Below are 143867 nucleotides of genomic sequence, written 5' to 3'. Positions count from 1 at the left end.
CACCATGGAGGAGATAGTGTTCCCAGTGCCCAACATCTGTGAGTTCCTGACCTCGGAGTCAAAGCTACGAGTCTATTACACCACGGAGAGAGACGAGCAGGGCAGCAAGATCAACGACTTCTTTTTGCGAGCGGAGGACCTCTTCAATGAGATGAACTGGCAGAAGAAGCTCAGAGGTAGGCATGCAGTGGTCAGATACACATGATGAATATTATATCGGTCGTGTGACATGATAAAGGGTCCACCTGTGTTGAAATGAATGGTTATTCACTTGAGTTTTCATGATTGGAAGCCGCCTTCCGTAGAGATGGGAGACACGTTATTAAATGAACTATGTTCATAATTATCAATCCACTAATTCAGTGGTTCTTAACCTGGGTTCGATCGAACCCTAGGGGTTCGGTGAGTCGGTCTCAGGGGTTCGGTGGAATTTTTTATACCATTTGTTACAACATATCTTTGTGAGCAATCGTTTTCGAGGATGCTGGACATAAAAACTAAGAAAAGGAACAGACTTTGCTGTGAAAATGACATGAGACTGGCACTTGCCAAGGTGAAGCCACGCATATCTGAACTGGTCTCTCAAAGGCAACAGCAGAAGTCACACTGAGGTAAGTTGTTGTGAGTTCATGCACTGTGTTGGTTTTGTTATTTGAACAAGGTGATGTTAATGCACGGTTCATTTTGTGCACCAGTAAAAAAATCATATTTTATTTTTTACTAAAGAAGGGTTCGGTGAATGAGCATATGAAACTGGTGGGGTTCGGTACCTCCAACAAGGTTAAGAACCACTGCACTAATTGTTTCAGCACTACACATAATATTTCAGACAAGAGATGCCATTGACAATTATCTTAATAAAAAAGTACAATAGCAGGTGACAGAGGTAGCAGCATGTACAAAGTAAGAGCAAAAAAATAACAAGGAGCGTTATGATTTAGTAATCTTGCCGGGTGTCAACTGTCCTCATCAATGTAACTATTTATAAGATTAGTCTTGTGCCGATCAGCTGATTGTTTTTGTGTGTGTGTGTGTGTGTGTGTGTGTGTGTGTGTGTGTGTGTGTGTGTGTGTGTGTGTGTGTGTGTGACTTCATTGTCTGTTTCCTCAGACTAAACATGATGAATATCCTCGACTTGTTTTGCGGCGCGGTGACTCGGCGACTCGCTGACTCTAGTCTAACAGTTCCGTACCCGTCAGCCAGCTGTGGCCTTTTCTTTGTGTAGTTTGCATGTAGTGCTTGTGTTTGCGTGCCCTGGTTTCCTCCCACAAGTCCGGAGACATGCAGCTTTACGTGATCTGGAAACTCCAAATTAACCATAGGTGTGAATGCGGTTGTGTGAGTAAGTCTTTTTCGGTGACAGACTGGCGACATGTCCAGGGTGTGACCTGCCACTTGCCCCAAGGCGAGCTGGGGGATAGACCTCAGTCTCTGAGAGCCTGAACAGGAAAATGGATGGAGATGATGGGCATGGAAAATAGATGGAGACATGCGTATCCTTGTCGAAAAAAAAACAGCGTGGCTTAACAATGTCATCCTGTGTGCGTGTGTGCTTGTGTTATGTATGTGCTTGTTTCCACTGTCTAAAAGCAGACAGGGGCTTTCCACATTCTTTGAGCCGTGAAACATTTGTACAGTAACCTTATGAATCACAACTGAGAGCTCTCTTGCTCACGCACACAAACGTACACAGACAGACCCGCACCCACACTCAGTCACACTTCTAATCCACGTACAAGACTGCATACCCACACAAAGCCATATTTTGTCTCTCACTTGTGAGAAGTGGGGATGGACAGAGAAAAAAGTCCCTGCATCTGTTTCTTTCTTCACATAGGACAGAAAATAGTCGAAGGGACGGGTGTTTTTTAGAGCATTTTTCTTCATTAAAACTTTTCAGTGTTATTTTAACACTGTTGTTAACAATGGTGGCTGTTTTTCTGGCATTTTTTTAAAAAGTACCACACTGTACTCATAAAGTGATATAAGGACAGTGTGGTACTTTCGTGACAGGAAGAATTTAACCAAATGTGCTCTTATAACCCCCGCAGCTTGTTCACACATTAGGCATGTGATAATGAAATTACTGTCAATAAAACAGCCATTAGTTGAAAACATTTTGGATCATAGATTTTCAAAAATACTAAATATTAGCAACCTTAAATGTAAAGATATGATGCTTTTCTGTATTTTATATAATTTTCCTTGAATGTCTTTGGCCAAGATGTAAGTTTTCTTTACATTTTATCGACAAAATCCGCCTGTATTATGTGTATATGTCTCATAAGTGTATTGTAGGTGATCAAATTTGATGTTTTCTGCTGTGTCTGTGTCCTTTTTCAGCCCAACCGGTGCTGTACTGGTGCTCCAGAAACATATCAGTGTGGAGTAACGTTTCCTTTAACCTGGCCGTGCTCATGAACCTGCTGGTCTGCTTCTTCTACCCACTGGAGGGAGTTCATGGAGGTCAGTCACGCATGATGATGATGACGATGACACTTAAAACTTTCAATTCTGTCCCCTGACTGAGATCTCTGAAAGATCATTTTATATTTGGAATGATGTTATCTGAGTTTTGGTGACAGTTTTTTGCATGTCGATGTGTCACGGAGGCGTATTTGTATGTACCGCACGGTTTTTGCATTCAGATTTCTTTAGAAACTGAGGTCAAACAAAGGTTATGTGCTCAATGATGCAAAACAGGAAGAACAGGGGCTTGTTTTTTTCTGCAACAAACTGCTCCTGTTTACATTTTACAGCCTGCTACAGCCAGCAATAAAGCCTCGATACACGACCAGAGATCAGCGAGTAGTGAAAAGGTCGCCCGTTTTAGCTTGTACACAGCCCATATTTTGTTTTCTTTTACATTTATATCCCGTCTTATAAAAGAAACTATCTGGAAAGGCATGTCACACAGTGCAGCCACCCACAGGCATAGACTTTGATCTGACTCTCAATCCTTCTCTCGGGAATCAGCGCTGACCCACTGATCTCCTTTTTACTGCAATGTTCTGATCTGCTGACTTTTAATCACCTGACCAGGATTAGGAGCAGGACCTGAAAAGACCTCTACCTTTGTTTAAGACACACCCACGTCCACACACATATACACACACACACACACACACACACACACACACACAAAGACTAACCACAACCCCATTGTTTTAAAGCTTGAGCTCATATTTGACTTTCAGTACTATGGTGACCGCACTGAACACAGCAGCGTCCTGTGTCATTTAATGATTCAATGTCCCATAACCAAAGCTTACTTTGGCTGAGGCAAGTCACACACGACATGTCCAAAAAAAAAAAAAGGTCATATATCATGTTTTACACTTCAAACAAGGCGATGTGCAAATACTCCTCAGTAGTGTTTGTCTGTTTGCTTTTGTTTTCCATTTGAATCTCCTCCAAAGTGCTACTTAGATTCATATAAAGTGCTGTGATCAAACCGGAGTGTTTGCAAATTTTAATTAACGTTTCTATTTGCATATATTCAAAAATTGGATGAAGAATATGAGGATAAAAATGCAAAAAAAAAAAAAGAATATTTACAACCAGTGCATCTGTCAGAAAATTCAAAACACCCTTATATGAACAAATCGAAGTTTGCACACATCTATTCCAATTTTGGAAATTTTTAATTATGCCGATTAGGTTACAAAAAAATGCCGTGTTTTATTAATGTTGTCTCCAAATACAACGGTTCAGTAATTAATTCCGCCTTAGTTTCAGCTTGACAAAACAAAACTCCACGTAGTTCTTCATTCCTGTAAAGAACTGAGTGCACAACATGAGTAACATGTGACTGTATTCCTGTGCTGAAACTGGTCTGTGTGCAAGACATCATCACGTGAGACTCCGGCATACCTTTAACCTGCATTAACAAGCACTTTTATGGCTTTAGGCCGCCTTCATTCTCTCACTTACTCAGTCACAGACACACACCTATATACACACACACACACCTATACAAAGACACACACACACACACAGTGCTTGCTCTCTCTCTCTGCTCTCTTCCCTCCCTTGGTTGGGGCTTTAGAACGAGGGTTATAAGAGCACGAGATCTGGATCAGTGTGTTCTGTCTGCATGCATGACTGACTGTCTTTTGATGAATAGCCTCGGTTAAGCACACTCGTACCACACGCTCGCACGTAGACACTGCATGCCTCAACTGTTGATTTTTCTCCATGTTTGCGCGCGGTCGTCGAGCGTAAGGTAGGCACAGAGTTTGCGAGTGCACGTAAGCACCCCCCCGTTTTTTTTTTTTTTTTTTCAGTCTGCCACATCACTGGAGCTGTGTGTTGCTCCCTGCTCGGTCCTCATGAATCTTTCAGCTGAGGTATTTTTAGAGATGGCTGTTATGTAAGTGGCACCTGTCATGTGATCTCCACAGGGATTGGGAGGGAGAGAAATGTAGAGGAAGGGAAGAAGGGAAGGAGACAGAGAGAGAGACAGACAAGGTGGGAGTAGAGGAAGTAGGGGAGGAATGGAGGCCTTCCTTCCCCACAGTACTCCCCTTCTGCTTTCTCATACTGCAACTCTGTTTTTTGTTAAACCTTGCAGTTCTGCCTCATTTCCCATTTTCATTGTCTTCTACCTTTTTTCCATTTTCTACTTTTCCAACGTCAACACAGTGTTCTTCTTGAGGCCTCAAAGAACACAAGCATGCACACGATAGTCCTGGTTTAAAAAAAAAAGGGGGGGATCAGTTACAGAGGCAGCAGGTTGGGTGTGGCCTTGTTTTTAGGTTGGTCAAACCTGGTCAAGGGTTTTAGCCTGAGTGACATGTTGTCACCTGAAACCCCTGACTATAGGATGCTAATCCTGGATTTACCCCAGGATCAAGGGAAGCATCAGGTAGGCCATCACTAAAGCGCAGTGCACACACACACACATGTACACAAAAAAAGTATGTCATATACTTTTGGGTGTTATGTAACTGGCTCCTTTTCGGTTCAAAGTCTCGCTAAGGAAGGCCCAAGGCTTGCCCGGGAGGCAGAACTTGGTAGAAGCCAGTTAAAAATCTGTTGATCCAGACAAGTCCTTGTTTAAGCTGCAAACTGTAACAGGGCTGTACAATTCAGCAGGTTTCGCAAGTATCCTTTATAACTTGCACGTGCGTTACCTTCTCTATGTGTGTGTACATTTATCTTCTGCAGTTGTGCTGGATCCCCACCTGTCTGCACTGCTATGGATGGCGGTCTTGGCAACGCTGGCCATCGTTATCATCATGCCGCAACCGCTGGGCATCCGCGCCCTCGTCATCATCACCATCCTGCGTCTCATATTCTCCGTTGGCCTGGAGCCGACACTCTTCCTTCTGGGTGCCTTCAATGTAAGTATTCTGCACATTTAACGCTGGTGGTTTCTTGTCATGCACTAATGATTTCGACGTTCTCTGGTTCCCGCTTCTTAGATGTGAAGGTTTTGTTGTTTTCTGTTGCACTGTCAACTAAACGTTTTGGGTTTTTGTTGGAGGTACCTAAAAAAGCAATTTGAAGACGTCAACTTGAACACTGAGAAAATCAACAGACAATCAAATTGACAATAAAAATCATGGAAAAGTGGTAGCCTGACGATTTTGTTTGTGGTCCTCAAAGCGTTTCAAAATTGTGTTGTGTTCAACGGAACAATTTTCTAGAGTGGAGCTAGTCCTTGTGTGAGAGCACCTCAAATTATATCAATTTACCTCCTTTTATATCCGTGTAGAGCAGAATATCTGCATAGCTAGACTCCACCAAAGCCAAGTAAAATGTTTTATGTAATTCTGAGTAAATAAACCCTCTAAACGTTTCTTCTCTCTGTGCGTGAGAGTGTGTGTTAGTAATTTTCCCTAGAGAAAAGCTACAAATTCACCACTTCTATTTCACCGTTCCCACACACTCTACATTTACTTTCAAATACTGAGAAGTCTCCACCACGTTAGTTCCAGTTCTTCTTTCAAGTCTCATTCATACCCGTGCCCACTTGGCAGACCGCTGTCCCGTCAGTCTGTGGTGTAGCCCCCGAGCCCTGATAGTTCTGCCTGGCGATGCCTAACTGTGTTATGGGGTGTGAAGTGCGTCACAGGACCCTAGAGAGTGCGACACCACGCCTGCACTGGCCAAAAAATTTCTAAATGTGCTCTTTGACACACACACACACACACAAAATAAAGTCTTCCCTCTGTCATTACCTTTACATGCAGATAAGAAACCGGGTTATTGAGAGAGATCATGTGAAGGAAATCAGAGAACTTGTTACTATTGACAACCAGTAAACGTTAATTTACATGCAGCTGGTCAGTAGTCACATATGTCCCCGACTGTTATGAACACTTTAATAAGTCCTAATAATAATGACCTTTAAATTCAGATCCATCTCCTGTTACTGTGATACTCCCCCCTGCCTACGTCTTTATCGTGTGCCCCTGTAAAAACCCCAGCTAAACATATACATGACCAAGAAGTCAGGTGTCCCTGGCAGAAGCCGCGTTAACCGGGTTTCTGTTAATCCCTTCGCCTGGTTTCTTGTTTACACGACGCTTTAAGAAATGAAGTCAGTGCAGAAATCCAGCAGCAACCCGGTTACTTATGTGCATGTAAACACACTCAGCATGTGCTCACTTAGCCTAAAAGCCACCCCCGTCATTAGTGCCTGACCCAGAGCCCTCATGTCGATTTTGAGTGATTAAAGGTTGATTATCTTCTCATTCTAATTATTAAAAACGGCTTTGTCTTCCAGGCGTGTAATAAAATCATCTTCATGATAAGTTTTGTGGGGAACCGAGGAACCTTCACACGAGGCTACAAAGCCATGGTGTTGGACTTTGAGTTTCTCTACCACCTCATTTACCTCATCATCTGCTGCCTGGGGGTGTTTGTCCATGTCTTTTTCTACAGTCTGCTGGTGAGAGAAACACACACACACACACACACATGCACACACACCGAGAATGCATGCTTTAACACCTTTGCAAACTCACATACTCAAACCCACTTTAAAGAGGTAACAGCAAGCAGTTGAAACTATTGAGAAATATGTAAAGTAACAGGAACCACGTGCAAAATATTTCTTCTTTTTCTGAATGTAGCCTCAGCCTCCCTTCATGGTGCATTCAAGGACATATCCTACTTGCACTTTCTTACTTGGTGCTGTGTTGTTGTTGTTGTTGTTGTTGGGGTGTTAAGTGCTGTGTGCCGGTGCCTCAGGTCTGCTTTATAATGTGCCAGACTGAATATGCCTGCATTTAGAGTTGTTTTCCATTCACATAAGTTGCAGCATACATATTTACATATTTCTAAGCCTGAATAACAAGATGCTGAAAACGTATAATTCACGTCAGACACATTGAGGATTCAGCACAAATCAAAATGAAAGCCACATTTTGCAAAGAAATCAACACACGCATTTATTTCTCGCCACTCGGGCCTTCTTGTGTAACATCTGCATACGCTGTAAACTAAATGAATGGCACGACATGTTCACGCTCTTGCCTCGGCAGCTGTTCGACCTCGTGTACAGAGAAGAGACCTTGCTGAATGTGATCAAGAGCGTGACTCGTAATGGACGCTCCATCGTGCTCACCGCTGTGCTCGCCCTCATCCTCGTCTACCTGTTCTCCATTGTCGGCTACATTTTCTTCAAAGACGACTTCATCCTGGAGGTGGATCGTATCCCCAACGCAACTCTGAGTGAGGACGGACTCCTGTCACTTATTATTTTTTTCAAACAGTGTTAAAGGTTACAGATTGACTTTTTAATATAGAAAAGACTATAAAATGTGTTCACTCTCTTCCTACTTTCTAGAAAACGGAGTCAGTCTGGCCAGTGAGTTTCTGTCCACAGGAGTGTGTCAGGGTAGGACTGATGAGAACTGCACCACAGGAGCTCTGCAGGAAGGTAATGTATACTGCACCACTGGGTTTTTACATAGGATTAGTTTGAGAAATGTGTCTTAAGCCAAAGGAAATCAGTCAATATTTATAAAGCTGTGGAAATTTAGTCATGTATTAAATCATCAGAAAGTAGTAACAAATTACAAAACTTATAATGTGGTTAGTTTTAGTTGTGAGTTTAGAAACAGACTGCAGAGATTGGTGACACAGCCTGAGATCAAACTCTGATTGAGCTGACCTTGGACGTTTTAATTTATTTGCAAACAAATATTTATCGGCAGAAATCAAGATATGATTTCATTTCCCTGAGCTCTACACAGTGGTTGTAATTTATTTTATGCAAAACAAGGGTAGTGACAGCCGAAATCAAAATGAGGTCTTTTTTTAATAAAGGTATTACAAGGATTTGAGAAGAATTCTAGTAAATAATAAAGGATTGGTTGAATTGAAAATTTGAAAATATAAAATAAAAGCCAAACAAGTGGTTCACATATGAAGGGTTATGGTGACGAAGATCAGTCACTTTACATATTAAAAAAATATCCTCCTTATCCACAATCAATTTGTGTTGTTTGTTTGTTATTGTGCACTTTTGTGTTTCACCCTAATTCACCCTTAAGTTCATGTGACTTTGTCGACTGTCACATGACATGACATTTGACCTTAACAATTTACTTGTGACCTCCTTGACCCTCATGTGATATCGACATGTGTTGTCCTAAAAAGGTTCAAATGATTGCGAGTCAGGAGGCGAGGCGTCTTTGAGGCTAAAATAGAAAATACAATTAACGTTTATTATTAGATTTAGAGACGTGCTCCAAAACATTGTCACAGAGATACGACTCATAAACCGGTCCGATTAATTCATTCGCAACAGATCATTCTCTCAGGCATCAGCACGGACATAAGAACCATACAGCGACTTGGCCAGAAATAAACCCAGTTAACAAGGATGTCATATGTTGTATCCTGTTCATCTGACCGTGTCAGAGGACCATAAATTGATAAATGTGTCTTCCTCTGTGACCTATAAACTTCATCAAACTGGATAAATAATTAAGAAATGTTTCTTTTTTTTTTCTCTCTTGCTCGGAACAAGATCAACAGAAGCCGTTGTCACATTCCAGCGAAACAAAAACCACTTTTGCTTTGACTAACTACATTCACACTCTGTACCAAAAACATGTAAACCAGGCTTCAGTGCATATCAAGTTGTTCAACTGAGCCAAGGATGTTTATGACCAAATAGCAGATGATACCTTATATTCACACTGTGACCACAAGGCTATCAAAACCTACTCTCACACAGATTGTGCTTCAGTTATTTCCAGTCAGAGAAAATATGCAAAAACAAGATAATAATCGAGTCGGGTTGTTTGTTATTGTAAGGCATTTGAGTTGAAACTGTGCTGCTGCCGTTGCTTTTAACAACTCGATGACACTGTATTATAATACAGAACAATTATGCTACGACCTATAATAAAAATAAACATATACTGAAGTGTATTGTATCGTTTAATTTCCTTTTCTCTTGAACAAATGTCTCAAAAAAGGTAATTTGCTCGTCGTGCTATCAAGATTGTAACAGCTACTTGCATAATCTCTTCAGGTCACATGAGTTAGTTTAGTACTTATTGTGATCCGCAGCCTAATGCCTTTTGATTTTACATAAACTAAAAAAAAAAGTAGGTCTGTGTGTTAATTACACTCTCGGGCGCAGTAGTGTAAATGTACCGAGCTTACAGTTTCCTTTTTGAAGGTCTGGTTTTGCAGCATTGTGAATGATTAGACTAAAGAATTCCTTTATTTTTCCTCAGAACATGGGAGTAACAATGAGGAAGACGACGACATGGAGCGTACGTGCGACTCTCTACTCATGTGCATCGTCACTGTGCTGAGTCATGGCTTGAGAAGTGGAGGTGGTGTTGGGGATGTTCTCCGCAAGCCTTCCAAAGAGGTACACGCAACTCTGATTAGGCCCCTCTCTTGTGTTTGTCTATGGACTCAGAGGGTGTGACACCCGCAGCTGCAGCACGAGTCATGTGAGCTGGCTATGAGCCCATCTGAGCTGAACTCTCTTTCTTATTTCAAAAGCATTGAGGTTTCGCAAGTTCCATACAGCTGTAGTGCCTCCGCCTTGTGTGAGAATTGAACCTCAAAATAGATTTCTACCGAAATTCAGGCTCAACCACTAATGATGTCAAAAGAGGATGTGAATATATGCCTCACGTATTCACAACACACAGCAACTTAGGCAATACTAAAGTGTGATAGAAGTACCCTGTTGCTTGAATGTTATAATATAAATGATACTTTTTTTAAAGCCTATGTAAGTGTGAGTATGATTGTTTGACTTCATCAGCAGGGTATTTCCCTTCTGTTGAATGCATTCAGAGACAAGCTCACCTCCTTACTTTAAAAAGGCCATGACTATGAATGGAAATGAAACTCTTCAAAGAGCTTATGTCGACATTGAAGTCCGTTGTATCTATAAAATCAACGTTTCTCTTCCGTGTTGCAAAAAGTAGGGCCTTAAACCGTGTCCTACGTACAGAATCAGGCTGCGTCGGGTTGACCTGCCGGCTTTCTGTCGTCTCTGTTACTGTAGCATCTGGCAGGTTTCAACTGTGGTCTTGTGTTTCCATTAACATGCATGATGACGAAGGTTAACCTTGTTTTAGACCCATAACATCATCCCTGACACATGTTTATGTAAAGACTTGGCCTTTGGGTCATGCATTTAAATGGAGCAACCTTTCTTACTTTTTTTTTTTTTTTTTTTTTTTTTACTCTTTACTCTTAACACACTAAAGTTTCAAAATGTGTGTGGCTATAATTTTCTAGTTAAGAAAGGCTGTGGCAGCACTGTCCACCTTCAGGTTCAGCTACACCAATGTTTCTTAAACTTTTTTACACCGTGTACCACCTCAGAAAATATTTAAAAAATGGGCTCTCAACGTAAACACTGTTATGACAGACATTAAAACACAGTAGTGTAGTCCGACCCTATTCAGTTATAGACAGTTTACACAGCAGGCAGGTTTACTACTAATATAAAGATTAGTATAAGATTAGATTAGATTAGATTTATTGTTGACTGAACAGTAAAGTTCAAGAACCAGAGATAATTTGTTGGACAGCAGTACTTCTGATCCGCACTTGTCTTTCTAATATTTCCCGTTTGGAGCCACGACTGCAGTTTTTTTTTTTTTTTTAACAATTCATTTTAGTTCTGCTTACTATTTTTGTTACATTTGATACAAGAACATGACTAAGTAGCAGTCAGATATTGAAACGAATACTTGAAAATCACATTCCAAATATTTCATTGTAATATTATTTTTAATTATTATATTTAGTATATTATCTTATAGATATATTTTATAGTATAGTATATTATATTATCTTATTTTTATTTAATTTTTTTTACTATATTACTAGTACTGGGAGGTCATGTGGTACACGCACAGTGACCTGTATTCTGCATTTAACACCTTTTTCCTGTTACCTGCCCAGGAGCCGCTATTTGCAGCCAGAGTGATATACGACCTGCTGTTCTTCTTCATGGTTATCATCATTGTCCTCAACCTCATCTTTGGTGTTATCATCGACACCTTCGCTGACCTGAGGAGTGAAAAACAGAAGAAAGAAGAAGTCCTGAAAACGACCTGCTTCATCTGTGGTAAGACCTCTCAGCTGAACTCTTACTAGAATACATGTAGGCTGTTTGTTTTTTGGTTCAGTTCCTACATGGCACTTGCACTTTGTAAAGCTGACTAGAGCTAAAACTATTAGTTGCTTAATACATTTTCTTAATCAACAGGAAATATTCGCGATGGAAAAAGAGAAATGGAAAATATGTGTTGGTTCCAGTTTGTACGCTGTGACAGCTTTTGTGTTTTTAACTGTTGATTTTCTTTCTTTACCTTAGACGTACATTTATTTACTAGTTATGCATAACCTTTTATCTTATGTGACGGCTGCCTTTGCAGTGGATTCAGTAGCTTGTGCTGGGATATTTTTGCTCGAGCATATTGTCACATATTGCCAAACCTTAACTTTCCAGTAACATAATTACTTCCCTAATCAAAAGGGCACCATGCCGGCCTGGTAGGACTGCGCTCTGTTGTTGGGAGAGGGCTCTGTGTGTTTTCGTGCGTCAGTGATACACTTCCACAATGCACCTCATGCACACTTGGTTCATTCCCAAATTCCCCTTTTCAGAATTTTTGATTTCTTGGTTCGTTTGTGGTTTTCTGGTAAGTACGTCTCTAAAGGTGTGTACAGTTTGTAGCAGAACCCCCCCTCCTCCCCTCCCCTCCCGCCTTCCTCTCTTCCTCCCCCTTTTTCACTTTGCTGTCGTTCCAAAGAAGGCTGAGTCATGAGAGCTTCCTGCCACTGCTCCGCTCGCCTCCATAATTCATGTCTGTCTCACACGCACACACTTTTTCTCCCACTCAGATACTTAATTTTCATACCATATGTTTTGTGCAACCTCACTGATAAACTCTGCGCCTCTGTGTAAGCCTCAACTGCATTTCCTTATATGTACATTACACGTAAAACAAGTGCCTGAATGAGTACATGCTACTGAGTGTGTGTGTGTGTGTGCGACAGTGCAGTATGTGTTTGTGTGTGAGCCCAGCAGTACATGCCGTATGTGAACATGTGTGTGCCTGCGTATGTTGGGTCAAGCGAGTCAGGACAAGTGGTAAACATATGGAACGAGAACAGCATTATGTCACCCAGCCTGCCATCGGCTCTGACTCACTCATGTTAAAGAAAGCCAGGCCACAGGGGGAGCTGCCGTCTCTATGGTTTCCAGAAGGACCGCAAGAGAACAGGAGATGCAGAGATTAGGAGCCGACCTCCAACAGGCTTAAGTGGCTCTCCATCCTCCGGCTTGGTTTTATAAGCCATCGATCTCTCTCTCTCTCTCTCTCTCTCTCTCTGTCTCTCTGTCTCTCTGTCTCTCTCTCTCAATTTTCTATTAGTTTTTAGAACATAGGGTTTGGTGCCAATGATTGATTTACATTGTGGACTTCCTGTGCGAGTCGGCTGAGATTACCTATAGAAATGAATCAGGCTCAACCTCACAGCTTCAATCTCCATCTTGTTGAGAAAAACATAAAGAGGAGCTTGACTGAACGTGTTGATGATCCTCTCAATAACACCGCACACAGGTTTTGTACTAATGTTATGGATTTCCGAACATAAAATTAAAATGCTCCCACCACCTGTTGGTTTTTATTCTTTTGGTTTCGAATCACTTGGTTTTACTTGTGGCTAAAAATGAATTTAATGAATGTGAATATTTATTTTTAAGGATCAACATCAGTCCAGTTTGTTTGATAAGTTACAAGACACATGAGTTGTTCCAATCCACATGACAAGGTGAATAATTTTACAGGCCAACAGAATACGTGTGAATCATATCGACTGGAGCCTGTTTGACGTGACTGCTGAAAGTTGTGAAACATCACACTACTTAGAAAATGATAAAGTGTGAAGCAAACAGACAGACCACATATAGCAGATAATTTGCTTTTCAAATCCACCTCAAAAATCCCCGAAGCAAAAACATGCCTTGTGTTACTCTCCTCATTTTATTACTGCCTACCTGCAAAGTAAGCAAAATGTGCCATTTCATGTCTGTCACGGACACGACACAAGCTCCGTTCATCTGGGGTGATTCAGTCCGGATGTACTTGTTTTTGAGTGAACCCTGCTTTATGTTGCATTGTATTCAGATTTTCTGCATTTTGTTATATTTCTATATATACTGTATATATATATATAACTGAAGAACTTACCCACAATATTTTATGTTGAGCAAGATAATGTCAGTTTTCCCACTGATACAGATAATTTATAAATGTAGTTTGTTGTCAGGTCTCATGCAAAAGAGACATTTACATCAGACTTCAGACTTTCTGGATATACTGTAACTCTAACTTACTATTTTCTCATCACCTCCCCACATCACAGAAACTGGGAGACTATCTTTTTTTTTCTTTCTTAAACATATTGCAACTTTACATCATAAATAGTTTGTGTTATTGCCTCTCTACAGGCCTGGAGCGGGACAAGTTCGACAACAAGACGGTGACTTTCGAGGAGCACATCAAAGAGGAGCACAACATGTGGCACTACCTATTCTTTATTGTCCTGGTAAAAGTTAAAGACTCTACCGAATACACAGGCCCCGAGAGCTACGTGGCAGAAATGATCAAGGTAAATACAATTTAAAAAAAACAGATCATGCCTATCTTTTTTTTCTTGTAAATGAGTTTCAGATAGTATCAGACGATGCTGCCTTTGGAGTAACAGTTATCCGCATGCTGCATGAAGTCGGGATAGAATAACAGAGAAATGTTTGTCTGCTCTGCTGAGTCACTTCCCTGCCTGATGATTTATATATTTCATCGTTGTGCCTTCATCATTTCAAAGCCATTCTCTGGAATTTGTGTGTGCCTCAGCTTCCTACGTAGATGAAAGTCTGGTGCAGCAATCTTTGAATGAGAGAGCAGAGAGATGGGCGTTTCTTTTTGTGTCACGTTTTCACCGCAGCAACTTTGATCAGAGACTTCATTAGGCTTTGCTACTGACTCAGACTTGTAAACATGTACCGGCGTGCCGCACACACCTTAGTACAGTAATGTGTTCCTCTTTTCTAATCTCAGTTGACAGGCATACCGGTCATACGCATTTAATGACACTAACAGACTTTGGCATACAAACAGGAAGTCAGCGGAACAAGACAGTACAACCCTAAAACTGATCAAAGCAAGATAAAGAATCGTAGGTCAGTTCACCGGGATTTCCATTATCGCTCAGTCTGAGATCACTCACTCCCTATTGTTACTCCTGCAGCAGTAATACCATGCAAACTGGTTCAACCAAAGATTTAGGACCAGTGTCATTTGTAGCTCAAATTTAAGCTCCTGGTTGCAAAACAGCAGCAGCTTCCTCTTAAAACTACCAGTACTTTTTTGACTTGACTCCAATTTAATTAACTCCTAGCAAAACAATTCTAAATGGGGAAAAAAACAAACAAAACTCAGTGGCTCATATCCTTGGTCGATTCACAGGAGCACAACCTGGACTGGTTCCCTCGGATGCGTGCCATGTCACTGGTGAGCAGCGATGCAGAGGGGGAGCAAAATGAAATCAGGAACCTGCAGGAGAAGCTGGAGTCAACCATGAGGCTGGTGTCCAACCTGTCCGGGCAGCTGACTGAGCTCAAGGAGCAGGTATATCATGTGACAGTAAATCACACACACACACACCCTCGTTTAGTTGATTTCTTTCTCCTTTGCCTCCATTTAAACGGCACTCTCGGTTTTCCTCAGACCGTTTTTTAAAGGTCAATAATTACTCATGACCATTCTTACCCATTATGGAACTGGTGAATCAGACAGCCTACGTTAATAACTACTGTCTTTCAATGACTTTGTTAATGCATACATAAAAAAAAAAAAGTGCAAGGCGGTCGGTAGCGTAGTGGGTTAAGCAGCCGCCCCATGTGTGGAGGCTATAGTCCTCGCTGCAGCTGGCCCCGGTTCGAATCCCGCATCAGACGGCTAATTTACTGCGTGTCACCCCCCCTCTCTCTGCTTCCTGTCTATGTTCAGCTGTCCTATCAATAAAGGCATAAAAGGCCCAAAAAAAGTGCAATACCATATATGTACTGTAATATATCACTATTAAAGGACACACAGTTGCCTGAGAGTCTTAAATGAATAGTTTCTACTTCTACTGTACTTTCTTGAGAAGCAGATGATTGATACCACTCATGACTGTATGGTAAATCTGAACCTATAGCAGCAGCCTTGTGGTTCAAACACTAGTGTAAAACATGTCAAGTTGTGGTTTTAAAGGATGTTATGTGACAGACTATTTCTTGGCCAGGTGCACTAACCTCCAGGAGTCAAGAATAACATACCACCCCCAAGAACCACGACTTGTTTTTTTTAACACTTTTTTGTGCATTGTTTACATCTATGTTTGCCAGATTGCAAGCTCCAGCACGTGTACAAAACATTGCTTCCTGCTCATGTTGCTCCTCCGCAGGGTACCTTGAAACTACAGTGCGGTTTTATGAACCCATGCCAGAGTACAGAGGCGAGGCCAATGGAAACTGTTCTTTTTCTTTGTTTCCCCTGTGCAGATGACAGAACAGAGGAAGCAGAAGCAACGAATTGGTCTTCTTGGTCATCCCCCTCACATGAACATCAATCCTCAGCAGCCTGCATGAGGGCCCCTGGGGGCCAGTTTCACTAGTGCCTGAGCACTCCTGACTGTGTACCACATGTTAGACAGGAGGATGCCAAAATAACGTGTCCGTCTCCAGTATGTATGTGCAGTAGGTCGATGTCTGACTGTATACTTCACCAGATGCTCCTACAATAAGTGTTTCTACGACATGTGTGCTTCTGAGTGTCTGTTTGAAGTGGAAGTTATCTGAGTATGTTACTCACAGTCTGTAGTGTGGATGTGTCTGTGTTGGGTAGAGAGAGAGCACCAAGTGCCTCGGGACCTGAGGAGCCAGTCCTGTAGGTTTAGGAGATGGAAAAACACTTTACAACCCTGAATGCCTTCTGCATTGTACCATACTAACAGCATGCCAAAGTTCAGCCATTGTTCCTGAGGGAGTATTCCTCTCAAGTGGCCTTGTATTGAGGGTTGTCCTCGATGTTGCACCAGCAAACTCAGGTCACATGTGGATTTGAAGGTTTGTTTGAACTCTACGACACATTATTTAATTTTTTTTTTTGCTTTTTGTCAGCAATAGGCAATATGAAGACTTAACGATATGCAATGTCTGAATGACAATGAACTATTTTTGGGAACTGGTATTTGCTTTTTATATTTAAAATTATACTAACTTTTATTTAAAATATGAAAGAAAAACAACACCTGTAAACAACTCCGAAGAGGTCATCACACTTTTACAGAGTTTCTTAATGCTGATATGAAACCTATACAGTGTTTTGTTTTTATCTCGAGCTATCACTTTCATACTTTTGTTTTTTTCTGTCTCAAATGAAAGTTAATTCCAGGACAGAGACTTCTGAGGGGACATTGAAATGTCAAAAGAAATAATATTGACCTGTTGGAACCTTTTCTATAAATATTTTTGAATAATGAACCACATAAAACCTACTGAACAGAAAGAGGAAAATCATGTTACAGCTTCACTCTGAAGCCGATTCCATGTTGTGCTTAATAACAGAGTCACAGTGTTGAACCAAACTTATTCGATCTTTGGGAGAAACGTTAAAATTTGATTCATTATTCTTCTCTGCACTGAATTATTTAATCTTCCTTTCATTAATTTAATCCTAAAGCACTGATATTTTCTGTAGCACACAAATGATCGTTACGTTTTTTTTTTTTTTGCTTGGTCACTTTGTAAAAGATCCACAAGAGAATGAGTGTTTGAGTGTTTGGGTGTATGTGAAGGGGAAAAAAAGAAGGACTAATAGATGTCATTTGGAGTGCTGCTTGACCAAACTGAACTTTTATACTAATAGTTTGTGTCTGAATGTACATTCCATTCTTGGAGTCTATTTAAATAAACAAGTGTGTAAAATGATGCCGTTGGTGAGTGTTAAAGGGTCGAGTCAAAGGCCATTTTTTCTTTAAGCGCATCTTATTTGTTGTTAACTGAAGTGCTGCAGTCAGATAAATGAGTAGCCTTACGGAGAAGTAAATTTAAGAATTTGCCTGCTGATGAACTCTGAAATGTTATCTGTGGTTTGCAAGTGAGGAAGTGCGCTTATCTCGTGTGATGAAATGTGTAAGCATGTTGAGCACATACAGAAGTTGCATATAATTCACTTTTAATTTGACCTTTTGGGATCTTGTTACAACACAGGGCGACTTTAGAAATTATGAAACTGCCTTTTTTTTATTGTGATTTTCTAAGGGCAGATAGTATATTATACATATAGTTTACAACAAACCTAAATATAAAGCTTGTGACTAATAACGAACACCTTGACATTTCTCTTCAATCATAACGAAAGGGTTAGGGGAAGGGCAAAATGTGTTTTCCAAGAATGTTAAAATAGACTAAAAAGGGTACTATTGTCAGGATTTTAAAAAAAATCTAGTTCAGTGATAAATTGTGTTATATTTGTCTAGATTGATTTTATGGGGCCTTCCATCATTGCTGTTATTTAATTACCTCTGAATCACTGTGTTGTAGTAAATTTCTACTGAGTCCTTGTCCCATTTCTAAACCAATTAAACCTTTAATTAAACTAATTGACATGGTTATAGGATGTGAATCTTGAAAAAGCGAGGAATGAAGCTCTCACTTGTTACCGTGACAAAGGCCTCCTTTCTTTATCTGTGTCAGATCAAAACTATCTTGTAGCATGCAGGAGGAAAAACAGGGGGAAAAAGTAGTCAAAATGATCTAAATGCATCTAACTTAATTGTGATTATGATTAAAACAAACTACTGTACACTGCCTAGACTCACTGCCTGTGCTGTGTTCCTATCTTTAAAAAAAAACAGCAGTTATTTTCCTAAATGGGATTTCCAGCCTGAAATCATGAGAGACACATGTGGTCGAATCAGGAAAGCTGGATGAAATGACTTACAGCTTCACAAAACCTCGTCCATTCTTGCTTCATGAGGTCATTAATTAATTAATTAATTAATGCACAGAATTACAGATTATGGAACTTAATGTGGCTGATGAAAGAATAGACGGTTTTTGCACAGTGATGATTGCATGTGAAATGAAGCCACGCTTATGTGGCTGTATGTATGCGACAACTACATATAGGCAATATATAAGGGTGATTATCTTTAATTATAGGCCATGACTCAGTGGTAATGCCCTTGTGTATCAAATTTGTTAGGACATAATCAAACCCCATTGTATTTATATTTATATATGTATGTATAAATGCCCAATTAATGTAGAGAAAATGAGTGTTAGATATTTTATTCCTACCAACCTGTTTTCATTTGCTATAAGAAAACTAAATTTGCATCTGCATTACAAAAGAATAAAAAAAAAAGGTGGAGTGGTGTGATGTGTGCTTGTAGCCTGCAGCAGACAGGTGCAGCTGCCCTGTGCTGGATGTGCTGGAGCTGCCCTGCTCCGCCCAGCAGCCTCAAGGAGCCATGAGGAGATCAACGTGACAGCCGGCACCGCCTCATGACAACAAACACGGACTCCACACACACACACACACACACACACACACACACACACACGCTCATCCACGCACAGGTGCACGTGGTTCTCCTCACTGCCGATACTGTAGCTCACCTGCTTTGTGCAAATAGATAATAACTGGTGAAACTTATTATTATTATTTGGGTAATACTATCTAACCTGATAGAGTGTCTATTGTTCCTACATAATTAAAGAAATGTTGATTAAAAAAAATATGAAAGGTTGATCAATGTCCTCTGAGCACAGAGTTCATAACATTTCTAATAACCTGAATAAAGCACTCAGCTCAAAGTAACTTCAATGCACTCGGTGGCATTCTGCAGCATCGCTGCTGTATAATAATCCTGCAGGATGTTGTTTATGCCAGTGGCTGCTACAGTGTTTTAATTGTGTTAATTGTCCGTTTGTGTTGGCAGTGGGTATCAAACCCGCTCGCCTCTCGTGCCCCGGGCCTGTTGAACTCCTGCTCTGGTCCCCTGCCAGCACGTTCCCCGAGCCGTGGCGAGCGCAGCCTTGTTTCCATACACTTCAGCATGGTGGTACACGGGATCGGACACGCACCGCCCCCTGCTCTGACGTCCGCCGCCGTCCGCCCACTGAGGCTGCTTATCGGGAGAAAGTGGGCCGTCCCTCCGCCGAGGATACAGCGCCGTTTAACACGTGAGCCTCATGTGACAGAGGTAGGTCAGGCTGAGCGCAGAGTCAGAGGGTTTATTTAACTCGTCGCTCTGTCCTCCCCCACTTTCCCAACGCGCCACCAAGAGGGTTCCTTCTGCGGCGGGGACCACGCAAGGACTTACTTTAAAACCATCATACCAAAAATAACCTCAGCATTACCAAGACTGGTATTAAACATAATAATTTAGTATAGATTTTTTTTTTAAAGAAAAGAAAAAAAAATCACTTAACTTCAGCTTGTTTTTTTTGTTTTTTTATCACGCGTAAATAAATGCGTATTTATCTGTGACCGCATTGGAAAAGTACCTCGACGGCTGACTGCGTAATTGGAGTAAAAAAAGAATGGAGCGAATTCCAAGCGCGCAGCCACCTCCTCTGTCCAAACACCAGGCTGATCTGTCAGACGTGCAGGGGTAAGTTATACTTTGAAAAAAATAAATAATAATCTTTCTCCAGACTGTGCAGCCTTTTCCATATATGATTTATTCTGTAGCCGTCACCAAACCTCACTGTTGTTGTTTTTTTTTATTTCTTTAGGATGGATTTCCCGATGTATGTTTATAAACCCAGGCGAGGGATGAAGAGAGGAGAGGAGAGCAAGGTCCGTTATTCTCTTTGTCTCATGCCAACTTGTTCACTTTTGTTGTAGGGTGTGAACTAACAAGGAATTAGGCTGGCACTAGTCCTGTAGTCCCCATAAATGGCTGACCTAATTTCTGCTATGACATAACTGCTGGAGTCCTCCCTGTCGGTGTGACTGCCTCTGATCATAAAGAGCTAACTGTGCGCTCCAGGATCAGCTTTGAATTAAAACACCCACCCACCCTAAAAAACACAAAACATTACTGTTTATTCTTGCAGGAAACCTACAAGCTGCCTCACAGACTTATTGAGAAGAAAAGGCGTGACCGGATAAACGAGTGCATCGCTCAGTTGAAAGATTTATTACCAGAGCACCTGAAACTCACGGTAAGTTCATGCTGTAGCACGGAGGAGGAGGAGGAGGAGGGGGGTGGTGGTGGTAATGGGATTCAGTGTGTTGAGTGGCATGCACCATCGAGTGGCTGCGCGGGGCTATTACACCCTGTGCGCTCAGAGTGCGTCAGCAGTCAGTGAATGACAGACGTGTCATCTAAAAATCATCACAAAAAAAAAACTCTAATCCACATGAAATTTAATACAAGTATAATTAACACTCCACACTGGATATTATCTGTTCAATTTATAACATTTCATATCATTAAATATGTCTCTTTGCCCTTATTATTTACTGCCGATGCTGTTCGCAAAAAAAAAAAAAGGACAGCCAAGATCATGTGTGCATGGACGGCGAAGCTTAGTGTCTCTATGTTATGTAAGAGGTGAGGAGGTGATGTGCTGACTCTGTGTGTGTGTGTGTGTGTGTTCCTTACAGACTCTGGGCCATCTGGAGAAGGCTGTGGTTTTAGAGCTCACACTCAAGCATGTGAAAGCCCTCACGTCTCTCCTGGAGCAACAGCAGCAGAAGATCCTCGCTCTGCAGAGCGGCATGCAAATTGGTGAGCTGCAAAATGGCTTACACACACACACACACACACACAAATATACATGTGGAACAGGATGGTTTTGTTGGACAGAATGCAAATAAGCAACCGAGATGAATACACAATGACAGGATTATACCGACGTGCAGGCAAATAAGTGATTTCAAATATAGTTGTGGTTGTTGGGAAAGAGACTCAAAGTCAGGATTGCTACATCCATGTCGAATTACAGAATTTTCTGACTGTGCGGTTTCTTGTTGGGTTTACAGAGCAGCCTCCTGTCAACCAGGAGAAGTCAGAAGAGATGTTCCGCTCTGGCTTCCACATGTGTGCCAAGGAGATTCTTCAGTATCTAGCCAATCACGAGACCGATGATGACTTCACGCCGTCCCATGCGATCAATCACCTCCACAAGTTAGCTGCAGAGGTGCTGCAAAGTCCAGCCCGACCCCGCACACCTCTCAGCCCTAGACCCGAGGAGATTCCTAGCTACCACCAGCACCAACCTCACAAGGAGATGCCCACCAGCTTACCCCCTAAACCCAGCGAGGGTTATGGAAGGAACTGTGTACCTGTCATCCAGCGGGCATACGCACCAGCAAGCAGCGAGCAGAGTGGCAGTGATACGGACACGGACAGCGGCTATGGGGGAGAGCTGGAGAAGGCAGAATCCGGAGCGCAACAGGGACGTCCAGATTACTACGTTCAGGAGAGCCAGCTCAAGCGAGTGCTGGGTGAGAGGCAAAGCTCCAGCATCAAGCAGGAAGATGACGAGCCGCGCCACAAACGACCCCGGGTGGAGTCGTCTGAAGACGAGCTCCTCTCAGGCGGAGAATCGTCATCGTCCTCTAGCGGTTATGGTAGTTACATGAGCGTATCCCCCAATCATCCACCTCCTCCACATCCCCTTTGCATGCCTTTCTACCTCATTCCACCTTCTGCTGCAGCCTACCTGCCAATGCTGGAGAAATGCTGGTACCCCGGAGCCATGCCCATGCTCTACCCCGGCATGGGAGGCTCTTCACCCGCCATGCCCAGCGAACGACCGCCTCCACCTCAGCTAGTGTTGTCTCCCAGGGGAGGCTCTCCAGCCCCAGCCATATCTCAGACCCCCATGGACTCGCCTGCCCTCCTTCAGGCACTAAAGCAGGTACCACCCCTCAACCTGGAAACCAAAGACTGAGAGTTTAAGAGAAGACGGGTGAAGAGAAGATCCTGTTCTAGTACCCAGTAGCAGAGACAGAAGACAGAAGTGGGAATGAAAACATGACTGAGCCTTTCCATTATCTATCCCTATTTCTGTCCTCTGTTTTTTCCGTCTGGAGGTCAAACGGCAAACAAGAGAACTTGTAGAAATTATCAAGAAGAGATGGAGAGCAACATCCATCCACGCTCAGAGGGCGCAAAGCTCTGGCTGAATGTTTAATGCTCAGTGGTATTACTCAGTGCAAATGTATCATATAAACTGGACCTGCCCTGCACACACACACACACATAAAAACACACACACATACGCACTTGGTTGAATGTAAAGAACGATTTTAGATGCTGCTGTTAAAGAATAAAGGCCGATGACACTGATTCATCTCACTTGTAGCTGTTGCAATAGAGACACGCCATCTTCAGAAAGTGTTGCCTCAAATGTCAGCGGTAAAATTTCACCCAGAGTTTGTTTCCTAGGTATCACTTTTTAAAATGCCCATCAAACCAGACACTATGATGACTGGAACCACACATGGGTTTTTTCCTCAAGTGTGTACAGACGAGAGTAAGGGTACACCTGATGTATGGATGAACGAATGGGCTCACACATGACCACACTGAAAGAGAAGTCTTGTTTTTCATTAACAAACAGACCGTTAAGATGGATTTTCTGTAATTATTGTTCATAGACTTCTTGTACATTTCTATTTTTGATACCTGTTTTTCGCACTCCTGTCCATCCGGTGGGATAGAAGGTGGACAGCGTGTGGACAATTGTACGTCGTGTACTCAGAAACTGTGTACATACTGTAGCACTGTGCTGGACCTGGTCATGCATCTGTTTCTGCTCAAGTCAAACCTGGTGTTTGTTCTTGCTGTTGCCTTTTACTTGTGAAAAGCTGATAAATCTCAGATGTTTTATTCTCTGTACTACGTTATGATTAAAGGAGTCAAAGGAGAGAGAAGTGAATGTAAAAGTTTTACCAGAAGACTAGTTTTCTATAGAAAGAGGTACTTGAGATTTTATATTTTGGGACCTACATGAAAGATGTTTGATGTACATATTTTGTCTATAAATGTTGATATACATTATATAAGTGTAATAATAAAGTATTTTTTTTTCCCGTGGAAATTGCATCGACTCAATGTATTTGAAATAGAAGTGTGTGTGTGTGTGTGCGAATACAAATAGCAGTGAAATCCAATCTGTTCAGCTTTAGTTCAGCGCCACAACACGCATGTCACAAAGAACACTTATGTAATGGCAGATCCGTAGCCAGGCTCTCCTGCTGGTTAACCGTCTGTGCCCACTAATACAACAACAAGTGAACACATGAGCGTAAACAGTTTCGGTTAATCTCCTGAGGCAATAATCAGGATCCATCTGCATCTCGTCAACAGCCTTGACAGGGGAGGCATGTTTCTTATTGGCTGTGTGATTCAATATGAACTGCTGTGCCAGAATTGCGACATCCCTCTGTCGCATCAGAATATACAGACAATACGATACGTCAAAACAAGTAAGACGCATAAATCACAACAAATACTACAACCGATATCGCACATTGTGCAATCACATCTGTCATCTATGCGAGCACTTTCGATCGTCAAGGTTTATAGACACAGATATCACCAACGTTTGCCAGCGTTTCTGATGTCAAAGCTCAAACTTCACAAACTCATTATTATGTCATTTCAGATCTGTAGGAGTGTTGTTTCACTTCGTATCTGGTGCACCCTGAAATGTCATGAGTTTCTCCTACATTAAAGTCATTATCTTTGGTTTATTTCCGTTCATTTGTGCGAGGAGAATTTACTTGTTTTATTGCTGTCATGAGATTCCATCTGCAAGCTGATTTTATGGGGTGTAGCATACCCAGTTTTTCAGCCAGACTGATTTCTATAGCTTTCAAACACTGCTGTTGGGTCCTCGGGGATCAGTGGTTAATGCGTGTGCATAATATGCAACTATTTCTGCTATGCAACTACTATTCTTATATAATTAAATGTGTATAAGTCTCTAAATCATTTGGGAAATGTCTGTTGATCAAACAGTGGTCAACCATTTCATGAGCACTGACACTGCTGTAGCTCTCTCTCAGTGCTCTGAAACATTAATTTTTTGATTACTTATTGTTTATAAAGATGCTGAAAGGCCAGAAAAAAACAAGGTGTTGCTGAAAATGTACCAACATCTGGATAAGGACCACCAAGCTTGTTCTAATTCATTCCCTCTCCTAGAAAGACTCTGGACTCTGATAAGCAGCGACATCATTGAGTCTTTATCGCCACCTGCTGGTGTTGAAAATATTAACATAAAACATATTTTTCCAGTGATCATTTCTCTCCATAATTTTCTACACAGTCATCTCAGCAAACACTGGACAGATAAATGAACTCTCTTTGTTTGTTTTTTTTCATACAAAAGGACTTCAACACAATCTTGTTTGCTGTTACATTCATAATTTAATCTTAAAACATTTATATATATTCCAGTAAAAAAAAATGCCACTGGAATATATATAAAGTGTAACAATTTACTACTAATACAAGAAGTTAAAATGACTCATATTCACTTTGATGTTACATATTTAAATGTGAATGATTTGACCATGATTGTCTTGAGTTTCTAAACACATATAAAACAAATACGTTGTTCATGAGGCATCAACTCATCAAAATCTAAATTAATAACAATGTAGTTGCTGACAAAACCTCTAACTACTGTTCGCTTTCCATCTTCTTAATGCTCAACACCACTATAGCGTTAAGGTTCTCCTGAGCACTCTCCTTTGGCCACTCTTTGCCTTCGAGAGCAGAGGATCATCTGATGCCTGTGGACACTGGGATGAGAAGACACGTTTGTATTGCGAGAGGCAGTGGTTCCAGCTACAATGTTTGGTCGCAAGCTCAAGACCTGCAGGGTAGGGAGGGGACCTCGGAGTGAAGGAAAGACCCGGGTAGAAGTCCTGTGTTGGGGCTCAAAAACTGTCTGGGGAAAGAAGGATCTGGAGATGTTTGATCCATGACCTGGGATGGGCTGAGATTTACACTCTGAAATGTTCTGAGGTGGGCTGAGAGAAAAGGAAAGGCTCCTTGGGACCAGAATTGCCCCATTGGCACCAAGGCTCAAACCCAATCGTCGTGCTTTCCTCTGAGGTTCAGTGTGTAGCACCAGAGGCTGTTCAGATACCAGACTGCGACCGGACCTGCGAACACAGGACGTATTCTGAACTTCTGTTCTCCCCTCGCATTCCCTCTTAGGAGATGCTGATATCAGCTGCCTCTTTTTCTCCCCATCAGCTCGGTTCTCCTTGCCTGAACGAGGCAACTGAAAAGTGGAGAGTGCAGAGGATTTCCGACCCGCTGCTTTATGATGTGCGGTTTCAACCTCTTCTGATGATGACTTCCCTGAAGGGCACTGGATGGTGAGAGGTTGGTTAGAAATAATATTTTGTCTATTTAGTGGAGGTCTGGATCGCCTTATGGGAGCCCCTTCCACCATCAGGTTCACTCCCACATACTGAGGAACTTCCACTGCGGCCTGGGAGGGCGATAAAAACACGAATCAAATTATAGAACTCGATTTGAGCATGTGTTGCCTTTGGGCATTGTATGAAAAGATATTCCAACCTGTTTATATATTAGCTGGAAGCCTCCTGTGTAAGCACTAGGATCAGTCCGTCGGTCAAGCACAACCCTCAGTGTGTCCAGCTGCACAGCAGGGCAGAGGCGAGCAGTCACAGTGGTGGAACAGGCCATAGTCGGACTGGCATTGATCTCCAGGAGCCAAGGCCTCAGATCTCTGCCCAACATAAAGTCAGCTCCATAGAGCTCAAAGCTTGACTTGCGGGGTTCAATCAGATCCTGAGCTGTCTGCAGGGCACGGACCACCGCTTGCTGCATACCTGGGACCACCACTGACTCCCACTCTGCCCCACGGCCCTGTTGCTGCAGAAAAGACCTAAACTGAGAGCAGGACCACATATTGTCCTCAGGCACTCCTGGATGGCGATCATGGGATGGCTGGAAGTGTTTCTGGATGGAGTTGTTGCACAGGTGGACTGAACTGAGGGAAAAAAACAAAGGTGATAAGGTCATGAAGCTGAGTGTAAAACGCCCTACTTGCATTGTTAAATCAATCCCACAGAAAAGCACTCTAGATACAGGAAACAGTAAAGGTCAAGTACATGTACAAAATTAGTTTTTCTCTTTTGTCTGACCCGCTGCCTGACCTGTCCAGAGTTTTTGTTGAGTAGGGCTGGGTGGAGAACCGCAGGTAGCACTCTCTGTAGAACCAGACAGTCAGAGGGTTCCAGTCGGTGACAAGGAACCACTGACGGAGGTCAAACTTGGTGCCATGGACCAACAGAGGACGTTCCAGGTATTTCTGAACCACCCACTTGCTCTCCTTGGTCAAGGCTCTGTCACTGTCCACGAGTGCCAAAATCTCATCCAAGCGATCCATACACATAATACCTAGGAGGTTGATGTGACATGAGGGTAAAATAAACAAATCAAAACTGCTGAAGCTGAGGGGAATAGTACAGTAGTATCATCATATACTGTATGTGCATTATCATTTTATGATATTATCAAAAGGAAGTGATAGTAACACCCAAATGTCACACCTCACAAAAAACAACAGTGTGTTTTTTAAGATTCTTTCAGTATTGTGTAGAGCTAAAAGATGAATATATGTATCTATTATCATTATTACAAATTAAAGCCTCACCTCGTCCTCTTGACATGGCACCTGGTTTGATGATCCAGATGTTATTCAGACCGTCTGTGTCCAGTTGAGGGCAAACCTCTTGCAGTCTGATTAACATGGCCTGGCAGCGCTCCACAAACACACTGCTACACGTGATCGATGCGCCTTCACTGCACGCAAACATTAAACCCACAAATTGAGTTTATTAATGTAGAGATTTACTAAATCTTACTATTAATCTTTATTCCAAACAGCGATTGTGCTGGTTATCCAATGTCTCAAAGACCTCTTGTATACATGCTGATATCTTTGCTTCATCAGTATCAATGTCCAGCTTGTAGGCTGCCCACTGATTATGAGAATGTTCAAAACTGAACATGAGAAAAAAACACTGTAGAACCACTTCTCACTGTGGTGTTAATGAACACCGTCGTCCAATGTAATGCACAAGGGAAATAGAGTTGGCAGACTGCGTCCTGCAGTTTCCTGTTTACCAACTGCTAAAATAAGGCACTATAAATATTAGCATTCAGCATCATGTATGTTTGATGCTATTTGAATGTACAGTCATATGATACTGGAACATGCTGTACGGTTCCACTGACTATATTTAACCCCAACCTGAGTCCTAACATGAATTCTAGACACATACATACATACTACGTACACACACATATTGTATGTATAATGCTTCTGACACTGTTCTGGTCAGGGTTTTTAATTACCTTTATTCATTTAATAAGCTGACTTATACTGTCAGTACTGCAGATACATTTGCTGTTCTAGCAAACTCAGGAAGCTCAGAGAGAACATACTCACTGCACAACCATGTAGTAGTCTTGCAGAAACTCTGCCCACTGCTGTTCCTCCACTGAGGGGTGTGTTTCTGCGGTTACATCAATGTCGCCATGCTCTAAGACATTGAGAAACTCTTCACACGTGTGCAAAGCCATGTCGATCATTCCTGGACCGACACATCGACGCTCCGCATTATTCGACTCTGTAGAGAGAAACAAGATTAGTATCATAGAATTTGATACCTCATTGATTGTCAAAGGTACATGTTTAAATTCATTCTGCATCTATTACCATCAGGGACACCGTTTGGGGCTTTTTGATCTTTGTCCTCTGATCCATCTCTCCCTGATCTACTTGTCTCTACCACATGCTGCAGCAGGCTGGTGCATGCTGTCCTCCTGAAGTCCTCTTTATTGGGATAGGAAACAGAAGAGAGGACCGGAGAGAAAGGGAATGTGGATTTGTTTAAGATGATAATATATCACTAATAAAACTAAGATAGTGGCTTTGACTAGTCCACTTATAACCCCCATTTACACCTAATCCATATCCCATCCAGATCTGATTTTTCCATAAATGCATTTAGACCTGTTCACATGATCGCATGTTTGATAGTGCACAATCTTGGCTATGTGGTAACAGAGCCATACAGCAGACCTATAAATGCACGCTTTTCATCCTCTGCCCCAAGCCTGTAGCATCTTGGGAAGAATGTGTCAGGATCTGCTGTATCAAACCACTGAAGGTTACGTAGATTCACACAGAGCCCCACCTGAAAGAAACAGAAATATGTACATAGGAGATAAAGAGTAATGGCTTATCTATGGACAAAGTTAAGGAACTTGCATTTTGAAATGAAACCTTGGTAGTAAACGTCCCAGCGTTTGCATAGTGATTGGTCATTTGATCATGCCGTAAGGTGCGACAGTCTATGTCATCCCGACGTGTTGTCCAGTAGAAATGTGTCGTTTCGTTTCGAACCAGGCGAGACTAGAAAAAAAGTTGAGGAAAAGTGAAGTCAGTGAGCTGACTGAGTTCAAATACACATATGCATAATGAAAGATGAAAAAAAAAAAAAGGACGTGGAAATAATGTAATGTGAGACGAACAATAAGGGCACATTCAAATGCATTCAGACCTTACAAGATGTCAGTGTCATGTGGATTCACTTTGTCTTACCATGAGGTCATACATGTCATCAAGGTTCTCCTCTTTCTCGCCTTCATCCACTCTCTCTGTAAAGAGATAAGGAAAAAGAGAGAGAGAGCGGGAGTGTGTGTGTGTGTGTGTGTGTGTGTGTGTGTGTGTGTGTGCATGCAGGCGTTCATGTGTAGAGGGGTATGTTGAGGTAGGGGTCTGTAATGTCGTGTACAATGTATCATCTATCAGTGCTAGGGGTATCCATCTATCCATCTAAACTAGTGCTCCAGTTACATTTACACCCCCTCCTGCACTTTTGGCTTTAACATAGGAGAGAATATTACTGATTTCTCTTTAATTGAAATACAGCTCATGGAAAACATATTAATATAATAAAATCTAAAATAATTGTGCAATACTCTGAGCTTAAAGGAGAGTAGTGCTTTGTTAGTAACACTGTGTGCAGGGTCTTATACTATATGCTCGTTCTTTTCTCAGTATCTAAATTGTATATAAACACTCTAGTGAGATTTCGATATGAACACTGCATCTGTACACATGAAAATACAGTATAATATTTCATTTCTGCAACATTCTGTAAATAGATCCTCCTAGATCTTACACACTGGACCTTTAGCATCCATTTTTGCTCACCAGCAATGACATCAACATCATCACCATCCTCCTCCTCATCTCCATGGCAATGAGGTGCTCTCTGGGCAGGATGGGGCAAACGTCGTTCCACCCACCCTCTGGCCCATAAGGCAGCACGGATCACAGGATAGGGTCCCTGGACTGAAAACACTTTCCTCAACTGGGAAGACAGATAGAAAGAGTCAAATATGACAGATGGGTGTTATACTGAAGTCTAGTTTGTGCTTAAAATCACCTTCACTGCTTTTTCCACCAGTGCTTTAGCTGTTTTCAGTCTGTCTGGCTTGATCGCCGGCAGGCTTGGTACACTCCGACGCAACCTGCCCTCCACTGGAGCCACTGTTGGTTGTAACACTGAGACAAATTGCTTGATCAAATTTCAATAAATAATCTGTGCACCCGCATGTGTGTGTGTGTGTGTGTGTGTGTGTGTGTGTGTGTGTGTGTGTGTGTGTGTGTGTGTGTTTGTCTGTTCACTTACCCGGCATGTGTTGCATGCTATTTTTATACAGCGTTCTCTTCAGTTGATCAACATACAGTTCAGTGTTCACTTCCCTGGGAGAAGAAATATCATCACATCAGACAGACAGATAGATAGATAGATAGATAGATAGATAGATAGATAGATAGATAGATAGATAGATAGATAGATAGATAGATAGATAGATGTCTCTGTAGGATGCAAATTGGGTCAAGCAGGCATCTAAATCTGGACAGAGCTGACAGAGGCTGTCATAGCTTCTCATTGACATACCCATGCGCAAAAAGGCGCGCACGCACACACACCAGCAGACATGCGGGAGTTTACATGCGCATAGACAAACATTAAAACATCAATAAAGCATGTATACTATGAAAAAACATCTACAATAAGCTATACCCACGCTGAGCGTGTATTCACTGACCACCCCTCTCGATGTTGACAGACATCACATGCATAAAAACGGTTACTCGAGACATGGCAAACAAAATCTGACTTTGAATATTAATATACACACCTAAAGTTGTCACCTCCCCGGTGACCCGACCACCACTCTGCCCATGGACTCTCTCAGCCCTGCTTCCTTCATGCTCCCGCAAGACCGTTCCCATGACGACGTGCATGCTCCCACAGCATGTTTATAGTCGCCATAACAACCGTACCCAGGAGAAACAGGATGCCATGCAAAAAAAAAAAAAATCTACCACCTTTAGCCATGCGTTGAAGGAAAGTGGATCACTTATCGGGCGCTATCGGTTGCCGTGTGGCTTTACACGTGTTGGCGACAGGCACAAGGAGCATTCAAACAAACAAAGATGTCGTATCTTATTGCAGTCTGAACTCTGGTGAGAGGCTAGACTGGCTGAGGAGGGTCAACCGGCTGAGCCTTAATCCAATCAAGTGTTTGACAATGTGGCAGGTGGTCAGTCTCATGTTTGCTATGTACCAGAGTTAATGCTGAGACAAAACACTCATCTTAAATAAATTAGTTTATTATTTGCTTCCCTATCAACATAGGCGACCATCTGCAGTGATGAAAGAAAAAATATATCAGATATGAGCTTTAACTTCATGTACATGGAGTAATGCTTCAGCTTCCCACAAGGTGTCACCCAAAGCTTTCTGGTGTGTTCTACATTCAGGATCAATAAGATCTATAATGTTGCTGTCTTTCATCCGATGTGCTTACTTTGCCTACTACAACTGAAGTCGCCATTTCATGTCTCGTTTGATAATTGATAAGGCAAATGGGCGATGCCATCTATATTGTGTCAACTCTGGAATTACGCACGGATTTTTTCTTCCAGTGGAGGACTTATAAACGCTGTACTTAAACATATGATCATGTGATTAAATGTACTTGTAATTTTAAAGTATGTTTTGCTGTCGATATCTCTCTACTTTTATTTAAGTAAACACCTGACTGCAGGACTGTCACTTCTAATGGAGTCCAGCACTTAACTAGAGAAAAATAAATCAGAATTAAACATAAAGTTTTCTCTGAATTGTGACATTTGTCAGCATAAAAGCTATTTAATGGTTTTGATTATGTCTGCAGAGTGCTGCAATATTAAGTGGCCATAAAAGTTTAAAGAAAGAAAGAAAGAAAGAAAGAAAGAAAGAAAGAAAGAAAGAAAGAAAGAAAGCAACAGCTCTACTGTTTGCTGTGCACAATGGTCACAGTCCAGCACATCTTAGCACTTGAAACAAGAGAAGCTGCCAAACTGCTATATTGTATAGAGTGACGTCGCTCCATAAGCTTATAATAGTCTTGGCTTTATTGTGTTGGGTAGCAGCAGTGCGTCGCAGCCGGTTACGTGCCTGTGCGCTCTGATTGGCTGAGGCTGCAGTGATGCTCTCTGCATCCCGCTCCCAAAGCCAGGGCAGGAGAGTGAGTGAGGGCGGGGAGGCTTGGAAGCGCGGCCGGGAAAATCATCATAACACTTGGGGGGGTGGGGGGCATTTAAAAAAAAAAAAGGAAAAAAAATCATTTTCAACCCTTTCCTCATCTGGAAAAGATGTTTACACTCAACATGTCTGCAGAAACAGAAGAAGCTGCTCTTACCAGCTCGTGACTGCTTCTTCAGAAAAACAACGTCCTAACACGGCACCGAGAGGCTGATCAGCACCTGGGAAAGTCTCACCTTTACTCTCCGTCAACAGTGAGCAGGTTAACCCAAAGGCCACGAGCATGCCCGTCAACGACCCGGAGAGTATTCTGAGCTACCAGGTAAAGTGCCCTTTAAATGTCTTAATGCATGGCGCGGTGCTTTTTTGGCACTATGGGATGGCACAGAGCAGCCTAGTACACAAGCTCCAACAACTGCATCCCACAGTTTGAAAATGCTTTAACAGAAATTCACAAATTTTGCATTGCAGCTTGCTTAACTGTGATGTCTCAGGAACTATTTAATGACAGAAATAATCACACCTGTTCTCCACTGTTGCATTTCCCCCATGCATGTCCTGCAGTGTTTTACATTTTTAGGCCTGGCATGTCTAGTTTTATGTTATTATTTGTGCACATTTTGCGTTTAAACAGACTGATACATGTTGTCCCGGTAAGTTTTTAATAGGCTCTGCAGAATGATGCCGTATGCGGAGGATGTTGTTGATATAGTCTGAGGTGCCAACACGTGCAGTGAGAGCGCGTCACATTGCAATGCACGGAGAAATGTCAGTTATTATGATTGTTCCATAAGCACAGATGTGCAGTTGGTTACATGAATGTGAGGTTGCAGCAGTATTATTGATCAGATGCCGATGCATTTTTGAAACACAGCGCTCAGTCAAACAGCAGCTGCTCGTCCCGAAGTCGCATGTGTGAGAGGAATAACAGGGACGGGACAGTCTTCAGATGCTTCTTGCAGAGACGCCGTGTGATTTTCTCTGTTACCCTCAAATGACCTTGACGCCATCCTTACACCGTGCACGCTGCTGAGTGTCTCCTTTTAGCCAATCCTGGCAGCAGAGGGGGGGAGGAGGACAGCCTGTGGTCAAGGGAGGGTTGAAGGGGAGAATGGCATGATCGTTTATGTAATGTTGATGTGTGATCCATTATCAAGTCCTTGGTCAGCTAATGATACAGGGTTAAAGGAGGGAACCACTTAGGACAAATGGACCATTGAACACACCAGTGCTCAGGGATGTTTATTCAAGCTGGTATGCAGTGGTGTTTGTGGGCCTATAAGCTTAAATTATAGCTACTGTGGCATGCAGTATCACACCTTCAAGGACTTATAATGACATGACTCTATTGGGCTAGGCTGACTTACAATAATAACATCTAGTCTGAGGGCAGGAGACAGATGGAGAAGGACCAGAGGTGAGCTGGGAAGTCTCTGATATGATTAGACGGCTTTCAGACAAGGGGAAGGGAAATTGCCTAAGAGCCTGACTCTTCAAAAAGTTATCCAAGTTAAATCTGTCTCTCCATCATTTCTGCGATCTTCGCTAAGTCTACGCCCCACCATAAACCTGTTGACATGTTTACCAAACTAGTGGGAAAGATCATTAGATCAACAGCAATATGATGATATGAAGATGTCGTTGTGGACAGGTGCTGAGGCAGAAGGACACCTTCCACAGTGTTAAATAATAATTAGTATTATATGTTACTGTTTTATTTTGTAAACAGTAGTTTGCAGCATGGATGTTGTAGGTGATATCAGGACCAATAATTCCATACAATATTAGGGCACTAATGATTATTTTTATTATTACTTGATAATTAAGGTTATTTTCTCAACAATTTGCTCTGCACATTTGTTTGTCACCTTTTTGGGTTTATTTTAAGTTTTGCTGCAGATATACAGTACAATATTTCAATCATTGTGGTGCACATGTATTTGTAAAAGGCATACAGTTATTAAACTGTACAAAAAGACTTGAAATACTAGTCATATTTGTTGTACTCGATTGACTACATATATACCACGTTATAGAAATATTGTGAAAATGTCCAACAAAAAGATGTTAGATTAAATTCTATGGATTTTTTTGGCACTTAGTGTTTATAATGTCGTGTCTGTACTGGAACCATCGAGCTCGCCAACTATGGTTCACTCAAATCAAATCAAATCAAGTTTATTTGTATAGCCCTTTACAATAGCCAGATGGTACCCAAAGTGCACTAATGCACATTCACTAATGTGCAGAACTTTCTCTTCTTTATCTGCCAGAACAACTAAGCTATAGTTGACTGCAATATGGTACAGATCATAATACATAAACCTAGGTAGTAACCAAAACTGTAATAAAGTACCAGTAATTATATTATAAATACTAATATAATAATAAATACTAATCAATTCAATTTCATTCTTATAGCACCAACAAGTATTTCATGATTTCCATATAATGCCGTCAGACCGCACACTTTATAATATTATTTACAGAGACTCAACAGTTCCCACCATGAGCGAACACTTGGTGATGGTGGCAAGGAATGACTTTATTTAAACAGGCAGAAACCTTGAGCAGAACCCAGCTCACTGGTTGGTGGTAGCCCATCCCTAATAGATTAATAATGTTGTTGATAGTGCTGCAGGCTTACCACGAACAACACTCACCTCTATTGCACCACTCCAAAAAGAAGGTAATTAAAGAAAGCAGGTTAGTGCCAGGGTATAATCCGCAGGCTTATATTAAAGCAATTAAAGCAAAAGGCACGGATAAACACACAGTGTAGGTCATGAAAACATGATAGCAATCCACTAGCATTTGCATTAGTAAATAAATAATTGCTGCCCAAAACTGAGAGTAGTTACTGAGGAATAAATGAAGAATGAATGAATGACCTAATAATTAATTAATCATTAATACGAAGTTCCTAACTAAAGCCATAAACTCAAACTAATGATGTGTTACCAGAGTTTATTGTAAATCATACTAGCTAATAATATTCCATAAATATCTGTGAATCGACATATTCACACTTTCTCAGCCACTTTCTCACTCCAAGTCTTTGTGCCCCCTAAAGTAAAGTAAAGGATCATCATACAAAACTAACAAGTAGGAAGAATTCACCCAATTATCTTCTTAATGGGAGCTGTGGCTCCTTCAATTAGTTCAGCTCTTTAACACTAAATAAATGTCAGCAGCAGCAAGTTATAATTAAAAATGATTTACCCCGGTACACACACTCTGTTTATGACATTTTACCTCTCTATGTTAAGGCATCGGCATCGCTAATGCTTAAGAATATGACACGGATGTTAATACTACTGTATATGTGGCCTGAATATGGTGATTTTTTGTTTGTTTTGCCTCCTGTGGTTTGTTATTAAGGAAAAATATTCCCCGGTAGCTACTTGTCATAATAAAGAAGTAATGAGGACTACTTAGTAACTACTCAGTATAATGTACCACTTTAGGGGGCACAAAAAGGGAAATTACTGATGAGTAATTAATGAGTAGTAGTTAGTTTTGTGCCACTGATTTATAGTTAATCAGGAATGATTAATGAAAAACGGGCTCTGTATGGAGATTTACAGTTATTAACATTACCTAATGACTCATTAATAATCTTAATCAATCATTTTCTTCTATACAATCCTTGATTCAGCATTCAGGCTGCTACTTAATGAGAGACACAATCATAGTGTCATAACATGTTTTCAAGAATATGATCAGTAAGTTTTAAAAAATCTGATTTCATCTCATCTGAATGACTAAAATACTACAAAAATACTACAGCTTTCGATGGTGTCACCACCAGACTCTGGTTCCAGGTTTTTGAAATGATGTACGGCATTCATAAAACACATCATAAATGTGTCTCAGTCTCAGCACTCCACACACAAGATTGAGACCTCTTCCAGTCCTTTTTACATTTGGCATCCCTCCCAAGCTTTCCTTTTAATCAGTTCGGTGGCACAGAGTGATCCATAGCTGCCTATATGACAAATCGACGTGGATCTTAAAGAGCAACACTGTAGTTTTATATCGATATCCGAAGGAAAAGTCTGTCTGATTTAGTTAGATTCTCTGTTAAGTGTCACAAAAATTGAAATGTAATGTTTTTTTAAATGCTCAATATTGAACATCTTTCAAAACTATTACAGTTTTAGCAGCATGCCCAAAGCCACCGTTTAACCAGATTCATTCAGCCTGAAAGCACATGCATTAGACTGAGAGATCCACAGAGGTTTAAACTCACAATTCCCCCAATCAGCAGAGCGAATAAGTCCTTTCACATTAGTACTTTTAGATATCACATGTCCAGATGACTGAGAATCTTAAAGTAAGAATCTTTCAGTCTTTGTTTGTGTGGGTGAATAATTCGATAATATACTTTGCAAGGTGAGAACCTGCCGTTTTAATGATGCTGTATGTTTACCATCGTTCACCTACGAAATCAGCTAAGGCTGCAGTGATCTTTCTGAAAAGAAAAACAATTACGGAGCGAAGGCGGTGGAGAGGCAGAAATGAATGTGTGGCATTGAATAAGGTGTGTATGACTCATGCTACCCATGGGCTGAAGCAGTCAAAACACCCACCCCTCTCATCCTGTCTCCTCCAGCTCTCTCCTCTGCTGTCTCACTTTTTCACCATTATCTCGTCCCTTTCATCCATTCATGTTAACCCCGCTCCCGTCTGAGCGAAGCGCTGTCTCATGTCTCTTTACAAGCAGCAGCGCTGGCCGATGGCGCAAAAAAAAAAAGCTATGAAGGGGCCGGTGCTAGCCTGCGGGGCTTTTTGGCTCTCAAACACCAAGCCCAGCCTGAAAGTGACAGGGCCCAGTTGTCTGAGTCAGGATCTGTGTCCCTGCTGTCGGTTTTGAGTGCTCGTGGGAGGAGAGAGCGTGGGGGGTCAACGTTGAAAGAGGAGGGGGAAGCGGCGTTGGCATGAACAGATAAAAATAGGAGATGCAGAGAAACACAAGAGGAGAGGAAGTTGTGTCGAGAGAAGTACTTTGCAAAGGGAAGGGAGGTCACTGTAACGGTCAGTAGTGACAGACGCTGCTGTGCTGAATCATGGAGGCCCTTTTATGAATGCACGATTCACTGTGTTTCTCCTCACTGCTGATGTAGTTATTATATGTATACATGCTCATTGATAAACTTGCTCTTATAACAATGCTTCAGTCTAGCCAGTGTATGTGAGGTGTTTGGATTTCATTGTATAGCAGGCCTCACTCCTCTGGAAGTTGGCTCCGCTCAGTCCTAAAGGACTGAAAGAGCATTTTGGCATAGAAACATTGATTGCCCCTCTCTCAGTCAGGAGACTGCGATGCAAATCATTTCAGCTCTATTTGTTTAGAGCGATCGCCGCTTCAGTGTGTTTCATTGTAATGCATACCGTAATACCAGAAAAACTGTTTTACCCCCGGAAAAATGTTGAATTGCAAGAAATTACAAAGAAATTACAAAATTACAAACAGCTCAAACCACTTAGTGGAAACACAGTTTATGTGGATTTCCCTAGCAGCAAAGTCACAAACATGAAAAAAGAGAAATGAAGCTTTGAAGTCTGAGAATATGCTATTGTAGATTGTAACTTACAGCTTACAAAACCAATGTATGAACCTGTGTGTGTTTATTTATCACTCGCTGCATCAATGGGAGGTTAATGAGCATCGAAAGTAGGACACTGTGTGAGACTGAACTGTTCTATTCTGCTCCGGAAAGCTAGCGTCTTTCTGGGACAATCTGCCCTGCCAGGAAACACATCTTGTATTTGTTTAGTTATGAAATGTAGGCGAGCGATAGCATCTCTATTTTTGGCTTTTACACGCCAAGAGACTAGATCAGGGTGCCTTAAGTCTTCATCATGTGAGATGAGCCAAAATAAAAAATAAAAAAAAAATACACAAATGCCTTTAATAGAGGGATTAGTACGAGGCTTCAAATCGAAATAAAAAGATCCTTTTAAAAAACCCACAAATCATCTTGGAACAAATCTGGAGGGCAAACTGAATCATGTGGCAAGAGTTGTGTGTTTGTAAGAACATAATGCTCTTAAGTTCTGATTTCTTTTTGTAAATTCCCATCACTGTATCCTCAGGTTATTTTAATTTGGCACCATCTTCTGTTCTCATAATCACCCACAAGGCAGCACCAGTGTGTGCTCCCCATGGGCGGCTATACCACTGACATGCTCGTAAAGGACAGAAACTCAAGGACAGGCAGCCATTTTGGTTCTAGCTGTGGAGCGCTTCCACGGTGCAGTGGCAGAATAATTTTTGAGTCATAAAGCCTCCCGAACACTGTGACTGATACGAAGCTTGGAGGACAAGAGTGGAGTTAAAAGGGTGACGGTTGCCAGGAGATAGAAACAGGCATAAAAAAAAAAACGCAAATTATTCGCCAGGTCAGTGGAAAATCAGGCACACGTGCACGCTTTGAGGGTCGCGGATGTGCTCAGCCGCAGAGAGGAAGCAAACTTTAAGTGCCATGTGAGCTTTTAATTAGCTGAGGCACTTTAAGGTGACACAAGGGAGGTGAGTTGTGAATGACAGGGAACCATTAACCTGGAGAAAAAACACATAGCTGCACGAATTTGCAATTAATAAGGTGATCTTTAGTGAGCTGTGACCAGGATGACTGGGAGTTATGAAGAGCAAGGACTCAAGAGAAGCAACATCATAATGATATAGAGTAGTGTAGTCTGAAAATATGATATGAAGAGAGTTTGTGTCGTTCTCTGAAAGACACTTTCACCCCCATCCCCTCCTTGTTGTCGTAGTTATCGAATGAGCCTCAGGAGAATGATGCCTCTTTTTTCTTTTTTCTGCGTATGTGCGCGCACCAAATGGATTGATGGAAGCTAATTGATGATGTAGATGGTCTACTGTCCTTTCTGGGACAAAGAGCTTTTAGACTCTCTCTCATACTGTGTGTCTATATGTTCTAATGGAGCTGACTTGCCTCCAGCCTGAGCCCCAACCCACACAGAAGACCTAATTCACCGGCTACAGCTGCACTGACTGATAACGCCGTCTGTGTGTGTGTGTGCAGTTACATGTGAGGGCATGGCGACAGGGCGAGGAGGATCTATTGGCAGAAATTGAGTATAACTGTTACCCTCGAATGAGCCCATTATATGCGACTCAAGAGTCCTCTTAATTTCCTGAGTGGGATTACCAAGATTACAGAGATTAGTGGGAGTCTTGTTGTGTTATGAAGAGAAACAACAGACACAACAGACGAACCAAACGCTGGCTCTGAGTTTTTTTCATGAGCAGATTAAATGAATGTGACCGGACCTTTAAAGCAACTATAAACAATATTTATGTCATAACAATATATCCAATATGAATGTGAAAATAATGTGAACGATGTCGCTCTTAAGTGTTGAACCATGAGAGAATGAACTCCTCAATCTGCAGCCCTGCTCGGCTTTACCGAGCTTCACTTTGAAGTTCAGCTCCGTTGTTTGACGTTGTCTCACCCACAACTTCCCGATTTTGGTTCACTCTCGCTGCCCACTTAGAATCGCTGCATGAATTATACGCGACCTCTGCTGCGTTTGTTGCTGTTGAAGTATGTAAATCTTGAAAAAAAGAGGTCACAGATCATTTATTAAAACACATAAAACGTTTTCTAGTAGGACTCAAAATAAACTACAGTTCCTGTGTTTATCATTCACAGCGTGGCTCACTGATGTGATCTGAATTTTGGGTAACAAGATAATTATATTATAATCGGCTTTGGCTACACAGAAAATACTTAGAATCAATTAGTTGTTTGTTTTAGTGTTTGAATGGGGTCCTTTAATTATGATAAAGAGACAGGATTTGAATTTATAAAAGATGATGAAGACTTGTTTTTGTAGTATTATTTATATTGTCAGCCCAGTGCTCAGCACGAGCAAATGTAAATGCTGGTTTAGTGCATTGACATGGACAGGAGACTCATGTTACATCTAACTATACATGACCACAATCCTTAATTTCTGTCACTTCACTTTTATCCATCGCATAAGTATAATTATAAAAACACGACTCACATCCAATCTTTGGCCCAGATATGACCTCCTAATTAAGTGGCCTTATTCTGTAAAATGACTAGAATTGTCTTGGGATAAAGAAGTGCTCAGTCATGGAAAGAGAAAGAAATCCCACGGGGCCGATGTGGTGGAGAGGGTGTGAAAGAAGAGAGGAAAGCAGCGCTAGGCCACCCACACCTGTGAATTAAGTGGATGTCTGGGGGATCCCCAAACTGTTTTTAACTCTTGTGTAAATTTTAAGTGGCTCTCTGCGTTGATATCAGAGCGGGTGGCATGAAAACATAACAGAAAGCTTTTTGGAGTTGGATTTGACTTTTGTCGCTTCTAATCAGGTAAGACATTTATCTGTCTGCACTGCATGTTAATTAGTTTTCTCTTATCACAATCTGTATTAGGCTGAGCTGTTCAGGTTTTAGCAGCGCGGAGAGTCTAAAGGGCTAAGACAGAAGATAAAAAGCAGCTTATGGACTTGCAGCGTGCATATAAATAAAGTTTGAAATAGATAAAGATAGCACACACAGAGCACTATCCGCATTTATCACATTTCATAACTGCAGGCGGAAACCAGCATGATTCAAAAAGTGGGTTTTTTCTGTCAATAAAGTGTGTGTGGTGTTTTATCAGCCAAACCTCAGGAGAACGAAGAAAAATCACTTCTGGCTTTTGCTCCATACACACATCTCACAGTGATAGAGTCATACACACACAGGGTACTCCGGGACGGATGTAGTTGTAGTCGGCCTGGAAAAGCTTTAATAAGGGGACCGATCGCTCTCATTCTACAAGACAATATAGTTTTAGATTTCTGAACACAAAAAAGTCTCATGTTTTTTTAATGACAATCCTGCTCTGACATTTTCATCTCGTCTCCACTAACGAATTCTCTTGCTCTTTCCGAAAGCAATTCGGGAAGACAAATTGCAATTATTTTCACCTCTGTGGTCGTGATGTCGCAGTGCAGGCTGCGTTTGCTATACCCCCTTGATACTGGATTGAACAGTTACAGTAGATCTTCCTTAGTTTTCACCCAGGAAATGCGTGTTGAACATCGTTCTTGCATATGTCTTTTGATGCACGCAGAAACACATAATTCACGTGCACAACTTGAAATGCTAACTAACTGCTAACATGCTGCCTCTGCTCTAACTTGAGATCATTAGGTTTAACGCTGGTAATTAAAGGTCTGCTGCAGTGTTGCTGCAGGATATGTACATCATGTGAAATCGAATCAGGAAGGCCACGATAAAAGTTTAACCAAGTTATCAACTAACTGAATAAAAGGTCCAAGTGTGTACAAGGGTTTAAGGAGCTCTATTTATAAAACAGAAATTAAATATAATATCTACAACTATGTTTTCATTAGTGTATAATCACCTACAATAAGAATTGTTATGTTTTTATTACTTCAGATGGAGCCTTTCATATCGACACAGTGTGGACCCTGATGTTTAAACTCGACTAAACAGCCTTTTGTGCTTTGCGGCCGTTGTACTTCGCACTAGGAAGAAGTGAGTGAGGCGAGGGGGTTGGCAACAACTGCTAGATGCCGCTAAATCCTCCACACTGGTCCTTTAACTAAATTACTCATTCTTGAATATTAATTCTCTTATGCACTTCTCATCTGCATCTATTCATACATGTTCATCGCTTGGCACCATTTAAAGTGGGCGTCTGTTTTACCAAATGGTACAGACATTTTAATCTTCTGTACCAGCAAATCACCCGGACACACTCATAGACACACATCCAGTACATACGATCATGTGCTCATATGGAGTGGGCAGAAGCATCTATTATGTAGAGAGCTGCATTTATATATACCAGTGTCTCTATGTGTGTGTGTGTGTGTGTGTGTGTGTGTAGACACCCCCCCAATTGATTGTATTTATAGGTTTAAGCTATTGATTTTATTACTAACAACTGCAGGCATACATTCACATATGTTCTTAGGGCTAATCCAGCATCTGGCAGCCAGCATCCAGTCAAAGGTTACATTTCTGCCAGGAAACAAGGGGTGGGTTGAAGTGATTTATACTTTGGTGCAGTGGTAGACACTCGCTATCTTTAACAGCATGTGGGAGGTTCTGAAAGAAATTAAAGATTTTTCCTGTTGCATGCACTTGTGCAGAGACACTGCAGAGGTTCTTGCAGCGCTCGGCCCTCATTATCATAGAGCCGATACTTGACCATGGATAACACAGCACCCATGCACATTAGCAAACTGCTCTGCTTCTGAGAAAGCCTTGTCACTGGGGTGGTAAAATATAGCGACATCCTGCAGTGGTTTGCCAACGGCAGCACCCCTGATGGATATGGCACTGTGCTAATTTGATTTGATTTCCTATGGATAGTGGCACATTCTCCAACTGACTCATGCTCTGTTTACCTCTGACGTGTGTGTGTGTATGTGTTTATACGGATGTGTGTGTGTGTGTGTGTGTGTGCGCGTGTGCCTGTCCTTCTCGGTGTGTCCGTGCCAGACGGTCTGAGAATAGACTGTCTGGAATTTGATGCTTATTATTGAAAGGCTCTTGCCAATTTGGCCAATTAGTGGTTCTATTACAGTGTCAGGAGTTTGTGCTTAACGGGATACTTCCGGACATGATGACCTTTCAGGTTTCCTTTCACGGACTGAAGGTGTTCTACAAAGTTCAACTTTTCCTGGAAGAACAATATGGCTGCTGGAGACAGAGGGCATTGTAAAGAAATGTATTGTGCGCTCTGAATATTGTCAAAAGGAGCTGTGACATTACACTTACATGTCTTTATGTGTGTGTGTCCATCAGAGGCCAGATGAGGAGGTGGTGGTAGACCAGGGAGGGACCAGCTCAGTACTGAACATCCACTATGAGAAGGAGGAACTAGAAGGTGAGTAACATGTGCAGTTAAAGTCATCTATCATCTATCTAATCATATTATTGTTGTATTGTTGCTAAATGTTAATAGTGCAATATGTCAGTGACAGACAATGTTGCACATCTGTCCAGACTCAGAAGGTCTGTTGTTATATCACAGGAGCATACATCATGCAGCTAAAATTGATTTAGTGTTGATTTATTATCACATTCTTGGTGTGAAATATACTTGCAATATTTATATATTGTTTTTCCAAACACTGGCTTGGCAACAACATAGTAAACAGTGCTCCCTGTGCCCACTTATCAACAACCTGCACAGCTGCAGTTTGTATTTCAGCTGGAGAAAATTGTTTTCCGTATAACAGCGCTGCTGAATCATACTTTTTGAACTCAACACATGTTTTGCATGCTTGAAAACTTGAATTTGTAATGTAACCGCATCCATCAGACTTCCTAAAAGAGTAACAAAAAAAAGGGGGTTGTACAATTCAGTCTGAAATGCAGTAGAGCAGATGTTAAACATTGACATTGACGATTCAGTCCATCAGTCATTTCAAGGTGTGTGTGTGTGTGTGTGTGTGTGTGTGTGTGTGTGTGTGCCGTCAGGCCCATTATCACTTTCCCGGTGGGATAATGACATGTTCAGAGGTGGAACACACAGCTGTAGCTCAGCAGCTTTTGTGTCGCCAAAATATATTTGCCAGGCACACACACACACACACACACACACACACACACACACACACATGCACAGGAACACAAAATCTTATTATTTATGATAATTTCAACTGTTAGCAGCCTTTGCTTTGTTATTCAAATAAAACTCCACTCTTGTCAGTGCCATGTTCATTCAGTCATCACAGCGTGTTTCACTCAACACTGAATGCACTGATGATAATTACAGATGGCAGTGGCTGTGACTAATGTGGGACAGGAAGTAGTGGTTCTCATGGAGCTTTGGGGCCAACACCTAACCTTCACGTAAATGGCTTTTCTCCTTTAGTTACTTTAACCACCTGAGATGAGAGACCGCCGTGCAGCTTATTCAGCTCTGCTTTGTTCTCCTTTTTTTTCTCTTTCTTTTCTCTCTTTCAGTTGCTCCATGTGGAATACAGGATGAGTCAGTTTTATCCGCAGCTAATTAGGATAAATGATCTCATCAGATCTCATCGGAAAAAAGCTGAAATGAAATGTACTTGTGTACAGTGTTTGTAGGGAGTGGCACAAACATCAACCCCCTGCATGGAAACAAACTAATTGAGTTATGTCCATTTTAAAAGAGGTTTGACTATCAGGCAAACATATTCGAAAGTATACGGAGTAAATAAGTACAGGATGCAGACGACGGACACAAGTTAGAGGTAACAAAATGTGAAGGTTTTGTACCAGCCTTTGTTGCCAAGAAATTGAATCAAAAACCTGTGTTCAAAACAACAGTTAGTAAAGGTGCAGCCAAAAATTAAAAAATGGGAAAAATGTATTTAAGAATAACGTGCATGATGTTAAATTTGCTTCATCAGCCAGACACAAACTTTTCTGGTTGCCTTTCACTGGATCTTCTCCTTCTTTAAGTCTATTCCGGAAAGCCTGAAGCTCATCTGAAGACAACAGCCTTTTATTAGATTAGTATTCATGTATAATTAAGCACTATTTAATTTGCCCTCCTCTGTATTGTTCTAAGGCGCAGTTACCGAACTCTCAGTGATCTCTATGGGCATTTACATTTTTATGTTTTTTTTTCCAGATTCTCAGATGAACTGTGTTTTATTTCTTTTTTAAATACAGCTGCAGTTAAACGCTTAAGCGCAAAAACCTGATGATATCACAGCTACGCTATGAACGCGTATAAAAATATTACTCAGTCGTAAAAGTAAAATCTCCCCCTCTCGTCTCCTTTTCAGGCCACAGGACTCTCTTTGTGGGCGTCCGGATGCCCAGGCAGAGCCATCGTCACCACAAGCCTCATGGCTCTCGGCACCGCAAGAGAGACAGAAGGGCGGGAAGCATTGCGACGCAACAAAGTGAAGAAACAGAGACGACCACCTTGAGTCATGGTAAAAAGTATAGTGCAGTATAGGGTTAGGGTTAGTGGCTCAGTATAGAGCTTGCATGCATTCTTGCACATGATCCACCCTCCCAGAGATGAGGCCTTGGTTGTTAAACAAAGCCTATCAATACTTTTGGTACACACTTGCACACACATGCATACAACACCCCCAAGCTAAAATTGACAAATCCACTAATTAGCTACCAAAGAACAGGAACTAGTCAGCATGTTGCGTGTGTGTGTGTGTGTGCACGTGTGAGAGTGTATATGGACCCAGCAGTCATTTGAAAGGCATGTACCGACAAAGTTAATAAAGTGTTGTGAGTGTTTGTGAAAGTGTTGTGAGAACCATACTTCACCTCTCGTTCCTCCCTTGTACCCTCTCACTTCATCAGACACGCCGTCCCAGCGGGTTCAGTTCATTCTGGGCACAGAGGAGGATGCTGAACATGTGGCCCACGAGCTGTTCACTGAGCTGGATGAGATCTGTGTGAAGGATGGCAAAGATGCCGAGTGGAAGGAAACAGCCAGGTCAGAATCTCCTCTGGGAGCTGTTGGCAACAATACTAGGCAATAAAGCCTCTGACAGCCCGGCAGCTCTGCAGCTGCTCTGTTACGAAGAGGGACAAGTGTACAAGTGGTAGTTACATTTAAAGCTTAGTGGATCATGTTTTGGTTTTAGCTCCACAGAGAGGAGCAATGTCATTCCTTATGGTTACATGCCAAATCAGTTTAACACACCAATCCTTCATGTTGTGTGGTTGATATTTCCGTCAAAAGGATCTGGCAGGAAATGGTGTGAACCACAAAGTAAAGGGTATAAATCTAATGTGTGTAGGATGGGAACACATCTTTTGTCTTGAGGTTTAAGGCTCCATTCTTCCTGCTTGCATTAAGTTGATGTGGGCCTATTTTTATCAAAACTCTAAGAATTACACTTTACATGATCTAAAGACCCAACACTTCTTCACTGAGAGCAAATAAAAAGACCAAATTATGAAGCCACTTACTCATAGTTACCGAAAAATAGATGAACTTTTATGTAATGCAAGGATTACGCTACTTCTGCCATAATTTAAATCCTTAAATCTACTCAGTGATATGTTATTCTGCAACTTTCAGTAGTTAATTAAAACATGAGACAAGTCTAATATATTTATAATATAAAAAATATCTGAAAATTAATGATGATACATGGAAGTAGATTGGGAACAAAAATCAATGTTAGCTTTATTCTTATAAAATATTCCAATAAAATGCAAATGGCCTAAATCTTCCATATTCTGAAGTCAATTTAATATTGCTTTAGATGTATTATTAGTGTATTATTTATTATGGCCATTGATATTTTGTACAATCCTTCCAGAACATGTCTCAAAACAGTGAAAGATTGAAGTAATAATACTTGACATTTGCTCCTACTTACAAACTTCTCGCCTGTCTTTTTCTCGCAGGTGGCTGAAGTTTGAGGAAGACGTGGAGGACGGCGGGGAGAGGTGGAGCAAGCCCTACGTCGCCACTCTCTCCCTCCACAGCCTGTTTGAGCTCCGCAGTTGCATCATAAATGGCAGCGTGTTGCTTGACATGCATGCTGACTGCATCGAGGAGATTGCGGGTGAGAATTTTTTTCCCAATTTGGCATATATTAATATCCCAGTACCTCCGCTTCTTCAAACGGATATATGATTTCACAAAATATTTCCGCCTGTCTGTCTCTTTCCCCGCTCTCTTAAGTCACTTCTTGCCCCCGTCCTTGAGTAAATATCACAGTTATTGATATAAAACAGGCTCTATAACTCAGCCAAGATGCTCGCTGGACGTGTGCTACAAATCGATTTATCCTCCTAAGAGGATGAGACACACATACATCGGATGCCTGAGGGGCGTATCATCGTCACAGACACACAAACAGACACACACAGACTCATGTTATCAGTCATACAAAAGTCTCAATTGATTTTCAGTTACTTTATTGTGATAAAACAAAAACAAGCATAACACTGTCCAGTGCCAGTCCACACTTACAGTCCATCAGTGCTGCAGGCTCAGTGTGGCTGCTCTGTGGTTGAGTTTAACCGGAATATTGCGACTGAACTTCTGTTGAACCTGATTTACATTAAAATCTACAATTAGATGAAGCCGGCTCCGTGGTTCAAGCACATTTGCATACAAGTATGCAGTTAACTAACGCACCTGCAATTTGCATGCGAGCACATGATTTCTACAAGCATGTAAATGATTTATATACGAATGGTTCAGCACTCCTCATCACACTGTCTCTCTGCAAATTAATAATTAGACAGATTTAAAACAAATGCAAAGAGCGTTTAGCAACGGTTCCTGTCCATACACCACAAACACACATACACACACATACACACCTACGCACACACACATATGGTCACATGGTTCAAGGCTCTTTATCAGTCATTCTTCCTCATGGTCAGATTGTGACAGCTTTACAGCCTTCAACAGCCTTGTTGCCTGCGATCATTCCTCTCCTCCAGCTCTCCACCGCTCTTCTCACTTCCCTCTCCTCTGCATGTGACTCCTGCCAGCAGCACCTGGACTCCAAATGGTAGCCAAGATGTTAGAAGAGATGAAGACAAAAAAAAAAAGTGTTGCAAACTGAGACCAAGAGAATGTAATAGAAGGTTGCATAAAATGCATATTCTCATCTTTATTATTAACAGTATACAAACCAAACCTTTATGCTGAAACACAAGAATGAATATCTGCAGACCCCAAGGAGGGGTCTCCTCAGCTCCTCACACCTTGACCAATCTCAGTCAACCAACTCGAACCCACGATGCCAATGAGTACTGGCCAATCAGAGACAGGAAGGATGTCTCTTTCGCTGAGTAGCGGTAAAATCAGAGAGAAAAGAGTAACCTGTTAAAACTGAATAAAACTCAATGATGTGTCGTTTCCGGCTCTGGGTCCGGACAGGACAGAGTCTGGATCTAGACCCTTACTGCGGTTCGCCTATTATTCTTTATTCTTTATTTATCAAAGGATATCCCCTTGAGATGTACCATCTCATTTTCGAGGGGGTCCTTGTTGCCAACAGAGATATACAATGTTTACAGACGATACAAAGACGCAGACACCCATTCACCACAATGCTCGACTAGCCCCCTCCCCCATACATATACATGGACAAAATAAGAATGATACAAAACACAACTGCAGAAATACAAAAGCAAAACTAGGGCTATTTGTATACGTATGCACACATGCACACAGAGCACTTATGCATGCCCACCTATAAATAAAATCAAAAACAAGAACAGGATGTTTGGAAATGAATGAGTAGAAAGGATTTAAAGAGATGAAAGGAGGTTATAGACCTAATCGTGCGAGGGAGATTATTCCAGTCTGCTGGGGCTTTAGATTTAAATGCATGTCGACCAATTTCTTTGTTAATTCGTGGAGTAAGAAAGAAAAGATGATCAGTATGCCTTAAATTGTATTTGTATATTGTAATTGTGAGCTGAGTGGAATCAGATATTGTTTCAAATAAGAAGGAAAATTGAAGTAGTTGCACTTAAAAATGAGTAGTAACCAGTGAACATGCCTCCTGGACTTGGGGGCCAGCCAGTTTAAAGATACATCTGGCAGTGATGGGTATTATAAGGACACCTCAGTACAAATCTACACAGAGAATTATATAAGACAGAGAGAGGACGAAGATTTGTTTCTGAGGTCTATTAGTGACCTGTGAGCTATAGGATGGATAACTAGTATTGTCTAATTCAAGACTTTACCCAAAAATGTCCAAATAACGGGAATAACAGTATGGGGATAAAAATGTAGATTACGTGGTTGAAGGTCATTGTTGCTGCTCTACAACCCCACTGTCCAAATAATTCATATTCATTAATATGTTTTATAGAATTCAAGCAGGCACGCGTCTTTTATTTTGTAAGGCAGCATCTGTTTTAAAAAAAACATTTGACTGACTACTCTCAGATATTTTTAGAACTAAAAGTATCACACTGACAAATTGTGTGTGTGTTTTGTGTACACAGAATTAAAGGAGGCTGCCTACGCCAGTTCTTTGAGCATGTCATGACATTATTGGATGTATCTCGTTGTTGTATGAGCAACTGACTGATATCTGTCAAGTGATACAATGGAGAAGGCAGAGCTGTTGTTGTACTCTCAAATTATACAGAACATGATCTCCCTCTCGAGTGTACGAAGTGTGAGCGTTAGATGTATCATTTGTGAGGTTTGATTTCGGGATCCTTTGTGCAGCTGTCCTGTCACCGTCCTTATTAGTATGGCTGATTATGCTGGTGCTGAGCTCAACACATTAGCCTTGAAGTGTGCTCAGGGTGAAGGCAGCTACTGCAACGTGTGTGTGTGTGTGTGTGCATCTTGTGGAGTTTGATTGAGTGTCGAGGAGGGAAGGAGGGAAAAGGAGGAAGATTTTCAGTGCTGACTCAGCAAGTCAGTATGGAAAAGAAAGGACTGGGAGAGGAAGGAGAGATGCTGATTATTCTCTGCAGTCCTACATCCTACCAGATATGTTGGACACATATTGACATCCCCACGCCAGCACACACTTTTCTGGTCAGCACTGTGCCTTTACGTATCGACAGGTTATAACCACAGCAATAAAAGGAAAAAAAAGAAAAAGCAAAGTAGCACAAATACATACATGCTGTAAAAAATAAAGCTGGTCTGGTGCTCTTTAATTTGAAAAGTTTCAGTAACGTGTAAGCATGTGTGCATTTCTTTGTCCATGTGCTACAAGACATGGTGCTGGACCACCAGGAGGCATCCAATGAGCTGGACGACAGCGTGAGGGTGAAGGTGCGTGAGGCTCTGCTTAAGAGACACCACCACCAGAACGAGAAGAAGAAAAACCTGATCCCCATCGTGCGCTCTATCGCTGAGGGAACCCGCAAACAGTCAGAGACCCATCTGACAGGTGGGCCAAACTCTTTCACAAGTCAATAGCATTAAAATGTTTTTTTAAAAACATTTCTTGGTATGAATCAAATCAAAATTCAGGCGACAGAATTAGTGTAAATATGAGGTGACTGTTTTTAGGGTTAGGGTTATAAAAAGATCTTTTAGCAGAATGATGGATGGAAAAAAAAGCAGAGCATTACTAAAAGCAGCAAGAACTGACAGACACATAGAAAAGCATGATCTTTAAACAGTGACATTGCTTTCAGCGACAAACTGCCAAAAACCAAATGGGCGATATATCGACAGTTATGCATTACTGCCGTCATAGGTTGCTTTTTTCATTTTGCATTTTGGCAAGCCAATAGATATATGTACTGACTGATTTTCTCTCTCTCAAACACACACACACCCACACCCTTAATGTCCAGCAGGGTCAGCTACATCTCCACAGCTTCCACCACCTACAGAGCCAGCTAAGAACGGTGGCGGACAGGACAGCACCCAAGTGGACCTTAGCAAGGTAAACAAGCAGTTTCTCAGTGCACACTGTTTATGTAGAGATGTGAAGGCTGTGAAGACCACAGTAATATATATATATATATATATATACGTTTTACAAAATTATATTTATTTAATATAATTAGTGTGACACAGCTGATCTTGTTTGGTTGTACAGGGTGATTAGATCTATCCACTGATCTATGCGTGTGCGATCTGTAATTGATGTTTGGTGTGCAGTCAATATTATCATCTAGGTCACATGGTGCCCCCTAGGAAATAACAAGAGAACTACAGTTGTCCAAAGTACATCACTGCAAGTACAGCCACACCAGGCAAAGATAAAAGCTTCCATTTGCCTTTCATTTCCACCTGGGATTTTTAAGTGCATAACTGTATAGTTTAATGTTCATAGCACTGAAATGCTATAGCTGGGTTTCTGGCATTAGGCTGTACCTGTGATGGGAGAGCTGTATGTACATTTCTGTTTGCACTGTTAGTTTTGAAGTGACTGTCTGTTAAAAGATAAATGCCACTGTAGATATTCAGTAGTTTATTTGGTATTGTTATATTAACGTCCTGCCTTGTCCCACCAGGTGGACATGCACTTCATGAAGAAGATCCCAGAAGGTGCAGAGGCCTCCAATGTACTGGTGGGAGAACTGGACTTTCTGGAGAGGCCCATTGTGGCCTTTGTCCGCCTGTCCCCTGCTGTGCTGCTCACTGGACTCACTGAGGTCCCCATACCTACCAGGTAAACAGCCACTGTTCTCTATTGCGGATATATAAACAATGGTTTAGTTATAAAATCAAATTATGTAAATTCAGTAACCCAGGAGGGATTTACATCCTCTCGTCTGTTGGCAAATGTCAGGTTCCTCTTCATTCTCTTGGGCCCAGATGGTAAGGCTCAGCAATACCACGAAATTGGACGCTCCATGGCAACCATCATGACGGATGAAGTAAGAATTCCATCTATTAAAATCTAGCTCCAGAAACCGTCACAGACCAAGTCAATCCTCATACAGCTGCCTTTCCTGCTTGTGTTTGGACCAGATCTTCCATGATGTAGCCTATAAGGCAAAGGACAGAAGTGACCTGCTGGCTGGCATAGACGAGTTCTTAGACCAGGTGACAGTCCTACCACCAGGAGAGTGGGACCCCTCTATCCGCATCGAGCCCCCCAAAAATGTCCCCTCTCAGGTAAACAGCTATGATGACAGAGGGATCATACAGTTTTTGTGTATATGTCTATTTTTTTAATTGTGTCTGCTCCTGGATTGTAATTGGGTGCCTGCAGGAGAAGAGGAAGATGCCCGGAGTCCCCAATGGCACAGCCTGCCTGGTGGAGGAAGAGCTACATGCTGAGCACCATGGGCCAGAGCTGCAGAGAACTGGAAGGTAAGCTGTCTTAAATAGGTTTGTTGCTTCAGTAACTTGTGCTGTAATACTTTGTAAATATAGATGCCAAATTTAGATGTCAAAAAAACAAGATGTTATACGTAGTGAATGGTGAATATCTGGACATGCTGTCACAAAACATGGATTTAGCACTTGTTATGTTTTCTGAAGGCATGCCTGAAAGCCCGGGGCTGAGTTTAGACTGTCTTGTCAGTTGCTGCGGCGACAAAATCTAAATTTAGATTTGTGAGGAGCTTTGGTGGGACAAGCGAGTGACAACCACGCTGGCCAAGTATGACAGCCTGAGAAACAAACATTCACAAAAATTCGTCACTTTATTTCTTAATAAGTTAATACCGCCTGAAAATTTTCCAGGCAAGAGATCCAGTTTTATTTTTCATCTTTGCTCCTGCACCAATAACTGCATCCAACTGGTCAGGTCACCAAATTTAACATATCAATAACACGTGCAGAAAGAGAGTAAGGACGAGGTCAATCAATCACAGTCCAAAGACGCCCATGAAGTCCTAAAAAGAGTCCATTCAGGGAGTGCAAACACCTATGTGGGAGGGCCGTGGCTGTGTAGGGCCTTTAATTATCCCGTTAGTTGAAGAGTAGTCTCTAAATGTCATCATGACACATATTAAAAGAACTGAAATTTTCTAACGAGACCCTACTTGGAGGGTTTCTAATTGTTTTTTGTTTTTTGTTTTAAGATGAAATTATACTTTTCCTGGTTGTCTCTTACAATGTTAGAGTTGCCTCCTCGCCATACGTGTAGCTCTCTTGCTGAGAGTTTCATGCTGTCTGTAAAGCTGAACTCCTGCACCTCTCTTTTTTTCTTTGTGTGCCGTGATCAGGTTGTTCGGTGGTCTGATACTGGACATCAAGAGGAAAGCTCCGTTCTATCTGAGTGACTTCAAGGATGGCATGAGCCTCCAGTGTGTGGCCTCCTTCCTCTTCCTCTACTGTGCCTGCATGTCTCCTGTGATCACCTTTGGAGGACTGCTGGGAGAAGCGACCGAGGGACGCATTGTAAGAGCGCAAACACAGTCTGACACACACCCAGACAGAGGCAAACACGGATGCAGCATAGACATTGTACATGTCACTGAATACTGTACTGCATACAAGACATACTCCTGTATTTCCACCATGTGTTGCAGAGTGCCATAGAGTCCTTACTCGGTGCGTCTATGACTGGAGTAGCCTACTCTTTGTTTGCTGGTCAGCCTCTTACCATTCTGGGCAGTACAGGTCCTGTGCTGGTTTTTGAGAAAATCCTCTTCAAGTTCTGCAAGTATGTAATACAACCAGCTCCGTGTGACATTTCATGGCATGACATTTGTTTTGCTAACCCCTTAATCTCCTCTCCTCTCACATCAGGGACTACAACCTGTCTTATCTGTCGCTGAGGACTTGCATCGGCCTGTGGACGGCCCTGCTGTGTTTGGTTTTGGTTGCCACAGATGCCAGCTCTCTGGTGTGCTACATCACTCGGTTCACAGAGGAGGCCTTTGCCGCCCTTATCTGCCTCATCTTCATCTACGAGGCCCTGGAGAAGCTCTTCAAACTGGGTGAAGACTACCCCTTCAATACGCACAGCGAGCTCGACAAACTCACGCTGGCGTAGTGAGTAGTGAACAAACTGTTCTGGTGTTCACCTGAATGTTCAGATGCCTCATTGTTCATTGTTTTCATTGTGTCTCTGCTGTTCCCTCTCCTCACAATGTGGCTCCTCGTCCTTGTTTCTTAATTCCTAAAAGCCTTCAAATCGCAATGCTGTCACATTTGACTGACAAAAGCATTTAATTGTCAGCCACTGAGCGCCATACTGTGTCTGTCTGTGTGTAGCTGTAGATGTGCAGAACCTGATAACCCCACTAATAAAACCTTAGAGCTGTGGAGTGAGAGGAACATCACAGCCTCTGCTGTATCCTGGACCAACCTTACTGTCAAGGTAACGCAACTATGTGGAAACAAACACACACACACACGCACATGCCTAATCTCAGTGTAACTTTCACATGATAGCACACATTGCATTTGTGTTTACTTTTGTTAACATTCAACTAACCCCCTCACCCCCCCCAAACTCCCTTAAGGACCTTTGCAAACACTGACAAGGACGTTCAATCAATTAACCTTTCGCTGCTGTGTGTTTAACTGAGCACACCAAAGTCTTCTTTCTTCTATTTTTTCTGCTTTGTAGACTCTTCCTGTCTGTCAGATAATTTAGATAAAACAGCCATTTGATCCATTTTCTCTTGAGTCCCCTGATATAACCTCTGTGAATCTCTACAGGAGTGCATCAGTCTGCAGGGCCAGTTCGTTGGAACCGCATGTGGCCACCATGGACCCTACACCCCAGACGTTCTCTTCTGGTCTACAATCTTGTTTTTCTCAACCTTTTTCATGTCAGCCTTTCTCAAACAATTCAAGACCAGTCGTTATTTCCCCACCAAGGTAATCACCCAGTCTGACTGCTAACTAAGCTACCAGACTACTTGCTAACTATTGATAACTCTTGAGCGTTGTTGTCTCCTGTGCCCAGGTGCGCTCCATGATCAGTGATTTTGCAGTGTTCCTCACCATTTTTGTCATGGTTCTGCTCGACTACGCCATTGGAGTGCCCTCCCAGAAGTTGAAGGTGCCCAGCAAATTCCAGGTATAGAGGAAACGCTAATAAAATTATGCTCTTGATATAAAACTCCATATGGTTGTGGTTGAATAATGGCCTCACACCTCTTTAACGGGATCTTCCAGCCTACCAGAGATGACCGAGGTTGGTTAATCAATCCAATAGGGCGCAACCCATGGTGGACAGTCCTGGCTGCATCTATTCCTGCTCTTCTCTGCACCATCCTCATCTTCATGGACCAACAGATAACTGCTGTCATCATCAACCGCAAAGAGCACAAACTGCTGGTACGAACTTGTTATCTCTGTACAGCTGCTTCCAGCTGCAGACTATAAGCCCACTTATGCATGTACCTATCTGTCCTTCTCTGTGTTATGCAGAAGGGCTGTGGGTACCACCTGGACCTGCTGATGGTTGGGGTAATGCTGGCGGTGTGCTCCATCATGGGCTTGCCCTGGTTCGTAGCGGCCACTGTCCTGTCCATCTCTCATGTCAACAGCCTTAAGCTGGAGTCAGAGAGCTCTGCTCCAGGAGAGCAGCCTCGCTTCCTGGGCATCAGAGAACAGAGGTTCACTGGCCTGGTCATCTTCCTGCTCATGGGCTGCTCTGTGTTCATGACTGGAGCTCTGCAGGTTAGTCAGACAAGCTATGCAATGTTGCCCCCCTCTGGCTGGGACATTTAGTCAGAGGAGTGAGCATTAAATAGAGAAAATACCAAAAACTCATTGATGTGCGGTATGTTGTTTTTCTTTTTTCAGTTCATTCCCATGCCAGTGTTGTATGGTGTTTTCCTTTACATGGGAGTCTCTTCATTAAAAGGCATCCAGGTAACATGCAACCCCATATATATATAAACGTGACACAGGAACATTATCTGATAGAGTAAAGATGATTACCGGTAAAGTCAATATGTATACAATTTAAAGATTTCTGACTTTGGTACCCCTAAATTTTCTACAATCTAAAACCTGTGGATTATTTGCACGATGCTTTAATCATTCAAATAAAAATGTTCCTCTTGCCCTTCGTATTCCAGCCCTGATCTCATTAATTCTGTTCAATTCAGTGAGGCCTGACAGTTAATTGTCAGACCAATCTAACAAAATTTGTCATTTATAATCACTTCCTTTCTCTTGCCATATTTGCCATCTGTGTCTCTACTCCTCTCTCATTAATTCTTCTTCTATCTTGTTACCCCCTCTTGTGTCTGACTTCCCTGCCACCTGCGTTTGTCTCGATGATTTTCTCAGTTCTTTGACCGTCTGAAGTTGTTCGGCATGCCGGCGAAGCACCAGCCAGACTTCATCTACCTGCGCCACGTCCCCTTGAGGAAGGTGCACCTGTTCACTGTCACCCAGCTGACCTGTCTGGTGCTGCTCTGGGTCATCAAGACATCACCTGCTGCTATCATCTTTCCCATGATGGTGATTTGACCACCACCAACATCCACTCACTCTCTTTATTAGTCTCTCCATTAAAAATAACAGGCTTTTTTTTTCCTGCAGGTTTTAGCATTGGTTTTCGTCCGCAAGCTGCTGGACTTGTGCTTCTCTAAGCGAGAGTTAAGTTACTTGGATGACTTAATGCCTGAATGGAAGAAAAAAAATCTTGATGATGCCTCCAAAAAGATAGAAGAGGTAGTCTACACGGAATCTTGTAATACACAGATAAAAATAAACAAACATGCACATGTTGACTGCATATGTTTGTTGTGGGGGGTTTGTGTCTTTTAGGAATCAGAGATTATGCTGAGTGAAAAAAAGGAAGATACAATTCAGATTCCCATGGAGAGCAGCAAGCCTGCTCAGACCACAAAAGCACATGACCCCAGGTGAGTACACACAATTAAATGATGATCGGAGCGGTAAGATTATGAGAAAAATGTTTCACCTTCCTGTCAGTCTATATGTACTATACTATACTATATACTATTGTCTTGTCCTGTCCTGTCCTGTTCTGTCCTGTGTTGTCCTTGGGGATGGTGATGGGTTTCAGGTACACCCTGTGCAACTAACATGTAGACCCAAATAACCCCCACACCTAATCCCTGATCTGCTTTTGGCTCTCCTCCTCCTCTTCCTCCTTTCCCTGTCCCTGCTCCTCAGGTGTGACCCCTCTGATATTAACATATCTGATGAAATGTCTAAAACCACCGTGTGGAAATCCCTCAACTCCAATCAAAAGGACACTCGTCCTGTGGCTGCTAAGAAGGCAAGGCCATATATACCCTTTATTTTTCCTCACCCCTGTCATCTGAAAATATTTCCTGCCACACATTGCGATCACTTGCTGCTTTCCAATTGTTGCTCCAACAGGTAATTGCAATTAGATGGCAGCTACCCTGTGATCACATGACATTAATTCCCGGTTTGTATGTGTTCACTCTGCAGGATTGAAGGGATCGCGTTCATAGATGAGTAAAGGATGTCTACAGTCCTGAAAGTCTCAGCTGTGTCACTCGACTATAGTTCTGGACCACAGGACACTGCAATTTGGCTGCTCTGACCGTCAGCCTCATCAGTGCTTAGAGAAACAAGTCTGGATGATTTCTACCAGCTACCCAAAACACATAATAACGTCCAGAGACCATACAAAGACGTACACATGAACTTCTATCTTTGTGAGGACTAGGAATACATTTAAAATCTTATTTTCCTGAAGCAAAGCTCTAAAATGAAAACCAGTGCTAACCTTACCCTAACTCTGACCCCTTGAACTAGAAACTAGCACCAACCTTAGCAATCTTGACCATCTTTAACAAGGTACTTATTGGAAAAACTTGATTGCAACCACGTCATTGTCTTCTACTTTCAGCTTAAACCAGACAAGGAAGAAAGGCCTTTGTTATAGATTCTGGCCAGTATACTGCCTTTGCCTTTTCAGTCTAGTTGAGGTTGAAGGATGATATACAGGATGAACTCTTTCCTGTGGCAGCATTCACCCTGTGAAAACTCGATAACATCGAATAGCTCAGTTTTAATTAATTTGTATAGAGCAACGAGACAGGCTCTGATAATGTAATCTAGAGACAAATCCTGGAGCTGCTCCCTTCACAGTCACAGTAAATCATGAAACAACTGCAAGGACACAGTAACAGTTGCTGGCAGCCATGGTGTTTTCACTGAGATATGGGGACATTTGCAGATTCATGTCTGAGAACAATGTATTTACTTAAAACTAATCTGAATGCAATGTCTCCAACAGCCTCCAGTCAGTAATTTTAGTGTTGCTGCTCTATGTCCAAAAAGGACAGTTTGTTTTTAGTTCATGGGGGCACAGCTGTTGCTTATCTATAAATAACTTTACTGCCTGCATCAATGACATGGCCCATTGTAAATTCCCTCGTTTAATACTAGAACTAGCCGCACTAATTGAATTGAACCCTAGCACAGATATAAACTAGGAATATACCCAGTTGCCAGTTTTATTAGATACAACTATGTAGTCTAATATGATGGTCTTGCAGTCATTTGAATTGTTATAAGTTATATAAAGTTGTAAAATCCAGTTTCTGTTGAAGCTGTTTCATAAAGGTGTTTATTCAATTGTATGATTATTTTTGGAAGATAAAGTTGTGGCACTGTTGAATTGTACTGCATTATATTGGCAGGTGCTTCTATTACTTTGTCCACCTCGTTCAAGTTAATAAGTGTAATGAATACCTTATCTTCCAACCATTTCACATCTGCAATAATAGTTGTTTTTTGTGGCTATTTTCAAGCTGTAAAACCAAAATGGAAATAGTCTTTAAGCCTCACCTTTAAAGGTGATACTGGCACTAACATTTGCTTATTAGTGACTCCTGCCTACAACATGAGTCAACTATTGTTCTTCTGCGTGTTTCTTGGCAGTTTTATTATTCATTTTCCGCCCTTTTTCGCCATTTAATGCAGCCCACAGCGGTGAGAGGACCCCAACAAATTATATATCAAAACGTGCGTCTTGATCCCGAATCCCGTGCTATTACTTTTGTAAGAGATTTGCGAAAAATTTTACATAGATATATTTTACATAAATACATTCGGGAGACATTTTAAACAATGACTTGCTCTGGCATACTTTCACCGAGAGACTTCATTTAAACTTTAAAATGTAGGTATTCTTGCCTTCTCTTCAGGGATTCACTTCACTCATCGACAGCTTTTACTGTTTTTAAACTATAAAGTCTTAAAGTTGAGCAGGTTTTTACTAAAATTTCTGGGTTCATATTGGATAAGTTGAGCAGGTTTTTACTAAAATTTCTGGGTTCATATTGGATGTGTATTGCGCGGAATGTTTGAGCTAGACTGGATGACATCATCAGCTAGAGTGAGGAGCAGAGAGAAAAATCTGTGAAAAAATAAAACGTATTCGACTACCGTGTCCTCAAATGCCCCACTACAGACTTGATTTATACATAGAAACGTAGGAAAATTTGTCTTCTCACTCACATTCGTCTGCTAAAGCTGTCAGACTTATAGTTTTGGCATAACACACAAAGATGCACCACGAACACTCATCCACAGCCTCACAGACTGCCATGAAAAAAAGGCGGGAACATTTCTGGAGGAAAGCAGAAGTAACTTTCTTTGAATAGCTCTAAAGGTCACATTTCTTCACTTTATCAACACAAAATAACTATGTAGACGTTCAGGAAGGGCTCAAGATGCTCAAAGTTGAGCCGGTTCAATGATTGGAAATACGGTTTGGCCAGAAATCCTTCCTGTTCGAGGGGCGGTCTCAGCATTTTCTCTCTCTCTCTGTCAGCATTTCCAACTGACATTCTAACAGGTGCAGTAACTGCTCTGCTGATCAGGGCCGGCAGGCAGAAGCCCAGCAGCGGCCATTTTAGCAGTTATTGGCACTTAATTTGAACTCATCTGTCTTAAATGACAGAGACAGCAGAGCAGCTAGCACGTGCTGCTAATGCTAATGCTAACATGCTAATTGCTAACATGCTGATGCCCCTGGCAACAGCCCACTCGTCACTCTCAAAATTTCTACGGGAATTTTCTCGTTTACAACATCCAACTTTGCGTCTTCTGGCCTCCAGATGAATGTAAATGCAATATTCACTCTCTTTTTTTGCTCTGTTTTTGGTCTCCGCCAACTCCTGAAGGAAATAATTTTGTCACTGTTTGGTGCTTAGCAGGCAGTAAGCATAAGATAAAAAACAAAGTGGTGAGAGTGACAATAGACGATAAAGGTGCAGGCCAGCAAATCTGTTTAAATAAACTATAAAGCTTTGTCGGTAGCCAAAAAAAAAAGGTATTTTGCCCCTCATAAAGATAGAAGAGCACACACATAACAACAACCTCCTCTTTTCCACCATTTCATCAGAAACAACAGGTTTCAAACACTGTACATTTAGCTGTGCTATATGACGGAGCATAAACGCTCCTTTAAAACAAACCAGGTTCTTTTTAATAATCTGAGTAGGTTTATCGGTCATGACTCCTTAAATCTACTACAGTCTCTTTTTATTTAATCTGCCATTACTGTGTTCTTTTTCTAATAGTGATGATATGGTCGATAATTTAGTAGATTTTAGAAATACATTGCAGGTTCAGTAATACATAGACAAATCCTCTTTGGAGGCATAAAACTTTGTGTCAGTTTTGTGTGATGATGTAAACTGAAAACTGTAAATGTTAGAAGACCCACTTCAGTTGAAGCAGTGGCATCAATAATGTTAATGTGTTTTTTGAGGCGTACAATTTTCCCCTTTATGGACGTTTCGTCTTTAATCTAATGATTGTGTGGGATGGAGGCTGTTCTTACAGAATCTTTGTCGTGTGTTCGTGCAGTGTCTTATTTCTTTTACCTCAGACGAGTTCATGAATGCTCCTGCAAGGCACTTTGGGTGACGTCAGGTCAGGGAAAACCAGAGTGGACAAAATGGTGTGCTGTGTGCTTGTGTGTGAGTGAGAGAGTGTGTTTGTCCCTTTGAGTATCAGGAAAATAACTATTTTGTTAATTTTTAAAGGGGCGGGGGGGCTACAGAATTTTCTTTTGAGCAATAATTCACCCAAAATCCAACCCAAATTGATCTTAATGCAGCTTTTTTTTATTAATCCATGAGTGGAATAATAGCAGTTCAGACCTAAAAACACCTTCATTACACATCCTAACAAGAACATTTCAACAATCCATACACAACTAAAAGATATCTTGAAAAATAACAGATATCTTAACATTCTCACACGTTCATTTATTATGTGGATTCCTGAGACATGCCAGTTTGGATAAAGAAGGTTCTGCTGTAATGAGCTCCCCCTCATTTGGCAGTTGTCTTTAATTCATTTAGGGTAGTACTCAAACCTTGGAGAGTCGAAAGGGAGAGGCAAGATAACGGCGTGAAAGAATGAACTTCAATAATACTTTATTTGTAGTTGCACTTTCTGTAGATAAAGAATTTGTGATATATTTTATTTTCAAGAGATCTATTAAGCAATGAAATCATTTTACAATAATTACATATTTATTATTTACTACAATCATATTTTTAGATATAAAACTTCAATGTGTTCTCTTTGCATTATGTATATATATAATAGGCAAGATGAGCTAAGAGAAGGGTTGAAGAATGCAGCACATGAATAATATACTTATGAATGAATTAAATAAAATACCTTTTTTAGGTTATTGCACAAAGAGCAAAGTGCTCTGATGGGAGACATCAGGAGTTTGTCTACTAAACCCTTTTGTCCTCAGTGGAGGATACAGAGAGCCTTGAAACTGCTCATAACTCAAATATGGATTGATATTTAATTGGACAATACACATAAAAGTCTCATCATCATCAACTCTTAACCATGGCTGTTGAAATTACACTGTTAGCATCTTAAAGTGACACCATCTACTGTAAGTTTTGTAAAGTTATAAAGTCATACAGGACCAAGTAAGGCTGTAGTATTGTGTATTTATTTGTGAGATGAAGAATGTGTTCTTTAAGAAATATAGATTCCACATAACTATTAGGTTGTGAATCAATTAAACTCATGTTTTACTGCCCAGCTAAATATCAATTTATGACTTTTTTTTATAACCATCTTCAAGGCTACTTCCTCCATAGTCCCCATCGTTTCTATTCAAGTGACATTAAAGTGCACAAGTACAGTAATCACTGTAACATCACATGCAGTAATACCTCCTCCAAGACATGTATGAAAGTTATTTTGTTCTCATGTACTTCTGTGTCAGACTTTTGAATGTTGAAATAGTCTTGTGTGTCTGAGGACCCATAACTAAACTAATGAATGAGTGCATGACTAAATATTATCCATTGTGTAAATATATATTATAAGTCATACGAGAGAGTGCAAAACAAACGCTGTGTAAATTGAGTGGTGAAAAAATATGAAGAAATGCTTCCATGATGGACCATACCAAATCGTGAAAAACACCCAGAGTTCAATGACTGTATATGTGAACTTATGTAGTCATTTTAATAAGCATCATGTGTCTTAAACTTGATTTTCAACTCATTAATGTGTATGTGAATGTATGGTAAACATACAGTGTAACGCCTTCACTATGCTGTAGGTTTACCGCATATATATGTGACCAAGACAGGTCACAAATTTCAATGGATGTGAGTATAAATATATGTGCTGTACATGTGTGCTTGTCATAACCACTTCCTGTTGTGCTGTCACTGACCTTTGACCATACTTATTTACCTTATCTGACCAAAAACAGAACTTTTAAAACCTATTAACGAGACACAGGCTGTCAAACATTTTTTTTCCCCATTTTGTACAATCGTTGAATAAAAATGCAGCAAAAGACCCACGTTTCAAACTCCCCCCTAGGTCATTTCCACGTGCAGATAAAAGTGAAAGCTGTGCACTGTGTGACGCTGTGTCCTTCAAATGATTATAAGACAAAGCTTGTGTCTGTTTCAAGGACAGGGTCAGTTTGACAGAAGTGGAAAAGGATGAAAGACGAAGTAGAGAGTTATTGTTTGAAAGCAGGAGCAGGCTTTCAGAGAGAGGAGCACCTGTGCTGCGGTAGCCATAAAAAAAGAGCGATGCCTTGTCTCTACAACCACTGAATGATTAGTCTTGAGCAAAATGATTCTACATGTTTTATATGTATATGTAATTTAATTTTTGATTATGGAAAAAAATAAATATTTACAGTTGAAATGAACTGCCGTTTGAGTTTTTTGCATCATGTCTTTAATTGACAGTACTTACACTGAAATATAATGTTTACATGTTTGAGCTTGATGTATTCAATGCAGTGTACCACTAGGTGGCAACAGAGTCTCAATCCTTTTAAGTGCATTCTTCCTGTGAGGACTTTGCCCTCCTACAATTAGTTAAAACTCAACACTGTTACATCATTTTAAGAAAGATAAACACTGTCCCCAAACACAAGGCGTCTTAAACCTCCTTCTTCTTCTTATCCACCTTCCTCCAAACCTCTTGGAGCTGTTCCATTTTTTTTTATTGGACGGCCCACCTTCCCTCCTTGTGCTTGCACCCTTCCCCCGGTTTTTATCCTGAGGTGAGAACACATTGTGCACATCTGGAGGTGATCCCGACCGCAAAAGGAGTAGCCTGTGGGAAGGGCTGTAAGGTTAAAGATGCACTGTGCTCTGTATGTATATATCTATGTGTGCATGTGTGCCCTGAGGGTGTCATGTGATCCTGACTTCCAAATGCTCCTGATTACAAACAGCTGGCGGGCTGATGGCATCAACCAATCGGATAAGCTGTTGGTTGTGACATCAGGTGAAGAGAGGAAGGTGGGATATTTTACCTCATGAACTGAATCAGAGCTGATCCATTCAACCTAAGATGTTGGATCCCCCACATAGCGAATGTTACCAGCTGGTCAGAATATTCATCATATTTACCCGCTATGTAATTTCAGCCTGTCTGTTTGTGTATTGCATTGATTATTATCATGTGGCTCCAGTGTCATTGTGGCTCATGGCCAGCACGGGGCCAATCAGCTGAGGAGGTATACCCTGGCTCTAATGTCCCTCTTCTAAGACTTAAGCATTCAAAGAAATCCTTTGTGCTCATGTGAAGGTCCTGTGGTTTTTTTTGTGAAGGAGCCAACCGGAGCCGGAATGCAGACTGGAATGCATGTTTTCTTTCTCTGCGGGGCTTGCCACAAAATGCTAAATGATTAGTAGTGATTAGTGGGTATTAATGGCTTTCTCAATAGTTTGCAGTATCATTAATTTACCACGGAGCATCTGAGCTGAGTCAAGAATGTGTGCTGTGCAGTAGGAGGCTTTCCCAGCACAGGTGTAACTAATCATATTAATGATATGCTCTGTGCTCATGCAGGTTTGAACCTACATGGATAATAACATAATGTGGCCATTATTGATGTGTTTAACAAAGTACCTGCCTTAAATAGTTAAACAAGATATTTAAATCAACTATGTAGTCTTTGATTCAGTGTTGCATAACAACTAAAGGAACTAATCGGGTAATTGTCTTATCAATTTGCCAAGAGTTTGAGGAGAAGATCGACACCACTCTTGCTTCTTGAACCGTAAATATGAAGCTGCCACCAACAACAACAACAAGGACTAGAATCGTGAGAAACAAAAGCTTGCACGGTTTTTGCTTTTTATACTTTTTTTATATGGACTAAACAAACAACATTAATTAATTAGTGAACTTTTGAGGCACTGGTTTGCCCCTGATTCCAGCATTTATGATAAGCTAAGCTGACTGGCCTTACATATACACTATTCGAATGTGAAAGAGGTGATGACCTCCTCATAATACTCGACACGTTTCCCCCACAATGTGGAGCTGTTCCTTTTTTAAAGAAGGTGTAAATCCTGCGTATGGTTTCCATTTGTTCACCATTAGCTCAGTTTTGCTAAAATACTAACAGATGGCATTTTTACTAAACCTTTTCAGGCTTACCCTAGTCATACATACTGAATATCATTTAGCTGCTTGAGTTTCAGGGTCCCGGTGCCGTGCATGCTGGACACACTGTCAGGACTTAAATAGAACAGAGCCATCGTTAATGTTATTAGTAACACCTGTGTTTTCCCCACTATGACCAGCCAACACGTCTGCTGTGGAAAAGGCCTCATGGTGCTTCTAAACAATCATTTGTAATTTAACTAATTTAACCAACATTCTTATTATTATTTTACGCATCAACGATGTTAATGGATTAAAACACTAAACAATATTTTTTCTGGTTAGAGAAACATAAAATATGATTCTTCCTACAAGCTCAAAGACAAAATTGTTGGTTCATGTGTAAGATCCAGCCAAATCAATCCTGTTTTTTTTTTTTTTTTTTTTTTTTTTGTCTTTTCTCTGTTTCTGTTTGACTCGCTGAGCTGTTGTCCTCTTTTCTCACCGAACAGAGGCGGCTCTCCGCTCGTCCCTCCCCTCCATCAATCTCTGTCATAAATCTGTCAAGCTGAGAGAAAGGGAACTGCTGAATACAGATTTGTCAGCAATTAATCTAACCTCTATTACTAGAGTTGGATATTGTGTTCTCTATGCCGGAGAACAATAAGCCACTCTAACATGGGGCACTGCGCTGCATGTGTGTGTGGTGTGCAGTTGTGTGTGCGCTTCCTTGGGTGGTTTTCCAACTGTTTTGTTGATTACCTATAAAATCTTCTCATTTTCCTGTTCAGTGTGAGTTCATGTGATTGGGCTCGGGGTTGTTCTTTATTACTTAACTGCCTTCTTGTACTCCTGGCGGACATTTACTGTGCTGTAATTGGAAATCATTGGTACGGTGGTGCCTTTTAACCTTGAAAAGACATACAGTCTCTGAGTGTGAGGCTGCCTAATTGACATTCTGCACTTGATGAGAAGAAAGGACACATGATGAGTTTGTGTGTGCGTACACGTGCTGGTGTGTGCTTTGCTGCTCCGTCCTTATTGATTTTCTTAAGGACGAGGCTTAGCGTAAATATCAGGTTTTTCCAAACAATACAACAAAGAGAATAAAAAGTAAAGTAATAATATCATGATGATATACTCCATGCCCATGCCCTGCTTATATACAGTTTATGAATTAAGATTAATAACACATCTCTCAAAGACATTCATACCCTGTAGCAGTCAGCCCCAAGCCTAGCTTTATTCCTAATGAATATTAAAAATCAGAGCACACATTCATAGCTTCATTTTGTCAAAACGGGCTCAGCAATTTCATAAAACCACCCGAGTGCTATATGTTCTTGCACAAACAAGAGTTAAACAGGACTATTTTAAACCACAGATTAATTAAGCCCATGTTCACGCCTATGGCACCAAGAAATAAGCCACATGAGGCTTTGGCTACACAGGCAATACGTTGACAGTCAGAAAAATATAAAATATCACCAGAACTTATCTATTAAATACAAGGCCGGTACTGTGCTGACACTGACATTGCATGTGGTGAGACAATACACACATTTCCTGTCCTTTTCCCAAAGATTTCCTGTTCCTGTTTTGCCCTCTCTCGCCCTCTTTGTCTATGTTGCTCTCTCTCTCTCTCTCTCTGACTCATAATTCAGCCGTCACATCATTTTCTGTACACATTAACATGTTTGGAAATGTGGGAATGAAAGTTGTATTCCAGCTATTTAACTCTTTAGTTACAGCTGTGGTCCGGCTATTTACATCATTAACCCCGTTCTCTCTTCCTATACACATGGACACACACACACACACACACACACACACACACATACACATGGACACACACACACACACACACACACACACACACAATTATCATTACTGGGACAGTTCAGTGGAGCAGTGGGCCAGTGCTCAGCTGCTTGAGACAGAATTAGAGTGGCAAACAGCTGAGCTTCTCTGGGGTGCTATCATGTGACCTATCCCACCCACAGGGCCAAAGGGACCCAGGGTTTCAGTTACCATGTCCAATTTCCAGTATAGCCATAATGTATGTGTGTGTGTGTGTGTGTGTGTGTGTGTGTGTGTGTGTGTGTGTGTGTGTGCGTGTGTGGAAAATTCTGTCTTCCTGTGTGCCTTTTTGTTGTGTATCTATTCCAGTAAGTTGAGTTGAAAAGGGAATTTCACTCATCTGTCTCTACTACTGAACTTGCTTTTTCCGACCCGCTGCTGTCAGCCGCACCTTTCTGGTCTGATCAGCTCTGCCCTTTGTCCCCTCTGCTTGTCCCAGTAACCTGCTTAGGGCCGCGCGCCTACACGGGGAGGTGTTCCTGACGTAACAACAGACCACATCTGGGGGCTTCGACTCCGCAGCGAGAACGTATCAAACAGCCTAACTTATCTACGATGAAAAGAACAGCCCTCGCAGCACATTTAGGATGCATTGTTTCCTCGCCTGCGAAATAACAGCGTGGCTGTTTTTTTTTTTTTTTCTTTTCAGTGTTTGTCAGCAAAGCAGGTAAAGGGGAGAAAGAGCTGAGTGCTGCACTAGCCATTACTCCTCTGAGTCACCTGATGAAAGGTCTTGTAACGAGCCCACCACCTCCTCTGCTATTATTGGCAACAATTTAACACACATAGTACTCTCAGATAATAAGGCTGAGGTGAGCTTTTCCGCCATAAATCAGAAGGAGTGCAGCGACACAGCACTGTACGGTTGATGTTTTGTAACCATAGTCATGATTTTTGGTAAAGGAAAGTTACAATTTTGGGTTGTAAGCAACCTCCTCCTGAAACATGGCTCACACATGTCAACCATGTGCTTGTGTGTGAGTGTGTGTGTGTATGTGTGTGTGTGTATGGTTGGGACAGGGCCTAGTGTGTCCGGCAGGGCCTAGAGTGTTTACAGCAGAGTAACATGAGGAGTGGGCCAGCTTGTCCCTCCTACTCCATAACTCTAAATGCAGAAGCACAGCTGTGTTTCTATGTATGAGGGACTGGGGTGAGAACAAAATAGGGGGACCAGAGTGAAGGAGCTAAATACGCCACCTGGAAGGAAGAAATGATAGATCCAATATCAGATATTGATACATTACAGGTGAAGAAATTAACCCACTTTTTTAGCCAAAGGTTTGAGGCCAATGTGGAGGTCATTTGCTGCTGCCCATGCATGTGTGTACGGAGGGGGGTGGGGTGGGGGTACCGCAGGAATTAGGTAATATTGACACGGTTGGTTCAACCCCACCCTCCCAACAATACTAAGATCAATGTAGCAGATCAATAGAAGTCATTGACAATAACTGAACTTCTCATGTGATCAGCGAAGGAGAAAATTCACTATTTTTCAGCGGTGTGTCCCCGCAAGCTCATCCATCACATTGTCGACGATAAAATAAAATAAAAACAATGCATGCACGCATGCAAAAAAAAAAAGATCATACACGAATGAACACATGCAGAAATGCATGCACACACACACACACACACACATGCACAGCAGGGGGAAACAAGCTCTCTTCTGACACTGCATGATTGGTCACTTTTTTCCCTCTCTCTCCCTTCCTGCTGAAATAGTTTTAACAAAAGATGAGGGAGCGGGGAAGGGGGAGGGGTGGTGCGGTTGGGGGAGGGGATGTATGTGCTGCTCTGTTGTCACTAGGCGAGGAGGGAGGGAGGGAGGGCGAGCGAGGGAGGGAGGGAGGAAAGGGGGCTGGAGGGCGAGTGAGGGAGTGTAGGAGAGAAGGATAGGGTCCCAGAAGAGAGTACCAGCCTCCCTCTCTCTCTCTCACACACACACACACACACTCCACAGTAACACATCCACATTTACATCGGCTCCCCCAGTTGTACTTTTTTTTTTTTTTTTTTTTTTTTTTTTTGGTGAATAGTGGATTACTTTCCAAATTGAAGCACTCTGCGGGCAAAATCCTCAGGCATGATCAGGTCAGTAAAACCGTTTTCACTCACTTGTTGAAAAAAATTTTTGTTTGTCTCCTCTGAGGCAGGAATGACAATGTTTCTGCGGGGCTTCTTGCACATTCCTGTCATTTCCACTGCTCTCTATTCTCTCTTCATGCTGTCTTTTATGTGTTATCCTTCAGCTTATTCCATTCTACATGTGATTTTAATGTCTTTATACACATAAATGGACATTCTCATTCATTTGTCTTCTATACGTCAACCCCAGATTATGTTTTCTTTTCTTTGTATATCATGTTAAACAGGCTTGCTTCCTTGCTCTTGCTGAGTACAAAGTTCCTTTTGCTGTTATGGTCAGTGTTTGTATTGAAATGTGGGTGGGTTCAAAAGAATTAGAGACTTGTCTCCGCTGGCCGTGCGGTTTTGTGGTCAGAGGGTAAAAGCTCCCTCTCTGTCAGGGCATTTAGCATTCAAACTGTTTTGTTGATCGGTCACACACACACACGTGCATGTGTGTGTGTGTGTGTGCGCATAAACAGACAGAAAAACTGAGGAAGGCAAAAATCAATCTCACCTTCTTTCTGCAAGTATTTCCCATAAGTTATCTTTACAATAATGGTTTTTATAGGAATATTGAATTTAACAAAGCAAGCCAGGGCATTTTGGATTATTTCCGTGTTTTACATTTTATACATTTCTTATAAATATCCAAGAATCTGGCACTGAGTGACGACATGAGATAAAAAATACACAACCCACGTTTGCGTCACGTTTTTTTTCCGGTGTGGCTCTGACACTGGCATGTTTGTGCTCTTCAGGTGGCAGCATGTCGGAGCGGTTTTGAACTGTGAAATGAACCATGGAGGGGTGCAGGAGGACAGTCACTAGCCGAGCCAGCAGCCGCACAACCACAACCACCAACACCACCACCACCACCAGCACCAGCAGCAGCAGCAGCAGCAGGAGAAGCAGCAGCCCAGGGAGGCCCCGCAGCATGCAGCTGGGTCCTCACTAGCACCAAGTGGAGCCAGTCCTCTCCTCTTCATCTGAGCCCAGGGCTGCAGAATGCTCAGTCCAGTCACCCCATATAGTATGTGTTTGTTTTTTCTAAACATATACATTTAATATGTTGGATGGTCCAGTGGTGGGTCTGTTTGGCATGTTTATATGTGAACAATGTGATCTATAGGTTGGTTTGAATCTGTTTTTCTGTACGCTCTCTTTCTTTTGGCTCCCCTTTTGTCCAGGACTCATCTCCTGTGGCTCAGCAGAGGGAAGCGAGGGGTTTGGGGAGAGAGAGAGAGAGGGAGAGGGGGTGGTCTCTGAGAAGTCATTTTGAGAAGGCAGATATGCTAATGGCTTTAACAGCTGAGTCTCCAGGCTTTGCATTGAGGAATTTCACAGAAAGTGTTCAGTCGTTGTTTTTTTCAGCTCCTCCTTGTGAATATAGTACAGGGCAGCAATTTGTTTAAACAGAGCAGCTAAAGCACGACTGTGTCTTTTCTGTGGAGCCGCACGAACATGAAGATATGCAGTCGAGCAGACTGTATTTAGAGCTTTTCTTTAAGAAAGGAATACATATACATATAACATAGACATATAAAATGTTGGACACCATAGGGGTTATTTTTACTGCCTCTTAATTTCAAACGTACTAATTTTGTGTGTACATCAAACTCCATGATGCCGTTTCTGTGTTGAAACATCACCTACAGTCTTCTGGTGTTATCAGAGTAGACGTTTTCTGTTTGCATCCTATGTGTTAGTATGTAAAAGTAGATTAAATCACATAAATCTCTGTGACATCGCATTTGAGTCCTGGCTTGTATATGTGCTAATCATGAGGGGTTGCTATCCAGGCTGATGAATATGCTTATATTGATTGACTGGGTATTGATTAGGCCAAGCTTTAACAGGATTACAACGCTAACCTGATTGGAATAATGCAACAGGGATTTACTTCTAGTTTTTTTTTTTTTTTTTGTATAATAAAGAGCTACACAAATATACCAACAGGACAAAACAGAAGCAGAAAAAAAAGAAGAGGAGTTTTCTGAGCAAACAGAAGTTTTAGTCACGTATGAATGTTACATTCCTCTTTGAAAAAAAGAATCACAGTGTGCACTGTGTTTTCTTTGTACAGTCACCGCTGCTTCTATCCAATCTCACAGACTCAATCCACACACATGTAAACAAGTAAACATATAATCACAATCACCCACACCTCATTATGGTCTCTGTCCATAATGATGATGAAGAGCGTAACGAGCAGGTTTAGCCCTTTTTAGTTTCCAGTTACCGGGGTGAAGCGATTTCGTGAATGAAAGCCAGATCGTTGGTAACCTGGTGTCAGCTTCTCATTAGGCCTTGTATAGATGGACAAATAAACAACTCTCTCTCTCTCTCACACACACACACACACACCAGTTCACCATAGCAATCATGGAAGCTTGTTAAGCAAATTGTAGACCCCCCCCCTCCCACCTCCATTAGGTGTTATAGTTAAAACTCGTGGCTACATGACAAAGGGAGACAGAGAAAGAGCAAAGTGAAGGGCAGATGGAGAGGACGCCAGGAGGGACTGGTCAGCTGCAGCCTGATATATGAGTGGACACAATAAGCAAAGAGGGGCCAGGCTATAGCCTCTGCCACATGTGTGTGTGTGTGTGTGTGAGCTAAAGAAGTGGGGGAGGGTGAAACTGACCACACAGGCTCGGACACACGGTCCTGTCTTTGCTACAACACAGAGGAAAGGAAGGCGGGAGGATAAAAAAAAAAAAATGAAAATGAGAGTGAAGTAAAAGTTTAAAAAATTTAAATGACAGTTAAAGAATGATTGAAATGATTTAGAGTAAACCAGCTTTTTTCAGTAGTGTTTGGTGAGAAATATCCACGATTGGGTTGGAAAAGCCGTGCTGACTTCAGTTGCCGTAGCTCGAAACGACTCGTATGATAAAGACGTGTGTAAAACACGATTCAGTTATGGTACAGTAGCTGATTGGCTGACAGCGGCGTGGCCTGGTGGACTGTGCAAGCCTGGAGAAAAAAAAGGGGGGGAAGGGGAAAGAGGAGGGAGAGGGAGGGTTTTTCTCCTCAGCAGATCCTCCTTCACACCGGCTTCGAGCTCGGTGTTTAAGACTTTAGTCAGTGCTTACATAACAATCTAACCCTCATTTACTCTGTAAGCAAGGAATCCAGAGACAGCTCGACGCCGTGCACATGCTCCACGCATATTCACACGCCCCCCCTCCTCTGATGTGTCCTGTATTGATCTTACAAGCCGTGGTGAATTAACTGTAACTAATACAAATCACCTAATAATGTGCAAACAGCTGATAGGGTCATTTAGCATCGTAAGCAAGCATCTTCTCTCTCTCTCTGCTTGCTCCCTTCCTTCAAGGCCTGGGAGTGGACAGTGTGTGTTGAGCGTATGGAGAGGATATGTGCTTTGTAAATAGATCTCAGGTTAGATTCCTAACATTCCAGCAGCCTGACTCATCCGATAGATGACCAAGAGCTCGTCTGCCTGTTGGCCAGCTGAAGCTAAAACCGAAAACCACAAAAAAGCAGGAGTGCTTGAGCTTGTGTGTTGAGTGTATTTCTGAGTGTCTGTCCATCCTCAGGAAATGTAAAGTCTTTGTTTATTGTGAGTGGAGTAAAAAGCACTAACAGAGAAGCTTTCAGTTCCACCGGGGTGATTTTTGTTTCCACTCCCCATCCAGCCAACCAGCCGCCTCTGATGCTCCACAACCCCCAAATCCCATTCCAGGCAAGCCCCCTTCCCCCACACGTACTTTCATCTAATTAACCCCTAATTACTCATACTGACCATGCAGCAGACCACAAGTAAAACCAGCCTCCAACTCAGCATCCATGACTTGCCATAATTGTGTTTGCTTGACAGAGCAAATCATTTGGTGTGTTTCAGGAGCTCGCCGTGTATATGAATGACAACCCTCATTAAGAAGCAACATTTAGAGAGAGAGAGAGAGCACTGAAACCGGTTTTAGTGGTGGTTGTTGACAGCTCAACAGAGAGCTGGAAGGGTTACACTCAGTCCATCTCTTTAATGGATGCATTAGACTGCTGTTTTACCCCACTCCCTGCACACATACTATTTTGTTAGTTTGCAGCATTGATGCACAGGCTTAGATGGCGAACAAAGAGTGATTTTACATAACTTACTGCACTGGGTAGACATCATAGTAACTATGCTGTTGGTGACCATCGTGTTTCTTCAAATATATAGTTACATGTAGTGTCTGCAGGATTGGTCAGCATGGGATATAAGTATCTCCTTCTAACCTCATTCTGCTTGATCCCCTCTTGCCTCAACATGTTCAGTAGTCTCACAGGCCATCTCCTTTTCTGATGTTATCCAATTCCTCTCAGTAATACTACACAAATTAGTTATTTTTTCATCAAGCAAAGTGTAAACATTCTCTTCCCCACCATTGTCACTGATCTGTGTCAAAAAATTAAGACGAGACGTACGTAAACATGACTGCATTTGGTTTAGGAATAAACGCATGGCACTGTTATAATATGGTGCTGCCATCTATCTTCTATTAGCTACAGTGACCCCGTAAAGCTTTTATTCAAGCTTCAACTCAAAGCATCATTTTAATGTAACGACATTTGATCTATTGTCGGTCGCTGGCACGTTAACATCAGAAATATGGCTGCAGACAAAAGTCTTTTTATTCTGTAACTTTTGAGAATCTGTATCAAAGTATCACCTCACCTAAGCTATAAGTCAGGTGTCAAAAGATTAGGCCATGTTCCAACATTGTCCAAAAATGCAGCATTCTCATTTATTTTTAAAAAGAACTGGAAAGAAAGGACAGGCACACTGTGTTCTCTAGATACATCGCTTTTGTGAATCTATTACAACTAGATTTGGGCAAATATTTCAACATTTTTGAAACATTTTGAGCAGGGAAACAGTGGAGACAGTGGAAAGCGTATTATGTTATAGGAGTGGTTGCTAAGTATCCATGGATGTTTGGATATTTTTTTATTTTCCTGTATGTTAAAACATCACTACCAACTACTACATTACTCTCCCCACCAGTGACAAAACTGTAAACCTTCTATAGCTACCTGCAGTGAATGTTTGACACAAAAAAAGATGGATTTTGGGTGGTCCATCTCTTTAATGTAAACATATATTCATCAGCAGGTGCTCCACTCTAAATTTACTTTCCACTCTAAAGCCGCAAACGTAGACTTTCACATGCTCCCCACCACCATCAAGGCAGAGACGATCCCCCTTGATGTCCTGATGTACATTCAAGTAATAAGTAGCATTTGTTTTGTAGAAGAATTGTATTTAAATGCAGATGTTATTCCTATTTTTCCACTAAAGCATAGGAACAATAACTGAGATCTCCAGCTCGTGAACTAATCTATTCACAAGCTGCCTGGATAAACCCGGAGGTACCCACAAATTAAATGAACAAGAACTCGCACTGAGTCCTAAGTACTCCTCCTACTCCTACTCCTAAATACTAAAAGGAGGAGGCTGCAGAAATGGAGGGAGTGAAGCGGGAACCCAGGAAATCCTGTAACCACTGGATGGAAGCAAATGGGCAAATAATTCTTAAGGAGAAAGAAGTTATAACATATTTTTTGTGCAGAACTGCTGATAAAAATCTGGTTTTAAAAGATTTGACCTTCTTCTTTCTTTCTGTTTCTGTCGTTTTCTCATCCCTGTGAGCTTTCCATTCATTCGATGCATCAAGTAGCTGAACTGCTGCAGGACAAAGAGGAAACACTGGTGCTGGTCGACACTATGATAATCATAATGATTACGGGAAGCTGTCATAGCGCCGAGCTGGCTTAGTGCTCATCTTTGTTTCTTGGTAAGCCAAGCATGGCCAAGAATGGAGGGATGATTCCAAGCCCCAAGCCAACATGAGGTGCTAGATTAGGTTTAGGGGCTCCCTCACTTTATCCCTCCAAATACCCAAAACCCCGCTCCCTAATATCCTCTATTTAACACAGATGTCTGATGCAGCAGCACTCGTTAACAACAAGAGGGTTTAATCTGTCCCAAGAATTTACATTTTGCAGAAACGAGGCAAACATGATGGTGTTATCTTTAAGTTTTATCTTCTAAAATGTCACATTAAGAAGCAGCCATAATAAAATCTGAACTGCCTGATAATGGTCAGCTCAATATGAGAGCAATGTAGTTACAGTACCGCAATGTAGTTTTACATATTATTTATTAAATCAATGTATTGAAATAGATGGACATTTGACACTAGAATGATTACCAGCATTAATACACAAAACACTATTGCCCTTTTATATTCATATAAATAATTATCAAGTAAGACATTCATTTTGAGACATCTCTTTAGAATAAAGCCTACAAGCTTACTATGAGGATGAGGAGTAAGCTCACTAGTGGTGATGCCTCTTTAATTCTTGTCCATGACTGTCAGATTGTCACCAAGTACACTCCCATAAGCCTTGTGTGCTCTAATCCTTCATTAGTCTGGTTTCCTCAGTCTAGTCTTTAACCCATCCAGGACCTTCAGTTTACCTCGTCAATCGTCTGATCTCAGCGTGACCCTTCGATTCGATCACACCCGTTTGCTAAAATCCTGATGAGAAATCACGACACTATATTATTATGGTCGAAAATGCCTTGGATAGTTCACAATGTAGACCACCGAGTGAAGACAAGGTGAGAGGAGTAGACTGAAGACGAAGCGGCGAAATGACGATCAGCATGACCACCTGTACGTATCTGCGTACGTGCAGCAGACGGTTTTTAAACAAAGTTTTGATTCTTCATTTTTATGATTGATTTTGTTCTCTTTGTAGGTTCCTGTTCTGTAAGTCTGCAAGATAAAGTATGTTTGTATTTATTTAAGCATTTCTAAAGAAATGAATATTGTGTCTGCAGCTTAAGTCTGTGAAGAGTTGCAGACTTAATTCTCAGTAGTCTGTTAGTATTCAGTCTATGGCGAAACTAAAACATTATAAATGAACGGACCCTTTGATTCTGTAATGTTAATAAGAATCGCTTCATAGTAGGCACTGTGGTTAGGGTTTAGGGTGTTTGGGTCCTAACCCCTGGATTACCCTAAATCTGTGCCCAGGCCTTGGGTAATCCAGCAACGATCTGTAGATTTACTGTGAAATAGAATGAATCAACACCCTCTTGTCAGGGTTAAGTATTTTTCTGGGTCTTGATTTTGATTCTAGCCTTGGTGTACTGGAGTATCATATTCTCTCCTCTTGAGAATTTGTGGTGGGTCTCTACCGTTGTGATTACCTAGTATGAATGTGTTTTGTTGGGAATATAAGCCTTTTTTTCCGGCATGTGCTTACAATGTTTTTGTGCTCGGGATGGTACCATGACCAATCAGAATTCCCAGGAGTGGAGGGATTGCTATGATCCAGGGTGGAGCTCGTGCTTGCCGAGAGCGCCACGATCCCTGGATTGGATGAGTGGGATTATTGGGCTGAAGGATCATTTAATTTAGGGATCAACATGTGGACCGTTTGAGGCCCATCTGGTGGTCCTATTGGACATGTGACACAACCAGGCCTAATCCACATGCAGACATGTGAGCGTGTGTTTGTGTGTGATAATGAATAAATCCTAACACCTGCCACTGCTGCTACCATTTTCTGCTTATCCCCCAAAATTTTCCAAACATGGTTTAGTCTTATATGTAAAATATGAATTAGCAATTATTCCAGACACTGATTAATTGTGGACGCGTGAATAGAAGTAGCTAGTTTCCCCTCTAAGTGAATATCTATTGGTTTCACTGTTGGATGGACAAAACTTGAAGATGTCACCTTAGGCTCTGGAGTTTTACTGGATATTTTCAACAATTTTCTCTCATTTTATTGACAAAACCACTAATCTATTAGTGAAAACAATTACTGGCAGATTCATCAATATTGGAAATAATTCTGAGTTGCAAAGTCTTAAATCAAAGCTTGAGTCACACAAGACAACTATTCATGGTGTTATCTGTCAAACTGAGGAGGAAAACATTCCTCTAAGATAGAAAGATTATTATAAGGGATGAATAATATACCTAATTTATTCAAAACTCACATGGCATTTTATATTCTGAAATCAAAACAGTCTAAAAGGAAAGACACAATTTTGCCCAAATACTCCAAGAGAACATTGGTGCCAATTTATCGCTAACATTTTTGTTGAAACTGAGGCAGTGGCTTCTTCATGTCTCCAGTGCTGTTCTAGGGAAGCCCCTCTGGCCAAGGCCTGGGGTCAGGACAGTTTAATAATACTCTGCAATGCCTGGAATGTCAGGCTAATGCCTGTTCAAAAAGACAAGGCCTGCAAAAGCCCACAACCACTAAACCAGCGGATTACTCTGTTTGTGTAAATGTGCATGTATAATCACACATGGTACGTGACTTTTTTGACCGGTCAATCAATCAGTACACTTGTAATAGTGTTCATAGATGTACTGGTCAAGTCTCTGTGTAGTATGGTGGAAAAAAAAAACTGCTCCATGCACCACCTACCCCCTCCTTCTATTCCCCCTTGTCCAGCAGATCCCTGAGGTTTGGGCCGAATTAGATCACACGCTCGGTGGGGGTGGCTTTGTGGACTAAGAGAGACAACAATGGTCCCAATGTGAGAGAGGCAAAGGCAGAGGGCAGTGCGCAGCCTGATAGAGGCTTATCGCCGTGGAGACCAGGCTGGGGGCTATGTTGCCGGCTTCACATAAAGATTAGAACAGTTGTCCCCTGCCTGGATGAGACTGTGTAGAAGACCACGGGCTGAGCATTGACATGATTCTGGAAAGAGTCAAGGCGATTATGGCACATATTAATGAGGCTAGACTTTTAGCTCGGTTGTGAGTTTTGGAAGACAGAAGAGGCCTCAAATGTGCAACCTACTGTTGCTACTCCTAATGTAAAAAAACATTTGATATCTGGTGGTCTAATTCTTTGATTTTGCTTCTGTCAGGTCTGTTGAAGATGCACTGGTCTCCGGAGCACGCCGCCCCCTTATCTCAGTGGCCTGAGCAGCACCTAGATGTCACCTCTACCACCTCACCACCGTCTGCCCACAAACATGACCCCTACTCTACAGCTTCTCGCCGCAGCTTTGCCCCTGCAGGTTACCCTTGGGCCAGTGATGACATATCAGCCCTTACTGCTTCTTCTCTTCTCAAACGCTATGCTGAGAAATACTCAGGCTTGGAACTGTCCTATGAACGTCCTCCTACAGGGGCCTACCCAGAGCCTGGAACTTTCCTGAAAACTGAACCTGAGCCCTGGGCTCTGGGTGTTACCCAGGAGTGTTACCCTGGACTGGAGGCATTAACTGGTGCCAAGGTAGGCTCTGCATCTGTGGGCATCCCAGCAACAGGAAGTGTGACAGTAGTGAGTAATTTAGCCTCTGAGCCAGGCTATAGTGGTGCCGGGCCATGCAGTGCCCCGTCATCTCAGGAATACCCTCCTGCCTACAACAGCACCTACCTATCCTCAGGATACTGCCCTCAGCCCAGCGCAGCACTTCCCCCTGCCCCTCTACACACTCTACAGGCAGCACCCACTCTAGTGCCCAGCTACAGCGCGAGCACTCCTGTGTACAACTACCCTCCCGGGTGCTACCCCCAAACCAGCCTGTCCTCTGGATACAGCCACCCCAGTGCCTCCTACCTGCCCTCTGGTATTAGCGCCCCCAATCCTCTGGTGCCGAGGCCCACCATGGTGGGGAGCAGTTACAGCTACCCATCTCACAGCCTCGGAGGGAGCTCCGAGGCAGGGGTGCCACTGAAACGCAAGGCCTTCGAGATGACAGAGGAAGGACAGGAGGGAGCAGAGGAGGAGGGATCACGCTACAGAAAGTATGGCAACGGCCATGGAAACAGTCATGGCAAAAGTCACGGCAACGGGCACGGCAATGGCTACGATATGAGCGGCTCAAGCTCAGACCCACAGGCCTTCAAACCTGGAAAGCCCCTGATGTCACCTCCCTATGGTGGGGCAAGGGACTACAGCCCACCATCAGGCCTAGCAGGAGAGAGTGTGTCAGGGGAGCACAACTTTCCTCAGCAACAGAGAATGTCTATGAAGATACCTGCATCGCACGCACGCTCTGAGGACCCCACCGGAGGGCGCTGACAAACCCGACTGGCATTTGAAAGGATTCTTTCACTGTTTGAAACCATCCAGGGTTCTTAATCCAGACAGACACGTGGGAATAAACTTGGATTTATCATTGAAAGGTTTCATTTCATGATAGAACACAAGAAGGCACAATTTCTTGTGCATCTTTACCAGTTTCAATTATTCATGTTTTTCCAAAGATTCACAGGGGCATTGTACCCTGCATTGTTCCCTGTGAGGTTAAGGTAAGTCTTAGGGGTGAGGTGAAGGCATTCTCTACATAGACAGCATGAGTGTCTGTTTCTCTCAGGATCCTATTTATTTCTTTTCTGCTGCTGTGGCAGCAGTACTGCAACATTGCTGTTTTAGAAAGTTGGTGTAATTATTTGTGGCCATTATGTATGTAAAAGGCCTTTGACTGCAATACGTTCTACCACACCACACAAAAAAATCATTACTGACCAAAAAATAAGGAGAAGCAATAACTGAAATGAGATTGCCATACTACTTCAGCACAATCACTGCTACTTTACACAGCTGACTAAAAAGGCTTGGCGTCGCTCGGCCTTGAGAAATGAATGTTTCCCAGCTCATCCCGTGCTTTCCCCTGACCTTTACTCACTCGTGAATTTTCAGTTTCCTTAACCCCTTCTTTCTTTTCATGTCTTTAATCTTATCTATCCTGGTGTCCTGCTTATTGTTCTCAACTTTTTCACTGCTTAAGATTTTTTTTTTTTGTCCAGTTTACACATAACAAGCTGCTTATCAAATGATTACATAGTATACATGAAGCCGCCCTTTAAATTGTTTTGATGTAAAGAAAGAGTGGGGGGGAAATAATCTAAGATTTTATGTTCATTTAAAAATGTATTTGACACTAGTATAAGCAGATTATCTTCAAAGCGTGTTGTTTACTTGCAGATTTCCGCTGATCCAACAGGTATATTTTCTAATAATGTAATACCCGATCCAGCTTATGCCTTGTAATAATAACCATACAAATCTCGAAAACAACCAAAAAACAAACATGCTCTCATTTGCGTACTGCTAAAATTCACTCAGAGCAAACAGATTGTCGCCTCTAAACTGAGATGCTTGCAGGTTGCAGTGGAGGAAATATGCCTCAACATCACATTCTTCATGAAGATCTACCCGCTTTGTCTGCTAGGATTTACTTTTTTCTTTCTTTTTTTTTTTTTTGAAAAATTATGCATTCTCTTTACTTTTGCCTCTCAAAAGGATGATTTATAGTTGTGTTATTGAATACTCAGGAAGAATATTGTTACCTCAGAATGATAAAATAAGAATGTATGTTATTACCTTAGGGTGTTTGTAGGGAGCTTTACGGAGCGAGATGAAAAAAAAAACGGAGCCATGGCTTTTATTAAGAGCAAAACATACTCTGAAAACTTCAGGGAAACGATGAACTTACAAGGCCTTTGAAACGAACAGTAGAAAACACACAAACACACACACACACACGCACACACACACACGCACACATATCCACACTGCTTTTTAGCTCTGGGAAATTAAACTTGAGGTTTTTGTACCAAGGCCTGAAATGTTGAATGTAATTCAGATATTTTTTTTAAAGAAAGGACAATACATGCCATAATGTACATCGATGTTTTTAGATATATGAAACATATTTTCTTCATGTATAGATGTAATTCTCTTATAAGTTTTGGTGGAGAAATGAATGACATGTTAAGTGTTAGTGTAGTTAGTGGGGGAAAACGGTTTTGTGGACAAACTGTCAGAACAAAGCACTCCTGATGAACAACTTTTGACATATCAAGACGTACACATACTACAGTATATGCTCTATATGTTTGTTAAATGTCTTAATGTGTCCAATTTCCATTTCCCATATCAGTATTGTGAAACTGCTTGACACAGTGTCACCAGTCAATCAGCTTGACTTTAGTTCTAACATGAATTGACATGAAGTTAAATATTAAATATGTGCACTGTTGGAAAAATACATTCAGTTACAACTAGAAACCTTTTTTTTTGTCACAGAGATGTAGCTTTGTTGCTCCATTATGCCATCCCTTCATAAGTTGTGCCATACAATTATTATTGATCTTTTTCCTCCATAATTAAATAGCAGACGTTTTGGGGGCTGTAACAAAACCGAACTCTCGCCTAAAAGCATGCCCAGAGAGTGGATCCCCTTAGAAATTAGGCTGAAATGCAGCGTCAGATTTAGTCTGAAATTCAATGTGAATAAGTATTTGAATGCCTCTTTTTGGAAATATAAGCACATTCATAAATTTAAGTGTACTCCGAATGTGGTTGAGTGTGGGGAAAAAAAAACAACCCTCGCCACACAAAGACTTCAAAACACGCTGAAGAAAAAGTACAGATTAATGAAAAGGTGTTCAGCAAATAATCACGTATTTTTACGCTCAGATTTTAAAAAGTATTTAAGCGCTTAGCTTCAACAATTGAATGCTCTTCAATGGAAAAAGAATGTGCTCTCCATTAATCTACACACTGCAACAAACAACAGCGTTCGCTGTTTATCGGTTACTCTGATTCATTGAAGTAAAGTGGAGTTGAATTTTGTCCCACAGATGGAAAATGGCATTTCAGTGTTATCTGTTGTACTTTTGTTGTATCTTGTACATTCTCTGTAACCATTTCTACCTCAACTTGAAGACATTGTACATGGAAATATTTATTATTTCATGTAATTTCACATGCCAGTTTTAAGGAGCATTGTTTCTTATTCTTGACCTGTTATAGTCTACCTCACTAAAGGCTGTTGTGTCATGGAAATGAAGATATTACACCAAACTTTGACTTGGTCTTTTTGTCTGTGAAATCCCAAAAAATGTTTGATGTTTGAGTGTCATTGTCATTCACTAAATATACTATGACGAGAACCTAACAGTGCGGACGTCTTCTCCTAACAAATATACACGAATATACTGACCAGGTTCAACTTCACATAGGAGAAGTAACTAAATAATATCCACCTAGTATGACTGCACTTCTCTTCTCACTCAGTATTGTAACTTCAGTGATAGACACACAGTGATAGTAACAAACTTGTTTGCTACATCCCAAATTTCGTATCAATAGACCTTTTATTAGATGGGTAATTTTCAAATCTTGGTAAAGCTTTATTTTTTATATTTTCATGACTATTCCCACAGGATTTTCCTATGAAGTTTCTTGGAAATATGTAATTTTGGTACTATTATAGTACTATACTAATAAACTACTACATATATGGTACTAATAATTATATTCTGATAGTACATTTCCAATTTGATGATTAGTCTTTTATTTAGTTGTCAGCTGAAATGCAAAAGTGTTCAGTGTGTCTACAAACAAGCACACAATTCTAAATACAAGAGGAGTAAAGTTTATATATCTATAATATAATGATTATATATTTTTTTACTTGGGTTTGAAGGGAATGCGCCTTTATCCTTTAATCCTTTAATTTGCACCATGTTACACAGTGAAATGTCTAGAAATGCAAAAAAAATAAAAAATTCAAGAGTAAAATTTAAAGTTTACTAAAATCTAAAAGTTTTATGAGAAAACACTTAAAACTGTGATAACTACAGGGCCATTTGTGTTACGTAAAGACCGGATAAGAAGCTCAAGAGAGCACAGAATAAAAGAAAAAAGAGAGAGTGGAGAAGATCCTGACCCTCTTCCACTGGACACCACCCCCTATCCTCAGCTTTATTGTCTGGAGGGCGGAGGGCATGCGCTGGCGTGTGACAGATGTCCAAAACTTTTGTCCTTTCATCCACAATGACTCTAACCCTGCTGCAATATCGAAGCATTTCACAGCAAAGCCTTAAATCGTTTTTACACTGAACTCATCTTTAACTATAACGGTCATTATCATCAGCCCCCTGAGGTTCCTGCATTTTAAACAACAACCATATTCCCGGCACATTCCAGACAGCAGCCATCCTCAGTAAAAACCTTTTGCTAAACCCTCTGTTCACATCTATTAACCTCAGCTCAGCAGCCTCTCAGACCCGGGGTCAGTTCTGAGTAAATTTCATTTATTTCAGATATGTTAAAGTTTATCATAGAACATTTATTTGACCTGATCAAAATATGTGTCTCCGCCTTTCTAACCATTTCTTTTCAACTCACACAAACAAGTGTCAGATAAGTCCAACAGTGACACCTACAGGGTCTTATTAAGAAGTACCATATTGTATAAGATAACTTAGAAAATAGAAGCTTTAACTGAGAAGAGGCAGGCTGTACTGCACTGTATGTGTTTGTACAAAATAAATGTAAGGATAAAAAGTTCACTGTTGCTAAATATGGTGTATACTATACACTTTATAACCTAAATGAAGTCCACACTGTCACACTGATGTTTTGGGATCTTACCCAGTGGTGATACTGTACTGCTGCTGGTTAGGGGGGCGTTCAAACTCTCTATGTTCAAGCATTAAAGTTGTGTCAGCAGAAACATCAAATCAAATCAACATTGCAATAACATCAACATGTAGGCAGCAATTTATTGTTACGCTGAAGTTGGTCGAGTAGTTCCAGTTTCATCAACTTTAAATACTGTAGTTTAATGAATAAAATCAGTAGTTTAATTAAGAAAATTCACATAAAAAGCAAAATACCATATCTGGATTAGTTGTACTTTGTTGTTGTTGTTCTGCTGTAAAAAAAAAAAACTGTAGATACAAAGGGCTAATTTTAAGACAACCAAAACACAACGATTCATATATTCAGGTTATTATACACTAATGAAAACATACCAATTAATATTATATTCAATTCCTGCAAAGAAACTGGACCTTTGAAAGCTGAACGGAGGTTTGTAAAATCTGTAAAGGTACTACTAGTAACTATAGATGATTTTATAATGGGTAATAATGTACCCTGAGGAATAAATACAATCAATATCAAGAAAAGGGTGATCTCATATTTATATTTGTGGCTGTGAGCTCTGGATGTGGCCACATTTTTTGGTCAATAATTAACCAATGTACTGATAGATTAATAAATCATTGAGGAAACATAAAGCTGTTACCGGTTGGCGTGGTCATTTCAAATCACTCGAGGCCGGTTTTGGGTTCTGTTACATCCGGTGCATGAGGGCTGGGAGACGGCGGAGGCCTTCAGAAACAGACCGGCGGCTGGTGGTGAGTTGTCTGGGTGAATTAAGGAAATTCGACTTAAGTCCATTTGATTTAAACCTAATTGTGTAATTAAATTACTGTTAATTAAATCTAACTGAAATCTGAACCTGAAGCTAGCAGTTTGATAAAACAGATTACCTAGTTTGGAAAGTCCCAAGTTTGAGACCTCAACATTGTCTTACAGGCTGAGCAAAGAATCTAACACATCTGAGTTTACACTGTCATTGGGTCTTACCTAACACGTGTCAGGCTACAGAAAACAAAAAAAGAATAAGAGGGATAAATACTGTGAAAAATGGGATCATTACAATCATGTTTACTCAATCATTTTTATTTGTTCTATCTAGACCTTTTGTGGTCTTTTGCTCATCTTTTAAAAAAGCTTAAGTAGTAAGTCAATTTTAATTTTTCTAATACATCAATAAAAACACTGTGAAAAAAATACTACCCTCTTAAGATTAAAATGTCAACTTCCAACAAAAAACTGCTATAAAAACTTTACAACAGTGGCTATTGCAGTTGTTTGTCATGAATAACAACAGTACATGCCATGTAAAGGGTTAAAATCCTCAAAATGATTGAATAGTTTTGAGCAGGGCTGATGTAGTTTAAGAGATTTATGCAGGGAAAAAAAAGCAGAGAAAACATGAGTTTGTAAAGTTTTTATAGCACTGACACGTCCTCGTCGCACTGATTGTTTCCCTTTGGATAAAGGCATCAGCTAAATGACTGAATGTAAAATGTGTGTGCAAGTTTCACTTGCAGTCAGTGGCACAGTTGTCTTCAGTTATTCCTTTCAAGTCCCACTAGAGGGTGTAAGATAGCTGTAAGAAGTCATCCGAGGCACTTCACTAATGTCTGCTGGAGGAGCTACAGTAATAAACACAGCAGTTAACGGCTGTGATCTCTGCAGACACTTAACAGGGATGAAAAAACACAAATCTTAAACCAACAAGGGTAGAGAGGGCTGTGCTGTATGATGGATGGGGTAGTTGCCGCATTGAGGGCTAAACCAGGGCTTTAAAAAAAACAAAACATAAACCATGACATGCCTAGTTAGGTTATAGAAGATATGAGACAATAATAATATCAGACCCTTGCTCTCATGCACCTTCTCTGTACACACAACTGGGTTTGCATGTTATTGATTCCTTTAAGACATACAATATCCCCCTCTCTGTATCCCTTTTACACACACACACACACACACACACACACACACACACACACAGTCTCTCCCTCCTCTCCCAGATCCCACCACCGTCCTACTTAATCCATGTCTCAACCCTGCAACCGTGTCCTGCAATTCACATGGACTCGAGGAGGACAGAAACCTAAAAGGTGTTTGGGGGCAGCACATAAACATTTTGATGGTGTCTGTGGAGGAAATGCACACATTAAGACACAGAGAATGAGAATATATGCACAAACAGCCATTAAAAAGATATGAAATGAACAGTAAATGTGTCAGAATCCTCTCAAATGTGTTCTCTATAGAGCACTAGTCAGGTAGATATCAATGTATGTCAATATTTTAGAATCCATAATGAGATTCAGCGTCAGTACAAAAGAAGGGATGCACTCCGAACACATGCAGCACTGCAGGTAGGATGTGAAGGAGAAATCCATAGCAACAGACAAGCTTTTTGCTTTGTGCGCCTCTGTTCATTGTTCTCGTTTACTTTTCATCTTCTTGCCGTAGCTCGCTCTCCCTCTGCTTGCTTGCTTGCTTGCTTGCTGTGGGTAAGGAGGTGCTGTACAGTGCACTGTACAGTCTGAGCCTATTGGGAACATGCTGCTGACTCAGCCCAGGCCACTGCATTCATCTATCTGCACTGCAGTGCTGTCTCTGCTTACCCCCTCCCTCCCTTCTCCTTCCCTTATTCAGTGCGCCACCTTACACACACGCACGCACACACACACACACACACACACACAGAGGAGGCAAGGGAGGAAAGAAACACACACACACACACCTGCTTTTACAGTCATTTCAGTGCTGTTGCACCATGACACACCCTACCACACCGACTTAAACAGTAGTCTTATTAAAACATAAACAAAGATCATGTCATTTCGGTCATTCTTAAGTGTTCTTTTGTTGTTTCCAAGCCTAAGCAGTCTGTCTGTCTGTTTCCTAATGTCTCCCAACTTATAAAAAAAAAAGCAATTATAATGATTACTGGTGCAAAACACAAACAAAACCATCAAGAGTACACCACGATGCTCGAAAAAGCTTAAACTCTTACAGTGATCCCGGTTAATGAGGTAAACAGCGACTAAAACATGCATTGCCAGACATGGTGGAACATATTAACATATATATCCGATAAAAATGACAGTCATTAAATGTTATATCCAAAAAAGACACCAGTCAGAGGTGTAACTGGAAGGCTGCTTTATTGTTTGGAAATAGATTCGTGCTCAAATGAAGATATTCTTTCACTGATTCTCATTTAATTGTCCCATGTGGTTGTGCAACACACGTCCTCTCTCTGACTGTATTAGTGGCAAGAGATAATGACAGTCAAAAGTTTTTTTTTTTCTTTTTCTTTTTTCAGTTAGCCTATTTTCAGGAAAGAAAAGATTTTTTTTTTTTAATCTCAGTCATGCTACAAAAGAATGGCCTCATATACCGATTGTTAAACCAACATTTGGAGAAATGAACATAAGTGTAAAACAGAAGGCAAGCTGTTCTCTTACTAGCCCAAGAGCCAGTAAACAGAACACACAGAGAGAGCACTTGTACTACATGACTCTACAAGATGTTAGTCCAGACAGTCTAATCTAGGTGGTGAGTTTTTCAGTTTACAAGTTAAATTTGAACTCAATACATCGTTTCTATCGTGCTCCGTTTTGATTCACTCCCATGGGCTTTGAGATCCTCATTGCTGATTTTTATTGACAGACTAAATAGGAAGCTAAAAAGGCACGTGCCGTTAAGAGATATTGCACCATAAACAAACACACAGACAGTTAAGACAACTAACCCTTAAAATCATTAGATATATCATATCGAAAGTGACAGCAAAATTAAAGATCAACTCCAAAATGCAGCAGTGTGTCAAGGAGGAGGAGGGGGGGAAATATGGAGGAGGGTTAGAGCTGAAACGAGCAAAAATTTGTCACACGGAGTGAGCTGTGATACAAAAGGCTATGGGGTGTGTGCGTGTAGGTGTGTGCATGTGTCTGTCTGCGTCTGTATAATCTTTGTGTGTACGTTATAGGAAACTAGGGGGGCAAGACATCTTCACACATGTACAAAAGGGTATGCTGGTAGTGCAATCCTCTCACCAATGCAGGCTCCACAATTCTCAGCAAGCAGCCAGTACAACACCATGCATTGTACGCTGGTACCCAGTATGCAGAAGTCCTGGGCAGGCCAGAGTTTTGGTTATTCTCTGAACATACCACACAAAGAAAGAAGCATGATCAGTTACACTCTGTGGTTCTGGTATCACCTCAATGCAAGGAGTGGACAGGAGAGTATATATATATTTATATAATATTATATATATATATATATGGTAATATATATATAAATATATATTACCATATATGTATATATATGGTAATATAAATATATATATATGTAATATAGCTCTGTATATGTATGCATTGATTTATACAGTTTTAAATACATTTTCTGCTTTTTAGTATAGATTCTTTTAGCTTACTCCCCTCTTTTTTGTGAAAAGTGACTCAAAAATCTACTCCATCTAACAAATGTGTCACAGCCTAACAAGTGTGACAAAGGGGTGTCAGCTGGAAGCCATTCTATTTACGGTTATTAATATTTAGTGTTAGATTAATAGCTGTAGTTTTTTAAGTAATCCTGTATTTACAAAAAACTACACATGCCGTTAAAATAAAATAATATATTACATTATTTATAGTTTCTTAAAAAGTCCATTCTTAGCTTTTGCAGTTTGTGCCGTATACAACATAGCCTGAACTGTTTTTTTATTCTCTTTTTTTTTCTTTTTCCGAATGGATGTTTGTGTGTCTTATTATTATTATTATTATCTTTTTTTTTTAAAGTTTTCTCTCTGTAATACGTATCTGTGTATCCATGGTGATCTTGGAGAAAATGGACGGCAGTAGCTTTTATGCTTATCATTCAGAGTTTTATTTGGTTCAAGTTAACACCCACACTGATTTTGGAGATCTCATGCAGCAACTGGACCATAGAACTTGAGAACGGATGAGGGAGTTATTCATAAACAGGAAGTGACATCACTGCACAACAGGAAGTGCAAAAGCCGTGGTGTGGTGCTTAGGCTCACAGTACCATAAGAATGCATCCAGTGCTCTGTTGGTTATTTGGTATTTGTTATGCAGTAGAGCAATATGAAGAAAAATGGCAAATGAGAGGCTCAGAGCACTTGTTGTTAAATACTGAAATCTGGGGCCTATCCACTGAGCATGCCACTGCTGCTTCGGAAATAATTAAGTGTGCTGCTCAAAACCAACATATCCCAATTCACTTTCATGACATCTCCTCACAGTGTTTCCTGTATCTGTGATTGCTATTGGGGTGAAAATTATTATTATTTGTTTACTGAAATTAATTGAGACCAGACTACAGTCCATAATGACTTAACCACAAATGTAATCTGCTATCAATATAAACGCCGCCATTACAAGCGAGCGAAATGTTGCTGTTTCACTGAGATGCTTCTAGCCCTATAATTCTAAGCGTCATAAGCAGGAAGCGCCGAACTGGCCCCTGACCGGGCGGCTGCCGGACTAAGGCAGCCAGCCGAGATCATTGTCCATCAACATGGCATAAAACACAAAAGAGTAAAACATGATTTCATAAATACTCCCATCACATTCACTTGCATTTTGTTGCAGAGCTCATAATAGTACATCTATAATATCTCCTGAGAAAAAGGGATGAATTTTTCAAGCATTGCATACATTTCTAGGGTCTCTCTGTCGAATAATGACAGCGAAAAAACTGAATGGGCAGGGCATACTTCACCCAATCCCACTCCATGGACAAAGGGCAACAAGGGATAACAAGGCAGATCTCTTTGGCTTCTCCACATACAATGTTCTCATCACCCAATCATAATTTTTCTGTTTCTCAATAAAATAGGATACGACTAACACCCGACAAATATGCTCCAGCACAAGACCATTTCCCTCGACATCATCTTAGATGTGGCTTGTAGAAGTGTGTAAAATAAAACTCATGACCCACCAAAACATGAAAAATACATCAGGGAATAAAACAAAAACAAAAAAAACAAACAAACGAACACACACATACATACATAAATAAGCTACATGACATAAAATTATGTAAATAGAACAACAATCAAAACTCTTCTCAGCCCTTTCAACCATCCATAGAGAAACATCTGAAATAGAAAGGAGTTTGCCATACCTGTGAAATCCCCACAAACCACTTAGAACCGACTGTAGGACTCCCAAAATGCCCGCTCACACAAAACTAAAGGCAGATGGTATGGAACATTACATTACAGGTGCATACAAATTATAAATATAAGCTTTTGTAGTTTCAAAGTGTTGCACCCTTGAAAAGATTTCAGTCCAAATTAACAAACATTTCAGTCCCATGATACGCACACATCTTACACACTCAAAATCTCCAGAGCAGCAAATAATTGTTTGGATTTCACCCACTGATCCACTATGGCGGCATCATTTACCAACATATACCATTCTTCTGTCTATAGAGGCAACCATTTAAACATCATCATCATTTGAAATGTGTTGAGTAATGAGATACAAATTCCGATCCATTTTTAGATTATCACACCCCCATATCACTTATCTTTGTTAAACAAATTACTCTGAACTCTGAGCTTTCAAATTTTGACAATGTCTCGATCTCACAGTCGAGCCACTGTTGTGGTCTGAGTATTAGTGTCTTGTGGACTATGATAATTCATGCAAGATTTCTGATCAAAACATGCCATCATGCAAGTCATTTCTATGCATTGAACAAGCACAATTATTTATGTATTTGTTTGGAAATCTTTCTGAGTAAATGTAAGCCCTTGGCCCGAGTTGACCCCATAATAAACAGACCCTTAACCAATTGGTGTGAAAGCCCATGTAAAAAAAGCGTTTTGATGTGGGTATAACAAAGATAAAATGAGTAGAAGAGTTAAGTGACATGGGCAAAATGTTGAATATTGTTCTTTTTTTTTTGTCTGTTTGCATTTTTGCTGCTCAAATGAACAATTTCTAGCTTTAATAAAACAGAAAAGTATTCCCAACGCTCTCTGTCATTTGTGTCTTTCACTCACCAGTCATCCCTCCGTTTGCTCTTATAGAGTGAGTGTGTCATTTTGCTTCTCTATACAATTCAGTACTAAATGACACAGAAACACTCATTGGCTGCTATAAGAGGACAATTCTTCAGCATCAAGCAGCATCCTTGTTTTTCCTTCACAACACTGTCTTCCATAGGAATCCATTACTTGCATCCAGGTGCCGAATTCCTTTAGTGTTTTTTTCCATTCTACCTCTTGGTGTAGAGTTCCTGTCTTATCTGTAGACCAGTGGCAAGTGAGCAGTCTGCCTTTCAGCAGATACAGACATTCCTTTGTCTGTTGATCATTCCTTTTTGTTAAGTAATCAGTAGTCCAGATACAACAATGTCACACAGTATGCTGATTATGTTTGGTTTGACTGAAGTTCAAGAGTCTTCAAGCTGTAACAGACCAAGCTGCTTTCCTTCTGCATCAATATAAGAATGAAGTCTGTAAACAAAATTATTGAATATTATTTTTTCTGACTTGCAAATGAAATAATCTGTACATCTGTGTGGGTGAGTTTCCTCTCGCTTTGCTTGAAGTTACATTATTATATTTTTTATTGTTATTACTGTGATTATTATTCCAACGCTCTAACATTTAGATTCCCTGATGTCTTTTTGGTTTCTTCCTTTCTCTTTCCTCCCTCCCTTGCCCTCATTGTTGTCATCCTGTTTCTCCTTATCAGGTTTGGTTACACTGTCATAAGAGGGCAGGGAGGCAGTTGAGGGAGTGCTCTCCTTCTTTTCTTGTTCCTGATTGTTCGCGCCATTCTCCACTTTATTATTGGCTGGTTTGCGCTTACAGATAAATCCCCGCCTAGCCAGGTAGGAACGGTAGGCCCTTTGAATGATTCTGGCTGACACATCCTCCTGCTTGCGCCTCAGAGTGGTGGTGATTGGCTCATAAGAAACCTTGGAAGGATTGGCTGCCACAAAACGCTCCTCCATTTGTTGCCTCAGCATGTCCAACTCGCCACTGTCACCCAGTACACGCTTAGTGAAGGCAAACAGGATGTCCAGGCAGTGGATGCGGTCGCCACTCACCATAGGCATGTCCATAGCGATCAGTTCAATGGTGTTGGGCTTGGGAACTCGAAGTGGGTGTTCAAGTGCATCAGCAAAGTCAGAAAGCTTGGAATAGGTGATGAACTGGCAGGCATCCGGGTCAAACTTTTCCCAAATCTCATAAAAGGTCTCAAAGTCGTCCTCACTGAGCGGATCGGCACTCTCCTCTGTGGCCACACTGAAGTTCTCCAGGATGATGGCGATGTACATGTTGACCACAATCAGGAAAGAAATGATGATGTACATTACAAAGAAGAAGATGCCCACAGAAGGGTTGCCACAGTCTCCCGTGGCAGGGGTGCCAGCATTTTCCAGTAGGGGATCACAGTCTGGAGGGTAGTTAAGAATGGGCAGCAACAGGCCATCCCAGCCAGCCGACGTTGTGATCATAAACAGGATGATCATGCTATTGCCGAAGGTCTCGAAGTTATACATGTCATCTATTCCAGCCCCGTGTTTCACATAGCCAAAGTTGGACATGCCAAAGATGGAGAAAATGAACATAACCAGGAAAAGTAGTAGGCCAATGTTGAACAAGGCAGGAAGTGACATCATTAGGGCAAACAGTAGAGTTCTGATTCCTTTAGCCCCCTTGATGAGACGCAAGATCCTGCCGATTCGAGCCAGACGAATCACCCTGAAGAGTGTCGGTGACACAAAGTACTTTTCGATCAGGTCAGCCAGAAACATTCCTAAAGTTAAGAGGAAGCAAAAAGAGACACAACATATATTTGGTTAAAATATAGAGGATTTAGTTACTGCTTTACTCAATACACATTACACGATTATGCCTACAAGTAAGAACAGCACGTTCATAGTTTGGGTTGAAATTGAAGAAGAAATCAGGATAACCAAAGATCCGCCATTCTGCAAGAGGTAGTTGGACGATATTGTGTCTGGACGAACACGTCGCTGTTCATGAAGCCCCAAAACTGTCAAAAAGCAGTCAGTCAATCAAACAAGTAATTTTAATAATGTAAGTAAAAAAAACAAAACGTTTTATTTATGATATATTCAAGACGTTTTGACTCATCTGATCTTTCTACTGCGTCTTGTCTGTTTTGGAGCTTCATAGCTGTTGAATTTTAACGTAATTGCTCAATGTTGTGAGCATCATAAGTTACAATCAGTTCTCAAAGGGGGAGCATCAGAAACCTAGAGACTTGCATAGCTCTAACACCAAGTGACCCTTAAAACGTATTTATTCATGGACAATGTCTGAGCCATTTCCAATTAAGGTGCCTCACACTTCTTTTCCCATGCATGAGTAACTCTTTTGAATACTTGCCCACAATTGAAAGGATGACCACAACCACATCGAAGATGTTCCAGCCGTTGGTGAAGTAGTAGTGACGCAGTGAGAAGAGCTTCAGTAAAAACTCGCCAGTGAAGACCACAATGAAGAAGAAGTTAACCCAGTAGAGCACCTCCTCTGTCTCTTTTGACTGATCATCCGTCTCCACCATCATGGTGACCATGTTGAGGCAGATGAGGATCATGATGGATATGTCAAAAACCTGCTGCGTCACAAAGTCAAACACCATGCCCTGGAATTTGTTCTGAGGAGAAAGGAATGGGATGGAAGAAGAGATATTTTCAGTCATTTTCTGCAATGCAATAGACAATATTGCAATTGGTTGTGGAGATTTAAATATAAGATATTTACTTGAGGCCTGGGTATTGGTTTTTGTGGCTTCTTTGACCCTAGTTTCTTCATAGCATTGTAGTATTTTTTCTGCTCTTCAGTCATGAAGATATCCTGACCTCCAAAGTGAAGGGACAAAAACAATTTGGTTACAATCTGCAAGGATCTAGACTTTTCAGCCTAGTCCTTAACCAGTTGTAGTTTAATTTGATTGTTTTCTTGACAAGAGCAATACAAAAATGTGCCTAATATTTGTTTATAATGTTCAGATACAAAAGCTTAAAGGAATAATTCAGCATATTGGCTTTCTTGCCAATAACTTGCCACTGTACAGTACATTTATGTGAAGCTACCACCAGCAGCAAGATAGCTTAGCTTAGCACAAAGACTGGAAACAGGAGGAAACTGCTAGCCTGGCTTGTGTCTAAAAGTTACATAATCCTTTTGAGGAAATGAGAGCTTCTTGTCTGACATCTAGAAAGTGAATCGACAAAGCAGATTGTTCTGAGAAAGGTGAAAGTAAGGAAAATAAATCTTATCTTTTTCTTTTGTTGGTTGAAGTTATCAATGATGACACCAATGAAGAGGTTTAAGGTGAAGAAGGAGCCAAAGATGATGAAGATGACAAAGTAGATGTACATGTACAAGTTGTCCTCGTAGATAGGCTGGTCCTCCACCTACACAAAAGTGACAAAAGTGAAAATATATATTTAAAAAAATGCAAGCTGATCTCGAAGTTGGAGTTTAAAAATGCAAAAAAGCTTACCTTTCTAGAATCTATTGCTGCATACATAATGTCCATCCAGCCTTTGAATGTTGCCTGTTGAGTGGGCACACATAACGTGACAAAACAGGTTAAATACTCGACATCGGAGGAGAGAAACAAATGAGAAGTGACAGCAAAGGTTTCTCACCACTTGCAGGAGCGCCAGGTATCCTGCACCCACATTGTCAAAATTGATCTTGACGTTTTTCCACCTGACTTCTGAATAGTTTGCGTTAATGAATGCAAAACACTCAGTTTTGTTGTTGACTACATCAGGGAGGAAGGACTCCTCGGCGGTCTCATTGAAACAGTAGTAATACTTTCCAGCAAACAGGTTGACACCCATGATACTGAAGATGAGCCAGAAGATGAGACACACCAGCAGCACATTCATGATGGAGGGAATAGCACCCACCAAGGCGTTCACCACAACCTGAAGAGGACAAGCAAGGAAACAGAGCCACTGTAACTTCGCAATCACACGCCAGCTTGCATGGAGATGTTCACACATAAGAACATCAACACACACAAACATATAAATAGAAATGCACATTCTTTCCCTCCATTAGAGATGATATCTGATTTCTTGGCACGTAGTGAAGCCCATCTCGAAAAAATACAAGGGGGTGTAACAATACTGTCAGCTCAGAGTTCAGCATGACATCATGAGCTCATGGTTTGATGATTTTTCTTTAACAAAGTTGGAGAGAAAACAAAATGTCACTCTCCAGCTGTGACTTATTGTCAAATCCTTCTTAAACGTTGTTTTTCTTATTAGTTTTGCTGCGAAATGTGAAATATTGGGAAAAAATAAGAATGAGATCTTTATCTAGATAAAATGAAACTGAAAAATACGAAATGTTTTCACTTTGGATTTGGAGGACAAGGCTAATCTTTAAGGCTTGTTACATTTTCATGCAGCAGTTGAGACAGCTTATGTTTCAGTGTTAATGAAACTTAAAAGGCAGAATGAGTGGGATTTCCCTAAAAAAGAAAAAAAAAGAAGCTATTTATGGACTTGTACAAAAATAATCTCTCTCTTATGACCCCTAGAAGTGTGTGGCGGTGTTTGTATCTACACAGACCCAGCAGCCCTCTGCCTATATGTTCTTATTCTGCTGTGTTTGGGACATTCCTGGACATCAACTTTAACCCCCAGCCAATAACGCCATGCAGGGTGTGAGGGCTGGGCTCTAAACCAGGTGCCAGATTGTAAGCATGCATCCAAGAGGAAGCTATGGTGTTATTCAGCCAGGGATGAAGAAATCCTACTCATTCTGCCTTTAACCGCACCCCCTGGCATTCATTTTTTAACTGATTATATTGCAATTCATTTCAGCTCCACATCTATATTATGCCATTTTCGTACCACAATGTATTATGCCAAGATGTATTGTGACACCCCTATAAAATATATATATATAGTATTCTTACCTCGAAATCCAAATATTACATATAGGATTGTATAGATGGTAGACAGTATCCCCAAACAATGACTGTATGTAACTGCTACAGGGTTACGAATATTGCCAAATGAGCATACAAGTGTGACTTATATAAATTGTTCTGCATTGAAGCAGTGTGGGCATGTTGGAGGAGATAAAGCATAAGGAGGACGCCATATAAATGTGCATTTCCAAACACAGAGGAGCCATGGTAACAAAAAGCCAAATAAACCAAAACTATATAGGCAAACATCAAATGTCAAAACTCTCTAGGTTCTCTTTTAATATCAGTGTTATATATATAGACAAAGCATCAATATGATCAGTTAATATTACTACTGCAAAATGGTGATAATGTAAATTATGGTTATGACATTCACTGAGGAGTGGTGAGCAAGAATGGCGAGGGAGGGGGGGTATGCAACCAGAAGTTTGTTGATCTTCCAGTGTGACAATGCCAAAGCCAAACTGCGATAAGATCAGATAACAGGACACTTGAGGCAGAGGGACAGTCAGAGGATGACTGAGCTCAGACACTGACAAGATTTATTTATTTATTTATTTTATTTTCTGCCCAGCAACAACCAGAGGTTGATCCAACCCACCACACACTGAAATAATGATCAGGAGAACCCAATTCTCATTGTATGCCAGCAAAATAAACTGTATGCACGGTCCAGGGCAGATCAATCAAGTGTGTGCATGCTGTAAAACTCTAACACAGAGTTGAATTAACCATGTGCACAAATTTCTATATCAATTTGTCTATCATATAACAACTGGACAGCCCAGAACCAATTAAAGTTGCACGTGCTCAGATTGCATAACTTCAGTCTAAATGAAACGTGTCCTGTGATTCGGTTTAAACATGTTTTTTGTGTGTGTAATGTTTCATGCCAACCTCTAGTTGTTCTCTCAGCTGGGACTGAATACTTCAGAGCTGAAGAGTTATTATTATAACGTGTTGCTTTATTCAGGTCAGAAATCCCTGTTATGGTCTTGTGTTTCATAAGGCACGGGACTTTTTTTTAAGGTGTTTTATTCATATTTCTAATAGATAAATCATTGCAAATTCTCTCAACATAGCACTAAATTTATAATATATATGAAATGAAATATGATAAATCAAATCAGATGTATTGTGACCATCTGAGATGATCTGCATCCATGCAAAAAAAGCTTCTCATTGATAAAAAAAAGCTAAAGAAATTTGCCTTACAATCTTCTATGTTGCCATCTCTAGCATGCGTTGATGCTTTTATTTAAATCGGCATGCAGAAGGACCAGCTGTCTGGTATCTTGGGTCTTACCCTCATCCCTTCAAAACGTGACAGGGCCCTGAGGGGTCTCAAGGCCCTCAGTGTCCTGAGTGATTTAATCGGGCCTAGATCGGAGAAGCCCAACGCATTAGCTATAAGGCTGACTATAGACACCTACACAGATAGGGACAGAAGGAGAGGGAAAGACAGAGGCAAAGGAAGAGAGGACCCACATAGTTAGAGGGGATATAGAGAGAAAGGTGGGCCCTTTATATATATAGATATATACTGTAAGGATGGCTGAATGGTTATATACAGATATATATAAATACATATATAGTTTCTATATGTGTAATTATATGTATCTATATAACATAAGGTAAACAGGGGTTATTACAATAGACAAAGGTCAATAAAGTGTACATGACCCAAGTTTTCTTTTTTTCTTTTTCTTTTTTTTTTATGTGTTTGTTTGCTTATGTTTGTGTTTGGTTTGTTTGGCAAGCCAGTCTAGCGTGATAACCAGCTTTACAGCACAGTGAGCACACCTGGAAAGAAACTTGTGGTTGACACAGTGAGAGGGAGAGAAGATAAAGAGTCAAACAAAGGGAAAAAATTAGAGGAGAGATGTATTCACAAACACTAAATCAATGTGACACAATAATATACACACAGTACACAATACAAAACAGTACAGTTTCCACACCAGAGAGCATCTCACTTAAAAGAAGGGAGAGAAACGCAGAAGGTTGAGGACAACTTTCAGGGTTAGAAGAGAGAGGATAACCTGTGAAAGTAGGAGTCCCCAACACAGCACACAAACCTTACCCTGGACCCTCAAACAACGGCCCTCAGTCCCTCTCGCCAGCTGCACAATGTCTCTCTTAACTTAAAGAGAGACACAGTTATAGGCACCTGCTGTGAGAGAGAGGATAGGTCAATATTAGGGTAGAGACTTGCACGGAAAGGCAGGATCTGCACAACACATTGGACATGTTACAGTCAAATACTGACATTTCTGCATATTTGAGGTTTTCTGTTGGAGAATTAGTAAAAGGTGTAATAAACACTGGATCCAACGTCATAATCTGGAGAATTTGGAGGATTCTTTTGTCTTCTATCACTACCTATATTCACATCCAACAAGGCTTCTGACAATAAATGTGGGGTTGTACCTAGTGGTAGAAAAATCTGTTACTAAAATACACAGTGTAGAAATATTCTGTTACAAGTACAACTTAAGTGTATGTAAGCCTTAGCATCAAAATATATTTAAAGTACCAAAAGTAAAAGTACTCATTATGCAGAATGGCCCATTTCAGTATATAAATATGACATTATTAGAATAATTATCTCTGCATTAATATGTAGGTATTACTAATGGTAATGCTGCTGGTAAATGTAGAGCTACTTTTACATTACTGCGTAGATTGAGCTATAATATCATAAAATTATTGGTTGACTGTTGTTTTAATCTGATCTACTGTTAAAAGTAACCAGTAACTATAGCTGTCAAATAAATGTAGTGAAGTAAAATTTACAATATTGTAAAATGTAGTAGAAGTATGAAGTAGCAGAAATATAGTATCTCAAAACTGTACAGTACTTGAGTAAATGTACTTAGTTACATTTTACCACTGGGAATAAGATTGTGTCTTCATTTCTATTTCAGAGGAGAGAAATCAAATCACAATTATTACAATTATTTTTTATGTTCTGTAATTTTCTCACTCCTTTCGGTGATAATTAGAAAAATATTTTTTATTATATACAGTGAGACAGGGAGACAAATTAACAAAAGCACCTTACAATATGATGCATTCGATGCGACAAGAACATAGACTAAGATCTTGGGAATTACCATCACCGGGTACACCAGTGATAAACACACACTGTTCTTCCAGCTCTAAAATATGGTATACACTCGTATCAGCAGTCAGACAATAAATCCGAATGATTTTTTTGACCACATAACTATTTACATCAGGTGAACCTTTAATTTACCATTAAAGGTCATTTTAAAGCATGAAAAGTCAAAGTGGAACACCAAAGGCCAGATTTACATGAAAGTTTCCCTGGATATTCATGGTTTCCTGAGGATGAATGTTTTTGAGTTGAGCTGGTGTCAAAAACATTTTCAACTTTTGAAGGTATCACGAGCTTTCCTGTCGTGCTGCCACCATCGGGCCACAATGTCAACAACACAATCTCATAATCTAATTGCTGAATTTTTAACTACATCTTCTCAAGAGGATAAACCATTTTTAAATTAAGTGTGTGAGAATGCTTTCCATTGTTCTTTACCAATTTAGCTAAATGAGGAAGGACATAAAGCCATGGCAATGAGGCAGATTCACAATCCATACGGTCAGACAGGTCGTGGACAAAAAGGCGGTTCTGGTCTGAAGCACGTAACGTGCACATTCAAGTGCTGCCAGGTAGTGGGCAAGCGTGTTTCATGTTTAAAAGACTTGATTCCACACTCCAATCCCACTTTGGCGAGGTGTATACCACAATTGTTGCGGTTTACTGCGCAAAAAAACAGTCCAATTGTTGCCAGAAATGCGCCTGTTTTAGTATAATTTAGGACGAACAATCTAATCTATAATCTTCATAATGAGACACATAAAACTGTTATCAGGCCTTAACCATTAAAAATGATATCATGTTATGTCTCTTTTATGTAAAGTAGACCTGCTTGCTTTAAGATGAGTTTGTTCATCACATGGAAATTAAAATAAAGCCAACAAGATAACAGGATGTCTTGATTAGTCCCAGTGAGCTCAGATGTACCTTCAAATGCTTGTTGTCTTGACAAAGGGAAACACTAGACTGCAAAGTGTGGGTACTGGGGACCCACGGACAAGTTCAGAAAACCAACACATTAGTGCATCGTTATCATGTGACATCATGTGACACTGTGTCACATGATAAGGATGTTAATATTGACTCACGGACAGATTTGCACCTCACAGTCAAAGATGGTAGAGAATTGATGGTCAGGGGATAATCGATGACTTACCGGTGAATGCACAACATAAAACACATCGAATACACGTGAGAGGATTAGGACAACAAGGAGTTCTCAGAATATGAATTTTGAGAAAAAAGTCAGAGGCTGTATTTTGTTTAAACTGTACAGTTAAAAAATTCAGATATTGTTTTACGTCATGCACAATGCACGATAGCAGATACAGTGGTACACTGTTAGTAACCACTACTTATTCACGTCTTCTTACTTTGTGTGTGGTGGCATGCTGCAATTTGTGTCCACTATAAAGTAGGGCACAATTATTTTCACTTGGGATTTTCCGACACACACTACACAAAATGGCGGACACACAAAATTCCAGACTACGCCGTATAAGAAAGTCAATTTTTAACACTGCAAGACTCTTCTGACTTTTTTCCACAACTCCGACATAAGTATAATTTTATTACGTGTCCCCATTCCTCTTCAGACTATGACAACATCACAACATTGACACAAGAAAATGGCGCCTTTAAGTTCCTGAAAAAGCGTCTGCACTGGTAAGTATGAACATAAAATGTCCCAGTGCTTGTCAAAAAATATATATCTTATCCCGTTTTATATATATCCCACCTCAACTTCCTGTTTCTTCAGGAAATACATCACATTAAGGGTACAGCCGGACAGAACATGGTGAAGCTGCCAGACGCCACTAACACTTCAGCTGCTTGTGGAAAGATCAATCATGCTGTCAATCCGAATGCAGTTGAGTGTTACTGTAGTTGTTGCAGTCTGCAGTTCACAAAGCTACGAGTGAATTATGTCAGCAACAAAATAACAAGCTGCATTTGATGAACGTCGCACACGATTGGTTACTGCACCGAGATTTTCCACACCTTCCAGGTGCCACGTCATTTATTAGATCTTAGTCGCCATGTTTCCTGCACGTATCGTCTGTTATGTGAAGCAGCAGCTTTGCCCAGCTTGCCATGTTCAGTCTGGCTGTATTATAAGAAAGTATGGACCTCATTTCATGTGGCCTTTAAGCACGTCATGTAATGTATATCTTCCTTTTGTCAAATACCGCCACAGGAAGAACATTCAAGTGAGAAACTCATCATGCACAAATGACAGAAGAGGACAAACGGTATGTATGCAGTTGTAACTGTTGGGTGGCAAAACACTGAATGACTCAGCAGTCCACAGCTTTGTAGACAGGAGCTCTGAAACATATGAGGATTTATAGATATTTACTGTGTCAGAGCTGCTGTCATGCGGACTGAAATGTCAAGTGACACCCCGGTAATGGTCGGCTATGGCACTGACACAGAAAACATAGACCTCTTATCGCTTTAATGGTAATATTACATTATATACACACTTTTGCTGTCTAAATTTAGGTGAAAACCGGTGCTTAAACACCATAGTGATTCCATTACCACCCAATGCCACCCATTTACAACAGTAACATTTAAAGTTGCAGCATTTTGATGACTGCGGTGTCCACAAAGCACTGCAGCGAAGCCTGGTGATATACATTGGAAATAAAATTTGAGAATATAGACAAAAAAATTCATCCATGTTTTACCAATTAAACCATTTGCTCTGGAGAGTCTGATGTGTGTGATAAAAGGTCACTATCAGTGTCTTTTTATAATAAAAAAATATGTTAGATATAGATATATTATATAGAAGTATAGTATATATATATATATAGATATATATATATATATATATAATACAATCTAATTAAAACGGCCATCACTTGGAGAAAGGAGAAAGTTCAGTGTGACAGGCTGAAACCTGACTAATGGATCTCTGTTGGAGTCAGTGATGATGTTATACAGCGAAACCTGTGGCACTTTCGGTTATCGTACCGTGAAAATCCGATACCGTTGCAACCCTATCTCTGACATGATTCCTTGGCATGAAACAAATCTAGTTCAGAATAATATGTGTATTTCTGCTGTTAATCATTCATGCGTGCACTTGTGTGAAAGAGGCTTTTTTTAAAAATATATATTTCTTCAATTTCAGTGCTAAAGAATCCACGTTTCAACTAAAAAGAAGTGGATTCCTCCTAAAAACGTTACGTTAACAGTCAAACTGACCAATATTTTCCAAATCCATGCCTTCCTTTGAGGGTTGCAGTTATATAAAATATCATCATGAGGAACAGTTAAGCGGTATGCAAATGTACTTACATCCACAATGAAGAAGTCCAACCAACACCAGGCATTAGTGAAGTACTTGACAAAGCCGTAGGCCACCCATTTCAGCAACATCTCCAGGATGAAGATATAGGTGAAAACCCGATCAGCATACTCCAGAATGATTTTTACTGTCTTCCTCTGCTCGATGTACACATCCTCAAAGGCCTAAAGAGCAGCAGAGAATCATCACATAGACAATGATTTATGCTTACCATTCATACATTACATGTGTTGATGTTGCAAATAAGTGATCTGTGAGCTAAGCCAGACATTTAATGTTGATAAAACTGATCAAATCAACCCTAACTAATATATAAAGAAGGTGTTTTTATTGTTCTCATCTTTACATGTTATATTTGTAAAGCAGCTCATGTGTTTTGTTTACATAGTCAAACCAAGTCAAACTGGACTCGTCCTTCCCCCTCAGCTCTTCCACTCTCCATCGCCTGCATCCACTCTTCAGCACATAAGTGTTTTGATTTGGCCACAGGCCTTCCCCCCTCCAGAAAACTGCAAACCTAAGCTGTATTCTGCCAGTTGAAAGGTTGGTGCATTACAGCACTTTGCTGTCCATTAGCAACAATCATATCAAGAGCAGTCGCAGAAGAAAAACAGAAGATGATCTCGCTTGTGGACATCTTTATGAGTTTCACTTCTTCGAAACGAAGACACCGCATCCTTGTTTTTCTTCTCAGTTTGCATGTTATCTTCTACATTTATGGCATCGTTTTGTAAAGCACTGGGCAACACTGCTTAAATATGTACCGTATAATCATAATTAGAATCATTAGTATCATTAGTATAATGTTTATGTGTGTGAACATATTTGTGTTTGTGTGCTCTTACCAGAGCTCCACTGCTGAGCAGGATCATGAAGATGATGAGGGTTTCAAACCAGTTGTGTTCCACAATCAGGTAGCAGGTTTTCCTCAGGAACCACCAGTGTTTGCCCCAGCCGTGAGTGATGGGAACATCACAACACTTGTATTTGGCCACACACTCTGTATGACAGATAAAAACACAACCGCTGTTACACAAGGAAGAGGACACAATGCAAAATGCATTAATATAGCACGTATATTGTCAATAATAATCAAGTCTGTCATTGTTAATTTTTACCACAGTGTTTTTTTTAACCACCTACCATCTGTCCAGCAGGCGTCTGGGTCAAGGTACTCCTCCACTACCTCCACCACTGCCACCTCCTCCACATCAGGTTTGATGTCTATTGTGCTGCCCTCAGACGAACTGGTGTCATCCAGCTAGGACGAACAGAGGACCAAAGCGATCAGTTCAACCTCTGGCTTTCTCTCTGAACATTACAGGCTCAGCAGTGAGATGCTGAAAGCATATGGCTACGGCACATTGCCAGTACAGCCATTACAGTAATGTCCCTTTGGGTTTGTATGCATGACATGATTTATTGCTGAAGGTATACATGTTGTTGCCATGTAGTGTAGCTAGATCTCCCTCTGCCACTGCCTATTTTGCAGAGTTATTAATAGACTTACAAGGAAAGCATGGCCAGTGACTGCTTGCATTGGTAATGATGGTCATTGTATGTACATGCATAAATATAGTTTTTTCCATGATGACGGATTTATTTGTTTGCGATGAAAGAATGAAAATAATACTTTTACAAGCACAAATGAGTCAACAAACTAAAAAGGGAAATCTGGACTGCAGGCAGCAGAAAAATACAACTACATTATGAATTCCAGAGTTGTAAGGAATAGTAAAGAGGTATGTGAAATATTCAATTTTTTTAGGCATTAAAACGATGGCTTGGTACCAATAAATCATGTCACATTTTAACAATAGGTCAAGGTGAAGCGAGGCAAACTAGTAAAACACCAGCACAACAGAAGCCTTATTGCAAAAAGTATACAGCACGCGCACACTTGCGCACATGCAAACACAGACACTCAGCCAATTCAATTCACTAGAGAATGATACTGCACTTTATAATCTTAAGTCGTCAGCAAAGGACCGCATTCACACTCTCTTCCACTCCCTCTCCTTTCTCTTCCTCGCTACAGCCAGATGGATCTCTGCTTTTCTGATTGGCTGTTAGCAGCTCTGTCTGTGTCTGCTGCCTGCAGTGTACCCTGTGGCTGGCTGTGGTGCAGGGAAGATTGTTGTGTGGTTGGTTGAGGGAGCCCAGTGGAATATGGACCTGGTGCAGGTACAGTAGTGACGCTGCTGCATTATCTCCTTTCTTTCTTACTACAAACCAGGTCAAGGTGACCCGTGCATCAGACTTCTCGACAAGCTTTTTGTCTGGCTTGCCCTTTTTCCCACATTCACACTATAAAGCAGACAAGCATGTTTCTCTGTGTGTCGTCTCGTCAGGACTGTCTTTGTGTCTGTCTGTCTGTCTGCAGGGTCGGCTCTCATGTCTCAGTGGATGTTCTGAAATGTCAGGTACACTAAATGTCTTGTGTGGCAGGTCATACCAGTTCTGATTAATGGATCAAGGCATTCCACATGGGTACAAGTAAACGCACACATTTACACAAGTGAAGCTAAATTTATGAACTTGTAAATCAGTGATTAAACGCAAGGAACATCACAGCTATTGCATATCACTGAGTTGGCCCATCTATATCTATAATAAACAGTGTCCAAAGTAAAACCACCTTATAATCTCCCTTCAACAAGCAATCATTTACTCAAATCATCATCAAACTCTTAAGCAAGGACATCACCACTGTCCTCTCTCCGCCAACACCCACTACTCTATTCTCACACTCTTACCAGTCCTCATTACTCACCTCTTTACTGTTGTCCGCATCGGATTCGCTGCTGAAGTCTTCCGTATTAAGGTTTTCAAAGTCCGACTCGCCAACAGCGATAGGAACGCAGACAGTGAGGTTGGGGTTGTGGATGAAGGACATGTAGTCCTCATCAATCATATACTTTCCCACACTGCTCCCAATGCCGCTGGTGGTGCCATTGCCATTTTTAGCATAGTCCAGTTCACGGTTGATGTCCACTTTGTGGTTTGCAATGCAGTTGAGCTTCTCGTCGTACATTTCATCCAAAGGTTTCTGTTCATCTTCGATAGGCTGCTTGTTGAAAATAGAACAGACAAAAAAACGGTACTTCAACGACCGTATTTCCACCAAGAACTGGCCGTGCGTATAGATGTTTAATGATGTGTTACCTTTTTCAGCACTGTGGCTACAAAGATCCGCATATTAACCTTGAACCAGGCAATCCCCAGTTTAATGCGGGCGACCGCAAGCTGGAGGTTGTTAGGTTCGCCATCGTCATCTGTGGCAGCGAGGTTGTCTGCGCTGAATGAGCTCAGCAACAAGGCCAGGAACAGGTTCAACACCTCAGAAAAAAAATGACACTCACAATAAATGGATAATTCACAAATGGGAAATGACAGTGGGCAACTATCTTATTATAACAATCTTTGTCTTTTCTTACCACCAGGTTTCCAATGACCATGACCATCATGAAGACGGTGAGGCACATGGTCTGTCCCGCTACCTCCATACAGTCCCACATGGTCTCAATCCACTCCCCACACAACACTCTGAACACAATCAGGAAGGAGTGGAAGAAGTCATTCATGTGCCAGCGAGGCAGTTCACAGTCCTGGGCGATCTTACACACACAGTCCTTGTAGCTTTTGCCAAACAGCTGCATGCCCACCACGGCAAAGATGAAGACGATGATGGCCAGCACCAGGGTCAGATTACCCAGAGCACCCACTGAATTACCGATGATCTTGATCAGCATGTTGAGGGTGGGCCACGATTTGGCAAGTTTGAACACTCTTAACTACAAGACAAAACAGGAAACATTCATATTAGGACAGTGGTCTAAAAGTTCAATACAATAACAGTTTAATAGTTAAATAAAACAAATGGTTTTGTTTGGTTGGCTGGTTACAGATGGTCTTTGATGGTTAAACTCAGCTTCGATTTGGAGGTTTAACCTTAATCTTTTAAGTTTTAGGTTTTAATAGATGGAACTGTTTATTGAGTTCATATATCACATGTCATTAGGGAAGAGGGGAGGGTGTAGGGGCACTCTCAGTCATTTTGAAGGAGCCGGACACAGATGCAGCCGAGACAGATTTCCTCATGTGATCTGTCTATTTTCAATATGTAAATTAACTGTAACTCTCCTAAAATAAATAAAGAGGACATTCATCATATAACTAATAATCTTTTGAGAAGAAATAAGTTAACACTTCACTGTAACGGTTATTTCTGAGGGTTAAAGACTTAATTTGATGGTGATAAAGAGAACAGTTAAAAGATGAATATTGTTATAATCAGTCTTTTTAGCCTGACAGCCTGTACACAAGGGTCAGAAGAGGTAAACATCCCTGTCTCTACTCTTTTTCACTTACCAATCTGAATGACCTGAGCACTGACAGACCTTCCACATCAGCCAGTCCCAGCTCAACTAAACTCAGAGTCACGATGAAACCATCAAAGCAGTTCCAGCCTTCCTGGAAGTAGTAGTAGGGATCCATGGCAATCAGCTTGGCAAACATCTCCCCAGCAAAGATGCCTGTGAAAACCTGCAGACCCACATCATAGTTACTCCCTAAAATTCAGGATTGAATTTCTATATATATATATATATATATTTTTTTTTTTCCCGACACATTTAAATGTAATTAAAGGTCTGATAAAATTGCACTACACATTTCACGGTGAGACATGGGAGGATGTAGACAGTGATCGATGAATCTAAAGTGTAAACCAGTGGGATTTCAGTGAGATTTGCGATTGTTTTATTGGTTGGAGTTTACAGAAAGTAAGAGTAGCAGTAAAGGATGATTGTGGTTTTGTTTCCGTAGACTGTGACTTAATAAAAAAAAAAATTTGACAAGAAAATCTTTAAAATTAATTTGAAGAGCTCCAATAATATACAGACATACATAACAGCCAAATCAAGTCCTCTCCTCATTCTAAAAGTCTGAAGGGAAAATTGAAGTGCAGAACAAAACACTGACTCGCTTACAGTGCATTTTATACGGATGCAATGCTGATTGAAAATGAACTGCAATCTGCTTAGAGTGAGGACTCTTCTGACAGGGCAAGGTCACACAGCCGCGGCACCGGCAGAACTTGTATGGAGCTGTAGTATTCTGAGCTCTTCCTATAATGTCCAGCCAACAGCTTATCATGTGCCGAATCAGTGCTGCAGAGAACACCCAATGATTCATACTGCACCATCTATCACACCGATTCCTCTGACTTCAGTTCCTGTTTCACTCCTGACAGCATGCCAATCCCTATGACCTCATTTCCTGTCTTAGTAATGACATTGTGCCAATACTGCTGCTCTCAGACAGCTGTGCTACGGTGATATCTGACAGCAAGGGCAGAGCACAGACATATCAAAATGTCTGCTGTACATTTGGTTAATATGTACTTTGTCAAACCAGTGCTGGACAGATCAGTTTATTATAGCCTTATTATTATGACTGCTACTGTATGTGTGTGTGTGTGTAAGAAATAAAGAGAGAGAGAGAGAGAGAGAGAGAGAGAGAGAGATTTGAGTAGAGTTGAGGTAAGCAAGATGCAACGGAAGCAGGAGAGTGACCTGAGTGGGGTGATGAGAGTTTGGGGAGCAGGCTGGCTGGCTGCATTAAAATGGAAATAAATCTTTAATGAGACCCCATCAGAGTCCTATATACACTTTGCGTGTGTGTATTCTTAAGTGCACATACCAAATGACGCATTGATGTATTGGTTTGAGGTTATGTAGGTGGGGCAAACTGAACCTGCAATGCTTCTATAACTCCTGAGAGCGATAATGAAGTTCATGCAGACATAAAAACTTACAAAGACAAATGGCGGCGGTACAAGAAAGGACAAAAGAACAACTGCCGCTTCTCACCAGGTTGCCGACAGACAGGACCTCCTCAAAATGTGGGGTCATCGGGTAGTGCTCCATGGCCATGAAAAGGGTGTTGAGGACAATACAGATGGTGATTGCCAGGTCAACAAATGGGTCCATGACAATCAAGTAGACTATGTGCTTGATCTTCAGCCACATTGGAAAGCACTCCCAGATGAGGAACGTATTGGCAAACTTGTACCAACAGGGTGGACACTTCCGCTGAGATTCCTCCAACTCTGCAGGAGGAGACAAAGAAGGAACGAAAACAAGAAGGTAGTGAGTCCCTGACGTCACACGCAATTTTTCTGGTGAGCAACAAACACTATCTGCATCTGCACATCTAGATGCGATTTCAGTCGGGTGAAAATTAAATGCAACTCATGGGAAGGAAGGAAGCATGGTAAAGGAAACATATGCACTGTCTGTACCCTCTATCAGTGTGTTGGTGACTACGCTCATCTGACTGTTGGCACGGTCCTTTCCTTTGAAGGAGGAGTTGAGCTGATCCACTGATACCATGAGAGAGCCAGAGTGCTTCTTCTTAATCTCCACGTCAGTAGTCTGTACTCAGAGATAGACACGATGTCAGTCAGTGATGGTACTCACATGAATGCATGCTCGCAAACATCATATATTGAAACACATGCTCCCTAAGATATCTAAATTAAATAAATTCTGCTCAACAGATGAAAAACCTAATGTGATTAATGCAGCTCAGAGGAAGATCATTAAATATATTTTACAATGTATGACTCCCCCAATTTACCACATTTGTTCAATTTAAGCATTTTCTGCAACGTATCATACAACACACTTCAAATTCATACTGCAAATTCTCAAATTGTTGCCTTAATTTACCACACCAGAGAGAAATTAAACTATTTCTAAGGTTTCTATTTCTAATTTCTCCTTTTTTATATATATATATATATATATATATATATATTAGTAAGAGGTCATTATTGAACACATTGAAGGCTTTTGTTTGAGAATTTACAGTAAACTTTCTAAACCCTTTATCGTGTACTATGCAAAACATAACTAAACTACAATCCCTTAGGTAAACAACATTAAACTGCATGCAACTGCATGCTGGTCAGGAAACAGAAGGGAATTCAAGACACTCTTCACTTCACCATGCTACATTTTAAGAGAAGGTAAAAAAGGTCAAAGCAGGTAGATTGGTTGAGAATTAAAGAGGGGTCTACCATGCTAGCTAGAATGAGGATAAATACTGTTACAGAAAAAAAGTTTCAGATTTGTTCTTGCACCATCCAGTAGTTCAGGAGCAGAGGATAAATGAGGACAAGAAGGAAAGAGAAAGATGCAGAAAGAGAATGAAATACTTGATGTGGAAAAAAAAAACACCCTAAGAAAAGGAAAACAAGAGTTTTTCTTCTTGTAAAATGTTTTGATAGCGTTGTTGTTTTTTTTATGACTGACAATGTGTAAGCGCAGCGATACAATTGTGAGGTGAGCTAAAGGGGCTGATATCATATTGCCTAATATTGAATATTTATCAATGAAATGATTGTTATAATGCTGGTTTAGCAATGATTTTGTGGATACTGTTTCAGCTGGTTAGTGCCTTCTAGAGCTGTTAAAAAAAGGAGCAGCAGAAAAAAAGAGCATTAGATTAGAGTGTAAGTGTAAGTGGCAGTGTAAGATGAAATTACAAGATAGAATCTAGATATTCAGGGAAGGAAAAGCGAGCTACTGAGTTCAGGGAAATAGGAACAAGAGCCAAGGGGAGGAGGTTGTGAAGGAGAAGCTGCAGAGATCGGGGCCACCACCATCATGCCTAAACTGTATTGGTGTCCCATGGACGTCCTTACACTGTCATCAGTGGCTGCCTTATCTATTTTCACCTCAGGCAGAAGCCGTCTGCCGGGCCCAGGGCCGATGAGAGACACCACGCCATTGCAGTCCACTGTGCTGTTCCTCTTCCCTCCAGAGTGGGGTGCCAGGGGGTTGATGCGTGATGAGCCTTGGCTGTAGCCACTGTAGCTGTTGCGGCGGTAAGGGATAAACAGGGAGCCTCGACGTTCTTCGCTTTCCTCTACTGTACTGTGCTCGTCGTCCGCAAATTCGTTCTCTGAGCCCATGTCCTTGGAACGGCCTTTGAAGCTGAAGATGCTGCTTCGGCTGTTGTGGCGCGACATGAACGGCGAGCCTGGGATGCTGAGTAGTGACTGTGGAACAAAAGACAGATGCAGAGAGGGAGAGTTGAGGGGTTATTAAAAACAGTTAGTTGACGTGTAAATAAAAAAAAAAGTGCCAACGAGGTGAAGAGGGCAAGTGGAGCGCAGAGTTAGCAAGAATAAACCAGAGGACAGAGAGAAATGAGTAATCTCAAGCAAACGGGAAAGTATGTCAGATAACGGCACACAACATGACAATACAGGTTTCATTCTTTTGTATGGGGTAAAATATCGACTTCTCCAGAGAGAGATTTCTAGCTTTTGTCTAATATACAGATATCAGGGCTATGACAATAGTTTTCTCATACCCATCCATTTTGTTTATCACGACATGAGAACTGCATCTCTGTGATGTACTCCAATATGACAAAGGAATTAAAGCTGCAGGGAAACCCTTAAGATGGCTTGAGTTCAAGATACGAGAGCCAAGGGGAGGACAGGGGGAGCTAACATGCTATTTAGACACAACCTGAGGCCATCAACCATATTTGAGTCAAATGGATGGGGGTTGTATAATGGTGAAAACCAGAAAAATACCAGATTATTCCTGGAACAACAGTAATGATGAGTCCAGAAGCGTAACAAGGTGTTATAAAGCAGACCGTTCAGTGATGACTAGGTTGATTACTATGATAACTCTAAAATAATATCCACTGGACTAGAATAGCTACAGAGAATCTCTTGGATATATAACCACCGGGGACAAAGAGAAATCCACATGGTTGCACATGACGTCCATGTATTAGGATAAAAAGACCTGCCAAAAATCAACACACAGGTACCAACAAGCAGGATAAGACCAGTCAGGATCATCACAGTGAGCTTAGTGAAAGGTTTAGAGTCAAGGAGGGCAGAAGAGGCAAGTAGCCTTTCTCCAAGAACCACGTCAGGGGGCAACATCATCAAGAACATAAGGTGCTAATACATGCAGATAGAAGAAGAGGAGCAGCCAGAGTCATTGCCAATCACCTCAAGTTTTTACAAGTTGCTGGGGTTACACGGAGGAGAAAGAGCCTCATTTCAAGGTTACTTTTTTGTGATCCAGCAAGAGAGCAGGAGTTGGTAGATTGTAAACCGTTGGTCAAGCTAAGCGTGAAGTTCTGTCAGAACTACAGCTCAAAGAGGTAAGGGGGGTTATCCGCAAACCACCAGGCTTATGCAACATCACATGAAAGGTCTACAGGAAATAAAACTTCTGCTCTCCCTGTGGATACTCGACACCTTCTCCATCAAGAATAGTTTAATTGATAAATCAGTCCAGAAACACAACATCTAAGGAATGCCAGGATTCCTGAAGCATTCAAAGGGTTCATCAAAGAAACCAGTGAAAAGGTGTGAATATAAATTCAAATAGTTTCAAACAGCCGCACAAACTCGAGTTGATAAAGCATCATGTCCCCAGCAGAACCAGAAAACTCATTACTCACTACTACAACAGCATCAGGATAAGAGTACCCTCTGGAGTTGTTACATCACAGTGGAGTAAACCTCTCTCCCATTTGGTTTTCTCTGGCAACGAACATGATTCCAGTCAGCAGAGCTAGAATGCAAGAAGGCACCAGACGGAGGGAGGATGGAGGACCTGACACAGATCCTGCACAACTATATTGGTGGATTTGAGAAGCTAATATGGTGAACCCAAAGTCCTGATGTCTGCTACTGAAGAAAGACAACGTTGACGTTCTGACAGCTTCAGCATTGGAGCCACCATGATTGCAACCATCACAGAAAGATTCCGAAAAGGATAGGTAAGGTGTTTGACAGCATCCTGAGAGACTCAACATCCATCTGACCAACCTGCACTGAAACTGAGGGGCTAGCTGAAATTAATGGAGCAGTCAAGGCATGGCTGTACCAAACTGGAGTTCAGTCATGAATCCTGTGGCCTGGTGTTCGAAGTGCCACTCTCAACTACTGAAGCCTTGGCGATCTACCTAGGAGTCGCATTCGACAGGCACAGCAACAAGCCACACCTACCCCTCACATCTCTGGGAAGGAAGAATTAGAGGTGGCAAGGATGGGAGAAAGGATGGGAGTTAACAGACTCAAAAGTGTCAAAATCTGACACTGAGGTGAATACTGTAAGAAGGTTGCAGAGTAGGTGCTCCAGCGTAAAGAGTCAAGGGTGATGAAACCACCCAATGCAGAATAAGGACTTGGATCCCTCCCAACTTCCAGTGTCAACAACAACAACAACAACAACAGAGAGACTTATCTCCAAATTTCAGGAGGAGGTGAGGGCAGCAGTGGTGGAAGAGAAAACCTGCAGAGTGGTGGCAATAAAACAACAGAGCACCTGGTCAAGATGAAACAATGCCCTTCAGAGAAAGATGACCTTGGGAAGATTGCTTGGATGAAGCCTTTGTGAGGGGCTGGTCAGCAAGTATAGGAAACATGGTTTAAGAGCAAGGTCTGCCTGATGAACTTGGATGCAGGGCCTTTGCAGCCTGATCTCTTGCCAGAGCTTGAATAAGTGATCAGCAATACCACTGAAGCAGCAGAAATAGCCTCAAGATGGATATGGCTCAAGAGCAGAGAGCAACAGGGAGGCCATAGCTAACTTTTTCTCTGGATACAATCTTAAAAAGCCTTAGTGTACATCAGCATGATCACATGGAGAATATTTTACCCAATAGTTGTTGTAACATCACTTATAATTTGTTCAGAAGCATCAGTAGATGTATTTACACAAATCAAACAGTGAACGAGTATAGTTTTACTGGTTCACTTTACCTGGTTCATGATGGATGTCTTCCTACCCAGCCGGCTTCCTGGAAAACGAATGGTGCTTTTCTTGCTGCCATCATCTGACTCGGACTTCACAACCTTCTCGCTGTCTCCTTTCTCTTTCTCCTGCTCTTTCTGGCGCCATTTCTTCTTGCGATTGCGACGTTCCTTGGCACTCTTGGAGCTCAGCTTGGACACCTCAGAGGAGCTGCGGGACAAGTGCCCCCCTCCTTCATCCTCTAATGCAGCTTCTGATACAGTACCTGCCGATGTCGCCATGGCAGCAGCCTGCGGGGAAAAACAGGACACATGATAATCATAAACTATGAAAAATGGGCAAACGTCTATATATGTGAAAAAGAGCAACGCCAACCTGTGTCTCCTCCTGCTGCTTCTTGAGCTGCTCCAGCATGGCCTTGAATTCAGCCTCTTTCTGTTCTGCCTCCTCAATGGTCGCCTGGTTCTGCTCCTCATAAGCCATGGCTACCACAGCCAAGATGAGATTCACCAAGTAGAAGGAGCCCACAAAGATTACGAGCACAAAGAAGATCATGTAGGTCTTTCCTGCAGCTCTCAGGGTCTAACAGATACAAACGGACAAAGCAATGAGAACTCATCACACATTGAGGGTGACTTAACAAACAATCTTTTTTAAATGGACACATTGTCCAACTGATAAGACAAAAATTGCATCTTAAAAATGGTAAAGCAGTTGTTTTATGTTTATGGGTTTGTACTGTGTTGTGTCAGCATTGCTGGTGGTTCTATATCCGGTTCACGGCTTTTTTCAGGAAACCTCCAGACAAGAAAGAAGCCGTAGAGTGCAGGAATTCCCAGTTTTAAACACACACACACACACATACACTAAAACAGTGACTGGCCTATTTGCCAAATGAAGTGAATCTATTATGGCTGCGTGGTGCAGGTCTGGAGGAGGAGAAAAGCAGCGATAGTGCTGTGTCATGGTAGTTCAGTTTAGCAATACAGATATCTGTGCACATGTTATATATTTTTTATCAGAACGACAGCAAGTGAGAGGACTGAAGAAGACAGAGATGTCTCTTATAGGACTGAATGGGACTGATCTAAAGATCATCTAACAAGAATGGATTCATGTTTCATCTTCTTCAGTACAAATACCAAAATGTGTCATAATTCATGAATTATTTTTTTCCCCTGAATAAAAGATCTTGCGGCTCGTCACACACTCATAGTCTTCTGATCAGCTGTCCTTCCTTCCCTGTTATTCAGAGGGCAAATGAACTGAGGGGGGGGAGCTGCTGAGAGGCACTTTTGCTGATTCATTCAGGTATTAGGATGATGATGTATATATTTTTTATGATGAAGTGAGGACAAAATCATTAGTACTGCTTAGTGGGTGTTTTACTTCTCTGGATGGGACAGGAGAGGCTTTAAAATAGGCCTCTAAAACAGGTGTAAGAGGGGTCAAAGACTTCATTCATAGGTCACACCGTGACAGAATGTACAGGCCTGCTTGTCGATTCTTCTGGACATTTGTTTTTATGTGACTAAGAAGACACAGAGGAATTAAGGACAACACAGATTTTAACGTTGCTTTACCAGCATGTAGAGATTTTCCCAGAAGTCCTGGGTCATGAGTCGAAAGAGGGTGAGGAAAGCCCATCCGAAGCTGTCAAAGCTGGTGTAACCATAGTTGGGGTTCCTTCCTGCTTTCATACATGTGAATCCCTCTGGACATCGTCTAAAAGGAACACACAGTAACACAAAAACCGTGACTTAACAAATGACTGAAATGAGCGTCAGCACAGTTACAGATATACAGATACAGGCATCACAGACAGTGAAAGATACAACAGAAACATCTAAATGAACCAAACCTGCTTGTACGTGCATAAATGTTTGCATGCATTATTTATTTCACAAACTGAGAAAATATTTAATATTTCCTGAATATTGGCCTCTATATTGACGATAATTAACTTGTTTTGAATAACAGAAATATCTTGTTTAGATGCCAATTAACACTTTTTGTTGTGTATGGTAAAGTTTGAAAAATCTGTGCGGCCAACAGGCTAAAATTAGCTGCTTGAACACAGATTGTTCAAGTGGCTTCAGTTTGATGAGTAAGTGGATGGGCTCTTTGAAATCACAGCCAGGAATGATGCAGTCCAGACCAGTTAGGTTCCAGTTAATGTCAGCTATTATTGTCAATATTCCTACTGCAAGGTTTTGGTATTATGTAGCAGCAAGTGACAAGAAACCCCTTGAGCAAAAGCAGTCAGACAAGAAAGCTGAAATGTCTAAGGAGAAATATATAAAGTAGAGAGCCAGGAGGATAAAACCACCATGGCAGATCTTTGGAACATCATGAAGAAGATGAAGCTCATCAGTATAACAGAGTGGAGTGAAATAAAGGGCAGAGAGAGAGAGAGCAAGAAAGCAAGTGGCATTCATGGAAAACCACTTTAAAGACACCAAATGGGCAGAAGCAAAAATGGCCACCTGGAATGACCCAAAGAGGTGTTTCAACAACAGCTACAACGATGTAGAGAAGGACCAAGACTTGGAAGGCTGTGGCTTTGATATCACCCAACAACTCAACCTTGAAAGCGATCCAGGAGGTCAGCAGGGCACTAGAACAAGCAAGGAAGCCCCAGGTTTTAGTTAAAAGGTGTATAAGGTCTAGAGCAGGTCCCCCAGGCTCCTTCAGCAAATGTGGAGGATCGTCAAGGAGAACGTTGGAGAATAGAGACTATAGCCCACATATGGAGATTTGCAGAGGTTGCCTGGATTTTAAAGGAGGAGCTGAAGGCAAGATACCAAGGTACCTCCAGGGTGCATTAAGCACACAGGAGTGAGAGGCACAAGAAGGACCTGGCATATCTGTGGTAGCTCTTTGGCATCACGGGACAGCTCAGCAATATCACGGATGCTGCATAAAAAACATCAAAGCTGAGCACATATGCTAACTGGACACAAGCTAGGGCCTGTTGATCTGATGGCAAGGGTTGATGAAGCTTTGGTTTGGGCAATGTTGAAAGCCCTAAAAAGAAACTACAGAAAAATGTGAAACATCACAAACATTACGGCATAAATATGGGAGCAAGTGAGTAAAGTAAAGACTTACCCCGAGTCAGAACTATTTCCACATAGTAGAGCATCAAGCTGATTAGGGAGGAAGTAGAAATTGGCTATGGAAAAACAAAAAAACACTTGCATTAGCCACTGGGCAAAACTGTGCATAACCTTGATTAAACACTGTGTTTGTTAATTTTGTCTTAATTTTAACACAATACAAAAAGAAAAGAATGACCACACACAGATGCACACACTTTTGCTAATGCCCCATTGATGTAATCATGTGCAACTAGTTGTCCAGGTGTCAAGGTAAGCACTCACTGTCATTCATGATGTATTCATCCCAGTCAAAGCCCCTGCTGCCATTTGCAAGGTACTGCTCGGTCATGTTGATTGGCCAGATCACACACTTATTCCGCAGGTTCCCCATGAAGAGTTGCAGTCCAATCAGAGCAAAGACGCTGAGACAGAAGACGGTCAGGATCATCACATCCGACAGCTTCTTCACAGACTGGATCAGAGCACCCACAATGGTCTTCAGGCCTGTCGATTAATATATGATAAACATACATACGCGCACGCACGCAAATGTGCATGAATGCACATACACAAAAACAGGCAAACTCACACATACACACAAACATACAGATTCAAATGCACACAAACACACACACACACACACAGAGAAAGACACAAATAAAAAGAATTGCAACTTTTGGCACTGCAAGAGTGCACAAGCTGAGTTTGTTTTTTTTATAGCTGCAATTCAGAGCTGACTGAAGTTACATATAATACTGTAAAGTTAAGTTAGGTAACATATATCTAATCCTGTATTTAACCCTGTGCTGTGCAGGCTCTTACATAAATCTAAACTTGGCAGGCATCAGAATTATTTCTTGAGCACCTACGTCTAGCGCTGCCAAGCTTCAACACCAGGAATTGACTTTGGGTGTATAAAAAGTATAAAACCGGTGTGTGGACAGTGCTTGTTGTTGTTGTTGTTCCTGTCATTCCTACTTTGATGTAAATCTGTAGTTCAGGCTGTTGTTTATATTTAATTATTCAGATAGATGCTTTGCATATTGTGGGTATTTAGCTCCTGACCTATGTTTTATGCCTAAAGAGAGACTGTAATTTTAACACCTCAACAACACGTGAAAATAATCATAGTTGATAAATAGGGGCCCCATTTTGATCTTTAATTATACCGGACACCATCACCTTTGCTGATATCTTAAAAAAAAGAATTAATTATAGTGAATTAAAGTGACAAAACTGGCTGAGGTAACCACAGATGTGTGTTTAACTGTTCAACTGTCAAATTTAGCTCTTCGTGTTGCAGCATTAACCGATTGACTCTGCACTGTATTATCTGAAGATTGTAAATCAATATAATACGTTGATCATTATTCAGGTGACAGTTTATTAAAATTTTATGCTACTACGTTGTAATAACAACACAGCAGTAGAGAGTTCATAGAAGAAAGCTGAGAACCCAGTTTGGGTGTGAAAGATATTCAGCGTAGAAATTGGAATTCTCTGACATCCATACATAAATAATGTAAGTCACACACAGTCCAATAATGGCACAGGTATTCCGATAAGGTAAGGGGTGTGTGTGTGTGTGTGTGTGTGTGTGTGTGTGTTCATGTGGGGGCTTAATATCTCCAGCCATTGTCTGCAGGTACAACCCTGCGGCTCTGAGGCAGAAGAACATGTTGTCCTGCATCTCCATGTCTCCTGGGAGGAGACTCCTTTCCTGTGCTAATTTTCTTGTTGTTGACTTTCATTTTCTCTTTACATGCTCATTTGGATACGCTTTACTCACGTTACTATTACTAATTATGTGTACTGTTATCATGACCTCTGTTTTAAGCTCCAAGTTTTAATAATCAACGTGATATCATTTAAGAAACATGGCTGAATGTTTGTGTCATTAGAAAGTAAAGAAGTACATTTCAATCTTGATTATCTTTAGTGTATTAAAGAGAATAAATATGATATATGGCTTTATTAGTAGCTTCTAGAATCTACAAAATTGTTCTCGCTGTTTTATTTTAGCTTTGCTGAACATAGTTTTGTTTGTTCCATAACTATTTTTCAGCATTATCAAAGGCTGACATGCTTATATACACCACCATACCTGTGAGTACTTTTGGTTTAGAGAATGACTAATAGTCTTCTAATGCTGACCTGAGCATATGATTTGCAAATGTGCATCTCATTGTATAACAAATACATAGAGACCAGTTTAAAAAAACAATTAAATGTCTCTGCATTATCTTCTTACTATGACTGACTGTATCCTTACATACATCTTTCAAAACTTTTACCAGTTGTGGTTATCTCATGTGAGGGAGTTTTGTATGTGTGTTTTTGTCTGTGATTTTAAGTGGGTGGGGCTCAGGAGTTGAAAAAAGGTCCCAGGATCACTTAAAAGTTGATCGAACCACACCTACACAGTCCCAGTCTTTCTGAATGAACTCTTAAATAATAACACATAAGGATGTTCTTTTCATGCTTTTAAATTTGATTGTCGCTTATTTAGTCATGACTGATGTTTTGGAAAAATGATTAGGATTTGAAGCCAAGTTTTCAAAGGTTTTAAAAAAAGACAAAAATCTTGTGACGTGCCGACAACACTGTATGTACTAGCTCCAAACATTGAACATTGTATTCTATAAAAACCCTCATTACGTGACAAAAGTCTAAAATGTAACATGTGTTTGGAGAAGGAGACATTTGGCACAAAAAAAAACTTTTATCAAATTTTTATCCCCAGAGCAGATATACACACTATGTCAGTATTCATGTACTGTGTGTCAGTACTTAATGGGATAAGACTGATGTATTTCTTGTGGTTCTCGATATCTTTAAGAGGGACATCAATAAAAATCTAATCTAATAATAACACCACACCTATTCAATGATAATAGTGCATTCCACTTGAACCACAGATATAAAGGTCACATTCATTTGTCTTTTCTCTTTTTTCATAAAACACAAAACACCACAACAAACACTGCAGCTGTCTGGGATGTTTCCATCAGAAAGACACATTACCACATGTAAGTAAGCAGTTCTATAGAAATGTGTCGTAAAAAATCTTAATTTTATGAAGCATTTTCCACTGAGGGAGAAAAGACAGCTCTGCAGCTGGATTTAGGATCGGTCTAGAGAGGAAAAATTGTATCACAGATAACTATACACTCCTCGTGTCCATCGATGGGAACATTCCTAAATAGCTGCAGTTAATAATTATACCGCATCCAACAAATCGGCTGAACGCAGCAGCATCACAAACAGCAAACAGTGCGCCGAAACTGGGCTCAGTCAAGGAAGCGGGAAGTGAAGAGGAGAAAGAAAGGACAGGCGAGGAAGAGTTGGTTGGGGAGGGGGGGCAATGAGAGGTGGCATGCAGGTCATTTAAACGCCAAGGCTGAAGGAATTGACTCTGTGTCAGCATCACCTGTCTGTAAACCGTGATGGTGACCTTGACTTAACTGAAGAACCGTTCCAATCCCAGGCATCCAGCCCTGCTGGGCGAGCCCTCAGGCTGGTTTAGCCCAGAGCACAAACTGAGCACTAAGTGCTGGAGGCTGAGCTTATTGTACTGAGTGTGTGTGTGTGTATGCACGTAAGATATATGTGCAGGATGAAATACAGTAACTTAGTTTTCATGTGGCGCTCACCTAAAACCAAATATATTGCATATATAAATGTATGTTACTGTGTTCCCTAGGAAAAGAGAAATGCATATGCACAGAATTTTTACCTATCTATGATATTTATTCATTATTTATTTTCCCTTTCACTCCCAGGATGGACAAAGATCTTCAAAAAAAAAACAATAATAAAATAAAGCCTTAATCAAATAACTCTTATAACTGAAAGATAAAATTAAAAAGAAAAGCCCCTTAAAGCCAAACTTGTAAAAGCATATGTCTCAAAGCTTCATGCAGCGTTGCTGTGTTGTTAAATTAGGCTTGGCAGTCAAATAGTCTTTCAGAAACGAGGAGGCAGTGTCATAGCTTGTGAGAATTTGGATTAATGTATGAAATAAAAACGAACACAAACCAGATGTGGAAAGAGGCGATGATCATTTTTTTCCCCCCTTAATCAGCTGATATCAGTTGATATCATCCTGAAAGTCCTTGGATATAATATCTAAACTCTTCCCCTATGTTATCACGTTGTTTTTGACATGAATGTATGTTTCATTTGGGGTAGAAATGTACAAATAGCTGTTGAATATGTTATTGTTGCTGCATAACCCCAGCTGTCCATATGGGACGTGTGAACCCACAAGACTGCCAGTAGACTGCTAAGCCTATCAAAAATGTATTGCTACCATTTTTGATTGTCATAGAAACAAAAGAAAAACAAAATAATAATGTAGAAATTCTAAAACATCCTCTTTAAAAAAGGAAAAAAAAAAATCAAAATAATAGAAATAAAGACAGGTCATAGGAAGGTAAGCTCAGCCTTAGTGTTTAAATGGGAGTCTCACCTGGAATGACAGAAATAGTTTTCAATGCTCGGAGAACCCTGAACGTTCTGAGCGCCGAGACATTCCCAAGGTCCACAAACTCTGTTATATATCTGTAACAAGGTAGGATGACACACAGAACAGAACCCCATGACACACAACACACACGATAACAACAACACGCACACACACGCACGCAATGTACGCGCAAGAGCACGACACCAGCACCACCATCGAAGACCAGGAGGGGACACCACGGTGAGAGAGAGAGCGCCTGTCCGAACCAGTGGGAAGAGAACGAAGGAGGAGGAGGAGAGGAGAGGGACTGAAACAAAACCACACCTAACATCAACCCCGTGACTCGCCCACCCGCAAACACAAACACCTGGACTGTCTTACCTGGGATAACTGAAATTGTTTTCAAAGCCCTCAGAACCCTGAACGTACGCAGAGCTGACACATTGCCTAGGTTTACAAACTCTGTTATATACCTGCAAGGTGGATCAGATACAGTTACTCAGTAGCCATCCCAAACAGAAGGAAAGAAAGAATAGATTGTTACATAATATCTTCATAAGCATTATCAACGTTTATGATGGACTGATGTGGATTGAAGGTGCTGTAGGCAAAGAGTCTTAAGAACTTGTTTTCACCTCACATCTCTTGATATATATCATTAAATTTCAATTAAAGTCCTAAAGACCAATCAGGTTGGGGAAAGAAAGCACACCTACTGCCTGTCAATCACACATGCATGACTCAGTCTAGTCTTTACAAGGGCCGCAAATCCATGTCCATAGAGGAGGTAACAGGAAACAAAATAATGGGCCTGAAATACATTTGGATAAGAAATGCAAAGTGTTTGATATGACCCAAACTCAGATTAAGCTTTGCGACTGTAGTGTCTAATTTACTGATATATTTCTCAAGAGTTTGGGGTTTAATGTAACTACTAGACTGAGCTTACAAAGATGTGTCAAGTGAAAAATAATGAAATTAATAAACCTTGTCTAATGCTAACAAAAACGGTGTTTGCCCTCCACTGTAGAGTTAGACAGAAATGTGTTTGTAGCTGTAACTGGCTCAACGTGTGGGATTTCGTTCATATAGATTCTTCCTCATTTATTTATATGCACTGAAACTAATTACAAATGCTACAAACATTTCTGGTTGTAATTTTCCGTTCATGTAATTCTTCTGTGTATCCGGGTCCATCGATCAACTGGAGCCAGATTCATAAATTCAGACTTTTCTTGTAGACGTAAAAGCACAGGTGTCACCAATTACTTCAATGACTGTCTCACTAATATGTCTCATCGGCTACAGCAGAGAGTCAGCGTGCACAATGGCAGGGCTCTGGGACTGTCACACCTGAATGGGATATAGTCATAATAAGAGTGATTGATCACACCTGTGTTTAAGCTGTCTGTTATAGATTTACCTGCTGTTATCTTCTATCCACATGCTAAAATGTGTTTTGTATTAATCATGTCGAAATCCCATTTGTGGTTTCTTGCTTTTTTTTTTTCCCCCTTTCGAATTATTTTCACTCTTACTAATTACGAACTAAAATACTTACGCCATTGAGATGACCATGAAATCCAGCCAGTTCCACGGGTCTCTGAGAAAGGTGAAGCCATCTATAGCGAAGCCTCTCGCAACAATTTTTGTGAGTGACTCAAACGTATAGATACCTGTGAAGGTATACCTTTAAAAAACAAAGAGAGATAACAGTAAAAACGTCAGACAGATACATTCAACGAGGATATATATAGGATAACTTAGGAAAAATGTGGATGTGTACTTACTCTACTTGTTTGGACCACTCCGGGGGGTCACTAAATGTCATGAATATACAGTTGGTCAAAATAGTACACATGATGATCATGCTGAATAACGTGAGAGGACAGAAAGTTAAGGAAAATTTCAACAGTGCTACTACCCCATGACACCCAATACATTTTAAAGGTCCAGTGTGTAGAATTTAATTTGCATCTAGCGGTGTAAACAACACCTGTCTAGAGTCAGTATCTAGCTTTTCAACATGGGGACCTCCCTGAAAAAAGGACCCGCTCCCACTGTAGATATAAAAGGCTGATTTTTAAGTAACAAAAAATAAAAAGATTCTGATTATACATGCATTAAAAACATGATTATATTCCATGTCTGCCTTATTCTGAAAATAAAGGCCCCCGAAATCTTACACACTGCACCTTTAATGTACCAACATCTGAAATCAAACACATGTAAACTCACTCCCTGTAAAGCATGGAGAATAAACTGCTTCAAAAAGGATATGAATGTATCAAAATCTTAATAGCTATTCGCCTAAGTAAATTAAAAGGGCTTAAGATGTACAAGGAGGGCGTGGCACTGAAGCGGAAGATTGTTTTCCCTTTGTTTAGGACTATAAATGTCTGTGGAGAGAGAAAGAGAAAGAGAAAAAGAGAGAGAGAGAGAGATAACACGACAGTTAGAACATTTTCAGAACAATTTATATTTGGCACATACGATTCAGTACATGGTCTGCAAACCTTTGCGCTATCTTGTTCTAAAAAAAAAAAGAATAATAAATAAATAAAAAAAGGGAGAGATGACTGTAGCTGATGTGAGTCCTGAGCTCACCTCTGAGTCATGAGGCACCACCGTGTTCGTTTCCGCTCTAAAATACGCGGCTAACTCTCACAGTACAGGTGACACTAAAATCCATTTGAATATTATGGTGAGAGTATCACTGTGTTGTCCTTTTATCCATTTTAAAACAGTGAGCCAGGTTATAATGGCCTTAGTAGAATGGTATAGAAGAGAGCGTGTAGTCAGTGGCAGCAAGGACAAAAGACTGTCTTACTCCACTGACATCACTCCCTCTGTGGCCAGCCACCCGAGCACCAGGAGCACAGTTGACAACTCTGTCCTGGTTGCATCAGACGCAGAGTCTCTGTCCTGGCAAAGCTTTTCCGCCATGACAAGCGGCTCTGCGAGCTGCCTCAGGAAAAGACAGGTGCATGGGGGAAGCTCTCCCCTCTTCGTGGCCAAACGACTCTCTTCGCCCAAAGTTTAAAGCTCTTACTGGAAGAGAACCGCAAATGCTGTCATCGATCAGAGGCAGATCTGCTGACTCTAAGCTCTCAACAACCACTCCCCACCCATAAACAGCACTGGGCCAAGTGGGGCTGGGCACTGGGGTGAGGCAGCAGTGTGCATTTGTTTGTGTGTACTCGTGTGTGGTTTTGTGGACGTTTGTGCCCAATTTTGGACAAAGACAATATGGGGTCAAGAAGAGTGAGAGGTATGAGCATTATTTACAAGCACTACTGGGATACATTACATGTACAACTAACTTGGTAGCAGGGCTTCCAGTTTCCTTTTTTTATATATATCTCTAGGCTTTAAACTCACAATTAAAAATGTATGCTTTGGATGACAATCTGAAAGTTAAGAATGCATACACTGCTGTATTTCAACACATCCCCTCCCATGTATATTTATGACGCCACTACCAATCTTGTCTGCCAGTATTGCACAGAAAACACACCGCGTCCTGCTTGTAACCAGTGCCGAAGAACAGATATAAAAATACTGTGCACCAGAGTACATGCATTAAACCACAGCAGGTCCGGTTCAGGTATAATAATCACTGCACTCAGGCATTTGCTCTTTTGTATGCGTGTGACACAACTAGAAAAAAAAAAAAAAAGAAATACGGTACACGACGAGTTCATGGTTCACACCACGGGAAACACTAGAAAGAGATGGAGAAGAGACCAGAAGTGTCCAGAGACAAGTGGTGTCCTGAAATCTAATTAAATTAAAAATAGTGTCCGCAGTCTGGGGATAGACAAAATGTATTCTCTGCATCATAAAGACGCCTCTCTCTCTCTCTCTCTGTCTCTCTCTTCCTCTCTCCCCCTCCCTCCCCCTCTCCCTGCTCCTTTTTGCCTATAGAGCATCTGCACTACTTAAAATATCCTCTCACTATTTTTCCTGTCACACGGAGGAAAGAATGATCTATACCTAATCACCACTGCGTGAACAGGAAAACACAGGATCTTAAGAGTGTTCGAAGGGGCAAAGCTTTCTCCCAGAGGTCAACTCAAGTGTTTTGCTGACCAAGCAAATCCAGCGTGTGGATGGAGGAAGGAGGAGGTGGTTGTAAAATGAGCAATATCTCATTAGCAGTTTACAGATGCCTTGCATACATAAGTATGCTCCATTGTTAAATCAATGCGAAGCCTACTGCCTTGGATAAACCCTATGGATTTGTAGAGGGTTTTTTTGAAAACAAGATTTCAATGTAGGTTATCCTCCTCTGCAGCGGATGGAAACTTAGATTCACAATTTAAGCCATAAAGAGGCTTCAGTTACTCAAAGAACTGTGTCGAATTTAGAGACAGAAAAATCTGCTGTTGACGCAAACTTGGCAACCTGGCACAAGGGATGCAAATGTCAGGCAATTTCCTTAATTGATCGTCTGCCACATGAATCAATAACTGATCAACCGCTGAAGTTTATAAAATACTAGTCTCGCATAGCCAGACCCGATCTCCACACTTTGTTTTTAGCGCTGTGCCAGCGATGGAGCAAAGTCTGGATGAGACCACCATCATCATCTCGGTGAAAGAAACTCAGGCTCGTGGCTTGTTTGTATTTCTGTAAACCGGAAGACAGTGGAAAGGGGAGGAGAATCTCATCTTAAATAGTGGACCAATGGCAGGCATACTTCCTATGAGTCAAGACAAATATAAGTACTAAATGCAGGACTTCCAATGGAGTCTTTTCAGAGACACAATATAAAACAAGTCATTCCAAATCCAAAAATCTAAGTAGGTCTTGCAGCCTACATAAAGCAGAACAATAATATGGGCTCCAGGGGAAGTAATGGTAGAAGGGGGAAAAGCTACAGTGAATCTGCAGGAACTAGATGCTTATTAGTTTAGATAAACTCAAACCCCCTAGCATGTTATCGACGTGAGCAGCAACTTTACTGTGCAACAATATAGAAAAGAAAAACTGTGCCAGCATCATGGGCTCCGACCGCGGTAATTCATGGTCAACATGGCGCAGTTACCCCAACTGAGTAGACATTTAACACGAGTCCAACCACGCTTGCACAATGTCCCACAATGTACTGTTGGTTGACATATTCTTGATTATTTAAATTCCTAACACTGATTCATTGATTGACTAATCACTCCCCTGTTTAATTAATTTCCCGACAAACTCTGTAAAGTAAGTTGATAGACAGTGAATTGGAGCTTAGTGAAACAAAGCACTGTATGTGTAACACGATAAGTGTTGGAGTCTTTCACACAAAACACACGATGACACACGTGCATATCACTAAAACACTGATCTGCCCACGTGATGACACACACACACACACACACACACACACACAGACATAAATACACAACTCAGCAGAGCGAGCCTCACTGTAAGGAAGGTTTATTTGCTGCAAAGCTGGTGAAATGTTCCTAATTCTCCATAGAGCGTTAAAGAAAAAGGCACATATGCAAGAATCAGGAGGCAGAATGCAGCTGCAAGGACAGTGTGTATGTGTGTGTGTGAGAGAGAAAGAAAAAGAGAGAGAGAGACAGAGAGAGAGAGGAATAGTGGAGCAAGGATATGGAGAGGGGCTTGCAGGGGTAAGGGACAGCAGCAAAGAGAGCCGAAGAGAGAGAGAGCGATGAGGGGGTGGAGGGGGAGTGATGCAGAACAGAAAGCCAGAGAGCTGCAGAGGGGAGAGAGCCAAACCTGAGATGGATGGGTAGACGGAGGGAGGAGGACCTGGTAGGCATGCAGCAGATAGGGAAACTGAGAATGAAATGATGAGGAGGTGGGGGTGGGGGGGCTGAGTGAGATGTAAGTAGGGAAACAATAGAGATTAAATCATGACAAGGAGGCGTTGTACTTCTCTTAATCATCCCAGGACACCAGCCTGACACAGACACAGCTCTGTTACCTCACAAAACTGTCTGTAGATGTGGACAGAAGACCGATTAGATAATGAGAAACTTCACCTTTATTCTAATCGCTATTCTATAATATTTAATAAGCTACACAATTAATAGATTAACAGCAAAATAATTCAAATAACTGTCAGCCGAGAGCCTGAAATGACCTTCATAAGCAGTACTCCAAATCCACACACAGCACACACACACACACACACAGCCCGATCTTTACAGAGAAACTTCCACAGTGAAACTTTGATTCTTTGTGACGAAACATAACGAGGAGCTTTAATGTAACACCGCTCAGCTTCATACCCTCAAACATCTCCCGCGTGCTTCCTGTCTGAGCTCACCGCAGTGAGGACCGCGTCGTCTCTCTTTGAAACGAGCATGACTGCAAACTAATCCCTCTGCATATCATACCATATCAAAAATGCATCAACCCACTTCTTCACCTGTGTGTGCTGTGCTGCAACACCCCCCCACACTTTCCTCTCCTTACCCCACCCTCTTCCTTTATACCAACCTGGCTAGCAGAAGCACACTAAAAAAACCCTCCCCACCCCCTATTCCCTTCCTCACTCAGCCCAGTACAGGAGGATGCTGTGTCATCAGAGACTGAGGACTCAGACAGAGCACTAAAGCCTGGCCCTCGCTCTAATTTACTACACCCTGAAAAAAAAAAAAAAAAAAGCGCCTGAGAGGAGGCGGCGGAAGGGAGAGAGGGGGGGGAAAAGGAGAGTAATGGACAGAGACACGCACAGAGACGGAGACGGTGGTAGAGGGAAATAATATGATGGTGTGTACAGTGCTACGTGATGAGATTCAGAGGCTGCTGCTGCTTCAGCCGTGAGCTCACCCTTGTGCGCCTCACTATTAGCCGGAGCATAAGTGACTCCTGTCGTAACGCGACCGACAAAACGGCACATTCAGGGAGAGAATGACGCTTCTGCATCAACAAAAAAAAAACTGAAAACCTGAAAGCTGTTCAAAATACAGCAGCCCATTCCAGCTGAATCATCTGAACACAGATGTGGGCACGTGCGCAGTGCAAGCCCAAAACGCTAGTACGTTCTCCATCCATCCATCCATCCATCCATCCATCCATCCATCCATCCATCCATCCATCCATCCATCCATCCATCCCGTCCTGCTCTTCCTGTATGACCACAGCAGCTTTAACATTGCCTAATCACATCAGACGTTTGAAAAGCCCAGGCAGTCCTCTCCTCATCACAGGGGAAAACAAGAACTGCAACGCTGCATTTCTCTTCCTCACCGCTGCCCCCTCTTCCTCTCTTTGATGCATGAGTGCTGTGATCAGGTTTCCTGCAGCTGACGGTAACACACACACACACACACACACACACACTTAGCCTCACTCATTGACATACAGTGCAATGGTGAGCGATAGGATGACCGTCGGTCGAGCAGAGGAGACGAGCAGCCTGGAAAGGTGAGGACAGAAAGAGGAGGAATGGACGCCTAACCATGAATAGACTTTGTGGCACTTCCTCAGGTGTGAGAGAGGACAAACACATTAGTGGATTAGGAAAATGATTGATATCAATGATAGTAAGATGGAGAGGGAAGATGAGGTCTTAGCCCGCGACTCTTACTGAACTTGCTGACACGACACATGGATGGGTATGATGACGTTATGAACTATATAACACATTTGGGCAAGCGGGAGCTTATTGGTGGATCAGCTATTTAGCTGGTAGTCTGACTACCCTTCATTCCCTTTTGAAATTCTCTAAAAAATATGCCCATAAGCAAGGCACCAAGCTGTTTGGAAGCCAGAAAATAATGGACTGTAACTGTGATGGGATCTATGTGTATACAGCAATACTTTTCCATGACTTAAAAATGAACAACCGTTTGATGATGATTAGGTTAACTTAATATAAATTAAGCCTGTTTTACTTCTAATGAATCTAATCCATCATCATAAATCGATGATTCAGTTGGATTTTGCTAACAGATTATTCACTCATCTACCAGACTGCAACCACTGGCACACGGTTCTGACCAAAAACCAGATTCATTTTATAGACAAAGTATCTCCTGTTATGGAGTGTAACCCTGCCACACCGACGAGGTCGATGTTATCATATTTCACAATTCTTGCCAATAACAATTTGAGAAAAGGGATGAATTGCGAGTATATTTGATTGTTTGATTGATTGTATTTAAGTTCTGGGGCGGCTAATGTGTATGTGAGTTTATTTAAACAACAAACAATATGTGTTTATATAGCTGCTCATTTTTAGCTGATCTAATCTACTTTTTAAATGTGATATATTCAGTTATATAAGCAGACTGCGGACGAGTAGCATTTTTCTTTTTTGTTTAAAGGTTTTTGACCATCACTTAACTCATAATCCAGCACTGGCTCTTAGGTTCAAGTCCCATGGAGATAATGTGTGCATGACATTATTCAATCAACTGTACCTTCAGTATTATCATGTAGAATGTCTTTTTTTTATATTCAATGCACTGTTACATAAAGAAACAGGGCCTTGAAGCTTTGTGCACAAAGCTGGAAAGCTTCGTGACCCCTTTTCTGTTTGTTTGTTCATCTGGATCAGATTTTAGCTACATTTTTTTTTTTGTAAATAGAGCCAATCTGTAATGCTCTACTCAACTATTACATTATCATTATATTATTAACATGTTTTTAATTAATGTCTTGTTAGCTCTATCAGTATATTCTTGTGTAGGAGACATGCGGGTGGAGAGCCGTGATGAACAACTCTGCAGCAACTTTCCTTCAATCGCCAAAGTGAGATGCCACAGAGGAAAGTAAAGGAGAGGTTAAGACACAATAAGTGGGGAAGGATTATTAAGACAAGAACACAGCCCTTCCTGTAGCCACCACTGAACTAGGCCTGTGGATCAATAGGTCACAAAAGGCACATACATTTGATAGTTTCATCCGCCCTATAAGGGAGTGCTGCTGGCTGAGGCTGCCAGTCCTGCTGACTGGGCTTCCCAGCTAAGCTGTATCCTGTAGGAATCATTTAACTCCTGTAGTGGTCACTGTTTCTGTGGTTTATCTGAACCCTGCATAAGGTTTACTGGTAAGTTCAGTATAAGGACAGATCTATATAGCTTATATTTCTAAAAAATTCAAAATCTTTTAGCAAGGGAAGAATATATGAAGTGGCAAACTTACACTAAATTACAGTTAAAAGGTGTCATTTGTTCCTCAAACCATTTACTGATTATCTAAAAATTAATGAATGCATGGCCACACATTTCTGTCTCGTGGTCAGTTTGCCAGTAATGTATAAATCATAGGAAGCGAATGATCACAATGTATCGTCAGACCGATTCCCGCCACGGTTTCAGAGTAAGGTAGTGCCGTACACTTGACAGGTTATTGATGCTGTTTTTCGTGTTTTCACATAGGAAGCTTAGCGAGGAGACGTTGGCTTACTTAATGTGACTCATTAATGGGACTAAATTCGACGTCAATGTTGCATCGAGTCATCAGATCGCTGTCATCTCAATAAATGCGAACACGTCACCCTCTGTGCACTTCCATTCACTCGTATTGATTAAATTGTACAACAGTGTGGAAATGTGAATAGTAGAAACGTGGCAGAGCACAATGCAGTTCACGATAACACCAGCAACACTATAATAATAATAATTATCTTTCCATTGCCCAGACACACCTACTCTCAGTGCGATGATGTGGTTTTCCGACACCCCTGCGTTGGGCGGCTAAGTCTACCAGTCCAACTTCAGTTTAGCTGAAACTGTGTTCATTTTGACAGAGGGTCATCGGAAATTGGGTCTAGTTTAGCGCACAGCTGTGTTTAGCTGGACTGGTCCCAAGCTAAGCTAGTCAGATGTTAAAGCAGCCCCATACAGTACGACCCTCGTTTAATCATTGCAAATACAGTTTGTTGGACAGGGCACGTGTCATCATCAAAAAAATAATTAAATTAGCCATAGAACTGATGTCGTATAAACATAAGGCGTCACCCCCAACAGCTGTTACATCACCTTTACCATTCGTTAACGCATATAATTAATCAACAAGGCAGAAACCTTCATGAGAATTACATCTGTCCGAGACCTGCATTCAATGACAGGCCTGCAGTGTTGCAGGAGCCTCTGTTGTGCTTTGATTGTACAGGTCTAGTTAAAAAAACAAAAACTCACACATATGATCGCCTGTGCGCCGTAACAATGCAGTGATAGTCTCTCTGACTTAAAAGACCTCAAAAGCTTTTAAATACCTCAAGGTCGTCTTTGCTATTATGTTATCCATACCACTGCTGTGAGTACAATAACTTCCATTTTGACTGAAACTGATAAGAAACCTGAAATTACCTTTGTGTGTGTCGCATGGTTAATTTACAATGCTGGCAATTTCAACATGAGGATAAATGTAAAGATTTAGACTTACAAGACTTTGAAGTTCTCACTATCTATATGGGTTTGTTAAAATATTCTACAATACTTTATACAAAGTATTACCAATACTTTATTAATACTTTACAACAACCGGTGGTGCATTCGGCCCGTGTGACAACTCACTTTCTTGTTCAAATAGTATGGGTCCAAATCCTCCAGCGGTGTGGTCCACATTCCATCAGGAATATCGCCGTAGATGAAGGGCAGGCTCTTCCCAGCCTCCAGATCACTGTTGGGCTTGATCTCATTTTCGTCAGTTGTGTCGCGGTGACTACTGTCTGATCTGGGCTTGGGTGGCTTCTTGTTCTTTTCTTCATTGATGCGCTTCTCGATGTTAGCGAGCGACTCCGGGGTGAATTTCTTGAAGCTGTCAGGTCCTGGGGGTGCAAGAAGAGGTGCGGCCATGTTTTCATCCTGCAGCTATTTCCTCTTTATTTGTTTTCCATCCCAAACATCCAGCTCTGAGAGGAGGAGAGGGACACAGAGGGAGGAAGAGTGAGAATAAGACACAGATAAAACAAAATGAAAAGAAAGAAAAGAAATAAATAGGCATTAAATATTAAAAAAATAAAATAAAATAAAAAATAATCATGTAGTTTCTTAATCCAGTGTGATTTTAATCATAATACTGACTAAACAACAAAGGGTTATGATTAAAATGGCTGTCAGGCCAGTTGCTCTGCACCCCCCTTTTCAGTTTCAGCATTGCTCAAAGCCTCACAGATGGAATTTACTAGTTCTGCCGGAGAAAGCAAACAAAGCAAAATAAAGCTGGAAAAAGTGCAAACATTTGGAACATGGGCCAGTAGACACTATTTCTGCTTCCTCCATCAACCTTAATGACCAAAGCACCAATCCTGTATCCCCAGAAAGCTAAACTCAGGTGTCCAGCACATAGAGAAGACAGGATTGAATTCCCTTTTTCAAGTTCTCTCTTCAAACGGTGGGCTTTTTTTTATCCCACCGGGGACTGTCTGAATCTCTCCTTCACAAGTATCTTATATGACTTTCCTCTGTATCTAACCCTGCCAAAAAAAGGCAGCATTTGAATGAACGTCTCGATCTCACCGAGACTAAACATCCAGTCTGCAGCTTAATGCAGCTTTTAGCTCATTGTTTTGGCTTGGAAGACTCTACGGGTTGAGTCTGAACGGCTCTACGCTGGCGATAGCTATAAAATAAGTGGGAAAGTGGCTTTTTCAGCTCACACCCTATTATCTTAAAAAGTGCAAAATGATAAAGGGCCCAAACAAATTTGAAGCCAATCAAGGAAAAAGACAGGCACAGATAAATGTATGAGTAAAGCTAGCAGGTTCATCGTGCTACATATTCAGCGTAAGTTGATATCGTATATCAAAGCTCGTTGCTGTGAATCTGTTTTTGGAGTTTACTTCTGCCGTCTTCTTGTTATGTCCAGTGATCTATCTTACAGATGAAGCATATAAATGAACGTGACTGGGATTTGTGTTAAAGAAAAGAATGGGTGGGGTTCATGGAATGAGAATAATTCAGATGGCCTGACTTTAAAATACATTTCAAGCTATTATGGACATGATTATGAGTTTGTTTTTTTATTCTACGTGACAAACCGTCCACCTGAGAAAAATCAAAACCTTGTTTGTCACCTGGCCCAACACAGGCCTGCTTGTATTCTGACTAAATAAATGACTCTACACAGGACATTTTATTCATTATTAATTTCCAATAATGAATCATTCTAAAGTGTTTGAGTGTGTCAAAAGATAAGAAAGGTTATTGCTTGAAATGATTGAACTTCTGGTTCACTGGTTAAACAGTAAGGTTGTAATAACATTATCAAATGCATCTGTCCAGGCTCCTACAATAGATGGATATCCCTCCCCACAGTTGGCTGATGGCCATGCTGTTTGATACACCACATATTTGACAGTCAAGTCACAGTTCAGGCTATCAAATTAGACAGTGTGTGCAACATTCAATGAAACAATGACAAGGGTACAGACCTGGAAATGAATCAGAAAGAAGTCACACATCCACAGGCGGATAGCGGTCCAACAGCCCCGGTATCTTCGAGAGAGAGAGAGAGAGAAAAAAAAAAGCCAAACCAGAAGAGGAATGAAGTCCGATTCAAGTAACCCAACCTCGACACAACCTCCAAGTCTCCTTCCACCAATGCTACATCAATTGATCTACCTTCAAGGTGATTCAAAGCAGCATGCAATAGCATGGCCAGCTGTGCATGTGCACTTTACACATAACGCTGGCACAGTCCTAAAAAAAAAAAAGAAGAAGGAAAAAGGCGACGTGGGGGAAACTGCTGGAAATATTTGGTTTCCACTAACTCACTAGGTCACAAGAGAAAGCAACAATCTTTAAAAATAAAAATAGAATAAAAGAAAGAAAGACAGCTCGGGTCACTCTTAAATCAATTACAGCGAATCATATTTGCGCATGTAACCGGCACCAAAAGCGCGTATAGCCCATAAAACGCTTAGATCCGTAACGAATCAAGGAATGAGTCCGAACATAAAAAAAACAAAAAAAACTGATGGATGACACTAACAACTCCGGCAACCTCGTTTGCCTCCCAGAGAAGAAAAAGATAAGATTGTCCGGTGGAGTAGCGTTTTTTTTTTTTAAGCAAAGTCCTCCTACGCTGCGTCCTCTGCGCGGAGGAAAAGACATCCAAACGCGCCACAGCTTCTGTCCCGTCACCTGCAGGGTGGGAAAAAAAAAAAAATCTTCTATTCTGCTCTAAGCACTCTGATGATGACCTGACATCTGATGGGGGATCTATAACCGGACACCGCGGCGACAGCACTGCTTAGTGAGGAGGAGGTTGTATAGGGCACTTGCATCAGGAGTCACATGGGCCGGAGGTAAAAAAAAAAAAGAACTTACACATCCTTCATTTCCTGCAGTGATGTCTTAATGCTGCCTTGTCTCTTAAATTCAAAGATGAATCCACACAGCATCACTGAGAGCAGGTGAGAGCAGAGGGGCCAAAAGTCCAGCCAAATATTAAAGAGGCCTCAAATAACCCCTCATATCCTATACTGAAGGGAGGGAAGGAGGGTCTGAGTCAATTTCAGGTTAAGTTATGACGCCCTGACTGGCACATTTGATGAGTTGTGATAATTATATATTATAATCAAGCATTTTATGCACATATAAACTTGTATGGGATGAAGCCCCCCACTCCTTCCACCCCTCTTTCCTTTCAGACTTTCAGTGTTTGATCATGTACCATTCTTTGCCTGACAGTGATTTGTAGCCTCGGTAAAGTCCACTGTTTAATACCGAGGCGCGCCGTTGTCCTATAGGGCCAAAGCCTAAAATACTGCAGTGTGGTTTATTGCTGCTATAGGCTCTAACTAACAAACTCATAGTAGGTCAGTTCAATCCACAAGACCATGTCCCGACAACTCATCCACCGACCCTCGCCTCAACTCCATAGCCCATCATCAGCACAACACCAAATCACACCTTTAAAAAAAAAAAAAGGGTGAAATTATTTACAGCAAAGAAAGAGAGAGAGAGAGAGAGAGAGAGAGAGAGAGAGAGAGAGAGAGGACCACTAAACCGGCCTTAAGGAAACACCACACCCGTCTGGGCTACAGAGCATCTATATAATGCAGGTTTATATCAACAGCATGATGGGAAAATGTGTTTTTTATTTATTTTTATTAAATTATATAATAATTGGGGAGAGACTCGTGAAAGTACCAGAAAAAAAAAAAAACAGGGGGTGCCGCGGCCCCTATGAGGACTGCCAAACTAAAGACGCACCTACCTCCTCACGCAATACAGTCTCCAAAGAGATTGCAAGAGGGAGGGAGGGAGGAAGGAGAGAGAGGAGGGGGAGGGGGGGGAGCGCAGAGTGGAGTGGGGGGTGGGAGGAGGGGGAGGAGGAGGAGAGGAGGGAGGAGGTGGATAAAACTATCATAGTTATAAAATGATGGTGGCCAGAGAGAGAGAGAGAGAGGAAAAAAAAAATTGCTGCCTTAAAAAAAAAAAAGATTTTTTATTTTTTTTGCAAGCGACGCATTATCCGCGCACTCGTGTGCATGTATGTCGGGGATGCTGTGCTTCCAGTCCAGAAGGAAGAAGAAGAAGAAGAAGTTGCTCGTGATTGCACTTCTTCTCCATCCCATATGCGTATGTTTCACATACTGACACATTGAAATGTCATTCCATCCAGCGGCAGGCCAACACCCCAAAATAAGCAGCTGTCTCTCTCTCTCTCTGTGTGTGTTGTGTTTTCCAGCACGCCGCATCACAAATCCGCGTTTTTATCCCCCCCTTTCTCTGAAAAAAATCACATTTTTTCCACCCCCCCTCACTTCTAACCGATGCCTCTCTTACATATTAGCCCATGTACTGGCAAGGACCCCCCCCACCCCTCATTCCCACACCCCCCCCTCTCTCTATCTCTCCCTCCACAGACGCTAAAGGAAAAAAAAAGATGCTGAGAGAGAGGGACCGCGTTGCGGCACTGGGATGCAGTCAGTCGACAAAGTAGGACTGCGATCCATCCCACGACACAAAATATGAGACAAAGCAGAAAACAGATTGTCCACTTACTTTTTCTCGCATTAAAAGAAATCCAGACAGCTGTCACTGAACTGCAGATGTAGAAAAAGAGTCGAGAGTAACTGCGGCTGTCGCCATATTGTTGCTGCTATCTTCCTTCCCAGTGCGTGCGGCTACCCTGCATAATTGATGACTCTCAGCAAATTGTTAGGGAGTGTCGGTAAATGCCTTTAGTTTCAATAACGGACAAGAGACCGCAGCATCGTAAGCAGAAACAAACACACACACACACACACACACACACACACACCGTTCATGTAACAAGTCAATGATATTATGGTTTGGATTGGTATATAGATTGGGAAGATATTTATTTTTCATCTAGATCTGCTATGATAATAACTTTCATAATAATGAAACTGTGTCGTTACATGTTATTTCTAGAATTAATCCTGGAAGTTATTAAACAAATTAAAGACTAAGTCTGAGCTCATAATGTAAGCTTTAAAACAATAAACCAATTTTTTTATATATATATATAAATTAATGTTTGATACCAAATTAATAACTGAGACTGTGCTTTGCAGCTGTGGGTGCATAAGCACAAATAATTCATTCAAAAGTGGTTTTATATGTCTTATAGTGAAGCGGTTGAGTGTAACCTAGCCTAGTTAAATTGACCTACAAATCAGTCACTTATTATTAGTATTATTAGTAACATGTGACTTTCAAATATGAAACTCAGCAGGACCCTAAAAACAAAAAGCAGCTCATTCATGTGGATATTTAAATTTTTTCCTACTGTCACGTGTCCTATTACTGTAACTGAGATTTACATTGCCGAGACTCAGTGACCAAGATTTTGATTTCAAAGCATGAGACTGTCTAAGAAATGTTGCAACTATAGCAGCACATGTATTAAACCCCTGCTGGCAACAGACTGAACCCTAAAAATCCATATTCTGGTATTTAACTTACACATACAATCTCTAATGTCAGCACAAAATAATAAGACATGCCCAAATCAAAGATCGAATATTGTAATACACATGATGCAGGCAAAATGCATGGAGATGGATGGCATCAACCCACAAAGCTGGTTATTGTTGAAATGGTGCTTGTACGGCGTCTTCGCCTTTTGAACCACTGGTGTTCTTTATTAGTTTAGTTACTAAATCATTTTTAATATTTACACGGTGTAATAGTTTTCCATTCAAAGCCAAAGAAAGGTCTACTAGCTCGGTTTTGCTCGGGGTTTCTGCCGGTCATAAGGAAGTTTTTCCTTGCCGCCGTCGCCAAGTGCTTGCTCATGGTGGTAATTGTTGGGTTTCTGTAAATAATATTATAAAGAGTACTGTCTGACCTGCTCTATGTGTAAAGTGTCACAAGATAACTTTTGTTATGATTCGACACTATATAAATCAAATTGAATTGATTTGTTTAGTGCAGCATCTGGCATTGGAAGAAGTTATCTTAGCTTTTAAATCTACCTTACCTACTTTGTGTCACTGCACTAATGTTCTATAAAGTTGTCTGTAGCAAGACACAGATATTTTTGTTGTTGTGTAATTTTATAGTATTATAGAGTATAGAATTATAGAGTATAAACACATGCTAACACTGCTCACACACACTGAAAGACATTATTTTCAATACATTGTGACCCCTTTGTCTAATACCAAGCCTTCATCCTTCAAAACCAGAGGATTGGAAGCTTTTTTTTCTCCAAGCGTTTTGAATGTGACCCAACAATGTCTCTATCTGGTGGAGCTCTGATGAACTGCAGCTGAAAGTGTACAGGAAATCAAACGCTTGGCATGCCAGCATTTCGTTACAGAGAGCATGGGAAATAGTCGAGAATGTAACCCCATTCCCGTTAGATTTCACAATGTGTGCTGTAGTAGGGACAAAGAGGAATTTCTCTTGAAGTCAGACCCTGGAATTTTCTCTGGAAGGCCCGAGGCAGAGCTAATGAGAGACAAATGTACTTTAAGCATTGTTGTTGTAATATTGTCTGTGTGTCTTGTGTCTGTCTTGGCCAGAGCTCCCTTGAAAATTTGATTTTTAATCTCTATAGGACTTTTCCTGGTTGAAATAAAAGTTTAATAATAAAAAAAAAAACAAATGCAGCAGTTATTTCTTATTTTTGACTGTTTTTTCTTGTAAATGTAAAAAAATAACACTTTAATCTTTACATCCGTTTTTAGTCACATGTCTAGTCACAGGTCACAGTGATGTAATGCTATATGGGACTTTCCCTATGGCTCCACCTTGGGCAATCAAAGAATTTCCAGGGTGTAGTTCATATCTATAGTCTGATAAAGCCTTTGCACTCATTACAGGACACATGACAAATATGTCATGGCAGGAGAATGCACAGTCACTGCACAAAATTCCCCAACTAGGACTAGGTTAAGGTGCAATGTAATTACTGATAAATAGGGCAAAGGGTACGCCATCCATCCATCCATTCATCCATGCATACATTCTCTTCCGCTTATGGGGTTGGGTCGTAGTTGCAGCAGGCTTAGCTGGTTTGCACATCCAAAAAACGCCTAAAGGCGGCAACAAGACAAAAGATTGTAAAGCTCAGTTCAGATCCCTTTGACAATGCCTGACAGTGATCTCCGTCATGTTGAAATTATATCGCTCAGTTAAAATAGCCGGGAGCTGTTTGCACAGTGTGTGTATCTTTTGTCTGATTCTGACATACAGTACATGTACTGAACTCTCTCTGTGCCGCTCTGTACTCCAGCAGACTGTGTTTGAAATCAAACAGTGATTATTGTAGTAAGATTTGACTTGGATTTGTCAACCGTTGTCTCAAGGTCAAGAAAGAACTCAACTTTTAAACCCACGTGGACGTGGAAGCACTCAGAACCATGAAAAGTTTGAACACTTACTTTTGAGGTCAAATTTCAGCTTCAATTTAAAGGTGTCAATATTCTTATCAGATGAACAATGTAAGTAAAATAACAGTAGTATGGGGCACTGGTCAGCTCAGTAGGTAGAGTGGGCACCCCACGTACAGAGGCTCAGTCCGTGGGTTTGAATCTGACCTGTGGCCATTTGATGTCATTCCCTCTGTCTCTCTCTTTCAACTTTCCTGTCACTCTTCAGCTGCTACTATACAATAAAGGATCATAAAGCCCAATGAATATATATCCCTAAATTCTCAAGTTTTTCAAACAGATTCTCGGTTGACCCTCATCTGTAAACGTCTGGCTTGCGTGTTATGTTCACTGTTATAAAAATTAGGATTGTACTGGGCTGCAGATGTTTTAACTCTTAGAAGGAGTGTGTGTCTTTTGTATTTTGCATATCTTGTGTACTTCCCTTATCCAGCATGTGTTTGCTGAAGCTGGCAGGGAAAGGTCATTAAAAAATGTTCAAGGACAAGAGAGACAGATTAAGAGAAGTGTCATTTTGGACAAGAAACATAATGCTCATTACAAGGGGAAAACCAAAAAAAGGACTTGTTAGTGGGAAGATGTCCGAGACAGCCCATTTTGAGAATGAATTGTATAAGAACCACCTGATAACGCTCCTCAGTGAGCCTGTTAAACGCTCCTTCTTGTACAAGAATATTAAATTCAACTTAAACTTTGATACTTTGAATCCAGTCCTCCTTATTCAAAGGTTCTTCTTAAAAAATTCTCATAACATTCACTTGCATAAAAATTGGATGGACTATGTATAAAAAAAGGGCTGTGAGTCAGACACTGTTTAACCAAATTAGACGTAAAGAAAGAATCACATGTGAGACAAATAAAGTTACACCTTTAAGGTCTTTGACTCTTTTAGTTTGCGATACAAAGTAGAGCTACTTCTAGATTAAAAACCAAACTGTGTCTCTGTTGTGAGCGGCTCTGGAAAGACTTCAGAACTCACTATTGTAAAAACCTTTTGACTTAATGAATCCATTTGTCTGTCTGAATCTAACAATGCATTCTATTGTTTTAGTGGTTTTAATATCTTACTGCATAAGATACTCTCCCTGTGCTCCTTTTATAACGCTTTATTGCTGTTTTGTGACTGATTTGAAAGGTGCTATAGAAAATAAACTGCATCGTTTATTCTCATAATAAGAGAAGTGGATATTGGACCGTGCTTATGTCATCGCTTTCTGCTCGTTGACCTTTACTTTGAAAGGAGTAACCGGATTTCCTCGTTAGGCTCGTGTTAAGTGTGGCTATTTAAAGCTTGACACGTTGCTCGCAGTTGAAACACGCAGTTGGGCGCCACGCACTTCCAAGGCCCGCAAAAAAAAACCCAAAATGACTTTTCTAATGCGGGTTTTCGCTCTGCTTGTCAATGCGCTATGCTTGCCTCTCCATCTGATGGACGCGGTCGGTTTGTATCAAATATACAAACGCATCTTCCCGTTTTGTTTATATCGGATTTCAGTAACTTACAACAAGAAGATGTACGACAAGAAGAAGGAGCTGTTCCGCAGCCTGTCAGAGTTCAAGAAGCCCGGCGCGCAGCTCACGCTGCTGGAGATCGGATGCGGCACGGGCGCAAATTTTGAGTTTTACCCGCCGGGCTGCAAGGTGATCTGCACAGACCCGAACCCGCATTTCCACAAGTATCTGAAAAGGTGCATGGATGACAACAGCCACCTGAGCTATGAGAGGTTTCTGGTGGCGTCGGGGGAGGACATGGGGTCAGTGGAGGACGATTCGGTAGACGCTGTTGTCTGCACCCTGGTGCTGTGCTCCGTAAACAGCATAGCCCAAACTCTGCGTGAGGCTCACCGCATACTGAGGCCAGTAAGTCATCTGTGGCTCCTGAAATAGCCACACGTTGTTTTAATCCTCAATACAATTGCAGGGGGGCATGAATGCATCATGCTGCAGTTGTATTAAAGGCTACTGTTCTATAAATGGACGTGCAGCAGGGGGAAGCATTAGAAATGAATGTGCAACTCACTAAACAAACACAAAGCAAACGGTGGTGTTTGCTTTTTCTTTTACAGTGTGTTCACTTTTTACTGCACAGATTTTAATATACATTTTTTTGGAATGAAACTAAACTAAAAAAATAATAAATGAATGAAAGTCTGAGTCTGACTGAGAAACTAAGCCTTAAACTTTAAGGCTGATATGCAGGACAATGTGCTGTTGCAGATAGAAAGGTTCATTTTAAGGTCAAATAAAGTGACATCACATGCAAGTGCACAGAAAAAGGGAACATGGACATTAGTAAAACAATAAATTTCAAAGTTCACCAGAGAGAACAGAATTTATAACTGTAAAATGTGCATATCTTTTACAAATTGAAGGAATACTTTTCAATATATATATATATATATATTATATATATATATATTAGAAAATGGTATAAGCTTAAAAAGATCCAGTGTCCTAGAACAACCGAAAACATGAAGTAAATACTCTGTTGTCCAACTTTAAAAAGGAATATAATAACTGGGTCAAATCATGCACTGCAGAGACGTGACCCCCCTCACACATGCACCGGCCAAAGTACTAATTATTCCAGCTTTAGGTTGTTATTATAACTGGATTTCTTCATTAATCATTAATCGTGCTACCTTTGAACTGTGTAGTAACATTACACATCTGAACCATGTGATAATGCCGGTGCTGTGTCATTCCATTTGTCATGTTCCAGTTGGTGTACTCAGACTTTAAACTTCATAACATCACCGTTTCATTCAATATTTAATAAACAGTGCACACATAACACATGTTTACCTTCCAGGGTGGAGCCTTCTTCTTCATGGAGCACGTTGTGGCAGATCCCTCGAGCTGGGCATACTTCTTCCAGCACGTTCTCCAGCCTATTTGGTACTACTTTGGTGACGGATGCGAGGTCACCCGTGATACGTGGAAACATCTGGAATCAGCCGGATTCTCTGAACTCAAAATAAGACACATCGAAGCGCCGCTCATCTTTGTGATCAAACCACACATCGTCGGTTATGCCGTCAAATAGATCTGGTCTGACTGATCTTTGTTGTACGCTTGCCTCATAACCAGTGTGTCAATAATGCCAAGCACTAAACGCCTTTCCTCTGTGAAATGACTGATCACCAGTGATACCAATAATAACAATCAGTTTGATACTAATTTTACTTTTGTATTGAGAAAAATACACCTTTTTGTGTTTGGTGAAGACAAATTATTTTAATACTTATTTCTAATCTTAGATAGACAGCACAAAATACTAATTTTGCATGCAGTTTAAGTGAAAATATATCTTCTTGTTTCATCTTTAATGATTCCCCATCTCCCGGTTGTTTGCTGATATATACAAATCAATATGATACTGCCATAGGAAAGTTTTGTCTGTCAGTGTTTGTGTGTTACTGCTGTATTATCCTGTACCGTTAATGCTGTGACCGTTTCACTAAAAACTTCTTTTGCTGTGATTATGATGATTGTGTTAGTGATTAAAAGAGTTTAGTCAAGTTGTGTGGCGTTTCTTTTATATTCTACAAGCACTGAGATGATATAAACAGGAGTTCAACAAGTTCAACATTTGAGAGGCTGGATTTGGACCTTTTATATACTGTAGACTACTGTTATTAGTGCCATCCTGTGGTGAAACACAGACATTGTCGCTCAGTACAAGTAGTCTTTTCATTTTCGAAAGTTTCTTAAAATGACGGCAGCAATGCTTTAAGGTTATCCGAGAAGAAAATGCAGTGTTGTCTCATGAGAGCTCTGAAAAGTACCTGCCACAAACCACGGCTACTTTCTCTGCGTCCCTGGTGAGGACATAAAGGAAGTAGAATATGAGTCAGTGGACGTTGTTGTTCATTGGTGTGCACCCAAGCTATTCTTTATACTGTATAATCTGGCTGCAGCAAACGTGAAACTTTTTTGAGACCCAGAAACCAAACTCTGGTGTGGGAGTAAAAACATCTGGCAAGCTGTGGAAATCTTTATCAAACACACATTTATTAAGGATTATACACCATGTGTGCAACTAAAGTTAAACACAAGATAAGAAGGCTACAGGATTCATGCAGCCTTGGTTGATATTGCACTTTTAGTGGTGCCCGTTTACAGAAAAAACAAGTTGGTACAGTGAATCTGGGGCATTTTGGGGCCCTCTGAGGGAGGCACGGGGCAGTTTCCTGCCTGCTTAATAATCCAACTTTGCACACGAGGTAGCATGTAGAACAAGTAGATTGTAAATTGTAGGCCACTCACTGCTATTATAGATGTTGCATGGTATCTGCATGTGAACACATATTCTCTCTGCTTTAGTCGTCACACACTGAATCACATTTGGTTGAGATTATGAGGGATTACTGTCAGATTATTGCATTAACTGTACTGTTTCTCTGGTGTAATAGTAAATTCAATCAACCACTAGAGACGCACAACCTCCCCCCTTCTTCACGTAAGATACCAGATCCTTTTGTCTTTGTAACCGCGATGCCTAGACTCAACTTTGCACCCAAATAACAAGATCACTTCAGGTGTAAAACACATCAACGGGGGGTCGGCGCCAATACCTGCCACAGACAAAAGGGTGTGGAAAGGAGTGTCCCTCCTTTGGACCTCTATAAATATTTTCCCCCATGCTCTGGGTCTTTCTTCATCTTTGACCGCTCGCATGTTGATTGATCTTTTCTTTGCAAAGTAAATAAAACCTCGTCGGTCGGCAGAAGTCTCTATTTCATTCTTCACAAGCAGCAGAGAAATTTCCACAACACTGGTTATTGCTGATCACTTGGCACGCATGTCAGCTACTCAAACCATAAAAAAACTGAAATTTAATTATATTTGAGAAAGAGCGGCTTTGTTTTTCTGTCATGGTAAGTTTTTTACAGACTTGCCCAAATTCGTGTTTTTATTGGCTCCCTCTTACAGGGTGGAGCCGTCTACTTTTTGGAATACGTTGCCTCAGATTCCTCCACCTGGACATACTTCTTCCAGCATGTGCTTGAACCTCTTTGGCACAACCTTGGATGGGATGGATGGGCATGATTATCAGAGCAATGTGGAAAGATCTAGAGGCAGCTGGTTTCTCTGAAGTTCAACACACATTGAGGCTCCAGAGGTTACACTTCTATTAAATGACTGCAGGAGAGAATGGGCATTTGCACTTAACAAAACATACTAACCACACAGTATTTATTGAGTGAAAATATATTTATTTACTTATAGAATCAGCAACATTTCATACACTGTTCTTCTTCCCCACCCCTCCCAAGATGTACATAATAAATATTACCTGGACACTGTGCTTTTTTTTTTTTTCCCTGATTGTCTAAGTAACTGCCAAGAAACAGCCAAACAAGCCACACTCAATATCATCGTTTGTTACCCTTTTATATTCCATTGCACAAAAAGAAGGAATGACAATTGTAACATCTCCTTATAGGGAAATGAGGGGAATTGCTGGTTCACAAAATAAAAGAGGAATTATGTCTGCGTAGTAATCATACAGTCAAAATTCTGCTGATGCTGTTACGATTATTATTTTAAAAAAAAAAACGGCAACATTTTTAAAAAGACAAGAGAGAAAAGGAGAGGGACACATTTAGAAACTGAAGTTAAAGCTCACAATTTCAAACCTCCCATTATTAAAAATGTACACAACTATAAATGTTATAGCATTAGCAAATTTTTCTTTTTAAAAAAACAGCAGGTGGAAAAATGGCCAATTTCTTTTCTTTCTTTTTTTTTTTTTTTATTCGTCGAGTATATCTTTACTGCCATCACAAGTCACTTTTATATCAAACAGAGTAAAAAAACTGGAGGATCTCAGCCTGAAATGAAGTGTTCCCAGAAACCCAGTTCATGTCCAAATGGCTGAGCTGTGCGCTCCCAACATTATGTCTTAATCTCCAACCTCTATTCAAACTAATTATCCTGTTTTAACACAATAAAGGTCCTTTAATGTTTTCAGTTCTTCGATCAGGGTCTTGTTTTGGTTTTCCAGAACAGCTACCCGGTTTTCCAGGCATTTAACGTATTCCTTTTTCTTCCGTCTACATTCGCGAGCTGCCTCTCTGAAAGAGGGGGAAAAATACGCAGATAGGTCCAACTGAAAGATTATGCTGTGAGTGCCCCAACAGTACATCACAATGTACAGCATTGTTACTATTGTGACATATGTGACCTTATGTTACAGATACTGACACTAAAATATGTGTAAAATGTACTCCACAACAAAGATACTTCCAGTAATGGAGGGAGATATTCAAAGAATGGCTGAATAGTAGCCAGTGAATAAAAATCTAAGGCAATGCACAAAATGATTTATCCATCAAGTGGAGAGCAGAACACACACTTCTATTAATTAGTATTAATTGGACAGTATGTGTTTTATTTGATTTATTCCCGCCTCCAAGATG

The 143867-nt window shown here is 41.1% G+C and overlaps 8 protein-coding genes across 24 annotated transcripts in view; 5 read left to right on the top strand and 3 right to left on the bottom strand.

The window, feature by feature from the left end:
* LOC104931270 (inositol 1,4,5-trisphosphate receptor type 1) overlaps nt 1-17485 on the top strand; it is a 66932-nt gene extending 49447 nt beyond the window's left edge. For all 4 annotated transcript variants that reach the window (XM_027279465.1, XM_027279463.1, XM_027279464.1 and 1 more), the window contains 11 exons: nt 1-176; nt 2344-2466; nt 5170-5345; nt 6734-6898; nt 7494-7683; nt 7799-7891; nt 9705-9844; nt 11404-11569; nt 13961-14121; nt 14979-15140; nt 16058-17485. The exon at nt 1-176 is cut by the window's left edge and continues 17 nt beyond it. In XM_027279465.1, the coding sequence (XP_027135266.1) occupies nt 1-176; nt 2344-2466; nt 5170-5345; nt 6734-6898; nt 7494-7683; nt 7799-7891; nt 9705-9844; nt 11404-11569; nt 13961-14121; nt 14979-15140; nt 16058-16144 (1639 nt within the window). In that variant the 3' untranslated portion in view covers nt 16145-17485. The remainder of the gene's footprint in view (nt 177-2343; nt 2467-5169; nt 5346-6733; nt 6899-7493; nt 7684-7798; nt 7892-9704; nt 9845-11403; nt 11570-13960; nt 14122-14978; nt 15141-16057) is intronic.
* Nucleotides 17486-19758: 2273 nt separating this feature from the next.
* LOC113745891 (class E basic helix-loop-helix protein 40-like) lies at nt 19759-23623 on the top strand. The gene is made up of 5 exons (XM_027279466.1): nt 19759-20178; nt 20303-20366; nt 20627-20734; nt 21180-21303; nt 21558-23623. Exons 1-5 carry the CDS (start codon nt 20108-20110, stop codon nt 22469-22471), a joined length of 1281 nt encoding a protein of 426 aa, XP_027135267.1. The 5' UTR covers nt 19759-20107; the 3' UTR covers nt 22472-23623.
* A 1321-nt stretch (nt 23624-24944) lies between these two features.
* ttll3 (tubulin tyrosine ligase-like family, member 3) lies at nt 24945-31121 on the bottom strand. Its single transcript, XM_027278866.1, has 13 exons — nt 30796-31121; nt 30279-30352; nt 30033-30151; nt 29798-29957; nt 29183-29238; nt 28865-28993; nt 28661-28775; nt 28295-28411; nt 28025-28205; nt 27227-27375; nt 26727-26970; nt 26125-26560; nt 24945-26035 (listed from the first exon to the last, which is right to left on the bottom strand). The coding sequence occupies exons 2-13, from the start codon at nt 30292-30294 to the stop codon at nt 25259-25261; spliced, it is 2499 nt and encodes an 832-aa protein (XP_027134667.1). The 5' UTR covers nt 30295-30352; nt 30796-31121; the 3' UTR covers nt 24945-25258.
* Nucleotides 31122-32099: 978 nt separating this feature from the next.
* Nucleotides 32100-58467, top strand: slc4a8 (solute carrier family 4 member 8). Of its 2 annotated transcripts, none has more exons than XM_027279531.1 (25): nt 32100-32508; nt 43016-43097; nt 44989-45141; nt 45530-45665; nt 46589-46749; nt 49897-50073; nt 50486-50577; nt 51152-51309; nt 51430-51517; nt 51612-51758; nt 51856-51956; nt 52817-52991; nt 53123-53256; nt 53343-53588; nt 53811-53916; nt 54261-54422; nt 54511-54624; nt 54723-54884; nt 54978-55229; nt 55356-55424; nt 55848-56021; nt 56103-56234; nt 56331-56428; nt 56703-56808; nt 56988-58467. In XM_027279531.1, the coding sequence occupies exons 1-25, from the start codon at nt 32470-32472 to the stop codon at nt 56991-56993; spliced, it is 3270 nt and encodes a 1089-aa protein (XP_027135332.1). In that variant the 5' UTR covers nt 32100-32469; the 3' UTR covers nt 56994-58467. The 2 variants fall into 2 exon arrangements, with proteins under 2 accessions (XP_027135332.1, XP_027135333.1); XM_027279532.1 differs by having other exon boundaries at nt 32101-32508; nt 50489-50577.
* A 4885-nt stretch (nt 58468-63352) lies between these two features.
* LOC104931272 (fidgetin) lies at nt 63353-80601 on the top strand. Of its 3 annotated transcripts, XM_027279533.1 has the most exons (4): nt 63354-63419; nt 68321-68375; nt 69170-69441; nt 77326-80601. In XM_027279533.1, exons 3-4 carry the CDS (start codon nt 69417-69419, stop codon nt 78486-78488), a joined length of 1188 nt encoding a protein of 395 aa, XP_027135334.1. In that variant the 5' UTR covers nt 63354-63419; nt 68321-68375; nt 69170-69416; the 3' UTR covers nt 78489-80601. The 3 variants fall into 3 exon arrangements, with proteins under 3 accessions (XP_027135335.1, XP_027135334.1, XP_010744539.1); XM_027279534.1 differs by lacking the exon at nt 68321-68375 and having other exon boundaries at nt 63353-63419; XM_010746237.3 differs by lacking the exon at nt 63354-63419 and having other exon boundaries at nt 68110-68375.
* Nucleotides 80602-87632: 7031 nt separating this feature from the next.
* On the bottom strand, nt 87633-134717 carry scn8ab (sodium channel, voltage gated, type VIII, alpha subunit b). 9 transcript variants are annotated; one of them, XM_027279271.1, is made up of 29 exons: nt 134582-134717; nt 132001-132064; nt 130142-130479; nt 121932-122050; nt 121442-121531; nt 121213-121341; nt 120033-120124; nt 115466-115687; nt 115194-115257; nt 113666-113807; nt 112458-112664; nt 112091-112372; nt 108992-109348; nt 107585-107717; nt 107154-107392; nt 105652-105825; nt 104718-105074; nt 104446-104619; nt 104054-104350; nt 102424-102541; nt 102126-102280; nt 101271-101444; nt 96147-96269; nt 93540-93824; nt 93392-93445; nt 93165-93302; nt 92647-92751; nt 92269-92539; nt 87633-91672 (listed from the first exon to the last, which is right to left on the bottom strand). In XM_027279271.1, the coding sequence occupies exons 3-29, from the start codon at nt 130421-130423 to the stop codon at nt 90507-90509; spliced, it is 5949 nt and encodes a 1982-aa protein (XP_027135072.1). In that variant the 5' UTR covers nt 130424-130479; nt 132001-132064; nt 134582-134717; the 3' UTR covers nt 87633-90506. The 9 variants fall into 9 exon arrangements, with proteins under 9 accessions (XP_027135072.1, XP_027135069.1, XP_019113442.1 ...); XM_027279268.1 differs by lacking the exon at nt 120033-120124 and adding an exon at nt 119655-119746; XM_019257897.2 differs by having other exon boundaries at nt 109025-109348; nt 134582-134716.
* A 4018-nt stretch (nt 134718-138735) lies between these two features.
* LOC104931274 (methyltransferase-like protein 7A) lies at nt 138736-140963 on the top strand. Its single transcript, XM_010746245.3, has 2 exons — nt 138736-139302; nt 140255-140963. Exons 1-2 carry the CDS (start codon nt 138808-138810, stop codon nt 140486-140488), a joined length of 729 nt encoding a protein of 242 aa, XP_010744547.3. The 5' UTR covers nt 138736-138807; the 3' UTR covers nt 140489-140963.
* Nucleotides 140964-142640: 1677 nt separating this feature from the next.
* atf1 (activating transcription factor 1) overlaps nt 142641-143867 on the bottom strand; it is a 4916-nt gene continuing 3689 nt past the window's right edge. For all 3 annotated transcript variants that reach the window (XM_019257889.2, XM_019257890.2, XM_027279773.1), the window contains one exon: nt 142641-143522. In XM_019257889.2, the coding sequence (XP_019113434.1) occupies nt 143378-143522 (145 nt within the window). In that variant the 3' untranslated portion in view covers nt 142641-143377. The remainder of the gene's footprint in view (nt 143523-143867) is intronic.

This window comes from Larimichthys crocea, chromosome VI (assembly GCF_000972845.2).
Source record: "Larimichthys crocea isolate SSNF chromosome VI, L_crocea_2.0, whole genome shotgun sequence".
In the NCBI taxonomy this organism is placed as follows: Eukaryota; Metazoa; Chordata; class Actinopteri; family Sciaenidae; genus Larimichthys; species Larimichthys crocea.
The sequence above is the reverse complement of the archived record's forward strand: the minus strand, read 5'-3'. Positions and strand labels throughout refer to the sequence as shown.

What these genes read in the sequence shown, in the direction of transcription:
- slc4a8 (XM_027279531.1), top strand. Translation starts at nt 32,470, where the DNA reads ATGCCCGTCAACGACCCGGAGAGTATTCTGAGCTACCAG. An exon ending in GCAAAGAGCACAAACTGCTG is followed by an intron (nt 54,885 to 54,977) that starts GTACGAACTTGT and finishes TGTGTTATGCAG; the next exon opens with AAGGGCTGTGGGTACCACCT. An exon ending in TCATGACTGGAGCTCTGCAG is followed by an intron (nt 55,230 to 55,355) that starts GTTAGTCAGACA and finishes TTCTTTTTTCAG; the next exon opens with TTCATTCCCATGCCAGTGTT.
- LOC104931272 (XM_027279534.1), top strand. Translation starts at nt 69,417, where the DNA reads ATGCTCAGTCCAGTCACCCCATATA. An exon ending in CAGTCCAGTCACCCCATATA is followed by an intron (nt 69,442 to 77,325) that starts GTATGTGTTTGT and finishes TGCTTCTGTCAG; the next exon opens with GTCTGTTGAAGATGCACTGG.
- ttll3 (XM_027278866.1), bottom strand. An exon ending in CTGGGACGTTTACTACCAAG is followed by an intron (nt 28,776 to 28,864) that starts GTTTCATTTCAA and finishes TGTTTCTTTCAG; the next exon opens with GTGGGGCTCTGTGTGAATCT. An exon ending in TGCCATGTCAAGAGGACGAG is followed by an intron (nt 26,971 to 27,226) that starts GTGAGGCTTTAA and finishes TCAACCTCCTAG; the next exon opens with GTATTATGTGTATGGATCGC.
- LOC113745891 (XM_027279466.1), top strand. Translation starts at nt 20,108, where the DNA reads ATGGAGCGAATTCCAAGCGCGCAGCCACCTCCTCTGTCCAAACACCAG. An exon ending in GATCTGTCAGACGTGCAGGG is followed by an intron (nt 20,179 to 20,302) that starts GTAAGTTATACT and finishes TTATTTCTTTAG; the next exon opens with GATGGATTTCCCGATGTATG. An exon ending in GCAGAGCGGCATGCAAATTG is followed by an intron (nt 21,304 to 21,557) that starts GTGAGCTGCAAA and finishes TTGGGTTTACAG; the next exon opens with AGCAGCCTCCTGTCAACCAG.
- scn8ab (XM_027279271.1), bottom strand. Translation starts at nt 130,423, where the DNA reads ATGGCCGCACCTCTTCTTGCACCCCCAGGACCTGACAGCTTCAAGAAA. An exon ending in GAGTGGTCCAAACAAGTAGA is followed by an intron (nt 121,342 to 121,441) that starts GTAAGTACACAT and finishes TGTTTTTTAAAG; the next exon opens with GTATACCTTCACAGGTATCT. An exon ending in TAGCCACAGTGCTGAAAAAG is followed by an intron (nt 104,351 to 104,445) that starts GTAACACATCAT and finishes ATTTTCAACAAG; the next exon opens with CAGCCTATCGAAGATGAACA.
- LOC104931274 (XM_010746245.3), top strand. Translation starts at nt 138,808, where the DNA reads ATGACTTTTCTAATGCGGGTTTTCGCTCTGCTTGTCAATGCGCTATGC. An exon ending in CTCACCGCATACTGAGGCCA is followed by an intron (nt 139,303 to 140,254) that starts GTAAGTCATCTG and finishes TTTACCTTCCAG; the next exon opens with GGTGGAGCCTTCTTCTTCAT.